This window comes from Sarcophilus harrisii, chromosome 1 (genome assembly GCF_902635505.1).
Source record: "Sarcophilus harrisii chromosome 1, mSarHar1.11, whole genome shotgun sequence".
NCBI lineage: Eukaryota > Metazoa > Chordata > Mammalia > Dasyuromorphia > Dasyuridae > Sarcophilus > Sarcophilus harrisii.
In genome coordinates, this window is record NC_045426.1 from 184,305,480 (window position 1) to 184,449,658 (window position 144,179).

A 144,179-nucleotide genomic window follows, 5' to 3' on the forward strand; every position below is an offset into this window, starting at 1 on the left:
ATAGTATCACCCTTTATGTCTAAATCATGAACTCATTTAGAACTTATCTTGGTATAGGGTTTTTATATGTTATTCTATGCCTAGTTTCTGACATACTATTTTCCAATTTTCCTACCAATTTTTGTCAAATAGTGAGTTCTCATTCTAGAAGCTAGTCTTTGGGTTCAAACGTAGATTACTATGGTCACTAATTATTGTGTTTTATGTACCTAAACTGTTCCATTGATCCACTACTCTTTATTTCTTAGCCAGTACCAAATAGTTTTGATGACTGTACTTCAAAACAGTTTTAGATCTGATAGGAAACCTTTGCATTCTTGTCATTAATTCCCTTGAAATTCTTGATCTTTTGTTCTTCCAGATGAATTCTTATTTCTTTTACCTCTATAAAATAATTTTTTTGGCAGTTAGCTTGGTATGGGACTAAAGAAGATTAATTTAGGTAAATTGTCATTTTTATTATAATAGATTGGCTTATTCATGAATAATTCCCCAATTGTTTAAATCTGATTTTATTTGTATGAAAAGCGCTTTGTAATTGTGTTCATATAGTTAACTCCTGAGTCTTTTTTAAATAGAATTTTATTTTTCCAAATACATACAACTTATTCATGAATAATCCCCCAATTGTTTAAATCTGATTTTATTTATATGAAAAGGGCTTTGTAATTGTGTTCATATAGTTAACTCCTGAGTCTTTTTTAAATAGAATTTTATTTTTCCAAATACATACAAAGATAGTTTTCAATATTCAACTATGCAAAACTTTGTGTTCCAAATTTTTCTCCCTCCCTTTCTTGTTTTCCCCCTATGCAAGACAGCAGGGAATCTGATATAGGTTAAAGATGAGCAGTTCTTTTAAACATATTTCTCAAGTTGTATAAGAAAAATCAGACTAAAAGAGGGGGAAAAAACTAAACATGAGAAACAAACCAAAAAAAAAAAAAAATACTATGCTTCAATCCACATTTAGTCTCCATACATCTCTCTTTCTGGATGCATCCGGCATTTTCCATTCCAAGTCTATTTGAATTGCATTGTTAAGAATCCATCACAGTTGATCATCACATAATCTTCCTATTATGTACAGTGTGCTCCTGGTTCTGCTCATTTCACTTAGCATCAGTTCATGTAAATCTTTCCAGGCTTTTCTGAAATCAGTCTGCTCATCATTCCTTAGAGAACAATAATAGTCCATTACATTCATATATCATAACTTAATCAGCCATTCCCCAACTGATGGGCATCCACTCACTTTCCAGTTCCTTGTCACTACAAAAAGAGGCTGCTACAAACATTTTTGCACATGTGGGTTCTTTTCCTTCTTTCATGCTCTTTTTTGGAATACAGACCCAGTAGTGACACTGCTGGCTCAAAGGATATATATATGCAGTTTTATAACCCTTTGAGCATAGTTCCAAATTACTCTCTAGAATGGTTGGATCAGTTCATAACTCCACCAACAATGCATAATGTCCCAGTATTCCCACATCCCCTCCAACATTCATCATTATAATCTTGACTGCATTGGTTTGGCTTGTGTAAAACTTTTTAAATTTAACGTAATTAAAATTATCCATTTTGCATTTCATGTTTACCACTTCTTTGGCCATAAATTCCTTTCTTCTCCAAAGATTATCTGTTGCTCTCATAATTTGCTTATAGTATCAACCTTTTTGTTTAAAATATGAACCCATTTTAACCTTATCTTCATTTAGGGTTTTAGATGTTGGTCAATGCCTGGTTTCTGCCTTACTATTTTCCAATTTTTCTACCAATTTTTGTTAAATAGTGAGTTCTTATCCCAGAAGCTGGAGTCTTTGGGTTTATCAAATGCTAGATTACTAGAGTCATTGAATATTGTGTCTTATGTACTTCACTATTCCACTGACCCACTATTCATTTCTTAGCAGTACCAAATGGTTTTGATGACTACCATTTTATAACATAGTATTAGATCTGGTAAGGTTAAACCAACTGCCTTTGCATTTTTTCATTAATTCCCTTTAGATTGACCCATTTGTTCTTCCAGATGAATTGTTATTTTATTCTACCTCTATAAAATAATTTTTTGTCAATTAGATTGATATGGTGGTGCTGAATAACTAGATTAACTTAGGTGGAATTGTGACTATTATATTAGCTCCACCTACCTATGAAACAATTGATATTTTTCCAGTTGTTTATATCTTTTTGTGTAATTGTGTTTCTATAGTCCTGGTTTTATCTTCGCAGGTAGAATCCCAAGTATTTTATATTGTCTATGTTATATAAAATGGAATTTCTCTATTTTGCTGGGCTTTTTGGTAATGTATAGAAACTCTGATAATTTATGTGGATTCATTTTATATCTTGTGACATTGCTAAAGTTGTTGTTTCAAGTAGATTTTTAGTTGATTACCTAAATATACCATCACATCATCTGCAAAATGAATTTTGTTTCCTCATTGCCTATTCTAATTCCTTCAATTTCTTTTTCTTCCCTTATTGAAAAATAGTGTTGATAATGAGCGATCTTGTTTTACTTTTGATCTATTAGGAATACGTCTAGCTTATTCTCATTACATATAATGCTTTTAGATACATCACTATTCATTTTATAAGAGAACCAATGATAACATAGACAATATTTTGACTTCGGTGTGTACTGAAATAAAGCAGAATTGCACAGTCACTGAATTCACATAGCAAGACAAATATCAAGGGAGATCAAGGGCTAAATCAAATTTAGCCTGAATGCAATGGATGACCTTGTCATTTTCAACATCTGAATAATTCTAAGCATTCCAGAATGCATTAGTAACCTTTATGGCCAATGGAACAAAGAATGAGAACTCACTCTTGCTGAGGAAAGTCTTCACATACTTGGGATAGACATCTCCCTACTTCAGTGGTAGCTTTGAGGACTATTGGTTACCCAAAAATTGGTTTAGAGTCTATCAATACAATTTTCCTGGGGTGCAACTGCTGTGATGCTACAACTTCTTAGAGCCACAGACAAGATTTTGATGATAGGTTGACACCAAAAGTATATAAGTAGCCCTGAAAAGGACTTGGTAATCCCTCATATCAAAGCTGTTAGTCCTTTCTGAACACCCCCTAGAATCCATATAGAATCATACTAGAGAACAGCAGTAGGTCATGGCAGTAAACACCATTAAGGTACTGCCTGATTTTAAACTCAGGGACACATGCAGAAAAATTTTACTTTGATGACTTAGCAGTACCTGAAGAATAGAAGGTCCAGGTGAAGTAAAAATTAATTGGATGATAAAGGTATTCTTGCAGCAAGAATGGGATATAAGAATAAGCAACTTAGAAATTTTACCTTACTAACTTCAAAAGATTCCCTATATGTGATAGATATTAGAAACCATCTTAAGGAACTGCATAATAATATTGACACACAATGCAGCAGTCTGTACACATCAAGTGTACCAATGTTATACAATAAGATTGGGAAGACTGGAAATGCATTTAAGCATAGAAATAAGCTTAAGAATATTTTTAAATATTATATCAGCTTGTTTATCATTAGGGTTTTTTTTTAAAGAATATTTTATTGTTTGAATATTTAAAAAGTTAAAATTCAACAAATATTAATGCAATGAAATGTATTTTTAAAAATATATATACCAAGCATAGAATCACTCATTGAATTTCAATACTATATTCCTTTAAATATTTATTATGTTTTAAATTACACTCATCTGAAAACTACAAGCAGACAGTCTGAGAATATTACATTCAGATTATATTCAAGAACAAAGATGTTTAACATTTTTTACTTTAACATCAATTATGTATAGTTTACAGTTGATGGAAAAAAAGATCAAAGTTTCTTTAGGATTTTTTTTTTTTTACCATGGGAAAAAAAAATCAGTAAGGAAACTGGATTACCAAAGATACAGCACTACCAATTTAACGAGTAAAAATTATTTCTAAATAATTTTAGTTTTTACAACTTGCAATTCAACATTTTAAAAGTAATAAATTATGTCAATATTAAAGGGTCACTGTCAGGATAAAAATATACATATTAAAAAGTTATATATATTAGGAAAATGCTTTGGGTTTTTTTAAAAATCTTTTATTCTTGGCACACCCCATATCATAGGAGTAAAAATACACTTGGTCAAGTTTGTTCTATTGAGCTGGCCATTGGCCAAGTTTCAACAGAAGTACAGTAATACAATCTTGGGTAATGTTGCCTAAAACACATCAACTTTGAAACCTTATTCTTCTACCAAATAATTTCTCTCCTTCCCTAAAAATTTTGGACATTCCGATTACAAGTAAGGGTAATCCTAAAATTTCTACTTCTTCAAGGGAAAATAATATAAAATCCTATTAGCTAATAGGGTCTTCAGTGATTTACAGGTTTGGCTTTTACTTTTTGTAATCAATGTAAAAATATTGGATTTCTCTAAAGCCATTAAATAATTTTGAATGTGGTTTGTCCAATAATACCACAATAATTTTCAATATAACATTGAAATTCTTAATATTCATACATAAGTTTCAAACTCCAATCTAATAGAAAAACTGTCTTTAAAAAATGATCAAAGAAAGGTCTAATGATATCTTCACTTTTCTATATTAAAACTTTTTTGATAATACTGAGTTATTTTTAAAGAATACGAAATTAGTTTTAAATTATAGACTCAATTACAAGAAAAGTCAATTTGGATTAGGACTTGATCCTTGTTATTCAAAGAGATGAGTTTGCAAAAGATCACACAGCACAGACAGAATCTTTATTTGTATTTATTCATGTAACTGTGCATTCTTTGATTCCAGATTGTGAGCATCATGGCTCTGTAGAGGTGGTTAGTGAGAACAAGAAAGCCACAAAAGTTGTTTAAGCCATGAATCCCCTAATTTCCTTGACTTTAATTACTAATATGGTTATAGGAAAACAGGGCAGAAAAAAAAATTCATTTTTATAGGCTCTTCCATAAAGCAGTATGGATGCCTCTTGTTAATCCCCTCAAATAAGGAATATTGCACATACTAAACATTTTCTATTAAGCCTGTTGAATCAGTATAGGGGATATTTAATGTAAAGAAGTAATGTACCAATCTACAACTATCCCTTCCTTCAAAATCTGGCTCATTATTTAACCTTTCTCATAAACTTTGTTTGGCTAACCTCAACCTATAAACAGTACTTGCTTGTTTTGTTTCTTGAACTCATTTATACTACATTTTCATTGTTATCCTTACTTTTCATTGGTATCTTTCTCTCCATTGTGTGCTTACTGTAGCTCAATCATGACTTCTATGATGGAAGAAACCCATCTTTGACTCCCATTACAATTCCCCAAGGTGCCGCCTGGCACGGTGCTATACTTATGGCAGATGCTTAAGTTCTGTTAAAACAAATGAATATGGAAAATTTCTGGGGAAAGAGAGTTTCACACTGTTTTGGAAATTTTCCTCTAGCAATCCTAAAACTGAGTTTCATGTAACTGTCCCAATTTGAATTCAGGAATGCTAGGATTAGAAAGCCAATAATATGAGTTTAAGAAATTCTTTAATGTTTCTTCAAAGTAACACACACATATGCGCACACACACACACACACACACACACACGCGTGCGCGCCAAAATGGATCACTAAATATTAGTCTAGCTTTTGTTTAGACTGTGTAAATGAGATTTTTCATTTTAGCCAAAGATTGTAGGTGGTTCAGAATCCATCAGAAAAGAATTAGTTCTGTGAATCAGAAAAAGATCAATATCTAATTTACACTTTAATTAATCTAGTAAGCCCTTTAACACAACATAGGACAAAGGACCAAGTAAAATACCTGTTTGCTTTAAGATTAAACATTTTTTTAAATGTGTCCCAAAGTTGATTACATATGAAATGTTGCCCAAAGAGAGAATGCTCTGAGATCTCTTTTTACTTTTCCTTGCAGACCAGTAGGAAAGGAAGAAAAACATTTCAAGTTACATATATATATTTTAAGGATACCTGACAGTGTCCTTTTAAGAAATCTAAACATTTGCAGTTAAATATGCACATTTAAAATTTCACTATTTGCAAAATACAGCATCTCAACTATAGCAATCTTTTCAGCTTTTTTACTGAAGCATTTATTTTATAAAGCTTTGCATCAAATCAAAATGTACTTTACTATTTTTTAAATAAATAAAATAAACACACAATAGACAGTGACTATTTCATTAACTTACACAAAGAATAAATAAATCATGGCACACATGGATCCAGTCCTTACAGTAGTGAAATGTTTCAGGTATTATATGAATGGCTATATTGTATGTTTCACACTAAGTTCAAATGAATTTTAAACTGAAGAAGTTTCATCTTTAAATTTAAATGTAATACTGAAAACTTCAGGATTGGGGCACCCCCCCCCAAAAAAAATTACTTTAATGCACATAATAAAACAAGAGTTTCCAAAAGCAAGTATGGATAACTCTCTTTTCTCCAAAATGCCTTCCCCATGCAACCATCCCACAGTTTTGATGACTGAAAACAAAACAAAACAAAACCCACAAACATTTAAAAGGCAACAACTTTAGCAAGCTATTAGCTTGTTTCAGAGGCTTATTATAATCATTTGGTGGAAAGAAAATAAGTTAAAATAACACATCTCCCTCTTTTGGCTTATTCCTTCTCAAATCTCCCCCCCCCCCCCCCTTAATATTGAGAAAGCACTTCTTGAAATGATCACAATCAATTATTTTAACCACAAAACTGCTTGGTTTTAAAAGTATCAATCACATGATAAACCAATACATACAAACTAGGATGGGGTCCTAGAAGTGGTTACACGCAGTGCTAAACTTGCAAGGGATCTCATAGCACAGGTTGAAACTTTGTGACACAACCCAGCTTTCGAAATATAGTTGGAAGCTAAGCGATAAAGCCTTTCAGCTCCAAAAGTGTTGAAATGCCCAGGAAGCACCTTCTCTACCACACCACTGTCCACCAATTCTATCAGGCGCTCACAGGTTACAATGTAATCATTTATTCGGCTGTATGGAAGCCAGTCAATCATTGCTCCATCATATACAACATCTCCACTGAATAGAATCTTCCGATCTTTGTCGAGTAAGCAAATACTTCCCCTGGAGTGACCAGGCATGTGCATTACAGTGAGCTGTCTGTCACCAAGGCTGATCACATCCCCTAGAAATGAGAACAGATTTTAAAGATAAAAATCCCATGATGAACTTTGTTACAAAGATATATGCCCAAGGATACAAAGTTAAATGGCTGGAGAAACGTAACAATTGGTGGAAAAAAGACAAATTACATTCCCAACTGAGTTCTAAGAGTGAAATAAACATTAGAACTTGGAGTAAACTTCAAGTATGGGCCTGAAGATGTAATAAATATGCTTTTTCTAAGGCCTTTAAATTCAGAGATTCTCAATAACAGACTGGCAGTAGGGGAATGAATCTTTTGGACACAGAAATTCTGAAAGATCTATTAAGCCACAGATGAGTTAAACTTTTTTACATAGGTCATCTTTATAGTGATATGATAGTTTCCAAATGGGTTATTCATATCTATCTCCCTCCCCATTTCTCTAATGGATCTTCAATTGACAAAAAGGGATAGTTCCAGATTTGCCAGAAGCCTCATCTTCAAGTTAAGGTGATATATGTAAACTAAAACATTTAATAAAATTATTTGTGCAGATAGTCATTAAAAAAAAAGTTTTGGGAGGGCATATAATGAAGATTCAGAGCAAAATATAATGCAATATACATTCAGAAAGATTGAGGGGAAAAGGCAGCGAGATTAGGGAGAAGGTAAATGATTGAGGAACAATGGATAAGAATTTGTCCTTTTAAATCAGTTTAGCAAAAACTTTTATAGTGGAGGTGAGGTTTCAAGATATCCAGAGAGGAGAAAGCTTAGTAAGGCAACAAAAAGGATACTTACCTGGAGATAAAGAAATCAGTAATAGCTAGGGCCCATTAGTTTCATAGTTTCTTTTTTAATTGTGAGGCCTGTGACATGAAATTCAAAATACCCTGAGCCCCTAGCTGTTCAAATTGAATGTTGTTCAACTGTTTCAGTCACGCCTGATTCTTCATGACGCCATTTGGGGTTTTCTTAGTAAATATACTAAAGTGGTTTGCCATTTCCTTCTCTAGCTCATTTTACTGATGAGGAAGCTGAGGTAAACAAGGGTTAAGCAGCTTGCTCAGTCAGAAAGTTAGTAGGTGTCTGAGGCCAGATTTGAACTTAGGAAGATGAGTCTTCCTGATCTATGGCACTCTATCCACTTCACTACCTTGCTGTCCCCTGAGAGAATTTAGTTTTGAATTAATACTCCTGATCCTCCAGCAGAGACCCAAATGGAAAATACCAGTTTCTCTGAGCCAAGTATCTGAAACTTACTCCAGAAGATCACATAAAAGGACTGGATAAAAGCTCTCTGGCCCAATGTCTAAGGCAAATGTCTCTTTTCACACTGTCATTATCTTGTTTGTATTGCTAGGTCTCAAACTGATGTCAGAAGGAACGGGATGGGACATTCCCAAAATCCTCTTTGAAAGAGTGATTTGAGATAGCATTCTTATGCAAGAATACAGTGCCTCTGGAAAGCTAAAAATCATTTAAGTCTATTTTTGCTTTACCTTCAATATGCGTGAGTGTGGCAGGTGATACAAGTAACTTCTATTAAGTTTGGCAAATTAACTGCTCAGTTGTGATCAAATGTTTTTTATAGAGGTCTTTTTAAGAAATCCTGGAAAAATTATCCCCTCAGCAAATGTTAGCAGGTTAGAATAGGTGATAATTTTCAACCAGGTGCTAAGAATAAATCCTACCATAGTCTTGTAGGTGAGATATTTTGTTGACTGGTAACTGAATTGAGTGTGGAAAAAAGCTGTATCTAGCTTAGGTTCAAATCCCAAATCTATTATTATCTACGTAAATCTTAGGCAATTCACAAGTTCTTTGGGACACAGCTTCCCTATCTACAAGATGAGAGGTTGGATCAGCATCCTTTTTGCTCAAGAGCCTTGGCATAATGTTTTTAAGAAAGAAAAAATTTATGTTTAATTGTAATAGTAGTTACCTAATATTCAGGGATTATATTGTTCTGAACTTTTCACTAATTTGTATAGGATATAGTTTAGTATAAAGCAGAGATAAAGCAAAATACAAATGGCTTAAAGAGTTGTATTTCTATAGGAAATGTGTTTATGTGGATGATGTGCTTCTTTCAGTTATCTGTAGTTGAAGAAAGTCTAACAATCAATCCACTGACAGGAATTATCAACAATCAGCCCCTTAGTAAGCAATGTGCTTAGTTTGCTTTTATAGGCTTTTACTTATGGGGCCAAACCTTTTAAGCAAGGTCATATTAAGCAATAAAGAAGAGTTCTTTACTCTCACATAGCCTTTGCTTCAAAGCATGCATACAAAATGCCATTTGATATTTGTAATACCCCACTAATGTTCATACTACAAGAGTAGTATGCATTCGAGTATTATTAGAACATCAAAAATGCCAAACTATACCAGAAAGGTTTCCCAAGTCTTTTATTCTAACATAGGCAATGTAATGAAACTATTTTATACCTGTTTTAAAATCCTGATTAGTTCTGCTTAGATGAGCTTAAAAAGTTGTATTCTAGGATAAAAATAGAATTTGTTTTGAAAAGGTGAGTCCCTCTCTTTCTCTAAATGTAAGCTATCAAAGATAGCCAAGAAGTTTCAAAGAAAATGCTGCTCATAAAAGAGATGTGGATTAGGCTGGGAAGAGAAAAACTGGAGCAAATAACCTAGGTTAAAGAGGCAATGATGGAAAAGTCATCAAGGTCCTTTGACTTAGGGGGGAGTATCTAATTAATTTTCATTTGAGGTTTAGACTTTAGAAATTCTGTTCAATGCAATGTGCAATGATAAACTACAAAACCAAAAGAATGAAGGTGAAACATCACTACCTCTTTGACAGAAAAGTGATAAACAAGATGCAGAAAAAGACATGCATTTTTAGACATGGCTAATGAATGTAGTGATTTGTTTTACTATATTATGCAAGATATATTAAGGAATTTAGGGTGGGTTTTTTTTAATTCAATGGAAGAGATAAGGAGAGGGACAAACTAATAAAAAAAAAACCTGTTACTTCAAAAATACAAAAATTATTTTTAAAAGAAATAACTTTATTTTTATTCAGTACAAAGTAAGGGCCATTACAATTTAACTTTGAATACTTTTCCCCAATAACAAACATACTGCCCAAATTAGAACCTCAATTAGAACCTAGAGTTAAAAGGAACCTAATCCAATCTTGCCCCTCCTCACCTTGCAGACTAGTTTCCTGTAAGAAACCACTTAATAGAGTAAAATGCCAAAGTGCTCTTTCTGCAACTGGAAAAGCAAAAAAGACAGGAAAAAGAGTGGTAATAATGGCAAAGCTATTTGTCTACTAAGTTATATCAGGTTGTCAGGGTACAAACTTTTGACTATGAAAGGCACTTATATAATCTGGGGAAGTTCTGACTTGAGTAAAAGCAACCTTAATCTACTTAAATATTGGGTGAAAAGCAATACTACAATAAATGGTAGATATCAAATTTTAACAAGTTGTTTGCATTCTTTAATAATTTACTTTTTTAGTGTAAATTAAAAGTAATAACTTACTTTAACTTTTAACTATTTTATTATATTTATTTTAATAAGTGAATTTTTGGGTGGAAAAAATGGATTAAAAAGGCAAAAGAAAAAAAAAAAAACCACGACAATTTTCTTCTCAAACAAATGAGAAGCAATTCAGACACCTCCTGATCAAAGAGTAAAGAAGCCCACTCTAATTAAAGGCAAAGTGTTTAAAAGGAAACACCTCTTGAGTGCTGGATTTTCAAACCCTATTGTTCAAAGTAGCATTGCATGTCAAAGATACCAAAATGTTTAAAGATTAAGGATGGAAGTTACTCTCCATGATAAATTGAAATTGCTCCACTTTTCCATCTGCAAAATCAAAAGACAACATTCTAGAGATCTGGAATAACCCTCTCATTTTACTGGTTGGAAAACTGAAGCTTTCTAGTTTTAGCATTATGGGATCTTACAGAGTTCAATTAATCAGTCAATAAAGGATTTATAAAGGGAATTTCAGTCTCTTTACATTTGTCTTTCAAGGCAAAAAAAAATCCCAGTATTTTTATTTGAGCCTGGAAGAGACATCATTATGTTTTCATTTTAGTTATTTTTTTTTAAAAACATGACTCAATGACTTAAATTTTTTTCTTTTTAAGCTTTAGGACTCCAAATGAGCTAAACACAAACCAAGAATTGCTCTTTGTTGTTATCTAGTCCAACTTCTTATTCAATTTATTAGAGTCTTCTAAATCATTCTCAAGTCCCAGACTCTGCCTAAGGACTATTTGAAATGCAAAACTTGCTAGATAGGTCATTTTATTTCTTAATTTATTTGAATTTTTTGAAATTTTAGTCTTCCAATCCTTGACCCTAGCTAGCTAGTCTTTAGTCCTATAGAATAAGTCTAACCTTTCTTCCACCATGAGAACCATTTGAACACATTGATACATCCCTTAACTCTCTTCTTGCCTAGGATTAAGTACTCTTCTTTAACTTCTTCTATATAACCTTTATATGACAGTTTTAAGTTCCCTTGTAATAGACTTCTGGACTCATTCCAACTTGATAGTACCCTTTCTAAAATGTCACACCCAAAACAGAACTTGAATGATATTCTAAATATGGTTTGATGAAAGCTGGGTACAGTGAGTACAGATTTATCCTTCTGAATCTGGACAATGATACCTCTTTTTATACACAGTCTTTGGGCATGTTTCCCTTTAAAATATAGTAGATTTTTGCATTAGGACTCGGCATTCCCAAGGTGGTCTACTTCTGGCTTTGTGTTAGAACTATTAAGCCACTTAAAGGATGCTGCAGGTAGCTGGAATTCTATCCCAAATTGAAATTATCCTAACCCTCAAACTCTGTACAGGTAGTACAATCAGTCTCATAAAATTATTTGGCTTCACTGACTTCAAGTAATTACTTTAAGTACTCTGCAAAATAATAATACCCACTGGTTTTCACATCATAAAGACAAACATAATGAAATAAAGTGAAATCCATGAAAATAGTATTACTATTCCATTGATAGAAGGGAATTATTTTTTTCTGTTACAACTAGATGTGATGATTTAGCTAATCTCTCCTTGAGCCCCCTCTGTGCATAATTTATTAAATGTAGTCGCCTCAGGAAACAATCCAACAACTTTTGGACATAGGAAAAGTCATTAAATAGAACAGATACAATTTTTTGCCTCTCTAGCACGAAGTTCTGGAAAGAAAAGATAACATTATTCCACATGACTATTTTAAAAATCTGGCTACTTCCAGATCTTCCAGATACTTTGCCAGAAAATTAATATGACATAGGAAATGAACATTTCTTGGTATAGAGGAAACTAGATACTTTAAAAAAAGGTGAAATTTACAGCTCCTGATGTGTTAGAAGAAGCTGCTTGTCAGTATTATCAATTTTCCAAGTGTTTCTGTAAATACTAAGCTTTCTTTTCACACCTTAAAACTTAGGAAATCACATAGATATAGTCATGAAAAGTAGACTTGAGAATGCCTAAGTTCCCCCAAATTATGTAAATCTCTTACCTTTTCTAAAAACTACTCTTTATACCATCAGAATAAAAATAGATCCTCCAAACATTTTATTCATTTTGAAATTTTTGGAAAGCTGTAATTAACAACTGCTTTGTGTATTTTTAAAAACCTAATTTTATTTTTATAAAATATCTGCAATAAATGAAATAATTTCATCAATTGTTGACAATAAATATAGGTTTGTTCTTTTGATTTCACTGTCATAGAGACTACATTCAGCCAATTTTAGTTTAAAGTTAAGTCAAAAGACCTGTTTAAGTCAAGAGAACTGCTTGCTCTCAAGGAGCACACAGTCTAATCAGAGACAACATACAAACAATAGTGTATAAATAAGCCATATATAAAGTGGAAATAATAGATGGAAGACATTAGTATTAAAGGAGAATGGGAAGGTTTCCCTGTAGAAGATGGAACTTAGCTTGGATTTGAAGGAAGCCAGTAGTCAGTGATAAGAAGACAGAATATTCTAACTATGAGGGATAGCTAGGGAAAGAAAATGTCTGCAGTTTGGAGATGATACAGCAAAGTGACCAATTGTCACTGGATCATAGAATTACACTGGGGTGGGAGAGTAAAGGAGTGGGAGAAGACAGATGGAATGTGAAAAAAGAATGGAAAGGTGAGGGGTAGGTAGGTCATTAAGAACTCAGAAGGCCTTTTCTATTTGATCCTGGAGGAGACAGGGAACCGTGGGAGGCAGCTAGGTAGCACAGTGGATAGAAAATTAGGCCTAGAGGCAACTAGTTGGTGTAGTGGATAGAACACCAGCCTTAAAGTCAGGAAGACCTGAATTCAAATGTGACCTCAGATACTTAACACTTCCTAGCTGTGTGACCCCAGGCAAGTCACTTAACCCCAATTGCCCCGGGGGAAAAAATTATTCCTAGAATTGGGAAGATCCAAGTTGAAACCTGGCTTCATTGTGACTCTGGGCAAGTCACTGTTTGCTTTCATTTCTTTAACTATAAAATGGGGAATAATAATAGCACCTACTCAACTTGTTGGGTTATTTGTAAAGCACTTGGCATAGTGCATAGCACTGTGCAAAAATGTTTAATCCTTTCTAATTCCCCTATTAAATAGAGGGATGACATTGCCAGACTTGAGTTTAAGAAAATCATTGACAACTGAGTGGAGGTCGTGAGGTGAGAGTGGAAGATATATTAGGGTAAAAATGCCTAATTAATTTGGCTTGAATTTCCTTACCTATAAACTGGGAATAATATCTATCCAAACCTCAGATGTGGCACTGTTGTTATAATCAATTAGCTCATTTCATTTCAGAATCAAGTCTTTCCTCTTCTATTAGGGCCCTGAGCACAAGTGCTTTTTAAAAGCATATATTGTTGACAACCACAAAGTGCAAAATGAGAAAAAAAGAAAGAAAAAATCTAGGTAAATTGTTTAAAAACATTAACATTTGCAGAAATAACTACTCCATTCTCAAAGCCCATCTTAACACAAGAGGATATCATCCATCAGCAGGCCCTTTTGCAGGCCTTGTTTGTGGTGGGGAAATGGATGAAACTGTTTTACAGCCTAAATTGGAACCATATCTTACAAAGTTGGGTTATATTATCACAAACTATGTATAAGATGATTACATGGAAAAGTCTTTAAATGACATATAAAATGTAGTACATTATCTTTTTAAAAAAGTTACAGCTAGAAAGGGGAAGTGTTTTCAAAAGAAGGCAGAGGGAGTATTAAGACAGCAAGGAAGACTCGAGATGGTTGCCATAGAAACTGAATGCAAATTTTTCCCCATAATTCCATTAGTTAAATTATTAATCAGGGGAAGTGGGTAATCAGAACCTCCATACAAAGGAAGACAACAAAACAGGTGGAGTTTTATTTGGATAGAAAATGACAATTAAAAAAAAGTATCCTTGAAAACAAGTCTTCACACAAAAAAATTATTAGAATGAAAAAAAAAAAACAACAAAAAAACACCATTTTAACTCTTGTTTCAGCATAAGTCAAGAGAGGACACAATATAGTAAAAAGGTACACAGCAGGGACTTTCTGGATGAACAGAAAATGCTAGGAAAGCCAATTAAGGTTGTTCGCTTCTTTATTAGCTCTACCATTTTGTAGGCACAATGAAAAGAAGGTTCTAGAATCACATCAGTGCTTCCATATGTTGAGACTAGCAAAAGGATTAGCACATTGATCTCCCCATCTCACATGTATTCCCAAGTATAGGCTATTTGTATTTAGTAGTGACTAAAACTGGCACTTTTTAAAGTGTTTTTTTCCTCTTTTTTTGCCTAACGTGAATAATGAAATTGTGGAGTTGAATTTGGGTAGGCTGAATGTTCATGTGATACCTATTTTTACTGATTTTCTGTCCTCACAATCACAAATCTTCTTTGAGTCAATCAGGAAGGCAAAAATCTCTTTAGAAAATAAATGTATAGTTTTCAATCATTGCTCTCTAGAATTATTCTGTAAAGCTACAAGTTGGAATTGATAATGCCATGGACTGAGTTGATGAGGGGGAAAGATTCTCAGGAAAACAAAAATAATTTGGCATTAAGTATACTTGATTTGATGTAAATCATGTAGCATCTTTTTTTTTTTTTTAAATTTAAAAGTGCTTGCTGGACAAAGGGTCATAACTAAACTAGGGGTACAAATTAGAAATTATCTGTTAGATTATTGATAGAGAAAGATTAGAAATAAAGAGGATCATAAGAATAGATAATCATAAAGTTTTTGTAGAAACAAAATTAATGCAACCAAATTTAAAAGGGAAACAGAGTAAGTGGACAAGCAATGTTTTCAATCTGATAGACATCATTTCTAAGATATATAGGGAAATTAAATAAATTTATAAGAAAAAGAGCTATTCCTCAACTGATAAATGGTCAAAGGAATAACACAAGGCAATTTTCAAAGTAAGAAATCTATGGTACAAATAGTCATGTGAAAAAAATCCTCTAAATTACAAATAATTAGAAAAATTCAAATTAAAGTAATCCTGAAAGTATACCTCATTTTCATAATATTGGCAAAAAAGTGACAAATGCTAGATACTATGGGAAAATAGGCTGTTAAATCCAGCTAAACTCAAAAGCAAAATTATTAAACTGTGCATGTCTTTTAGCCCAGCAAAATCACTACAAACTCCAGACCCACAAAAAGACAGTAGCTGGAAGAAAAATGCCCATATACACAAACATTAATATCAGTTCTTTTTGTGGTAGCAAAGAACCGGGATATTATGCTAAACAAAAAATGAAGATGATGGTTTCAGAAATACATGAAACTACTTGGAAGGACTGATTCTGAGTGAACTGAGCAAAACCCTGGAGCATAATTTATCCAATAATAGAGATATGGAATTGTAATAACAATTTTAAAATATTTAGGAACTATAATCAACATATTGACCAGCTAGAAGTACAGACGACTTGGGGCTAAAAATATATGATGAATATATTTTTGAGACTTTTTTTTCTGAGGGATTTGTTTTATTTGAACATGTTTGTAATAGGCTTTTTTGTTTTCTGAATTTGAGAGTAGGGGAAGCTAGCTAGCAGAATGTAGATCTAAAATCAAAATAAAATTCATTTAAAAACAGCAGAGGGATAGGGAGATCCCACTGATGCCAAGCACTGGTCACAAAAGCCCAAGGACTTGAGTTCAAATTCCCATCTCAGACACTTACTAGGTTTATGATCCTGGGGAAAAATCACTTAATTCCAATAGCATCCAAAAAACAGTATCTGCCTTAGAATTAGAAATGGCTGGACACACTGGCAGATGAATGTAATGGAACACTGCTGTGGTGTATTTGCTAGAGGTCTGGCTTTGGGAAAAGGCTTCAGTTTAAATCTTGCCTCTGACAAATGGAAATTCATTCAACTTTTTAAATGCACTACAACTAAAAAAAAAAAAAAATCTAATTTACAAAAAAAGAAGCAGAGCCAAAAATAAGATAAAGGGATTTACACCCAAATGAAATCAAAGGCCTAAACAGGAAAACTGAGAATTTTTAATCTAGATATGCAAGCAAGGGTTCTTCACCTGTTTTGTGGATATATATCCCCCTAGGCAGTCTGGTAAAGTCTGTGGTCCATTTCTCAGATTATTTTTTTTTCTTTTTTTTTTAATATTTATTTATTTTTTTAATTTAATAGCCTTTTATTTACATGATATATACATGGGTAATTTTACAGCATTAACAATTGCCAAACCTCTTGTTCCAATTTCTCAGATTATTTTTAAAGGCAAAAAATATATAAGATTACAAAAAAGCCCAATTATGTTGAAATAAAGACATGATTTTCTCCCATCTTAAGAACCTCTGACTGTAAGTCACCTTAGAGATGCTATCTAGTGCCCATAAGAAAACAGGCTCAAGGAGCTTTAATTTGGTCAAGGTCACACATGTGTGAGAGATGGAATTCCTAGGCCTTCTCAGTTCAGAGATGATGCTTTTTAGACAGTTACCGAGGCTCCCTTCAACAAAGTATATGGAATCAGAATTGGATAGCATTTGGAAATAAGAAATAACATAAGAAGACTCGTATTAACTGAGGCAGAATGAAAAACGCAGAACCAAGTTAATAAAAAGACGACAATTATGTGAATAAATGTCATTAAAAAGCATCTGATCTCTAATGAGAAGCAATCTAGTATTGGTCTTAGAATACAAATAAAACGTTTCCCCTTTGAGTAGCAAAGGAAAATAAGGGTTGAAAACGCTGCAAATGGCTGCTGTTGCGGGGTCTTAATTTAACTATTTTTCTTCGTTCCAAGGTTGGGTCTGAAGGAGAGGATGACCTATATTATAAGTGGTTGAGGCGAAAAAAAAAAATTTTTTTTTTCCCTTTAAATGACTGGAAACGTCAAACAGGTGCTCAGAATGGGAATGAGTAGGTGGAAATCTTTCAGGAAATCCAGTCACACAGCCTGTGGCATTCCCACTGCACCAGGCTCCAGAAACGAATTAGGGGGCGGAGCCGGCTTCTACTCCACTAGTTGTAACACTGTATCTCTGCACTGTAGCACAGCGCTTTCCCCTCCCATCTGCAGGGCCCGGGGAACCCGAGGGGCCTCTCCAGGGATCTTTTTCCCTTCCAAGGGCAGGCATGGAGGCAGGTGTCATTTTGGTAACTTGGCGAGGGAACGCTCTCTTTTACCCTCTCGGCCCTGTGCCACTCTGCTCCGCCCTCGGTTGGTTTAAGATCACCGAAGGCTTTCCCAGGCTGCATGCACCCTCCGCCCTCCTTCCGCGCCCCTCTCCCCACGAAAGGGTCAGCAAGGCCCGTGCTCCATTACCCTCCTGCAGGATGTGGGTGGGTTGCACGGCTTGCACTCGAAACTGCCTGGCGTTCCAGCCGGGGCTGGGAGCCCGCACCACCTCGCTCTCCGACAGCCAGGTCGCCGTCTCAAAGTTGTCCCCTCGGGCCAGGGCGTCCGCCTCGGCCCGGTGCACGGCTACCTGGTCAAACTGGTAGAGCCCCCCGGCGTGGTCGAAGTGGACATGAGTGGCCACGGCCAGCAGCGGCCGCCGCACCAGGTCCTCCCCTTTGTCCGGGTCCTGGAGGAGGCCGGCCGAGTAGAGATACTCCGGCAGGCTTCGGAGCCCCAGTCCGGTGTCGATCACCACGTCCTGCTCGGCGCCGCGCACCAGCCAGATGTTAGCGCGGTTGCCAGATTCGAAGAAGCGCTCCTGGATCCAGAAGATGCCGTCGCCTAGGGACTTGTGCGCGTACCACTCCAGAGCCGACATGCTGGGGACGGGGATGTGGCGCAGGGGTGCAGCGGTGCGGCAGGGCCTCTCCCTCTGTCCCACCGGCCGTCGGCGCCGTCTGAGAGGAGGAGGAGGGCTCGGCTGGGCGCGGGAGAGGCTGCGCTGCCCGGGGCCAAGAGGAGGGGCGGGCGTTGGGCGGAGGGCGGGGGGGGGGGGGCGGGGGAGGACGCAGCAGCCACCGCAGCCTCGACTGAGCCCCCGCGAGTCGGCGTCGCGGGGCAGCGCCTTCCAATTGCAGCGCAGAGCCCTCTGCAGCAGCGAGAGAGGGCGCGGAAAGCGGCACCTTCTCGCTCCGCCCTCCTCACCCCGGGGTGGCTCCAACTGCAGCAACGGCAGGCGGGGGGAGGAGGCAGAGAGGGCGACGTCTGCACAGCCACAGGTCCCGCGCGAGCGAGGGTGAGCGCGCGTGCCCGGAGCTCGCGGGGGCTGAGCGCGCCTCCCGGCGCTCGCCAGGCCGGCCGGGAACCGGTGGGGGCGCGGCCGTCCGGCGGCAGGCAGGGCGCCTGCCCGGGCGCTGGGCGGGGCTCGGGGCGGAGCTAGGGGGCCTCCGCCGGCTGGAATTTGAATGCCGTTCTGGAGGGGGAGAAGAGAAGGGAGGGGTTCGGTTTCCTTGGAGGTGGAACCCTGCGACGGGAGAGGCTGCCCAGGCAACCCAGCACCCTTTCCCTGCCCGCTTTCGGGGGCGTACTTGTGAGTCGGCCAGCATAAGCAGCCCCAGCAAGTCCGACCTGGGAGGAGAGGTAGGCGGTGGGGACCACGAGGGCTAAGGGGAGTTAACGTGGAGCCTGAAGAAAGGGCTCTTGGCTTGGAGAAGTTAATTGAAAACACAGCCCCCGGCCAGAAAGAAGTTTGCACACCGCTGCTGCCGCTTCCTGCTCGCATTAAGCCCCAAATGTCCTGTGATGGCTTTTATCTGATGGTAGTTTAGTGCCCCCCCTCCCCCCCGCTCGCCTTGCTGGAGCAGACTGAAACAGATTAGAAAGTAATTGACTCATGACTGGGGACTTTGTGGGCCATTAACCACGTTATAGGCATCATCTAAGGTCCTGAAGGGTTTGTCCCCCCTCCCCCATATAGGACTGGTCATTGCAGCAGGCTTGCAGCAACGGGCAGAACGCTTAGTGTCTTTTTACTTACCTGTCAGCGCGTTAAATCGTGTCTTAAGGTGAGGAGGGCTGCCAAGCTTTACAACAAAATAAGATCTATTTTTTGCACTTTCTTCGTGGTTGTAATAAGGCAAGGTAAGGGGGATGGGAGCTGAAAAGAGGCTGAGCTGGAAGAAGAGGCAGCTGGCAAAAGATGAATTGGGGAAGACTGGAGAAGGTGGGTGTGGCCCGGTGAGCCACCTAAATGAGTTTTTCTTTTAACCTGCCCTACCCACCTTGCTTCACCCCACCCATATGGTGGCTTCACCCACTAACATTTAGAAAGTTGCTCTGCATTGTTGCCTCAAGCTGACTTTGGCCAGCAAAGCTGTTCTTTCCAGGCAGCACTCTTAGCCTCCCCTTCTCCCCCTCCCTCCCCCCAACATTAAGTTTCTTGAAGTCTGCAATATGGAGTTGTAAAAGATAATCAGACAGGCTTATTTTATGGAGGCAAATACTAACATGCCCCTCTGTTTGAGGAAGAGTATACTATTAGGCTATAAAATTGCTTAAGTCTTGGTAGAGATGTTGACTGGAAATTTTGTGTTTATCTTTTTGTGCTCGTTTTATACCCTATTAGAATTTCGGCACATCTACGTGCATTTATTAAGCACCTACTGTATGTCTGCCTTGGCTACAAAGGGTACAAAGAAAGGCAAAGAACCCAGCAGCTTAAAATCTGATGGAGAATACGACAGCATGTGAGTGCTATGAGATGATGGCTGAGTTCTCTGCTGAGATAGAAGGGATAGGAGACCAGGAGAGGCTTCAGGAAAGCTGAAAAAATTTAGAAAAGCCACTGTGCTTGATGGGATGCTAAATGGATTTAGGGAACAAGGCCTCCTTTTCAGATTCTTTGGTCTACTTTAAACATAATCAATATCAATCAATCAGTAAGCCTTTATTAAGACCCAGGTATGTGCCAGACACTGTGCTAAGCTAAGGGGATACTAATTGATTCTGAGTCCTTGCCCTCTAGAAGTTTATAATCTAATAAGGGAGAGACCACATGCAAATACCTAAAAAGTAAGCATACTGTACAATGGGAAGTTGTTAAGACAGGGAAGGTACTAACTAGAATTGAGAGGGTCTAAAGGTTTCCTGTACAAGAAGTTTAAGAACTTAAAATAAGCTAGAAAGGTCAGTAGTGGGGGCTGAGGAGGGAGTACTAGAGAAAATGGCCTAAAGTAGAATAACAAACAGCCCAGAACAGCCCAGAGACCATAGTCCTTGATTGGATCAGGGTATGTGTTGGGGAGTAAAATAAGAAAACTGGAAAGGTAGGAGGGGTTAGGTTATGAAGATCTTTAAATGTCACACAAAGCATTTTGTATCTGATCCCAGAGACCATAGGTAGTATTTTTGAGTAGGGAAGTGACAAGATTGATATTGCAGGTTAGGAAATTCACTTTTAGTGTCTGAGTAGAGAATGAATTGGAGAGGGGAAGAGATTGGGGAAGAGACAGCAGGCTATTAAAACAGTCCAGACCTGAGGTGTAGTGTCTGTACTAGAGTTATGGCAATGTCATTAGTAAAAAGGGGGTGCAATCAAGAGATAGTGCAAAGATGAAATTAACAGGCCTTGATGACATCTAGATTGTGAGTGTGAGGTACTGGAAGGATGATGTTGCTCTCAACAATGATAGGGAAAGTGAGGGGTGGGAGAGAGTTTAGGGAGAAAGATAATGAATTCAATTTTGAACAGGTTTAGTTTTAGATGTCAACCGGACATACAGTTCTAAATGTCTCAAAGGGTATAGGAGATTCAGAATTGGAGGCCAGCCAATTTGGGGCAAAATAGGTAGATTTGAGAGTCATTAGCATAGAGGTAGTAATTAAATCTTGGAAGCTGATGAGATCACCAAGGTAGTATAGTGGGAGAAGAGAAAAAGGCCAAGATTGGAATACCAAGGGGACACTCAAAATTAGAAGGCTGATTTGGAAGACTATCCAGCAAAGGATAAGGGGTGGGAGTGAGGGCCAAAAACTCAGGCAGAAGAAATGTCCAAAATCAAGGATAGAATGATCAACACTGTCAAAAGCTGAAGAGTAATTAAGGAGAATGTGTTTCTGAGGAGTTTGCTGCAGTCATCTAAAAGATACTTAGCCATTTATAACCTCATCTTGCTTAGGTGGCAGCCTCTTTCTTTGGTTTATTGAAGATTATTGAGAATCATAGCTTAGTTCTTAAAACACATGGGAACCTTTTGCCCTGGATTTTCCATAAGTACATAAAATGCATTTTTAAGATAAGGTAATAAAGAATTAATTTCCCCCTCAGATTTCATGGGCTGCAAATGTGTTGCTAATTCAACAAGCCCCACAGGACTGAACCAAATCAGTAGTTTCTTCCCAGTATCACTCTTTACATGCTCATATTTGGAAGCAACTATGCAGCTATATATAAAAAGGTACTCAAAAGCATATATATATATATATATATAAATATATTATTTAAGGCCCTTGCAAGTGCCTTAAAAGGCACTATTAAAATAGCAAATTGTGTAAGATATCATTTTACTTGGTGAGTTTACACTTAGAGGAGCCGTAAAAAACATTCTACAATTATATGACCAAATTAGAGATTCCAACAAAGTGACTACACTTTCACATAAATGAAGTATAGTATATTACAAGGACATGACTTTTGAGTTGGGCTGTTAAGAAGCAGTGGGGTATATGGGAAACCTGGTTAAAGCCAAGTAGATTAAGGTTCAAATTTTGCTCAGATACAGGGGTGGTGGTAGTGGCAAGTTACTTTACCTCTCAAATGCTTTGGACAACTCTCTTAAGACTTTTAAGTTGCAGAGAAGGTTATCGGCTTGCATTATTAAAGGGAGTTTCTTGGCAGTTTCCTATGGCTTATGGGGCTTTGTAGGGGGATTGGAGTAGAGGAAAAGAGATCAGTTAGTCCAAGCTAAAACTTTTGAGTAGTCCCTTGGCCGAAATACAGGGAATTTGGGGAATTAATGGGTTGAAAAAGAGGAGTACAAATACTCCTGAAATCTGAGGGGATTGGAAGGAATTATTGGTGTGGTGAAGAAATGTAAGAGATTAAAAAGGCAGTTGGAAGAATCATTAGTATCGCAACCTATTGGATGTAATAAAAAAGAAAGCTTGCTCTGAGACCTAAACCTCTTAGTGACTCTTAAGGTAGTGGTAGAATTGGGTTTTGTAAGGATTAAGCCTGTAATTAGGAAAAACTAAGGCAAGAAGAAGGATAAGAAGAATCAGTAGAAGAAAGAAGGCAGCAACTATGATTAGACCATTCTTTTTTTCCCCTCTAAATAGGAAAATGGATTTACTGAGGTCTTTTAGCTCCATTTTTCTATAGTAGTATTTCACTGAAAGCAAAGAACAGAAAGGTATCCTTAATTTGGAATCCATTAGAAAAATTACTAGTTTTCTTTCCTGACACTTTAAGTTAACTACACTTTTTTTTTTTTGAGTCTGAGGATTTGGTCTTTAGGAAGTGGGAAACTATTGGATGTATTGAAGAAGCAAGTATTTTACGAGGATTCATCTGGCAACAATTTGCAGAGTGTTTTGGAAGTGGACTGAGGAACTAGCACAAGTCCTAGACTCGCGATATTAAGGCCCTGAATTACAAATGAAAAGAGAAAAATTTGAGATTCAAAAGAATTCATAAAGTATAGTGTTTAGTCAGTAAACATCTATTAAATACCTATTACTTTCCTGGTACTCTGCGAAGAAGGGGTGGGAGAAATACAAAGAGGTGAAAGACCATCTTTGTCCTCAAGGGGCTCTGAACCTAATTGGGATGACCAGCAAACAAATATGTACAAATCTGTTTTATGCAGAATAAATAGGAATTAGTTATGACGGGGAAGATGATATACTTAAGAAGGGTTGGGAAATTTTTCCTATAGAATTTGGAATTTTAGCTGGGATGTAAAGGAAGCTAGTAGGTGAAGATGAAGAAAGAGAACATTCCAGGCATGGGGCCGCAGCCAAGAATTGGTATTTTCTGTTTGTGCAATGGCAAGGAGATAAGTGTAACTGGATGCAAGGGTAAATACATGATAATGAGATATAAGAACACTGGAAAGCTCAGAAGGAGCTAGATTATGGAGGCCTTTGAACTCCAAACAGGATTTTGTATTCGATTCTGGTGGTGAGAAGGAGCTATCAAAGTTTATTGAGTAGGAGGGTACTGGGTTTGAGCTTGTAAATAACAAAAAAATTTACTTAGGTGGCTAAAGAGGGATGGATTGGAGAGGGAAGAAGGTTGATATAGGAAGAAACACAGAACAGGCTTTTGAAATAGACTTAAGTGTTAAGTGATGGGGCCCTGCAAATGTCAGAGGTAGCAATGTCAGAGGAGGGAAGGGAACATTCAGGAGATATTGCAAAGGAATAATCAACAGCCCTTGACATCAGTTTGAATAAAGTCAGTGATAGATCTTGAAGAGTCCAGGATGGCTCTTAGGTTGTGTGTGAGAGCCTGGAAAGATGGTGTTATTCTCTACAATAATAGGAAAGGCAGGATTTAGAATTTAGGAGGAAAGATATTGACATGTTTTGGACAAATTTAGTAAGATAACCACAGAACATTTTGAAATGTTTAAAAGGTAAGTTGTAGGTGAGAGATTGAAAGTCAGCAAAGAAGCTAAGATAGGATTTGAGAACATTGGTATAGTGAGACCTGATTTGTTCATCAAAGTGAAGAAGTATGGAGGGAGAAAAGAAGGCCCAGGATAGGACCTTGTGAGACATCTGCAGTTCAAAGGACATGATCTGGAAGAAGATCCAGCAAAAGGAGACCGAATAGCAGCAGTCACATAGGTAGGAAAAGAACCAGGAGAAAGTGATGTTCTGAAAAAACTGGAAAGAAGAAAGTATCAATATGAGAGAGTGATTCACAGTATCAAAAGTTATTGAGAATAAAAATTGAGATTGAGATATATGAGGCAAAGGAAAAGGAAGAAATCAGAAATGAGTTAAAAGATTTGAATCTATATCATACTTTTGATACACAAGAAAATCAGGATCTTAGATTAATGCTGGATGGGACCTTCTAAAAAATCCTATCACCCAAGCCTCTCATTTTATTGTTGAAGAAAATGGGCCTCCTGAAATTTGAAATGAATTTCCAAGATAGGATTTGAATTGATGTTCTCTGACTCCAGACCAGTGCTTAATGATCTATGTTTGGGAAAGAGATGATTATTTTAGTTGGACATTTTGTATGTATCTATATTATAGGTACATATGTTGTCTCCAACATTAGAATGTGAGTTCCTTGAAGGTAGGAAATATCTTCGCCTTTCTTGATATTCCTAACATTTAGCTTTTTTCCTTGTACCTATCAAGTACTTAATAAATGCTTGTTGATTGAGATGTAATAGAATTGGAAATTGTTTAGAGTTGGAGATATATTTTTGCCAATTATTAGTTTAAAGCTGGAATGTACCTCAGAGGCCATCTATAGTCCAGCCTTCTGTTATTTATGAAGAAATTGACTTCAGGAGAGAGAAGTCATTTTCTCTAGGTAATGCAGGTGAGAGGCAGGATTTGACTTGGTTTCAAAGCCTAGAAGCTTTTTGAATTATAACACTGTGCCACCTATACAGAGGTGAGTCTTGAATCAGTTAAAGTGAATGAGATTACTGAGGGAGACAATATTAAAAACTATAGAGGTTGGGGGGTTGAACCTTGGTAGAGAGAGGAAGTGCTTCTTACATGTTAGAGGAACAGTCAGCTAGATGATATAGTAGATAGAAAATCAGAAGGACCTGAGTTCAAATGTGGCCTCATAGACTCAACTAGCTATGTGACCTTGCACAAGTCACTTAACTCCAACTGTGTAGCCCCCCCAAAACAACAACAACAACAACATTTGTTTAAGGTGCAAAAGAGGAAGAAAAGGAACAAGTAGAAAAGGCAGAAAGAGTAAGACTAGCCTACTGGAGTGATGCTGAAGGACAGAAGTGAAAATCTTAAAAATGGAGAAAGTTTCATAATTGGTGAGTTCCTCATACCTGGTATAGATTTAATCTTCACTTTCTAACTTATTTACATTTAGAGCCTCAGCTCAGGTACTATCATTTTATTTTATTTTATTTTTTTCCTGATAGCTTGTGTTTTTATTGTGACTTTAAAGCAGATATTTTCCCAAGGATGCTTTCATGACTTTTCTTTCTTTCTTTTTTATTAAAGCTTTTTATTTACAAGACATGTATAGGTAATTTTTGAACACTGGCCCTTGCAAAACTTTCTGTTCCACATTTTTCCCTCCTTCCCTCCACCTCCTCTTCTATATGGCAGGTAGTCCAATACATGTTAAATATATTAAAATATATGTTAAATCCAATATATGTATACATATTTATACAGTTATCTTGCTGCACAAGAAAAATTGGATCTAGATCTAGATAGAAAGAAAAAAAAACTTGAGAAGGAAAACAAAATGCAAGCAAACATCAACAGCAAGCGTGAAAATGCTATGTTGTGGTCCATAGTCAGTTCCCATAGGCCTCTCTCTGGGTGTATATGGCTTTCTTCATCACTGAACAATTGGAACTGGTTTGAATCATTTCATTGTTGAAGAGAGCCACATCCATCAGAATTGATCATCTTATAGTCTTGTTGTGTATAATGTTCTCCTGGTTTTGCTCATTTCACATAGCATCAGTTCATGTAGGTCTCTCCAGGCCTCTCTGAAATCATTCTGCTGATCATTTCTTACAGAACAATAATCCATAACATTTATATGCCACAATTTATTCAGCCATTCTCCAGTTGATGGGCATCCACTCAGTTTCCAGTTTCTAGCCACTACAAAAAGACTGCCACATTTTTGCACATGTGGGTGATACTATTATTTTAACATAACTACTTAATCCTCAAGGCTGAATGCATTCTCTTCCTCCCCAAATATATTCTTATAGCACTATATATTTCTCTCAGTTGTGCTTTTTGAGGTATGGGCTGTTTTACTAAAAGTCTGTAGAATGAAACAGGAAGGCTATAGATGCTTTGTGCTTCTGAGAGATTAAGAAGAATGAGGATTTGAGATAAGGTTCCAGGATTAGGCTAGTAAGAAGTTATCTCCGACCCTTGAGAACAAGTTTCAGTGAAAGGTTTAGTACTAATCTGATTGCAGTATTAGTTCTAGTGGAGGAGATGGCTCCTTGAAAAATTTGGCCATAAAAGGAAGGGCATTAGTGCTTGGGTAGAAATTCAAACCAAAGTGGTTTTTGTTTGTTTATTTTTTACTAGATAGGGAAAACTTCAAAGAAGGAGACAAGAGAGTGATATTTGGTCAGGGAGAATAATTGAAGAAAAGAAGAGGGGATGGGACAGAGAATACATATGAGAGGTTTTAATGGTGGAGAGGGGGAAGGACACTTCTTTCTGAGCCTGGGGGGAAATAAAGAGAAAATGCCTATAGGAAAAAAAATTACTTGAGTTTTTTGAGCCTAGAATAGAGAGTTTTTTGTACAAGGAAGAAATAGGGCACTGAGGTCTTCTATTTAAGAATTTATAAAAATATGCCCAATTTATGCTGCATATATTTTATTGTGTACAAAGGTTTGGGGTCATTGTTGTCCTCCTTAGACCATGAGCATCTAATGTGCTGGGACCATCTTTTGCCTAATGTTTGTCACATAATAGATCCTTAAGAAATGAATATTGACTTGACTTTCTATTTACAAGCAATAAGCTAATTACAAATTATTTTTGTTCTCCTTAAAATAGGTCAGATAATCTTTTTTTTATAAATCTTAGAATCATTTTGTATCACATATAGTGTGTTTGAAAATAATAAAATAATTTCTTTGAGAAGGTTGTATATTTGAGTTTTTGCAAATTTAGATAAATCTAGATTAACTTCTTAGTATGGGTTCAAACTATTGGTTATCCATGTATTTTGTATCGCTTCTCTTGTCTCATTCCCTTTTTTAAAAAATCATAGTTCCCTATTTTCAAAATGCATGGAAAGATAGTTTTCAACATTTTCTCCTGCAAAACCCCGTGCTCCAAATTTTTCTCCCTCTCTTTCTCTAGACAGCAAGCAATCCAATATATGTCAAATATGTGTAATTGTTCTATACATATTTCCACATTTATCATGCTGCACAAGAAAAATCAGATCAAAAAGGGAAAAAATAAGAGGGGGAAAAAGGCAAGCAAACAACAACAAAAAAGGGGGAAATACTGTGTTGTGATCTACATTGAGTTCCTACAGTCCTTTCTGCAGATGGCTCTTCCCATCACAAGTCTATTGGTTATTCCCGTTTTTTAAACAAATTTTTACTGATCTTTTGTTTTTTACCTCCATTTCCCAGTGTAGTCTTCTGTCAACCCTCTCCAAGACAAATCTTACATAGCAAGGTGTGTGTTTGTTTGTTTTTTAAGATGGAAAAAAAAGCAGCAAAACTAGCCATCCAGTGAAAAACTCTACCATTATATATGCAAAGATCACTATCAATGGCTTATTACCCTTGCTAAGGGGAAATGGGAAGCTAACTTCTCATCTCTACTTTAGGACAAACTTCACTGTTAGCACTCTGAAGCCTTTAGTTTTCAGTTGTTTTTTTCTATTTAGATTGATAGAGTAATTGTGTGTGTGATTTTCCTGGTCCTGCCTCTCTCTCTGTGCATCTGTTCATAAATTCTTTCATCCTTAACCATATTTATCATGCATAGTTTCTTATATCTTAGTAATATTCTACAACTGTCTTAAACCATAAACTGTTTAGTCTCCAATTTTATGCATATAACTTTTAGTTTTTTATTGTTATTGTTCTTTTTTGTTGTGTAATTGTCAGTCATGTCTGACTGTTCATGGACTCATTGAGGTTTTTCTTGTTGAAGATACAGGAGTAATTTGCCATTTCCTTAAACTTCAGCTTATTTTACAGATGAAGAACTAAGACAAACAGATTTAAATGACTTACCCAGAATGCCCAACTGTCCTATAAAAGGTAGTGATGAGAATATTTTAGCGTATTTGGAACCCTTGGGCCTTAACCTTCTTGAGGTATAAGCTTAGGAGTGAAAATCTCTAGATATTTTATTCAATTTCTTTACATAATTCCAACTTGCTTTTCAGAATGGTTAGACTAATTCATAGCACTAAGACTTCTAACATTCCTCTAACATTGACCATTCCCTTTTTTTGTCATCTTTGCTATTTTGCTGTTTGTGACATGAGACTTTTGAATTTTTTTTCTTTTTTTTATTTCTTTTTATTTCTTTTTTTTTCTTTTTTTTCTTTTATTTCTTTATTTCTTTTTAATTGTTTTATTTCTTTTATTAGTAATTTGGAACATTTTTTCATATGGTTGTTAGTTCTTTTTGAAAACTGTCCTTTGATGAATGAATGCATGAAAAGTCAATTATTGATCATTTACTGCATACCATGCTCTTTGTTAAGTTCCAGGATTTAAAAGGAAAGACAATTGAAGCAGATTTTTATGTGAGAGAATGGCTTTTTGATTATGTATTTTTTTACTTGGCTCTTTATTTAGGTATTCGATACAATTTTTTCCTCTGGTTGACATTCTTCTCTTCTTATCCTAGTTACATTCATTTCATTTATATAAAATTTTTCAGTTTCTTGAAAATGCTTGATGAAGCATTGGATTTTGGGATTTAAATGGAGCTATTTGACCCTGACTTAAACCCAGATCATTCTGGCTGTAGTAGATGTACCAATAATCTCAATAGTGCCAAAAACCTCACCTGATCATTATTTCAGTTTTGATGGCTCAGAGTAAATGTAAATAGCAGTTTCTGTTCAGGCATGAAATCATGAGAGCCTTTCCCTCCTAGTTTTTTATAATGGGCAAAGTAGGCTTTCTTTTGCCTCATTTTTTATAGAGCCCTACCTTATTGAGTGGGCATTACTTCAGACAAACTGAGACTTGGGGAAGAGCTTAAAAAGGCCATGATCTCCCACTGCATCTGGGGTCATCTCCATTCTTCCTGACCTGTCTTAACTTTGGATTCAGATTATTGTGGAGAAGAGAGTGAGGGTGACTTTGTCCAGTCCTGCCTCACTTAACACTAGTTCATTTCCAAGTCAACACATCACTCTTTCGATATCATTGATCTTCTTTGAGAATGAAGAATAAATAACAGCAACCATCCAATTTACTTATAGACAAACTTTTCCATTGTAATTTCTTCTGTTTCTTGTTTGGTTAAGAATTCAACTTTATATAACTGTGAAAGGCATCTGATCTCCTTTTGTAATTTTTTGATCTTTAATATTTTTTGATATTTAATATTCCTCAATATTCAAAATAACATTTTGTGTGATCTTTAATATCCAGAGTATATATTCATTTTTAATTCATTGTTGCAGATGATACAAGATAAGTGATCTAAATTAGGAGAAAGAGAGGAAAAGAGCACACACTATTTTAATACTATTTGTTCCTTTGATAATCCCATGTAGTTTGTACATCTGCAAAACTATTTTGAGGAGTCCATGGGCTTCCCTAGATTGCCAAAGGAATCCATAAAACTCTTAGTTTAATTCTAATGGATGCGAGGCTGCTTTCTGCTTTTCCTGCAATTCTTGTCAAATAGAAATATTGAGGGATCACTGAGCTATTCAGTCATTTCTAATTCTTTCTTCTTTAATTCCATTTATCTACTTTGATATTTTTAACCAGTGTTAAATCATTTTAATTACTATTTCATATTATAATTTGAGTTCTGAAAGTGATGTTCCTGCTCATATTTACCATCTTTCACTTTTATTATTTTTAATATATTCTAGATTTTTTGTTCCTCTACATGCATTTCATTTTGTCTAACTCTTTCAAGAACTCTTTAGATAGTCTAGTTGGCATAGCACTATTGTATACAAGTATGATCATTTTATTTATATTGGCATGACCCAGCCATGAACACTAATTATTTCTCCAGTTAAGTTTTTCATTGTTTCTTTATTTTTATAGGTATAGAATATGTTTTGGTAAGTTGATTCCCAAATAGTTTATGCATTTTCTAGTTATTTTGAGTGGGATTTCCCTTTCTATTTTAATCTTCCGGATTTTGTCAGTGAAATGTTGATTGGGGGGAGGAGAAACAGGGTTTATTTTATAGTTTGCTACTTTAGTGAAGCTGTGAATTTTTCAATTAGTTTCTTTGTTGATTCCGAGAATTAAATAAAATATATAGTTAGTCTTTAATTTTTATATCTTACTGCTTTTGTTTCCATTTTAGAACGTTGGAGAAAAGCGGATCTCCTTGCTTTACTCTGATGTCAATTTGTAAAAGCTTGTACTGTTTTTCTTTTGCAAATAATACTAGCTCTTGATTTTAGATTATATAATTTATATTATTCCAAAAGGTTCTGTGATCTCCTTTGTAGGTTTTTTTTAAAGCATAAATGAGGGTTGGATTCTGATAAGGAACATTTATTTACTTATTGATATAATAAATGGGTCACCATGGCCAAAAATGTTAAGTCTTATGAAGGGCAAAACAGGCTATATTACACAAGGTATGAAGAACTCCAAAGAACAGGAGTAAAGGATTATCAAGGAATTGTATAACAGGAATAAAAGGACTGGACATGTGCCAAGAATGAAGGGTAACAGGTGGATAGCCAGAGAACTCTGTTGCTTCCCTTGCAACATCAGGAGAGAACTAAAAAGGATTTTCAGCATGCTTACTTCTGGCTCAGCTACTTACCAGACTTTTCTCAACTTCTATCCCAGCAACTTTCTTATACTAACATGATATTTCCACCCCTAAGGTGATAGTGAGTTCCTTTCCTCAGAATTTGTTTTGAGGAGTTCTTGCTAGCAACGGACATTTCTGGGCTTATTCTATCTGGATTCCTTTTCCACCTTCTTCTCTCACACTCCTCCTCTTGCTTTTCAGCTCTTTTTTTAATTGTCTTCTTTAAGTGTAAGCTTATTGAGGATAGGGATTACCTTTCATTTTACACGTATTTATTTGGAATTTTAGTTCTTAGCATTGTGTTTGGCTTATAGTACTTAATAAATGTTTTTTTCTTTCTATGGCTTATCTCTCTAAATACTCATTTATCTATTTATCCAAAATGTTGGGATAGATTCCATATGGTGAAATTTTGGTCAGATAGAGTTGAGTCCTATCTGTAGGAGGGATAGGCAAGACTGCATTGTAATGTATTTCTTGGAGGGAACTCCCAAAATTGGTGAGGTCACAGATCTGCTTGAGATGATGAGGTGTGGGGTGCAGAAACACCAAACCAACTAAAATATGTTAGAGTTCCAGAACTTACCCCAGACAGGCTACTAAACCTGGGCATTGAACCCCAAAATATTTTGGGGTTTGGGATTGTTGTTATAAGGTATTTTAAAAGAATTTGTAGGCTTAGACCATCTCCAAATCAAGTGGCCAAGATTTTATTATTATGCTATTGACTGGTGGGCTAAGCTCCAAAGGGGAGTTTAGCCATTAGCAAAGGGAAATATTTGAACTAAGTTCCCTAGAGGAATTCATCATTAACAAGGGGGAGACACAATAAGAAGGATTGGGAACATGGCAGGAATTTCCTAAAGAACCAGTCAGAAGGAGGAAGAGACTATAAAACAAAAGTTCTTAGAGAACTTGTTGCCATAAGGTGAGTAATTCCCAATAAATCTGCAATGCCATAAAATGGGCTGAATTCCTAAAGAAGTCAGTGATTATGATACTTAATAAGCTAACCTTAACTCCTTTTAAGGGGGTATGCCATTGACTAGAGGGCTTAACCCTAAAAAGAGTTAGCTAAGAAATGGGGTACAAGTAGGTTCTTTTTTAGGAGAAAAATAACCTTGGGGATTGATATTTATAGTTTGGCCTTCTAATTGGGTGCAGTAAGGGGGATTGATAATTTTGTCAATGCATGGAATTCCATAAAGAATTCTACTGGGGTCTATTGCAATAAAAGTCCACTTAAAGGATAACAGAAGGCCCATTTAGGGAGAGAGAATTCTGTGTGTGCTCCTCCCAACTTGCCTCAGAGTAGCTTGGCTTCTGGAGTACTTACAGTAATTCAGGCTCTCTCCCGTTAATGTCCCTCTCTATGACCCAGAAATCTACCAAAGAATAAGCACCTCGTAATTGATAGGATGAAATTTTAGATTTTGTACCTAATGTGATTAATTATTTTGCTAATGTTGAACTATCCTTGAATCTTTGTTTTAGCTCCAAGTTAATCAGAATGAATGGCTTTTTGTAAAAATTGCTTTCATCATCTTTCCAGCTTTTTGCTTTGCCTTTTTGCCAGAATTTTATTTAACATTTTTGAATTAATATTCAAAAATGATATTGGTCTACAGCTCTCTTCTTTGGAAACTTTTTATAAGTTTTAAAAAACAATGAATAAATATTTTTTTCTATCTCTACCATATTTCCTTTTACAATTGAGGGAGAGAAGAAGAAAAACAAAACTCTTGTAACAAATAATGCATAGGTAAACAGAAGAAATTCCACATTTATTAGAGTAATAAAAAATTATGCGTGTTTCATCTGTCATCTCTGTCAAGAGGTAGGTAGGAATAGTGTTTTTATCATCTGGGTTCTGGAATCATGATTTGATAGTTTATTGGAAAGAAGTCATACGTTTCTTCTCAGGTCTTTCTGAGCTATCCTATTCCTCAATTTTAATAGCACTCTAGTATTCTATTATATTCATATAATCAATCAATCAGTAAATATTTATTAATTACCAACTATGTGCCAGATATTTTGTTACATATGCAAACAAATATATATGTACATGATAAATAAAATCATTTAAAGAGAGAAGGCACTGGAATTAAGAGTTTGGGGAAGGCTTCTGTAGGAGATAAATTTTTGGTTGAGGGGTAGAGTGAGGGGTGTGGAACTAGAATAATCCTAGGTAAATTTTAGTTTGCTTTCTTTTCAGATCCAGTCCTTCTTTTTGTCTTGTCACTGATAGAGCCTAATCAGGAAATGTCTAGCTTCTACAGCCTCAATTTGTTTGGAAGATGGGGAAGGAAGTGTGATAAAGTGTGAAGTAAAACGATGTAAGAGGGATTCTCAACAGAGTCCCCAGGGCCAGGCTTTCCAGTTGATTTGTACCTCAGTACCAGGAGCTTTGTGGTTTTTAGAAGGAGGAAAGCTGCTAAGTGAGCCCATTAAAGATTAGCTCTCTTGTATGTTAATTCCTGAAGGCCTCTCTTTTTCTTTCCAGGCTTCTCTTCTCCTTCTTTTCTTTTTCTTTCTTTCTCCCCTATGGATTCAGTTGTAATGACTGTAATTTTGGTACAAATTTGTTTTTTGGATTTTTTTTCAGTCAGTAGAAGTCATAAGAATTGAGAAAGGTGTTTAGTCTGCCATGTCCCTTAACATGTTTCCAATATTTCAAAACTTCCCTTGATAGACCCAATATATGTTCGATTGGCTTAGCAATTGAACAACCATTTAGAGAATGCCGCTTCACTATCAATTTCTTCTCTCTTTTGGGGTTTTATAGTAAAAAAGTAGAGAATTATAAAATGCCTGAGTGGGCAGAAAGGGAAAAATTTTTAAATGGAAGATAATTAACACAATTAGCAAATTGTAAATTATGTTTTAAAATGAACAAGCAAAGGAAAATTCTAAGAATTGGGACATAGGCACATGAGAAAGAGTTTGCCTAGTAGAATGTATGGTCATTGATAATTGATTTTTTTTTTTTAATTTCAGTATTTGTATCCCTAGAATATAAAAAAGGCAGTTTAATAGTTTTTAAAAGTTAGGTAGAATTATTATATTATTAAAATAATTTTAAGTAATTTTCCCATTTTAACAAATATTATGTAAAATATTCAATTTAATATGTTTCTTCATACAATTCATATGAACAGAAAAGAAAACTCCAAGTGATTCTGTGTTAAATAACATAAACCAATTGTTTTAGGATAGAAGGATGTTGAATTTGGTACTATGGGAGTTATGAGGTCCCAGAAAAATTATGAAAACCATATCTAAAGAGATGGTCCAGTCAGTAAAGCTTAAAACTGAAGACCCTTGATGCTGCTACTTTTCAGTAAGAGAATAAAAAGAGGGAAAATTTTTCACATTTTGTGAGAATAATACAAATTTATAGTACTTGTATTTACAGTACTTTAAATATAATATCCCCTCTGAATAACTACGCAGCTTTAAATTTCAAAGATAGCATCTCAGCTTTTATTTAAAACATTGCTTCAGTTCTGCGTTCTCCATGTGCCACCAAGGTAAAACTTGTTTCTTTCATTCAGATTATTGGCATAAGGCTAGGATTTGGGCCTATGATTTCATTTCTAGGTAAGAAAATTCCTATCAATGTAAGGTTTTTTTTTTTCTCTTAGTAACTTAAACTCTTGGAGAGTTAGAGCACTGAGAAGTTACATGATTATAGGGCAGTGTCAGAGACAGTTTATGTCAAAGATGGGGCTTGAACCCAAGTTCTCTAGGCTTTCAGGTCAACTGGTGCCTTTCTATACATTATATGTATATGAGTTTTCCTTGATATAAGGCAGGGATTAAATAAGAAGCTACCTAACAGGATTTCAGATCCATGTCATGTGAAAGGAATTCTAGATTTGGAAAAAGATGATTCAGGTTTTAATACTTATAAAGACCTTTAATTTGGAGGAATGCATAACCTGATGCAGCCCATTCCTCAGAACAGACTTTTATTTTTATTTTGTATCAATTATAATTTTTTAATAAGTTTTTATTTTGTATCAATTATTATCAATTATAATTTTATTACACTAAATGTTGTAGTCATTGTGTAAATTATTCTGCTTCAATTAATGCAAGTTATTGCAGAGTTTCTCTAATCTGTCCCTTTTGACATTTCTTGTAGTACAACAGCATGCATTGCATTCATATTTTACAAGGTTTTTGTTTTTTTCCAGGCATCCCTTCATTGGAAGATACTTCCTTAGTAGATTACATTTCTTTGCTCTAACAAAAAGTGTCACTGTGAGTATTTTTGTATGTTTTTTCTTTTCATTCTTAGAGAGGTATAAAACCTAGTAGAAATATCCCTGGATCAGAGGGTATAGAAAGTTAAGTAATTTAAGGGGTAAGATAAAGCTTCAAATTGTTGCCCAATTGTTTCAATTCTCAGCTCCATTAACAATGCATTAACAGATAGAGAAACACATTCCTTGGAGAGTGGGAGGCCTATAGACATGAAAAGAGCATATGATCTCAGAACTTTTGACCCAAGTTGTTTGGCTTACTTAATTATTTTTCTGTTTTGATAGGAAAGGTTCAGCTGTTAAAGGTGGAAATGGTAACATTATAAAAATAAAAAGAAATAAAGTTTTATGGTAAAGCAAGATATTGTAATAGAGGATTAAGTTCTAATTTAGAAGTTTTAATTGAATCTTACTTTATTGATGCTCTTTTGTTTTTATATCATATTTATTCCTACTTCTTCTCTCTTCTCTGCGGGAGATGTAATGGGCTGAAGTTTGAGTTGATGCACTGAGGTCCCAAGTACGTGAGGCTAGATAGTAATTGGGCTATACTCTTATTAATATACATGATTGGATAAAGAATGGTCTTTGCCCACTCTCCCTGCAAGTCCTGATGTGTTGTAGAGGAAATGACGATTTTGGTGGGTGGAGGCAAAGAGAGGACAGGAAGAGAAGCTGGGAGAGATTGGGCCTAGATTCCTTTCTCCTGGTCGTGTGGCTGCGGGTCTAGCTAGCTTCTTGACTCACCTGCACACATTGCTATCGCTGATTCTCTTCTGCCTCCGATCCTTCTTCACTGAGAATAAAGACTGACGATTTTCCCCTAACCTGAACTCCTGACTCCTGCTGATTTAAAAATACATGGTCTTCACACCTCAGCCCATTCCATGTAACATATACTTTAAAAAGAAGTAGGAGGGGTGTGGAGAAAGGCAGCTCAGCTCTATCAAGCATTCAGATACCATTTTTTGGATGGTATCTGAATGCATATGTTAAAATCCTATACTCAAAGAAGATTATGGGAAGATGATGGAATAAGTCAGAAAATCCCAGTCTTTCCAAACTTCCTCCACAAACACAGGCAACATATGGACTTAAAGTGAACATAAAGTGGCAGAAGAAAGTAAAAATTGGAATAAAGTCATTGTCTTCTTAAGACAACTTGAGTGGACCTCTCAAGGAGGTTTGGAAGAACAGTGTTGGGGCTGAGATGAGTAAGATGGGTTGATTTAAAAAAAACAATTGGGTAAAATAAGTATAGTGTAAAAGGGAATCATTTCACTCAAAAAAATGATACAGAAAAAGGAGATAAGGGTGACAGAGCTAGCTAGTATTGCTAGAATCGTTTATTATATAAAGAGGGCAAAACATACATCTAGAAGGGAATAAAAGTGTCCTAAATTTATAAAGAATTATATTGGGGAGACAGGATAAAGGAAGGATTTTTTGAAGGGTATGTAGATTAAGATTTAGGAGGGTAGGGGGAGAGGATAAGGGAGGGATTCTTAGAAGAAGTCTAATATAAGGGGAGAACAAGGAATAGAAATAAGTGGAAAGGACAAGGAAGGGATTCTTTGAATGTGTGTGGACTAAGGATGTCATAGTTAGAAGTAAAATTAGAAGCATAAAGAGGGATAGGGTGAAAAAAGTCTGAGGACAATAGTGAGAAAAAAAATCAGATCAAGGGAAAGATACAAATATGAATTATTACTTTGAATGTGAATGACATTAATTCACCTCTAAAAATGGGTAGCAGAATGGATTACAAATCAGAACCCAACAATATGTTATTTATAAAAAACACATTTAAAAATGAGAGATACATACAGAGTTAAAAGAAAGAGCATTTATTATGCTTCAACTGATGTTAAAACAGCAGAGGTAGCAATCATGATCTCAGACAAAGTTAAAGGTAAAATAGATTTAATTAAAAGAGATAGGAAATTGCATTATGATAAAAAGTACTATAGACAATGGTAATAGACAAGAAAGCAATATCAATACTCAACCTATATGCACCAAATATTATAGAAACTAAATTTTTAAAAGAAAAGTTAAATAAATTTCAGGTGAAAATGGATGATAATATTGTATTATTACTATTTTTATTATTAATTTTTATTATTTTATTGTTAGGATTTTACTATTCCCTTCTCAGCACTAAATTCTAACCACAAAATAAATAAGAAGTCAAGGAAGTGAACAAAATTTTTGGATTATTTAGCTAAGATAGATATCTGAAGAGAATTGAATGGAATAAAAAGGAATATGCCCTTTTTCTCAGCAGCACATGGTACCTTTACAAAGATTCACCCTATATCAGGGCATCAAAAATTTTATAACTAAAAGTAAAAAAGCAGAAATATTAAATGCATCCTTTTCGTATCATAATGCAGTTAAAAAGTGGAAATCTGGAATAAAAACTAATTGGAGACTAAAGTAACCTAATATTAAAGAATGAGTGGATTAGAGAACAAATCATAGAAACAATCTATTTCATTAAAAATTATTACAATAATGAAATAGCACATCAAAACCAATGGGAAACAGCAAAAACAGTAATCAGAAGAAAAATTATATCTCTAAATGCTTACATCAATAAAATAGAGAAAGAGGAGGCCAATGAATTGGATATGCATTAAAAAAAAAAAAAAAACCAAATCCTCATTTAAGCAACAAATTGGGTAATATAAAAATTAAAGGTGAGATTAATAAAATTGAATATAAAAAAACCATAGAATTAATAAAACTAGGAATTGGTCTTATGGGGAAAAAAACAATAAAATAGATGAACCATTGGTTAATATAATTTTTAAAAAAAGAAAACCATATCATTAATATTAAAAATGGAAAAAGGTAACTATGTGAATATACCACTAATGAAGATGAAATCAAAGCAAATATAAAGATAATTTTGCCCAATTGTATGTAAATAAATTAAATAATCTAAGTGAAAAGTAAGAATTGCTTAGATTAGCAGAAGAGAAAATAGAATATCTAAATAGACCTATTTTAGAAAAAGAAATTAAACAGGTCATGAGTATGCTTTCTAAGAAAAAAGCACCAGGACCAAATGGATTTACAAGTAATTTCTATTAAGCATTTAAAGACCAACTAATTCAATATTAAACTAATTATCAGGAATACAGATACAATGTTGATAAAATAAACCAGGAAAAATTAAAAACAGAAAAAGAAAATTATAGACCAGTTTTCTTTAATGACTATAGATGCAAAAAATCTGAAATGAAATTTTAGCTGAGGTTATAAAAAATTGTATATTATAAACAGGAATGCAAGGATGATTTAACATAAAAAACCTTTTAATTTAATTGGTTATATCAATAATAATTTTTTTTAATCATATGATTATGTCAGTAGATGCAGAAAAATGATAAAAGTACAATACTTATTTTTATTAAACACTGAAATTATAAGTATGAAGTGATTTGTTCTTAAATTGATAAATATTTACCTAAAACTATCAGCAATAGTACTTGTAATGAGATGAGAATAAGTCTTCAAAATAAGAACAAGGATGAAACAAGGATGTCTATTGTCACAAATATTATTCAGTATTCTATTGGAAATCCTAGTAATAGCAATAAGAGAGGAGAATGAAATAGAAGGAATCGGATAAGCAACATGGTAATAAAGCAATTACTTTTTGCAGACAATAGGGTGATATACTTGAAAAATCCTAAAGATTCAAGTAATAAGTTAATTGAAACAATCATTTTAGCAAAGTATTAGTATATAAAGCAAACCCACATAAAACATTAGCATTCCTATACATCACTAACAAAACCTTGCAAGAAGAAATAGCAAGAGATATCCCATTTAAAATAAATGTTGACAGTAGAAAATATCTGGGAATATATCTACCAAAACAAACCCAGCAACTATCTGAAGAAAATTCTTTAAAAAAAACCAAACCTTAATATGGATAAGAACAGATTTAAATAATCAGGGAAATATTAATTGTTCATGGGATGGGCTGACATGACAGATACACACACACACACATATATATATTTACATAATACAATTTAACCCAAATTAACCTATATATATTCAATGCCATCCTAATTAGATTATCAAAAAAAAAATATTTTACTGTTAGAAAACATAACAAATTTCATCTAGAAGAACAAAAGATCAAGAATATCAAAGGAAAGGAACTAATAAAAAAAATAAAGGAAAGAGATTTCTCATTGTCAGATCTAAAAATTGTAAGGCAATTATTATCAAACTATCAGGTATTGCCTAAGATAAATCAGTGGAACAAAATAGATTATAGCAACCTTGGGTTTGACAAATGTTAAATTTGAGGGGCTAAGAATTCTTTATTAGGTAAAAATTCTTGGGAAAGCTGGAAAGCAGTTTGGTAAATATTGGATATAGACTAATATCTTATACCATTTACCAAGATTAAATCAAAATGTTTATGTATGTAACTTAGATATTGAGGGACGTATTATGAGAAAATGTGAAGAACATAAAACATAATACTTATCTGTCTTGTGGATAGGTGAACAAATTATGAATAAACCAAAAATAGTATTGAGAAGCACAAAATGCATAATTTTGATTACAACAAATTAAAAAGATTTTATGCAAATAATACATGTGGAGACATATTATATGCACAAAACCTTTTTAATTTTATGTTAAGCCAAGATCAGAAGGAAAGAAGAAAATTGGGGGGAAATTTTTTTTTTTTTTTTTTTGATATTAGCTTTTTATTCCTAAAATACACACAACATTCAGCCTTGGAAAATCTTGTGTTCCAAATTTTTCTTCCTCCCTTTCCCCCACCCCCTTCCCCTAAATAGCAAACAATCCAATATAGGTTAACCGTGTGCAATTCTTCTAAACATATTTCCACAATTATCATGCTGCACAAGAAAAATCAGATGAAAAAGAAAAAAAAAACTACTCTAAAAAATTATTGATTAGAAAAATGCAAATTAAAGCAACTTTGAGATACCATTTTAAAATATATCAGATCAATTAAAATGATAAGGGAAAGTGACAAATGTTGGTTGGGATGTTAGAAAAAATATGACACAATTTCACTCACTGTTCATGGAACTATAAACTAATCCAATCATTTTGGAGAGCAATCTGAAATTATGCTCAAAGAATTATAAAACTTCCTGTATCCTTTGACCCAGCAATACCACTATGAGGTCTGTTTTTCCAGTATGATTAGGGAGACAGGACAAAAACCTATGTGTTCTAAAGTATTTATATTCTCTTTGTGGTGTCAAAAAGTTGGAAATTATGGAGATGCTTGTCAGTTGGAGAATAATTGAACAAGTTGGGATATATGATTGTGATGGAATTACTACCATGATATGAGAAATGATGAGGTCAATAATCTTAGAAAAACATGAATAGAGTTGCATGAAATAAGGAATATGAGTAGACCCAAGGGAGCATTATATATAATAATAGCAATATTGCTTTAAGAACAACTTGGAGCAACTAAGTAATTTTGGCTATTATAAATAGCCAAATTATCTACAAAAGAACTGTGAAGGAAGATGCTATCTGCATACTGAGAAAGACCGATAAGCAGAACTATATAGGTTATGATTTTACATATATAAACATGTTTGTGTCTAATAGTAGTCATCCTTAGGATGGAAGGGATGGGGGAAAATTTACACAACAAATTTATTATATATTTAAAAAGAGAAGCATATTGTACCTAATAGATTTACAGTTTCATATACTGTCCTTTTTTTTTCCTATTCTTCCTTGTTATGATGCTAGCTTCAATACATAAAAAGCAAAATCTATAGTCATAATCCTCCATCTCTGCAAGGGACAAAGTTAAAATTTTTTAACTCTTCTCCAGGGCCAGTCATTTAGTTTGTTGATGTTGGTATTTGTGTGTGTGTGTGTGTGTGTGTTTTCTCATTTATAGGATTCTAGTCATTATATATGTTGTTTTCCTGGTTAGTAAACCTGTTTTCTAATACAGACTGGCACGAGCAAATTTAGATTTCCAGCCTAATTTACAAATGAGAAAATAGGTTCATAGTAGGAAAGTGGTTTCCCCAGGATTGTAAGGGCTTTGTCCACATCTTGAAGCGGGTTGTGGTCCCTTTAAGAAACAGCATCTATCTTACATTTCATGATTTTGATGTTAGAACTGGGATTAATACATTTTAATGTAAAAATAAATATTTCTTGTGAAATTTTATTTAAATGCTTACTATGTACAAGGTACTGGGCTGGGTAATGAGATTACAAAGTTGAAAAATGGAACTTTACTTTCTTTTACCCCCATATCTATATGCCATTTCCTCATCTCAGTCTTTAATCTCTTTTCTCCTTGTATTTACATCCAATGCTTGGAATGCATTCCTGTTAATCTCTCCCTTTCAGAATCCTTTTTTTCCTTTAAGGCCTTCCTTAGCTCAGATACCAACTTCTTTGTAGTCTTTCCAGATTCCCAAGTCTTCTCTCCCTTCTCAAATGTTCCTAGAGCACTTTGTCTGGATCTTTCATTTGTATTAGTTACTCTCTGCTTTGTATTATATTTATCTGGATATGGATCATATCTCTTCACCTTCCCCCACACCTGCTTCCCAGATCCCCCTAAAGCATGCAAACTATTTTAGGACAGTATTCTTTTTTTTTTTTTCTTTAACCTCTAATGTCCTAGCTCCAAGGTACGCTAGGTAATTCAATAAATCTTTTTTGTAGAGATGATCCTTGACTGAAGTGACAAGTTTATAATTGAATAACGGGAATATGAATCTTTTTCAAATTAAAGGGTGTCATTTTATTTTTTATTCCTAACATACTGACCCTTGGGATCTGTCTGTTTTTATTGTGTAGGAGTTCTAATGGCTGGAAACAAAGGAAGAGGACGTGCTTCTTTTACCTTTAACATTGAAGCTATTGGTTTTGCTAGAGGTGAAAAGTTACCTGATGTGGTATTGAAACCTCCACCACTATATCCTGTAAGTATCCCAGCATGCTATTCTACTTGTTTGAATCAGGTTTCAAACCATCTTAAGGTTCAGTGTTCATAGATAAATTATTAATATTAATTATTTCTCTTGTCTTTATGCAGGGATTCTTAACCATAAACCCTGCTGGCAGTGTAGTGAAATTTATGGGCTCCTTTTTAGAAACTTGCTTAAATGAATGCATAAAATAAAATACATAGGGTTACAAAGGAGATCACTCAGATTGAAGTGCAGTTATTAATTTTTTCAAAGTTCCTGGTCCCCAAGATAAGAAATTATGTAATAATGGAAGATTCCAGTTTATCTTTCTTACTTTTGAATTAGTTCATTTGTTTTCTTTCAACTTTTTCAGTTTCTAAATAGATTTCTTTGGTGTAGAAGTATAATTTCCTTAGTTGGGCAATTACTAGTATAGAAACTATCTCTAATACAAATGAGCAGCTTGTCTGTAATTTGTAGTCTGGGGAATTATTTGGGACTCCACTTTTTGTAGCTGACTTGTCTTTTGGTAACCAAGGTAGAAGGTGGTAGAGGACAAATCCATGTCTTACTGAGTGAAAGGCCTACTCCTCAATCTACTGTGCCATGTTGATTTTCTTAAAATGCATTATTTCTAAATCTGTGGGGAAAATTAGGTAAATGATTCAATTAAGGGTCCAAGTAGTGCTGAAATATATTATAAAGATTGTATCTTTTACCATTTCTGCATGTCTTACTCTTTGCTGATAAAGCATATCTTCAAATTTTATCGGTTTTTAAATTGTTAAATTGTATTCAAATCATTAGATATGACAACTAGCTTTTGGGGAAGGGTAGGGGGAAGAGGAGAACTGTATATTTTTATATACATGTTTTATCTATCTTATGTGCATAAAACTTGATTTTGTTCCTAAATATATTAGTTGAACTAGTTATCTTATTCAAGATATTTTTTTCTTTCCTAAGTTAGCTAATATCATGATGTGGGGATTATAACTGTCCAACTTAAAATAAAAGAGACTGAGGCAGAGTTTTGAGTCAGTGGCATTTTATTAAAATGTCCATGGTCCTTCAGAACTTTACTGTCGAAGATGCTCTCCTCTTCTGGGGATTTATTTTTATAAGGCTTGATATTAGATTTGATACCTGAATGGTTTATTTTATTTATTTAATATTTTCACCCTAATGAAAATAAAAACCCTTAAGAAAAATTAAGTTAGAGAGAATGCTTCAATCTCTATTCAGACAAAATCAATTCCTTCTCTGGGTATGTATGGGATTTTTCATCATAACTCCTTCAGAGTCATTGGGGATGACTGTACTGAGAATAGCAAAATCATCCACAGCTGTTCATCCCAGAACATTGCTATTACTTTGATTACAGTACACCTGAATGTTCTAAAGTACAGAATCCTATTAGTTAATAGATCTTGTTTTGCAGGCCAAAAATGATGTATCAGCTAGAAGTATATTTCAGCTGTGGGGTCTTGTGTTGGTTGAAGTTTGGGGTACCTCCATTCACTAAGTGGTCATAAGAGGGTCACCTGTTCATGTGGGGGAAGAGAAAATGGTTTGGGAGTGCAAAAATGAGTGGGAGGACTTTGCGTGTAATTGAGTTACCTCTACCATGCTGGGCTTGGTTACCATAATTAGTTAAAACAAGGGTAGAGGGCCTCCAGTTAACTTCCTATAATTAAGAAAGTGAACTTAAAATCTGCAATTTACAGCTGTGTGGCCTAATATAAAGAACTTAAAGCACTGCCCTTTTGGAATCATAGCAAACTGATTAATACTGATTAGGATAGAGTAGGACTCCAAATGAATGATTTCTTACACTGATTTAATGAGCATGCCCAAAACTTAACAATAGATAACACTTATATAATGCTTTGTGTTTTGCAAAGCATTTTGTGTCATCTGATCCTCATAACAATCCTGGAAGTTAGATGTTATTGTTATCCCCATTTTCCAGATGAAGAATCTGGAGCAGACTTAAGTGATTTGCCCACTCAACTAGTAAATATCTAACGCTGTTTTTGAAATCAGGTCTTCCTGATCCTAGACCCAGCTCTGGGGTAGATCCAGAGCTCTATTTAATGTATCACTTAGTTGCTTCTGTTGAAATGAAATGCTTCTTAATGGAAAGGATAAATGTATGTTCTTTTTAAAAAAAAATACTTTTACTCCCTACACAGGACACAGATTACAAGCCAGTGCCGTTAAAAGCAGATGAAGCAGAAGAATACATGTTGGCCTTAAAACAGGAGTTTAGAGCAACCATGAAAAGAACACCTTATTTTATGGATACAGAAGAAGAGAAGCAAGGTCTGTATGAGTTGGTGGTGCTTTTTTGTGTTTACTAATATAACAGTGCTAAAGTACAAAGGCAATGCTCAATTAATACATCCTGGATAGAATTTAAATGTCAGATTTACAAAAATAGCACATTTTCTTCTGTATCTCCAGAGAAGATAATGTTGATAAGTTTTTTTATGCTTGCTTTTCTTCTCCTCTGATATTTTACCTGGATAGGGGGTGTTTAAAATTTCACTAGTACAGGTCCCTAGAATAGCATTTTCCACATTGCCCCTGATTATTTTTTGCTTCAATAAGATGAAATATTTGGTAAAATAGCTTTTAATCATAGTATGTCAGAACTGTAAAAGGATTTTAGAAATAATCTCATGTAACCCTTTAGATTTATAGATGAGAAAGCTGAGATCCTGAGAGATTGTGACAGGGCCAGGGTAAATGGTATGATGAGTAAATATTTGTTGAATTGGAATCATTCAAAGCACATACCTTACTTATGACAAATCAGTATTATCTTTTTTTTATGAAAAGAATCATCATCTTTCATTAATGTTCTTTATTATGTATGATTGTAAGACTATTAGCTTGATAGTAATTTCCTTGAGTATAAGGACTCTGTTTTTGTAGTTTCTATAAATAGCATTTATCAAATAGACATATATAATTGCTGGTTTAATCCTCATTGACATCTAGCATTACATTTACTTTTTGATTGTATATCGTGCTACCAACTCATGTTAAAATTATAAACCACCTAAAACTCCAGATCTTTTTCAGACAATCCATGATCTAATGATTTATCCTTTGTCTCTTAGTCTCTTATACTTGTGAAGTTTGTTTGTTTGGTATGTACATGTAAGACTTTACATTTATTCCTATTGAATTTCATCTTAGGTTAGCCAGTATGTTGACCTGCTAAGATTCTGCTAAGATTCTTTTGGATTCTGACTCTCTCATTCACTGTGTTAGTTACCTACAACTGCCAGTTCCTGCCAGTTTGATAAGCATGCTATCTATTCCTTAATCGAAGTCACTTATTAAATATGGACTAGTTAGGGGAAAGGACAGATCTCTGGGTGAAGTTCATTGGGATTTATTGCCACAATTGCTCTTCACTAACAATTCTTTAATTTTGATCATTTAACAAGTTCTGAATGTAGCTAATTATATAATTAAAATGACAGGCATTGGACCTGTAATTCCATTGGTATTGGGAATTTCTAGGGGATTAACTCTTTTGGTATTATAGATCAGGGGCACTATTTCTGCAACTTACAATTTAAGTGAGGGGGTTGCTAAGGACAGTAAGGGATGAAATGATTTGCTAGAGGTCACTAGATCAATATGTCAGAGGCAGGGCTTAAACAGTGGTCTATTTGGCTTCAAGGCCAGCTCTACCTACTTGACTATATTGTCTCTACTTTATTAAAAACTTGGCAAAAATCAAGGTAAAAAATATTTTCAGTTTATAATATCCTCAATTTAGTGATTTGTTCTTTTTTTTTTTTTAATTATAACTTTTTATTGACAGAACATTTGCGTGGGTAATTTTTTACAACATTATCCCTTGCACTCACTTCTGTTCCGATTTTTCCCTTTCCTCCCTCCACTCCCTCCCCTAGATGGCAGGCAGTCTTATATATGTTAAATATGTTATAGTATATCCTAGATACAATATATTTGTGCAGAACCAAACAATACTCTTGTTGTAAAAGAAGAATTGGATTCAGAAGGTAAAAATAACCTGGGAAGAAAAACAAAAATGCAAGTAGTCTACATTCATTTCCCAGTGTTCCTTCTCTGAGTGTAGCCGATTCTGTCCATCATTGATCAATTGGAACTGAATTAGATCTTCTCTTTGTCAAAGATATCCACTTCCATCAGAATACATGCTCATACAGTATTGTTGTTGAAGTGTATAATGATCTGGTTCTGCTCATTTCACTCAGCATCAGTTCATGTCTTTCCAAGCCTCTCTGTATTCATCCTGCTGGTCATTTCTTACAGAACAATAATATTCCATAACATTCATATACCAAAATTTACCCAACCATTCTTTAATTGATGGATTCTCTAATCCATTTAGTTTCCAGTTTCTAGCCACTACAAAAAGGGCTGCCACAAAACATTTTGGCACATACGGGTCCCTTTCTCTTTTTTAGTATCTCTTTGGGATATAAGCCCAATAGTAACCCTGCTGGATCACAGGGTATACACAGTTAGATAACTTTTTGAGCATATCTCCAAATTGCTCTCTAGAATGGCTGAATGTATTCACTATTTCACCAACAATGTATTAGTGTCCCTGTTTTCCCACATCCCCTCCAATATTCCGCATTATCTTTCCCTGTCATTCTAGCCAATCTGACAGGTGTGTAGTGATACCTCAGAGTTATCTTAATTTGCATTTCTCTGATTAATAATGACTTGGAACATCTTTTCATATGGCTAGAAATAGTTTCAATTTCTTTGTCTGAGAATTGTCTGTTCATATTCTTTGACCATTTATCAGTTGGAGAATGGCCTGATTTCTTATAGAATCAGTTCTCTATATATTTTGTAAATGAGGCCTTTATTAGAACTTTTAACTGTAAAAATGTTTTCTCAGTTTATTGCTTCCCTTCTAATCTTGTTTGCATTAATTTTGTTTGTACAAAGGCTTTTTAATTTGATATAATCAAAGTTTTCTATTTTGTGATCAAAAATGATCTCTACTTCTTCTTTGGTCACAAAGTCCTTCCTCCTCCACAAGTCTGAGAGGTAAACTATCCTATGTTACTCTAATTTATTTATAATCTTGTTCTTTATGACTAAATCATGGACCCATTTTGATCTTACCTTGATGTATGGTTTTAAGTGTGGGTCCATGCCTAGTTTCTGCCATACTAATTTCCAGTTTTCCCAGCAGTTTTTGTCAAATAGTGAATTCTTATCCCCAAAATTAGGATCATTGGGTTTGTCAAACACTAGATTGCTATAGTTATTGACTATTTTGTCCTTTGAACCTAACCTATTCCACTGATCAACTAATCTATTTCTTAGCCAATACCAAATGGTTTTGGTGACCGTTGCTTTATAATATAGTTTTAGATCAGGTACAGCTAAGCCACCTTCATTTGATTTTCATTAGTTACCCTTGAAATTCTTGACCTTTTGTTCTTTCATTTGAATTTTGTTGTTATTTTTTCTAGGTCATTAAAATAATTTCTTGGGAGTCTGATTGGTATAGCACTAAATAAATAGATTAGTTTAGGGAATATTGGTTTCTTTATTATATTCACTCAGCCAACCAAGAGCACTTAATATTTTTCCAATTATTTAAATCTGATTTTATTTGTGTGGAAAGCGTTTTGTAACTTTGCTCATATAATTCCTGACTTTCTTTCGGTAGATAGATTCCCAAATATTTTATGCTATCGACAGTTATTTTGTATGGAATTTCTCTTTGTATCTCTTGTTGTTGGATTTTGTTGGCGATGTATAAAAATGCTAAGGATTTATGGGGATTTATTTTGTATCCTGCAACTTTACTAAAGTTGTGAATTATTTCTAATAGCTTTTTAGTAAAATCTTTGGGGTTCTCTAAGTATAATATATATCATCTGCAAAAAGTGATAATTTGGTTTCCTCATTACCTACTGTAATTCCTTTAATCTCTTTCTTAACTCTTATTGCCGAAACAAGCATTTCTAATACAATATTGAATGGTAATGTTGATAGTGGGCAACCTTGTTTCACTCCTGATCTTACTGGGAATGGTTCCAGTTTATCCCCATTACATATGATGCTTACTGACGGTTTTAAATAGATGTTCCTAACTATTTTGAGGAAAAGTCCATTTATTCCTGTACTCTCAAGTGTTTTTAATAGGAATGGATGTTGGATTTTATCAAATGCTTTTTCTGCATCTATTGAGATGATCATATGGTTTTTGTTAATTTGGTTATTGATATAGTCAATTATGCTAATAGTTTTCCTAATATTAAACCAGTCCTGCATTCCTGGTATAAATCCTACTTGGTCATAGTGTATTATCCTGGGGGTGATTTTCTGTAATCTTTTTGCTAATATTTTATTTAAGATTTTAGCATCAATATTCATTAGGAAGAGTAGTCTATAATTTTCTTTCTCTGTTTTCAACCTACCTGGTTTAGGTATCAGTACCATTTCTGTGTCATAAAAGGAATTTTGTAGGAGTCCTTCAATCCCTATTTTTTAAAGTAGTTTATATGGCATTGGAGTTAATTGTTTTTTAAATGTTTGGTAGAATTCACATGTAAATCCATCTGGTTCTGGGGATTTTTTCTTAGGGAGTTGATTAATAGCTTGTTCTATTTCTTTTTCTAAGATGGGACTGTTTAACCAATTTGCTTCTTCCTCTGTTAATCTGGGCAAGCTATATTTTTGAAGGTATTCTTCCATTTCATTTAAGTTATCAAATTTATTGACATAAAGTTGGGCAAAGTAACTCCTAATTGTTGCTCTAATTTCCTCTTCATTAGTGGCGAGTTCTCCCTCTTCATTTTTAAGACTAACAATTTGATTTTCCTCTTTCCTTTTTTTAATCAGATTTACTAAGGGCTTATCTATTTTGTTGGTTTTTTTCATAGAACTAACTCTTAGTTTTATTAATTAATTCAATAGTTTTTTTTTTTAACCTTCAATTTTATTAATCTCTCCTTTTATTTTTAGAATTTCAAGTTTAGTGTTTGACTTGGGGGTTTTAGTTTGTTCCTTTTCTAGCATTTTTAGTTGTAAGCCCAGTTCATTGACCTCCTCTTTCTCTATTTTATGCAAATAAGCCTCTAGAGATATAAAATTTCCCCTTATTACCACTTTGGCAACATCCCACATATTTTGGTATGACATCTCATTTTTGTCATTTTCTTGAAGTTATTAATTGTTTCTATGATTTGCTGTTTCACCCAATCGTTCTTTAGTATGAAATTATTTAGTTTCCTATTATTTTTTGGTCTATTTTCCCCTGGCTTTTTATTGAATGTAATTTTCATTGCATCATACTCTGAAAAGGATGCATTTACTATTTCTGCCTTACTGCATTTGAGTTTGAGGTTTTTATGTCCTAATATAAGCTCAATTTTTGTATAGGTACCATGAACTGCTGAGAAGAAAGTATACTCCTTTCTGTCTCCATTTAGTTTTTTCCAAAGATCTATCATACCTAACTTTTCTAGTATTCTTTTTTTTTTTTTTTAAATTTATTTAATAGCCTTTTATTTACAGGGTATATACATGGGTAACTTTACAGCATTAACAATTGCCAAACCTCTTGTTCCAATTTTTCACCTCTTACCCCCCCTGACCCCCTCCCCTAGATGGCAGGATGACCAGTAGATGTTAAATATATTAAAATATAACTTCTTTTCTAGTATTCTATTTACCTCATTGACTTCTTTCTTATTTATTTTGTGGTTTGAGTTATCTAATTCTGAGAGTGCAAGGTTGAGATCTCCCACTATTATAGTTTTGTCTATTTCTTTTTGGAGCTCTCTTAATTTCTCTTTTAAGAATTTAGATGCTACGCTCCTTGGTGCATCTATATTTAATATTGATATTGCTTCATTATCTATGCTACCCTTTAGCAAGCTTTCTTATCTCTTGTAATTAGATCAATTTTTGCTTTTGCTTTTTCTGAGATCAGGATGAGTACCCCTGATTTTTTGACTTCACCTGAAGCATAGTAGATTCTGTTCCAGCCTTTTACCTTTACTCTGTATGTATTGCCCTGCTTCAAGTGTTTCCTCTAAACAACATTATTGTAGGATTCTGGCTTTTTAAATCCAGTTTGCTATCTACTTCTTCTTTATGGGGGAGTTTACCCCATTCGCATTTATGGTTAAAATTACTAATTCTGTATTACTTGCCTCTTGTTAACCCCTGCTTAAACTTTTCTCCTTTCCTTCCCCCTTATCTTCCTCCCCAGTATTAAACTTGTGAGAACCACTTGCTTCTCACAGCCCTCCCTTTTTAGGATCATCCCCTACCTTAAAATTCCTCCCCCCTTCTTACCCCTTTTCTTCATAATTTCTGTATTCCCTTTCATTTAGCTTACTCCTTCTCTTTTCACTTTTTCCCCTCTCACTTTTTAATGAGGTGGGAGAAGTTTCTCCATAAATCGAATATTTCTAATATTTTTCTCTTTAAGCCAATTCTGATGAGAGTAAGATACACACTGTGTTCATCGTCTTCCTTCTTTCTCTCAGATATAATAGATTTCCTTTGCCTCTTTGTGAGATGTAGTTCTTTCACTTTACCCTTTTTCTGATACAATTTCCTTTTTAGTTCTAGTTTCTAGAACAAATTATACATGTATCTTCATGTATCTTTATAACAGGAAATATAGTTCCCAAGATTTCTTTTTACCTTTTTAAGTTTCTCTTGAGTCCTATATTTGGAGATCAGACTTTTTGTTTAGTTCAGTTTTTTCATAAGAAATAGATGAAATTCACTTATTTCATTGAATGTCCATCTTCCCTGGAAAAAAATGCTCATTTTGGCTGGGTAAGTTATTCTTGGCTGAGTACCAAGTTTCTTAGCCTTTCGGAATATCAGATTCCAGGCCCTTTGATTCTTTAATGTGGATGCTGCTAGATCCTGAGTAATCCTTATTGTGGCTCCTCTATATTTGAATTGTTTTTTTCTAGCAGCTTGGAGTATTTTTTCCTTGGACTGATAGTTCTGGAATTTAGCCACAATATTTCTTGGAGTTTTGATTTTAGAGTCCCTTTTAGTAGGTGATTGATGAATTCTTTCAACGTCTATTTTACCCTCTGTTTCTATAACATCTGGGCAGTTCTCTGATAATTTCCTGGAAAATAGTGTCCAGGCTCCTTTTTTCATCATATTTTTCAGGAAGTCCAATAATTCTCAGATTGTCTCTCCTAGATCTATTTTCCAGGTCTGTCGTTTTCCCAAGAAAGGTATTTGACATTTTTTTCTGTTTCATTTTTTTTTGGTTTTCTCTCAAGCAAAGTGATTTTTGGTGTCTCCTAGAGTCATTCAATTCCATTTGTTCAATTCTGATCTTTAATGAATTATTTTCTTCGCTCACTTTTAAAATTTTTTTCTAATTGTCCAATTGAGTTTTTAAATGAGTTGTTTTGTTCTATGGAATTTTTTTCCATTTTGCCAATTTTATTTTTTAGAGAGCTATCTTCTTTTTCCAATTCACTAATTCTGTTTTTCAACGATTTGATTTCTTTATCCACTCTGTCTTTAAATGAGTAGGATGATTTATCCAGACCCTCTTGCCAAACGTCCCTTTCCTTTTCCCATTTTTCTTCTAGCTCTCTGGTGAGAGCCTTTTTAATTTCTTCTATGAGAGTCGTCTGTGCTGAGGAACAGATGATATCCCCCTTTGGAGATTGATCTGGAAACAGTCTGTTTTTAGTCTAAGTCTGCTCTCTGTCCATATAGAAGCTGTCGATAGAGCCCGTTTAAATTTTTTGCTCGTTTTGTAAAAGAAGAATCAAAGAAAACGAACTAATTAAAAAAAATGCAGTCTGCTTTTTTTTTTTTTTTTTTTTTTTTTTTTTTTTATGTGGAGGTTGGCGGGGGGTCTGGATGGTATTACACGAGCTTCCTCTACAGATTGCAGGGGCAGCCTTGTCATGAAAAAAAGTATTTTGAAAGCAAGAAGGAACTCAGATAGATATGTGTCCTCTCCGCCATCTTTTCCGGAAGTCCTAGTGATTTGTTCTTGATGAAGCCATGTTGGCTCTTTGTCATTACTACTTTTGTGTGTGTGTGTGGTTTTTTTTTTTTTTTTTTTTTAGATTTTGGACATTTTTTTCTGATGGCTCTTGATAATTTTTTAATAGTGTTTTGTTTTTCCAAATACATGCAAAGAGTTTTCAACATTCATTTTTGTAAGACTTTTGTTTTCCAAATTTTTCTCCCTCTTTCTTGCCTCTCCTTTCCTTAAGACAATAAGCAATAAGGTATAGGCTAAATATGTATGGTCCTTTTATACAAAATTTCACTTTGAGTTTGTGGAGTATTTTTCAGGGTTTTGTTTTGTTTTTCTTTTTTCCCAAGAGCATTTGGCTCATGACTTCCTGTAGAACAACGATATTCCATGATAATCATACATCACAGTTTATTCAGTCATTCCTCAATTGATGGGCATCCCCTTAGTTTCCAATTCTTTGCTCTGAGAAGAGATCTGCTACAAATATTTTTGTGTATATATAGGTCCTTTTATTTCCTCCCCTCCCCTTACCTCCCTTTAAAAATCTCTTTTGGTATATTATGCTTAGTAGTGTTAGGTTAAAGGATATGCATGAACAAGAGAACTGTATGATTCTGCACACATATATTGTATCTAGAATATACTATAACATATTTAACATGTAGAAGACTACTTACTATCTAGGAGAGGGGGTGGAGGGAAGGAAGGGAAAAGTCGAATCAGAAGTGAGTGCAAGGGATAATGTAAAAAATTACTCATGTATATATGCTGTCAATAAAAAGTTTATAATAATGAAAAATAAATTTAAAAAAAAAGGATATGCATGAACTTATAGCCCTTTGGGCATAGATCATATCTTTTGAGAATTTATTAATTGGATCATGGCTTTTTTTTTTTTTTTAATAAATTTGATTCAGTTCCCTCTGTGTTTGAGAAATTAGGATTTATCAGAGAAACTTGCTTCAATATTTTTTTAATAATAATTCTTGCTAACTGTATTTCCCCCCATTTAATAATACTCTCTCTCTCTTTTCACCCTGACCGTCCTCAAGAATGTTTTGCTACCGATCATTCCCTCCCCCAGTATGCCCTCTCTTTTATCACCCTTCCCCATTCCCAAATCCCATTCCCCTCCTTTTTTCCTACAGAGTAAGATAGCTTTCTATATGCATATTGAGAGTGTATGTTATTTTCTCTTTGAGCCAATTCTAATGAGAATAAGGTAAAAGCTTTTTCTTCCCTCTTTTTTGTGTCAGATAATTTGCACCATTCTACTTTTCCCTTTCCCTTTCTCTCAGTACTTAATTTCATCACTTTTTAGATATTATCCTTTTATATTCAACTCACACTTGTGCTCACTCTCTTTATGTATTCCTTCAAATTGCTGTAAGAATGAGGAAGTTTAATAAGTTACAAGTATCATCCTCCCATCTAGGAATATAAACAGATAAACCTAATTAAGCCCCTTACGATATCACTTTCCTGATTACCTCCTTATGCTTCTCCAGTGTCCTATATTTAAAAATCAGCTTTTCTATTCAGTTTTGGTCTTTCCATCACAAATGTATGAAAATCCTCTTATTTCATTGAATTTCTACCTTTTCCTTTGAAGGAAAAAAAAAACTCCTTCCTACTCAGTTTTGCTGTGTAGGTGATCTTGTTTGTAATCATGGCTTCATTGCTCTCAGAATATCATATTCAAAGCTCTCCTATCCTGTATTGTAGAAACTGCTAGATCTTGTGTTATCCTGACTGTGGCTCCACAGTACTGGAATTGTTTCTTTCTGGATACTTGCAATATTTTCTCCTTGACCTGGGAGTTCCAGAATTAGCCTAGAATATTCCTGTAAGTTTTCATTTTGAAATCTTTCAGGAAATGATTGGTAGATTCCTTCAATTTCTATTTTACCCTCTGGTTCCAAAATGTCAGGACAGTTTTCCTTGGTAATTTCTTGAAAGATGATATCCAGGTTCTTTTTTTTTTTTTTTTTTATCATGACTTTTAGGTAGACCAGTAATTTTTAAATGATCTCTTCTGGATGTATATTCCAGGTAGTTGTTTTTCCAGTGAAATATTTCACATTTTTTTTATTTTTTCTTTTTTTTGGGGGGGGGGTTCTTTATTGTACCTTAATTTCTCATAAAGTCATTAGCTTCCATTTGCTCAGATCTAATTTTTAAGGAATTATTTTCCTCAGTGAGCTTTTGTACCTCCTTTCCCAATTAGCCAATTTCGCTTTTTACGTCTCCTCATTAGCTTTTTATATTTTCTTTTGTACCACTCTCAATTCTTTTCTTAGTTTTTCCTCTCTGTTTCCTACTTGATTTTCAGAATCCCTTTTGAGCTCTTCTATGACCTGAGCCCAATACTTATTTTTCTTGGAGGCTTTGGATGTAGGAATTTTGATTTTGTCATCACCTTCTGAGTATGTGTTCTGATCTTATCATTATAATAACTTTCAATGGTCAGAAACTTTTTCTGAAGCTGGACTGCCACGCTGGTGTCACAGACCTTTTCTGCTGAGATTCTAAGTTGCCTTTGCCTGGAAAATGTTCTAAAGCATATTTTTGAGTGTTCTGATCCTCTAAAATTTGTTTAGTCAGTATTTAAAGGAATTTGGAGCAGTTTGGGGGAGAGATTAGGCAAGTTCTTGCCTTGACTCTGCTATCTTGGCTCAGTCTATTATCCTGTATGTGTAGTCCTTTTAAACATATTTCCATATTTCTTATGTTGTACAAGAAAAATTAGACCAAAAGGGAAAAAAGCACTAGAAAGAAAAAAAACAAAAAAAGATGAAAATATGATGCTTCAATCCATATTCAGTCTCCATAGCTCTCTATCTGGATAGGAATGGCATTTTCCATCCCAAAGGACATGATTTGTTTTTTTTGTTGTTGTTGTTGCTGTTTTTAATGAACAGTTCTAGCTTTTCTCAGGATTCCAATTCAAGCTTGGGCTTATAGCTTGTAGAATCTCCTCTTATTTTTGAAGTCCAGATCATTTTCTCCTTTCCAATATTGTGATGTCTCTCCTGTTTTTCTTAAGCCTTAGAAATTTCATCAGTCACTTCTGTGAGTTCTTTCTGAGCCAAATGACTTGAATTCATCAAAGGCATTGTAGGAACTCTCTTACTCCTGACCAGTTTCAGTTCCTTATTATTTTATTCTGTAATTTCCACTGTCAAGGTCATTGATCTTGGCAGAGAAAAAAAGCAAAATAACAGTTGAGCCAAATCTGTCTTTTTAGTCTCATCTTTCCCAAATAAAACCTATATCTCCTTTTTATCCTTTTCCCCCTTCTACTAAAGCTTTTTTAAATATATTTTTCTTTTTGTCATCTTCCCTTGGCAGTCTCAGCTCATTTTGAGCTTTGTAATTTCAGACACTATTCTATCACACTTTAATATTCATACTCTGTTATGTGTCCTTGCTTCCATTTTTTTTTTTTTAATTTAAGTTAATTGATGAGTTCCGAGTTAGCCACAGTGATCTTAAGAAAAACCATTTCATTCTCATTTTTTGGCATTGTTTCCCTTTGTGTTTTGAATTCATTTCCTATCCTCCTGGGATGAGCTCTGCCTCATATAAGCATATTTTCTTAAAATGCAATGTTACTCTCTCCATCTTTATCTTATATATATATTTTTAAAAAATATATCCATTCAGAGTTCATGGTCTCTATCAGAAGCTTTAATCTATGAAATCTCATTGATACTTCTAAAGTCAAATTTATCTCCTTGCATCTACACCTCTAGTTCTTTTGCTCATTTGTGCTTAGGCCATGGGTTTCACTATTGCTTCTTTTTTGGATTTTGTTCAAGAACTTTTAGATGTTTCAATAGATATTCTGCTCCTTTTTGTAGATATTTTTATGGTTTCAGATATTATCTTCTCTTTCCTTGCGCTTTTTTTTAAAGATAAAAGCCCTTTTGATTAAATTCTTCATTTTTCATCAATGACTCCATTTGGTTTTGATTCCATGGAACATCATTCTTTCTCCACGATAAGGTGATCACCTGAAATCTCATCATGATGTAGGTTGACTCAGTTTTTGATGCTCAGCATTTTCTCAGCTCCCTCAGTTGTCTCTTCCCTCTGATTAGAAGACTGGAGGATAGAACAATAAATTAGTTGAAAAGTATTTTACATCAGCAGCTCTGCTTGCTTTTGATATGCCCCTACCGTGTATTTTAAGATCAGCACGAGACAGGAATTCAGGTTAGGGGAAAACCGTCAGTCTTTATTCTCAGTGAAGAAGGATCGGAGGTGGAAGAGAATCGGCAATAGCAATGTGTGCAGCTGAGTCAAGAAGCTAGCTCTACCAGCAGCCACACAACCAGCAGCTCGGAGTCTCGAACCCAGCCCAACCTCTCCCAGCTTGTCTTCCTCCCTCTCTCTCTGCCTCCACCCACCAAAATCGTCATTTCCTATACAACACATCAGGACTTGCAAGGAGAGTGGGCAGGGACCATTCTTTATCCAATCATGTATATTAATAGAGTATAGCCCAATTACTATCTAGCCTCATGTACTTGGGACCTCAGTGCATCAGCTCAAACCTCAGCCCATTACATTTCCCACTTTCTTTTATTTTAGAACACCGGTGGTCATGCCATCCCTGACTCCTCAGGGAGGTCAGAGCCCCCAAGGGGAGGTGATCACAGTCTCCCTAACTTCTCAGGGAAGGAGGTGAAAGCACCGAAAAGGAGGTGATCACAGCCTCCCTGACTTCTCAGAAAAGGCAGAGACTTTTTTTTTTTTTATATTTCCCAGAAATTAACAGAGTGCCTGGCAAACAGTAAGTACCTAATAAATGTTTATTGAATTCAGTTGAATTTGCTAGTATACCTAAAGCATTCTTATAATCTTTGATAGTATACTCTCCAGCCAGGAATCTATTATCTCTGAATTTTAAGCTGTGATCTGAAACTCCAAATTCCACTGTCAGTTACCGCTTTCTTAGCCAGTTGTTTACTTTTTAAATTAGTTTTGCTCTTTTGTATCCCTTTACTATAAATGAGCAACAGTAAAAGAAAACATAACTTGTGTTCTGGTGGTCTTCAGTTTTTGGATTTTCTTTTTCCCCTTCCAATAATTGACTTTTGTTGGCAGTCTTTTAAGGTTCTTCCTGGCAGTGTCATTTATGCCACTGTGAATCACCAGTAGTTGGAAGTTGTCATCCATTTTGATAAATCTGATAATTCTTTGTAATTGCTTGGATACATGCCCTGGAAAGGCAACCAATCTCACTCTTATTGTTAGGTTCACAAATAGTTGTTTCAGTGTCCTTGAACAGGGAATCAACAATCACTCTTGTTCTCTTCCTTCTCTGGCTCTTAGTAGCTATTTTACCTGACAGCTCCTTTGGTTCTGCTAAATCTTTGTTTGAAGGGCAAGCAGCTTCTTCTTAGATCATCAGCTCCTTCTTCTTCAAAAGAATCCCAAAACTTTTTTTAAACTAATTTTTTTTTTTACAGCTGCTTTCTCCCTATTTTCTCTTTAGCGAGTTCTGCAACTACAGTATTCTGACAGTGATTAAATCTCTTCTCTACTTTGAATGCCTCTTCCTTTCTCCCCCCCCTTTCCCCCCCCCCCCCCCCCCCCCCCCATTCAATGCTTGCTTTATTTTCCTTTAGAAAACACTTCATTCTCCCTAGCTTACTTGATAAAGGTCATTATAAAATTTTCTCTGCTTTCCATAGTGATTGAGACTTTTATCTTAAAAAAAAAAAACAGTTATTCATAGAGGTTGATATCTCAACTCTTAAATGCCTAATTAAAACTTTTACAGTCAATTGTCACCTCTTAATGATTGGACAGTTCCATTCAACTTCCTTTTTTTAGAGTCAACAACTCCATAGCCATATTTCCTTACCTTTTAGCCTCCAGCTCTTTAACGAATATGTACTACACACCAATACACTTTATCAGTCTTGCCTTACTTTTCAATTAACTTCTTTTACCTGATCTTATCAACTGCCTCCTCATTTTTCTCGAGTTTTCTTTTTCAGCTTCAAATGGCTAATTCTACTTGGTTCTCCTTCATCTTGTTAAATCTTAGATCACAGATACAGTATAGGAAAGAAGTCGAGAGAATCTAATATTTCTCCATTTTATAGATATGATAATGGAGATCCAATTCTTTTTAACTTGGAAATAGAACCTAGAGTAGTATCTGGACTTGAAAGTGCTAGATTGTTCTTTAAACTTTCCTGAGTTTCTCTCAAATCTCATCAAACTTATCCCTGTATTCAACTTAAGACCTACTTTACAATTCAGTCTTCTCTAGAGTGTCTCCATGATTTTCCTTCTCCATCTTATCCTTTAAAAACAAAATACTTTTATTATTTTGAAATTAACACCATAAAAGAAAGCATTTTCACATATATAGCAAAACGAAAAACTTTGCTATTGCTTTTACTTTATAAACTTTATAAAAAATATAAACTTTATAAATATATTTAAAGTTATAAATATAGTTATAAAGTTATAAAGTTACTTTATAAAAAAGTTTATAAAGCTTTTACTTTTAAAAACATTTCAGCAAACCTCTTATTTTTTTGGCATCACTCTTACTAATTGCTCACCTTATTCCCATAATAAAAAAAAAAAAGGTAAAAACCATACTTCTAGCACATACCTATATTCAGGCAAAACTAATCCACACAGAGCCATGTCAAGAAATATATTATTTCATATTGGAAGAGATGTGGGAAAACTGGGATACTAATGCATTGATGATTGGACCCAACCATTCTGGAAAGTAATTTGGAATTATGCCAAAAGGGCTATAAAACTGTGTATACTCTTTGACCCAGAAGTACCATTAGTAGGTCTGTATCCCAAGGAAATCATAAAGGAGGGAAAAGGACCCACATGTGCAAAAATATTTGTAGCAGCTCTTTTTGTGGTAATAAAGAATTGGAAAGAATATAAACACTCATCAATTGGAGAATGGCTAAACAAGTTGTGTTATATGAAGATAATAGAATATTATTGTTCTATAAAAAGTATTGAAAAAGCATTTTAAGAAAACATGGAAAGATTTACATGAACTGATACTGAATGAAACAAGCAGAACCTGGAATACATTGTACATAATTAACAGAAAGAAAGCAATGATCAACTGTCAAAGACTTGGTTCTTCTCAGTGGTTCAGTGATCCAAGGCAATACCAATAAACATGTATCTGCATCCAGAAAAAGAACCATGGAGATTGAACGTAAATCAGCATATGCTATGTTCACTTCTTTTTTCTGTTTTTTTTTTTTCCTTCTCTTCCATGGTTTTTCCTTTTTGTTCTGATTTTTCTTTCCCAACATGATTCATAAAGCAATGTGTATTAAAAATAAATTTAAAAAAATTTTTTAAAGAATATATTATCTCTTTGTCTTGAAACTATCATCAGGAAATGTAGATAACTGGCTTTATCATAGCCATAGCTGGTCATTAAATTGATCAGTTCTTGTATCTTTCAAATTTATATTTCTTTACAGTGTGTTGTGCTTGTATAAACTATTCTCCCAGGTCTATGCACTTCACTGCATCATAGTAAATACATTCAGGATTCTTGGAAATTATTTTTCAGTGATTTCTTACTGCACACTAATATCTGTCACATTTACATGCCATAGTTTTGTCAGTCATTCCACAGCTAATGAGCACTTCCGTCTCTTAGATATGAGTTTTTTTCTTATTCCCCTTTTAATTTGTTGCCTCCTTCAAGATTAGGAAGTTTGTTTTGTTTTATACAATTTCCTCCTCAGAGGGGCAACTAGGTGGTTCAGTGGATGGAGTGAAGGCCCTAGGGTCATGGAAAGCTGGAGTTCAAATCTGGCCTCAGACACCTACTAGCTGTGTGACTCTGGGCAAGTCACTTAACCTTGTTTGTCTTGGATTCTCATTTGTAAAATGAGCTGAAAAAGGAAATATCAAATCACTGTAATATCTTTGTCAAGAAGACCCCAAATGGGATTACAAAGATTTAGACATCACTGAATAACAATATTAATATTATCCTCCATCTTAACCTTCTTCCCAAACTTTTTTGTTTTTCCCTTTTGAGCTTAATATATTTCTTTTTGAATATATGTGTGTGTGTTTAACTCTCCTTTGTATGTTTCAGATAAAGAGTAACCCATCCTTTCCTCCATATTTTTGTATACATTTCTTATGCATTCCAGTTATGAAAACAGCAGGTCCCATCCCTTTCTTCCATCTTTCCATACCAGTGTATTTCTTTTACCCTCTTTTCTCTTTCCCCTCTCAAATCTTAAGAAAAGAAGGGATATATATATATATATATATATATATATATATATATACACACACACACATACATACTCACAGGACCTCTGTTTTTCTTATTTGTCTCAATACTCTTTTAAAACGTTAATATTCTGAATGTATTCTTCCTCCATTAGACTATTAAGATAAATCATTATTTGGCCCCTTCCAATTGCTCAAATAAATTTATTTTTATTTTTTATTTATTTTTTTATTTTCCAAAATTTTTTTTAGTCATTTGTGTTTGTCTTTTAGAGTCCCTGTTCAGCTTGGTTTGAATGACCTCTGTTCCATAAAGAAATCATTTTTCTCCTTGTAGGATTCTATTCAGCCAGCAGGATAATTTACTGTTGATTGCAAGTCTATATTTTTTATCTTTTCTATATCATTCCAAAATCTTTTCTTGTTTTTAGTAGAACCTGAACCAAGTAGGTGGCACAGTAGACTGAATGTCTGGCCTGGAGTCAGGAAGACGAGTTCAAATATAGCTTGACACTAATTAACTGTGTATCCATATACAAGACACTTAACTTGTTTTTGCTTCAATTTCCTCAAATATATAATGAAAGTAGTAATAGAACTACCTTGTAGTAATCGAACCCCTACCTGGGGTTTTGATAAAGATCAAATGTGATAATTTGTAAAGCACTTAGCATAATACCTGACAGAGAGTTATACATATATTCCTTTCTCTTTTCCCTCCCTAGAAATTGACAGGTTGTATGTGATCCTGTCTGTGATTCCTTGATATTTGAATTGCTAGTTTCTATATGCTTTATTTAATATTTTTTTCTTTGAAACTGGAGTTCTGGATTTTTGCAATGACATTCCTGAGACTTTTCCTTTTTGGGGTTTCTCTCAGGATGCCACTAGAGAATTCTTTCTTACCATCCCATGAACTTTCTTTTTGATTGATTGATTTCTAGTTTTCAGTCCATTACTTGGGTAAAGTTTACCACTTTCTCTTCTAAGCTATTTAACCTCCTGATTCTTTCCTCCAGAGTTTTATTCCATTTTATTGCTTTATTACTTCTAGTTATTCTTATGGCAAATCCCTTTTTTACTTTGATTTTCTGCCTTTTTGTTTTTGTTTTTGTAATGACCATTTACTTCTGTGGGCAGAAAGTGGATGGTTCTTTAGATCTGCCATGATTTTTCTTTTAATCCTGATCAATGTTTTCTCTAGTTTGGGTTTTTATGCTAGAGTCACATCTGATCTCTGTTGCTTTTTTGAATGGTGTGTTAGGTCTTGCCATGAATAACTTGTGCTTCCTGTATTGACATACATTTCTCAGGATTCAGTTCCCCCAAGAACTCTGAGATTCTGATTGCTTGGTTCTTCTTGGTATTCTACAGAATCTCAGGATAGAGACCCTGAGAGACCTGGGATGATCCGATTCTTTGCCACACTTGCACTGGTTGCTTAGGCCAACAGAAATTGCTGCTTTTACTTCAGCCTTTCACATTCCTTTCTGTGAATTTATAACCACTTGGAGTCTTCTACTCTTGCTATTTCTGGCCATAGAACCTTGTAATCTGTAAATGTCATCATTCTTCTAGACCATCTCCCACAGAAATGAGAAATAGTCTCAGAAGTTGGGATGTCTATGAAGTTTGGTGAACTACAGCCTAATTAGTCTGGAAAAAAGGAAATGAGGGATGTATCTGTCTCCCTCTCAATTTTTTAAATCTCTTGTTTCTGAGCCAGGCAGAAACACATCATATGATCCTTGAACTTGCCTCATCTAAATGGAAGGAAGACCGTCTTTCTCTTCCTTCTTTTTTTCCCCGTATACTGTATTCCTTCTTTTCCTCTTCTTTCCCCTTTCTTTCTATCCTGTCTTCCTATTCCAGATCTCCCCTGCTATGTCTGTCTTCATTTTTCTCAGTAACTACTTGAAATTTGTTGTTACTTCTAACTGTGGACATTGACTGCCAGCCTTATGATTAATTATAAGTTCAATTTACATTTATCATTTTAAAATGGATCCTTATGGATATGAACAATTCTTCAGGTACATTGGTGATCATTCCTTATGAAAAAATAATTGAAGGATTTCTCTCTTAGGTAATTATCTCATGAACATTAATGAAATTTTTTATTCTGGTACTGATCATCACATAATTTTGTTATTGCTATGGACAACGTTCTCTTGGTTCTACTCACTTCACTTAGCATCAGTTCATGTAAGACTCTCCAGGCCTTTCTGAAATGTGAATTACTTTTGAAATAGAACATCTTTTAGGGTTTTATAACCTGCAATTGATTACAGTATAACTGTTTCTATCCATTATTGCTGGAATTTTGTTTCTACAAGTTGGTTAAATTATTTTTGGGAGGTATATCCATGAAGTTTATTTGAGATTTATGGGCTTTAAACTTCTCCATTATCAGGAATTCTGTCTTATCCAATTTATGTTTCTCACAGTGCCTAGCACTGTCTAGGTCTTGCTTGAAGTAGACATTCAGTAAATACTTGAATGGATGTATGGACTATTACTTGCAAATGCTTTAGTTTTTGTAGACATTCAGTTGACCATCTTTTATGGTTATTGACTGATGAGTACTTTATTCTTCCAGCAATAATTAAAGGGTAGCTATTAGTGTCTTCATAAATACCTAAAGGCTTCTGTTGTACAACTAGTTTAGTCATAGTGTATTGATCTTAGTATTTTTTCTTTCATTGTAGTAGCCAAATCAATATCATCCTCATATTTTCAAACATACCATCATTAAAATGTGATGAAGACATAGAAATATCCCATTACATTAATATTAAAAACGTATTTGCTTCTTTTTTTCTTCCATTAGAGAGGCTTAGAAAAGCCAAGGAACAAAAGAGAAAGTAATACATCTTAATGTTATATGTACTTCATAATCATGGGAAACATAAGCTAGCATGTTTAATTTTTTAAAACATTAGCTGCTTGAAATTCATTATCATGGCTTGATTTTTAATAAATGTTTGCATTACAAAATAAAACACAGCATCACTTAACTTTTGTGTTGTATTCGGGTGTTTGTAAGTACAAAGTTAAAACATAAGTAGAAATTAATTCTATGTTAAAATTGTTTTTACATGGAAAAGTAACATTTTAAATAAGATTTTTAAAAAAATGAAATAAGTAGGATGCTCTCAAAATCATGGAAAGACTTACATGAACTGCTGATGCAAAGTGAAATGAGTAGAACTAGTAAAACATTGTACATAGTACTGACATTAGTTACAGTAATCTACTATGAATAACTTATTCTCAGCAAAATGATCCAAGACAATTCTGTAGGACTTATGATAAAAGGTGCTGTCCATTTCCAGAGAAAGAACTTGTAGAACCTAAATGCAGACCAAAGGTACTTTTTCTTTATTTTTTTTTTGGATTTTCTTTGTTTTCTTTCACAGAATGATTTACATGAAAATATGTTTTGCACAACTGTACATGCATAGTCTATATTATTGCTTGCCTTCTCAATAGGGGGAAGATGGAGTGAGTAAGAGTATTTGGAATTCAAATTTGGGGGTGAAGAATGTTAAAATTGCTTTTACATATAATTGGGAAAAAATAAAATATTAAATAAGATTTTTTTAAAAAAGATCCTATGAGAACTATAGAGATCCATTGAGTGTAATCTTTGACCAAGAAGCTTAGAATTAAATACTGGGAATACCACATTTTCTTTGATATAATAAATTACATACATGCCACATGTTTGAGAGAGGTACAAATTGCTATGGGAATTCAGAGAGATAAAGTATTTCTGGCTGAGGGTATCGGGTATCTCTTTAGGAAGCAGGACAATTAAGCTGAATTTTAAAGGATGTATATCAGTATTTTTGTTTGTTTGCTTTTTAAAAATGAGGCAGTTAGGAAGGAAATGTATTCTATAGGGAGGGATCAACATGAGCAGATCAATAGAAGTATGTTTGACATTCAAGGCCTACCATTATGTAGTACTGTCTTATCTTTGCTGTCTAATCATTTTTTATTTTCTTCCATCCATTTTTTAATTCAACTAAAGTGACCTACTTTATGCATCCCTTGTCTTTGAACATCCCTAGTAGTTTACCACCTTCTAAGCCTCTGCTCTTGTTGTTTCTTAAGCCTGTAATATTCTTCTCTATTTTCATCTGCTTAATTCCCCCCAAATCAGTCAGCCTTGTTCTGTGCCTCTATAATATTCATAAGTGGAAATGCTGTGTAGAATAGTAATCTTTCTTATCTTCCTATTGTACTGTAAATTCCATGAGAAATTTCATTTTCTCTAAACTTTGTATCTGTCACCATGCTTAGCACAGTGCTCTGTGCACCATTCAATTCAAATGTATTAACCATGTTCCTAAATAATTGAATTACTCAGGCAGCCAGCTGGGATAATTGAAGAAAGAATTGGGATTAGAAGGATGATATGGCCTTGGGAGACACCTGGCTATACCTTTAAAGTTACAGGCCCCATGAATGAATAGTCAGAATTAACTTCCCCTGATAGAGTTTAATCATGTAAATAAGAGATCAAGCTGAGAAGTATTAGAATTTATCATGCCAGAGACTTAGAATGGCCTGATATCCTGAAATAAACATGTGGTCTAGAACCCAACTTCTTAAACTGTGGTTCATGCCTGCAAAAGGGAGTCTTAAAACTGAATATAGAGGTTGAGAAATTATGATTTATTATCAGTAAAGGTTTGATTTATCTGCTATTTTATATACCTGTATACCCAGGGTCACATAAAAATTTCTTGGCTAAAAAGGGATCATGAGTGGAAAAAGTTTTAAGAAGCCCTGGTCTAGAAAGCAGGTAATAAAACTAGATAGTTGGAGCAAAGGTCTAGGTGAGGACTCAAGTTTGTTAAATAGGTACAGGAATGCAAGCAAGAATGAGTCTTTATAGCAGCTGGATCAGTGAGTTTATATTTGAGGTAAGAATTGTAGGTAGTGTGAAAAGACCATAATCAGGATGAAGATATCAGAAAGGAGAAGATATACTATAGAGAGCAAAAACTGGAATTGTTCCCAAAAGACAGAGACTTTTCACTACTTAAACTTGCCTCCCATTGTCTTTTTTAATAGAGAGACTGGGATCTTCTGGGTCAGCTTTTTTCCAGGATAAAATTTGCCCTTATCTAGAGGAAATGAGAGAGAATAAAAATTTGTTGGAGGTTTTGTTTCCTTTAGCCCACAAGCTCTATAAATTGAATAAGGAGGAAGTACTTTGCGATAGAGAGTGACTTCTGAGATTTGGTTAAACAATCCCCTAGAATCGCAGGGTTCTTGCTCTTCAGTGAATCCCACAGAGCCAAAATTCCCACAACGGAGCATTTGGTCTGGGATCTATTACCGACCATGACCACAATGAATGGGAAGAATAAAGAGACTGGAAACAAGGCTAGTATTTGTCTTTGTGGATGTGAGAGATTGTAATGAACCAGAATGATATCCATGGGTTTTGAAAAGAAGGAATAAATTCCAAAAGTTTTGCAGAGATAACATTGATAGAACTCTGGAACTGGTTGAATGTTGAATGTTTGGGGGGAAATTGAAGATGCTCAAGGTTTCTGAAGCAAGGGGACTCATCTGGATCCTTGAAGAGGTTATTTTGTCTCGCCAGGTGTTGGTATCCCTGTTGGGTTTTTTGCAACACGTTTAAAATGTTTATCTCTGCTCTGATTTTCTGTATCTTTCACATCAGGATCAGTGAAAATTCCAAACAAATCCTTACTATAGAGTTATCGTGTTCTTTCCCTCCATCTAAATAAAGAAAAGTGCAGTGATAATTTGATTAGTAAGTTCTTTGCAAACAAAACTCAATTTATGACAAAAAGTTGGATGTGTTAATTAGACTTTATAAACAGTGCTATAGAATCCTGAAGGGAAAGTTTTATGGTAAGTTTTGCTGATAAAGATCTCAAATTGATAAGAATAAGAGCCAATCCTCAACCTTCAAATGATCAAGAGATATCAACAGGTAGTTTTGAAAGGTAGAAATCCAATCTATCACCAGCCATGAGAGAAAAATTCTAAATGACTAGGCATTTGAGAAATGTAAATTAAACAAGTTCTAGGGTTCTACCTCATATCTATTAGATTGGAAAAGTTAATAAAGAAGGAAAATGACAAATGTTGATAGAGCTAATGTACTCATTCATAGTGGACCTATGAATTAGAACAGAATTTGGAACTTTGCCCCCCAGTAGTTACGATATTGGACATATATTGGACTAACCTAATGTTAACACTACTGAGTCCACAACCAAAAGAGAGGGAAAAAAGTGAAAAACTTAGGTTAGTTACTCCTTATATGTAGGGGTGTGGTGTTATTCATCTATGTATCTCTCTAGTTCCTAGTCTAGGACCTTAATCAGTTAGGTACCTAATAAGTGGGGATTGAATGGAAATAGAATAAAATAATATTTAAAAAGGAAGAAGAAAGAAAGTGGGAAAAGATCCATAAGTAGATGTGCTAACTAAAGGAGATGCCTATCCAGTGGAGGATAACAGAATAAATTATGATATATAAGTGTAAAAGAATACTATTGTGCTGTTAAAAAAAAAATAATTGTGAAAAGGACAATATCAGGGAAAACTTAGGAAGGCATATGTCACTTCACTGAAGTAAGCATAACCAGTGGGACAATTTGTACAATAACAACAACACTGTGAAAACAAATAACATTGAAAGACTTAAGAATTTTGATCCAATGGAACTACCAACCATAACTGATGATTAAACATACTTCCCACCTCTTGACAAAAAGATGATCTACTGAGAGTGCAGAATGAGACATATTTTCAGATACATTCAATGTGAGAAATTAATTTCTTTGACAATATGTATTTGTGGAAAGGCATTTGTTTTTCTTTTTAAACATTGAGGGTAGGTAGAAGGAAGAGAAAATTCATTTTTGTTAATTGAAATAATTTGGAAACATAGAAGCATAAAGTAGGGGAGAAGATTACTGCATTTGGAAATCTAGATCTGCGAGTTCTGTTTCTGGCTCAAACATTAATCACTTCTTTGACCTTGAGCAGGTAATGTATATTTCCTGGGTTTCAATTTTTCTGTGTGTAAAATTAGGGCATCTCTGAAGTTTCTTTGAATCTAAAAACTTTTGATTTTTAAATGTCATTGTGGTAGAACTAGGAATAAAACCTGTTGCTTCTTAGAAATTTATATTTCATATAATTGAAAAAAATCTATGAAATGAAAGGGAATATTCAGTGCCTTTAATTAGAATAAATTTGAACTGAAGTCAGGCTTGTGAAATTTTTTTATTAAGTTGTTTTATGCTAATAGATAATTTCTATCTTAATTCTAGAAATTGAAAGATACAGTAAAAGATATCTGAAAAGCTACAAAGATGACGATTTGGAATGGGTACCAGGTAAATATGTTTAGCTAAAATTTTTATTTTAAACATTTTTTGTCTCCTTTTACATAGAACCATCTCTGTTATCTTTGGACTGTAGAGGTAAGAGTATTCTTCCTAAACTCAAATTCTCTTTTGTAATTTGAATAGGGCTTCAGTAATTCAATTCAAGAAATTTTTATTAGGTGCTTAATATGTTTTTGATTAATACCAGAGGTAGATCATAGTCACCTGATATGTGAATATTCTAGGAGCTAGCAATAAAAGAGGATTTTTCACATTTTGGAATAGGGAAGAACTAGAATACAGGGACAACCTGTAACAACTAGTTAGTTGTCAGCAAAAGACATTTCTTTTTGTAGGGACTGCCAGTCTCAAGAGTATTGGTTCCATAGTAATTGCACTTTCCTATCTCACATACCCTTTTAACCGTACTGTAAAATGAATGATGGTTTGCCCCTTCTTCCGAGAAAATTTATTTATACCTTGAAAACTCTAGTTTTAAGATGTGTTATTTTAGTTGGGTTCCCCCCCCCCCACATTTTACCTTTCTTTAGGCATATGTAATTTATTTTTAGTTGTTTAGATACCTTTTCTTATAGATTTTGTAATTTTGATTGCTGTGTAATTAAGAACCACAGGTTTTTACCTTTGATATAGAATCAGGGTTGAACAAAATTTTTAAAGATCATCTAACTTAGGTTTCTTAAGCCTTTTTGTGTGTCATGTCCCTTTAGCAGTCTGGTGAAGCAGATGAACCCTTTTTCAGAAAAATGTTTTTAAATGTCTAAAAATAAAACACATAAGATTATAAAGGAAATATAGTTTTTCATCTTTAAAATAAAAAGGTTTTTGGTTGTTGTTTTTCTTCCACAAACCCCAGGTTAGGAACTCCTAATCCAATTCATCTCTCAGATTTTTACATACAGATGAGGAAATTGGGGCCAGAGTGATTAAATGAATTAGTGGAAATGCCAGGGCCAAAACCCATGTCTCTGTTTTCTCAAGCTAGGTCTGTTTTCTCTGTATTGCCTATCTCATCTCATGTTTTAATCAGTATTTTCAATGTTTTCTTGCACCTGACCTTTCAAAAGGGGCTTAAGGGAGCTTTATCTCTTTTATGTTATAAATGTGCACATAGTTGGTCAGTCAGCACTTATTGTTGATGAGGACATAAGTTCCCATGGAAACAGTCTCAAATATCTCATTTTTTTCTATTTCATCTCTCACTATTATCTCTTCATACTTTAGCTTGACTTTCTGTGCAACATTTTTTCTGTTGTTATAGAAATCATTACCTAAGAAATGTCATATGAACTTGATTCTTAAATATTTTTAATATTTAATATTAACATTAATATTTTAAATATTTTTTGTCACAAATTTAATGAGCTTTGTTGGTGGCTTGACAGTGTTTTTGGATGTGTTGTTTTAATGATGCTTCATTTCCATGCTTGGTATCATGTCTACACAGTCAAAGGAATATGGAAAAGAGCAATAGTGATAAAGGTGACTGAAAGCAGAAGCTACCTTTTTGACTGAAATAGTCTATTTTTCTCTGAACTATCTGGATTTTTTTGCTAGGATAATGCACCAAAACTGTTCTTTGTCTGCTATAGACACAACAGTAGTACTGTGGTTACTCTGAGATTTAATGTTTTGAATTCATTTATAGTATAATCTACAGTCATCTGAACAGAGCACTTGACCTTTCATTCTGGAAATGAAATATTGATCTGAACCCAAAGAGCCCAGCTTTTGGGATAAGAACTCACTATTTGACAAAAACTATTGGTAAAATTGCAATTTTTTTTTCTAGTATGGCAGAAAGTATGCATTTTATTTTCTTTATCATTTTTTTTCCTGGTTGATTTGATTTTTTTTGTGCAGCAAGATAATTGTATAAACATGTATGCATATGTTGGATTTAACATATTTCTACCATGTTTAACATATATTGGATTACTTGCCATCTAGGATAGGGGGTGGGGGAGGGGATGGAAAATTGAAACAAGGTTTTGCAAGGGTTAATATTGGAAAATTATCCATAAAAAGCTTTAATTAAAAAAAAAAAAGAAAATATTGTTCTGGATTATACATTGAATCCAGAGGTTAGGTATTTTCAGTCAAAATCATTGGTTAACATTCCTGTGTCTGTCTGTCTCTCTCTTTCTTTGCCCCAGACTGGAGAAGACTTCCAAGAGAGATGATGCCAAGAAAAAAGCTGACAAAAGGTAGGCAGTGATAAAAAGTAGTCTTTTAGGTATGAAAAGATCGTTAATTTACTACTTGATATGGACTTTATTTAAATTTTATATTTTTGCTAAAGCTCCAATGTTGGATTTTTTTATTTTAGGTGGGGAGGACATAATGTGATTTCCTTTCGTTGAATTTCTTCAACCTCTAATCTTAAAAGAGTTGATTGAGGCATTGAAAGATTAAATGACCTGTACAAGTTCTCACAGCCACTTTGTGTGAGAAAGAAGACTTGAATACAGGTCTTCCTGATTCATAGATCAGCTTCTCTATCCATTATCCCACACTTATCTCTCTTGGATAGGTGGTAATTTATGAAATTTAGTGGCCTAAGAATTAAGTTTCTGCTTTTATTGGGATTTCTTGATGTGCTAGCCTTGACTTTTCAGTTTTTGTTTATGAATTGGAAGTATTTCATTAAGATATTTAATTTTAGGAAACAACTTGAACTTAAATATTGTGCATGATAATATCTGACATTTATGTAATGCTTTAAGATTTATAAAGTCTTTTAATATTCTCATTTGTTCTTTGAAGAAATTTGGTAAAGTGGTTAATACAGGTTTATTAGCCCTATCATATAGCTAAGGAAACAAGGTTTAGAGGTGAAGAAACTTGCTCAGAACTACACAGCCAATAAGGTCTGGAGGAGATGCACATACAGAAGCTTTTCTGATTCCAGGTCTGGTGTTCTTGATGTTCCATTACATTGCCACATTTTAAAATGGCAGGATAGTTTGCAGGTCTTGTATTTACAGTGAATCTCTTTTTAGTGGGCAGCAAGGTAGGACAATGAATAGAGCACTGGCCATGGAGTTAGGAAGATCTGACTTCAGGTGTGTCCTCAAGACACTTACTGGTTGTGTGATCCTGGGCAAGTCATTTAAACCCTGTTTGCCTCAGTTCTTTGATCTCATTTCTTCAAGGACCAAATGAGATCATTATATCATCATCATGTAAAGAATGAGCTGGAGAAGGAAATGGCAAGTCACTTAATTATCTTTATCAAGAAAACTCTAAATGGAGTCATGAAGAGTCAGGTATGAACTGAAGAACAACTTTTTTTTTTTTTTCTTAATAGTGGACTTCAGAGTTTGAAAAAGACTTTACTGAGGTCAAAAGAGCCTACAACATTATTGTATATATCATCAAGATCTCAGTATCTCTCACATGATAAAACAGCTGTTGGAATAATTTTATCTGATCTTCTCAAGGCCTTTTCTGTGCTTTACTTATAATTTGAAAGTATGAATTATTGTCCTGAAATATATCTGGCTACTGGACCCAGATTGCTCTGAAGGGAACGTGAGGCAGGTGATCTTGCAGAGCCCTGTCTCATTTAAATCCAATTTACTTGTATGTCATGGCATCACTTCTCTAATGTCATGATGCTCTTTGAGAACAAGGGACAAATAATAGCAATAACAAGACATTCCCTTAGAAATTACTAATTACTAATCATTTATAAGGAAGAATAATTAGCAAATGATTTATTTAGAATGTGGTTTCCTCTGTATTTTAGTTTTAAGTGGAACATTCAGTCATTGTCCTTTTCAATAAAATAATAAACAGTATTAGGATTTATACTCACCATTTTTCCTACCTTGCATAAGATATTGTTGGATACATTTTATGCTCATGATATCAATTGCTTTATCATTAACCTTTTGGGGAAAAAAAAAAAACAATGCATATTCCTATTATCTGTGGAAAATTGCTTGAAGAAAAAAATTGTCTTAAAAAAAGTATAGTACTATTTTGTTTCATAGAATTAACCTATCAGACTATTTAAATATTGTAGGTTTGTTTGTTTTTTAATTTTAAATCTAAAAATTTCAAAGAATCACTGATTCTCAGAATTGGAAGTCATTTAATTCAACTCATAACTACGTATAAATTCCCTTTTAAAAAAATTTATTGGTATGTTTTTGTGTTTACATCGAAATTATTTTCAGTTATTATCCTCTTCCAGCCCCACCACTTTCACAAGGGACTCTCACAAAGAAAGACACCTAAGTTTAGGAAATATTTCATATAGTTCCTTAATTCTCTAATTATCTGATTTTGTGTGTGTGTGTGTGTGTGTGTGTGTACTCAATATATTATCTGATGCATAGTAAGCATTTTATAAATGGTACTGAATGACTTTTTCCCAAGAACAACATATGTCATTACAGTTAGTCAAACTGTGGCTTCTTTTTTATATATTTTTAAAATTTCTGTTACTGTTCTTATTATGTATGTTTATGCATTGTTTTATGTGAGTATTTCCATATTTTTTCTGAATTGCACTTAGTTGTTGCTCCTTATGGTTTAATAATGTTGTTTTATTCTTGTACTACAATTTGTTCTTCTTTTTCCTAATGAGAGGCACAAACTACAGATAATAAGAGCTGAATTAAATGAAAAGACAATTATAGGAAACACAACACAAAAGAGGTTAATGAATGGAAACAATTTTTTTTCTTTTTAAAAAATTTTATCATGTTTTTCTTTTTTAGCTTTTTAAAAAAGTTTTTGAAATGCAAATCTCTCCTTCTCTCCTATGCTTTTTGTACCCACTGAGAAAATATGCAATATGATGGATCACTTGTACATTTGAGATCATGAAAACATGTTTTTATATTAGCCATATCACCAAAAGCCATGAAAGATAAAGTAAAAAAAATTCTTCAATTTGTTCTTTAAAGTTCGTCATTTCTTAATAAAGATAGAATGAGATTATTGGATAACAAAACCTAATAATTTATTGTTCATAAGGAATACACATAAGATATATGCTCCCTGTAACTAGAATTGTTTAGACCTTTTGTCACAGAGGTCCCATATCTAGGCATCTAATCCAAATGAGGTAAAAAAATGGAAAGAATAGACAAATATAAACCAGAATACTCATAGCAACAAAAGATGTCAAAGAAAGAAGATGCTTATTGGCTGGGAAACAGCTAAGAAAACCAATATGAAGTAATACAATATTACTTTGCTAACAACAACAACAAAAAGATATGAAGAATTCAGAGAAGCAGGGGAAAGCTTATTTGAACCTAATACAGAATAAGCAGAACCAGAAAACAAAATGACTTTGCCTGTGTGAGTGGAAAAATATCAAAAATCTGCCTGCCATGATGTGCCATGTGCCAAGCACTGTGCAAGGTATAGGGACAAAAATGTCCTTGACATGACAAAAACATGTTTACCTTCAAAGAGTATACATTCTTTTGGGGAAGACACCATGAATGTAAATAAGTATGTAGAAAATATAATTTTGGGAGGATGCACAGGTAGCTGATAAAGGTTTTTGATCTTCTCACCATTCTGCTGCTGTGCTTGTCATTTTTCAATAATATCTGACTCTTTGTGACATTATTTGGGGTTTTTCTTGACAAAGACATTTGAGTTGTTCCATAGCTTGCTTCAGCAACTTTTACAGATGAGGAACTGGTAAACAGGGTCACACAAATAGTAAGTCTGAAACCAGTTTTAAACTTGAGAAGATGAATCTGTGACTCCAGATGTGGTAATCTGTTCTTTGTGCTTTCATCATTCTGACCTTCTCAGTATCCTTCCTAAAGTGTAGTATGTAGAACAGAAAACAGCATTTTTGCTATGGTTTAACCTGAACAGGACTATAAATTCCCTTTTCTTGAAACCATGCTCTGTCAGTACAATTTAATTGTAAATCAGCTTAGCCTGAAATCCCAGCGACTGGGAGGGCAGAGACTTTGGAATCACTTGATCTCTGGAGTTCTGAGCCTTAGTAGGGATAAACTAAGAGTGTGTATACTCAATTCCAAAATACTTGTGATGGAGCTAGCATCTGCATCTGGTGAGAGGACTTTGGCGACTGAATGTGGATCACAGCAAAATATTTTCACCTTTTTTGTCGTCGTCGTTGTTTGCTTGCTTGTTTTTTTCTTTCTCATTTCTCCCCTTTTGATCTGATTTTTTTTTTTTGATGCAGTATGATAAATGTACAAATATGTTTTGAAGAATTGCACATGTTTAACCTATATTGGATTAGTTACTGTATGGGAATGGGAGAAATAATTGGAACACAAAATTTTGCAGGCATGCAGGCTGAAAATTATCTTTGCATGTATTTAAAAAAATAAAAAGATATTATTCTTTAAAAAAAAAAAAAGTATCCGTTCTAAGTTAAGCACCAGTATGGGAAGTACAAGGGTCAAGGAGCTACTAGGTTGCCAGAGAGAGGACCAAGTCAGAAATGGAACAGGTCAAAATTTTCATGTTGATCAGCACTGGGATTAGAATGAGCACCCATACTTCTGGATGAACTAGGAATACTTAGTCTTTTTCAGTTTTTTAATTTATCAATTATGACTATGAGTTCTGTTGGCATCCTGAGATGTTGTTCATACTAGATTGATGATTTGAACTCAATTGAGGGATGTTCTTTCATCATCTTATCACTTATGTTCTAATTCCCCATAAACCACTTCTAGGCTTGACTTTCTAGTCCTGAATGCCATTTTACTTGGCAGAGGAAATTGAAGTAAAATAAAAATCGAGTTCTTCTGCCTTCTCTCCATTAGGTATTGTCAGAGTTCCCTTTGCTTCATGTGTGGCCCTTTTGGATCTTTTTGCTTCCAACAGAGTTTTAACACAAGACGAAAAAAGGCCTTTTGTTGTTCTTGGTAGCCATTTTGAAACCTCAGCTCTTTCTGTCAAAGTCCTCCCTGCCCCACCCCTCTTTTTACTGTTTTACACTTGTTACTTTTAAATCTAATTTTCATTCCTTGAAATTGATAGGATGTACCCTCCTTCCATATTTAAAATCCACTATTTCACCTAGTCCCAGATGTTACTTAAAAAAATTTGAAATATTTAATGCTATATAACTACTAAAGAAAAATGGAACCTGTTCTCAGTCATTAGGACTATTTCTAAGTGACTTTGTACATTCTTTCTTTTTTTCTTTAGAGGTTGCAACAGGACTTTAATTTTCTATAAAACTTCTCCTGTTCACCTTTAATATCCTGCTTCCCTATGGCGTTTCTGAAAGGAACAGATAAAGCTGAACCAATCTCCATGACTACTGCCTTTTATGCTCAATTTTCCTCATTCACCTTTATCCTTGAACTGAAGAAGTGACAAGCATAAAACCTAGGTAGAGAGAAGAGAGTATTCTGAGCATTCAAAACAGCTGTTTCTTCATGCCTTCTTACAGAGATGGGTTTTTGTGCCTTTTTAAAAAATGAGTTATTCTCCCTACCTAGGCTGTTTACTTTGGTAATAGAAAAATAAGTTGAGAAATTAGATACATTTTAAGCTGAAACGATTTATTTATTTTTTTTGCTTTTCAGGCTTTCTGACTAGTTAGCTTTAAATATATAAACCTACCTACCCCTCTACTGACATCTGCTGTGAAGGGAATGACAAAAAAACAGAAAATGAGTGAGTTCTTTCTAAACTAGGATGAATGTGAAAGTAAAGAGAGTGAGAAAGAAACAGGAGAAAAAAGGTCTAAGGTCATTGTAAAAAAACATTCAAAGAAGTAGGAAGACCAGAGGCAACAGTTTCTTGATTTATTGTAGAAAAGACTCTGCATGTTTGAACTCAGATTATCAGGAAAAGAATATGAGTTTAGCAGACAGATATGAAAATTTATGTAATAATAGATAGATGAAGAATGATATATACAGGAATAATAATATATTTTCCACTTCTATTATTTTATTTGATTCTCACAGTAACTCTGTGAGATAGGCAGGGAAGATGTATTCTATATTCTCAAGTAGTAATGTCAAACTCAAAAGAACAGGGGCCACTCAACTATACATAAAGATCCATTGAGACTGAATATTGACTTAGAAATTTGCATTAATGTTATCTATATTTTCAGCATTTTAAAATTATGTTGAATATTTATCAGTTGCATTTTAATCTGGTCCAGGTCACATTTGGAAGTGTTGTGGAGCACATTTGGGAGTGTTGTGAGCACATGCTTATGTTTAACACCTCAATTCTAAAGTGCTTAATGATGAATGAAGAAATTGAAGTTCCAGGAAATTTCTGTATCCTACAGCTAACTAGACAGCAGCTAGAGACCCAGGTCATCCTGATTCTTGACCTTGTGTTCCTTCTCTTGCACCACAATTATCACCATGTCTCCTCTTCTTTGTCTCCTGCCACAAATAATTTTATTTGGGCCAAAAAAACTTTTAAATTCAAAAGCTTAAGAATAGTAGAATTTTAGCCCTATTAGGGAATTTATATGATATTTGTTGTTGACTGATAGGAAAGAGAGCTTTTCAGTGTTTGGCTTTCTTCTTATACCCACTTCTGTCTTTAATTTTAAATCATTCAAAATGTTTAATACATTTAATATGTTGCCTACATCTAGACTCAAGAAGCTTTTCATTGTTAATCTTTAAATTTGTAATTTTTCATCTCTGAAGCATATTCTTTGTAATTTGAAATAGTTTACATGGTGAATAGAAATGAGGAACTGAGAATGACATTGAAATTACAAGCCTGGGTGACTGGGAGGATATAGTGTTCTCAGAAGGGTTAAGAGAGAGGAACAGGGAGGGAACAAAGATTTATTAAGCACCTGCTATGTGCTTGACACTGTGCTAAATACTTTATAGATATTATCTCATTTGATCCTCACTATACCCCTGAGAGATGGTACTATTATTATCCAACTACTATTATAGTTTGGAGAACAAAAATGCTTTTGGGGGAAGAGAGAATTTATTTCTATTTTGGAATGTTGAGTTTGAGATGCCTATGGAGCATCCAGTGTATGATGTCCAAAAGGCATTTGGTGATGTGGGACTGAAACTCAGTGGATATGAAGGTCGGATATATAGATGAGTAAATAAATGAATGAAAATGCATGTTTGTGCAAAGTACTGTATAGTGGGGACAAAAATTTAAAAGTAAGACAGTTCTCTCAAAGAGTTCACATTCTAATAGAAGCAAAAAGTAGAGATGGAAGGTTACAGCTATAAATAAGATAAAAAGATCCCATGGTATATACTAATAATGATAATATTAATATTTATATAGTGTCTATGGCATGCCAGGCACTATGCTAAGTATTTTACAATTATTATGTCATTTCAGTCTCAAAACAACCCTGAGGGGAAGGTACTATTATTATCCACATTTTACTGTTGGAAAAACTGAGGCAAACAGAGAAGAAATAAGTTCCACTAGTAAGTATCTGAGGCTGACTTTGAACTCAGGTTTTCTTGATTTTAGGCCCAGTGCCCTTGTGTACTCTACTATGTAAGTGTTCTTTACAGCATAGCAACAAATCAGATGATAATACTTTTCAGAGTATTTCCCCTGATAAAATCATAATTGTTTCTGAGGTTGAACCCTTTGACAGGATCAAAAACTTTGTTGGTAAAAACTTTACTTTTTGGGTCTTCAGTAGCTGTGGCTGTAATACTTATGGGACCAGTTGCCAGGCTGCATCTCCACAAAAGTTGCTTCCCAAGATGGTGCCTGTGGAGGCTAAGCAGGAAGCATTATTATTCCCAAGGCTCTAGGATTCCAAGTTTTGGGTTATGTCCATTAGGATCTGATCATTATCTGAACAGAGGCAAAGGTTAAACTCATGAGAGTGAATAAGATCACCCAATGCAATAGAATGGAGGGAAAAGAAAAAATGGTCTGGGTCAAAGTCTTGGGAGACACTCAGGGCATGATCTCAATGAAGATAAAGGAGGGAAGGGGTTGGGGGGGGAACTGTTAGCTAAGCAAACCGGGAGAGAGAAATGTCCAAAAAAAGAGAGAGAGAGAGAGAGAGAGATATGTGAAGAATGATCAATAGTGTTAGTAGAACTGCAATTGTTAACTTCATTTCATTTAACTTCATACAGTGAAGTTTCCTTTTCCAAGTAGCATAGCTATTCCATTATATATTTAACATTTGTTTTGTGGGAATGATGATGTTTTGAATTAAAGAACTCTAATAACAGTGATTTTGATTGCAGATTCTGATATGAATCAATACACTTTGTTAATTGATACTTCAGGCTTTTTTAAAAATTGTTTTTCACACTGGTATAGAGGAAATTCTAGTGAGTAGACTATTTCTCCACATGCAAATCAACAAATGTTTGGCAACAAAGAGGTTTACAGAACTGGAGGGTTAGGTTGTGTTGTCCAGTGTCTCACAGCCATTATGTATCATGGGCATAACTTGAGCTCAGGATTTCCAGATTTTAAGGATAATTTTTTATACATTAGATCATGCTTTCTCTCTCTCTCTCTCTCTCTCTCTCTCTCTCTCTCTCTCTCCTTCTCTCTCTCTCTCTCTCTCTCCTTAAACTTTTAGGCATAAAATTTTCACTAAAACACCCTTATCGTACTAATTGGTTTTTATTTTTTGTTTATTTTTGTTGTTGTTGTTTTTAGTCCCTAACACCTTGTCTGTCCTTATAGAAAAGGACCACATATTCTTTCCAGTTCAGGGCATTGGGACACTGGCATTTTGGGATGTTAGACATCATGAGTTTTCTCCTTTATTCTTACTAGTTTTTTAAGCTGGAATGGTAGAAGCCATCCTAATTATGATGGAATGGAGAGAAGAACTGGGATGACTGTTCTTCTTTGTTGTCATGGCACTGGGAGGGGTATGGACCAGCAAATGGCTAAATGTCTCCAATGACCTAGCAGATTTATAGATGCAAAATAAACTGACAGTTTAGAAGTACTTTAAGATCATTTTGGGAATTGTGAAGTTGAAACATTAATGAGTTTCAAAATGCTTTGAGAGCAGATCTTCCATTTATGGAGTCTTAACTTGTAGAAGTGATTTATTTTTTAAAAGTAAGATAAACAAATCTCTTGTTGCTTAGATCTTCCTTGTTACAAGATTCATAACTGTCAAAAGCTGCAATTTTCCATGATAACCTTAAAATTTCTGGATGTCCTTGATCTGTTTTGTATTTTGTTAAATTATTTACCCTTCCTGAGCTGAGGTTCCCTCATTCTGAAATGGGGATAATAATACTTGTAGTAGTTATTTCCCAGGGGTTTTTGTGAGGATTAGATGACATAGATAGTATATGTATAGTGCTTTAGAAACCTTAAAGTATTTGATAAATACCTGTTTTTCATCTCCTGATTACTTATTTTATTTTATTTTATTTTGCTGAGGCAATTGGGGTTAAGTGATTTGTCCAGGGTCACACAGCTAGGAAGTGTTAAATGTCTGAGACCAGATTTGAACTCAGATCCTCCTGACTTCTGGAGCTCTATCCACTGCACCACCTAGCTACCCCTCCTGATTACTTATGAATGAGATTTATTCAAACTCTGCCTTACCTTTAGTACTTTCTCTAGGGTTATAAAGTTAGATAATATAAAAATATGGGGGTCAAGGGAAGGAAAGAGTAGCAAACATTGGAATTGTTAGTCTCCTGTGGACTAAGTCCCTAACAGATATTTCTAGCCCTCTGTACTGCTGAATCATACAGGTATGTATATGAGTAATTTTCTCTTAGTCAAACTGTTTGTAAAGATTAGGCTATCTTAAATTTACAATCCGTACTTTTATGATGATGGTTTTAAACAAAAAACTTGAAACAGATTTTATTAATTTGATACAACCTTGAATAGCAAAAGATCTGTTTTAAGCAGTAATTGTGCAAAATCTCAACAAGAAGGTGTTAAGAACATATGGTGCTTCTACTTTTGTCACTGACATTCTAGGGACATATTGGATATAACTAGCTTCTATATGAAGTTAATTTCTCTTTTTGAAATCTTTGGTACGTGGTTTAGAGAGATTTGTGTCTTATGAAATGAGATGCTATTGATAAAATCTCTTTAGAGAAAACCCTGACAGTGCATAATGTTTTACTGCCTTGGCTTTATTGTGCTCTAACAGCATTGAGTTTGGGCTGCAGAATTTATTAGAGATTCTCCCACCCTTGATTATGTTTATTGCTGTACAAAGCAGATTAAACAGTGTCCTTCTCCTGCTTCTTAGAAGATTCTAAAGCATTAGAAAGTTAGGGATAATGAGCAAGCAGCCATTAAGTCCAACAAAGTTACTTTTATTTGAATAAAATCTCCATCAAAAATTTATGACCACGGGCTTATTTGCTGAATGAATCCTAATCTGCAAATGATAGAAAATTGCATTCCTATCATTTATGGTTGACCAAACACATTTCACTGCAGCCCTTTTCTCTCTGTTATATTTTTCATTAATATAATGTGTTTAATATAATGCTTGAGTATTGTTCCTGGCATATAGTAAATCCTTAATCAATAATTGTTTGCCAAACACCTATCAACTAGGCATTGTGCTAGCTGCTAGAACTACCAGTACAAGGAATGAAACAATCCTTACTCACAATGTGTTTACATTCTAGTAAAAGCTTCTTAGTTGAAGTCTTTAAAAAATCATTTTTGTTGATTTTATATATATATGTGTGTGTATATATATATATATTTAGAAAAATTTAAACCAGTATTTTCATCTTCCTCCCAGAGAACCATTCTATATAACAAATATTGTTAAAGAAAAAGGAGGAGGAAATTGGCCAAACTGATCAGTAAAACAAAAATTCTGAAAAAAATCTTTCTTAATTTAACCAGGTATTTTTTTTTTTTACCCTTTTTATCCCATTATTAAATTGAGATTTGAGAGGAAAAAAGAATCATTAGACATTTTCAGAGCACAAGGCTAATGTACCATTTTGCAGCTAATAATGGTGAGTCTATAGAGAAGTCATTGTGTTAGTTTAAAATAACATTGAATTCATTATTAATCATGGGGTAGTTTATTGAGTAAAGCCTGCACCACCAATTTAGTATAGAAGATGTTAAATGGACTGAAAAAAAGGAACTCATTTTTATTTTGCAATGTGTTAGATCTAAATTCATATATTTAGAGGTAAGGCATTAATTGTGGTGTTTTTAATTAATTGAATTAGTCTATCTTTCAGTAATGATATTCAAATATTGAATTCTTATCCCTTTCTCCATTGATTAGACTGATACTCATAAAGAAAAAAAATCATACATTTTTATTTCTTAAGTAAAATGAAATGGCATCTCTTAAATTCTAGGCATATGAGATAGTAATTGACTAGGAGGATTCATGTTTGGAGATTTGATCAGAATTTCTAGCTGTTAGCTCAGTATCAGTATTAACAACCTCTTCCCACCAATCCCTTCCTCCCTCCCAAAAGAAGACTACAGTAGTACTTAAAGCATTTTAAAATATGCTAAACTGACTATTTTATGAAATGTGATAGTTTTACTTTACTAGATTTTGTTTACTAATGTGAGCTGTGGTCTTTTGTTTGTATTATGAGTCATTTAGTAAATATGCTTTGATTGTTTTGACCATAGCAGCTACTTAATAAATGTCTGTTGAGTTAAATTTAGGTAGGGCCTATGTACAACCAGTGAAACAGCTTTTTAGATTAGTAGTCTTGTGGATATGGTTCTGTCTGGACTACATGCTCGCTCTTTGGTAAAGTAGGTCTTTTCATCATCAATTTCCTTACTTTTAAAATAGGAATATAACAATACTTTCTCTAACTACCTCACATGTTAAGGAATGGAATGAATATACTTAAAAGTGCTCAGTAAACTGTGAAATGCTTTAGAGGAGTGAAGTGTAAAGTGTCATCATTATTTATTCCATGAAATATAAAGCAGTATAATTCATGACATGTTGAGCTTTCTTTACTGTTCTAGAAAAATTGTATTAACTAGTTGCTTTACCACAACAGGCCCCAAACGCCAAAGGACAAAAGGGACAGCCAAAGTTCCTGCTACGCTCATGAGTACTGTGGATGTATTGAAAAAAATTGAGGTAAGCTTCAACTCCTTGTGGAGCAGTCTCAGTGAGTTTTACTAAAAGAGACTGGATACTGCATTCCTGAAACGGCTTACTCGCTCCTCCTGTTGTTCCACACTATCCTTTGATACCACTGATTTGGCAGAAGAAAACACAGTTTATTTGGCAAAAGAAAACACAGTTTGCTGAAATAACAGGAAATCTCTAGATAAGCCAATGCATTAGCTGGAAAGTAGCTTAATTTGTCACATCAGCAGTGTCAGAGATCTTACATATTGTCAAGTGTCTTCCCCAGTTTTCTCAGTCTTCATGATCTTTTCCTTTCTCATTTGAAAACATCACCTTTCATACTTTCTTCTCTATCCCTTTGCCTTCGTCCTCTCTAGGCTCCAATGACTGCCCACCCAGGGATGCCAAAAATAAATAAATGAATGAATGAACAAATAAACAAACAAACAAATGAATGAATGAACTAGGGTAAAGGAAAGAGGACTAAGTATGTGAAATTTATCCATTTAAGTAGCTCTTATTTTCTTTATTATAGATATTCTTTTTCTTTGTAATATTTAATTTCTACATGTTCTCCTTTTCCCCTTTGTTACTCATGTCCATATAGCATTTTCTTTCTACATATCTTTGTACTTAGTATACCATTATGAACTTCCTTGAAGTTGTGGTGATTGATGAAGGATTAGTGATCAAATATGCCAAACTTAAATTTGGTGAGATGATGGATGAGATTGCAGACATAGCTTATAGGTATTAAGCTGTAGCCAACTTATATTGACTGAAACTGTTTAGATTCTAGCCACCTTTGAACTAAGCAGTAGGAAGAGTATTAAGGAGATATATATTGTAAGGAAGATTGATTTGGAACTCTGAATGTGTTTTATCTTAAGGACAGGGTAAAAAGGCTTATTTATTGCAGCTTGAATATGAGTTAAGTCATAGTTGATCTGTGAAATCTAAAAATTCCATCAAAATTATCAGTTTTAATACAATGAAATTAGAATTCAAATGATTATATCATTATTTCCGAGAGAGAAGTATTTCAGATCTTTAATTTGAAATGTATGTATATTCAGAGGGAAATAAATACCACATTCCAGTCTCAAACAAAGCAACAAATAGGTAAATTTTAACTAGTTCTGGGATCTATGTGTTACTGAAACTCAACATATTTGATTCAAGAGCCCAAAGAGTTTTCAGTCTTAACTTTCTAGGTTTTAGAACTTTCTAGGTACAAAGTCACCAACCCATAATTTAAAAAAAAAAAAAAAAAATCCGCATTTCACTTCTAACCTCCTCCTGCTCTGTCACTGCTGTATTTGTAATCCTATGTGACAAATAGTGGTTAAAATTCCAAATTGATGGAAATATTGTCACTTGGGTTTGATTAGTATAACCCCAAACTTAACCAGAAAAGTCTAACTGGGGGGGAGGGGAGGGAGGAGTTGCCTTTTTTTTTTTTAATTATTTTCCTTTTGTTCTGATTTTTCTTTCACAACAGACTAATGCAGAAATATGTTTAAATGATTACATATGGATATTTCTATCAGATCGCTTGCTGTCTTGGGAAGGGAGAAAAATGTGTAACTCAAAATGTTATAAAAAATGAATTATTTCGTATTTTCACTGATTACATGCAAAAACAATTTTAAAAAATTTGAGTTCCAAATTCTCTCCCTTCCTCCCCACCACTCTTTTTGAGAAGGGAAGCAATTTGATATAGGTTATACATGTGTAGACATGCAAAACATATTTCCATGTTAGTCATACTGTAAAAAGAAAACATGGACCAAAAAAAGACCAAGAAAAACCAAGTTTAAAAAAAAAAAGTATACTTTAATAAGACACCATCAATTTTTTCTCTGGGATGGATAGCATTTCTGGATTGTTCTCTAATCTGGAAGTGGATGAAATAGAGCTAGTCAGAGGCAGGTATATCAGCAATCAAATAGTGGTTTAATTAGTTAATTTTAGAGGGATGAGGGATGCTGTTTACAAACTTTTGAAGTTTTCCCAAGAAAAAGAACTCATCATGATGCAAGAAAAGCAAAGTTTTATACATAAACTATAAGTGGGATAGGATGGGGGTGTGAGCAAGAGAAAGTGGATTACAATATAATCATTTCTAGGGTTTCTTAAGCAAGCCTACAAGTGCAAGACAATATAGGTGTTCTTGAGTCCTGTGGGAGCAATTCTTAAGTTGATTGTTTCAAGTTTTAGGAATCATGACCACCATGCTGGGTACAGAACCAAAGTTCTATGATGGAAACAGGAGTAAAGTTTTTGATACTTTTCAGAACAGGCATAGAACAAGAACAAAAACGTGAGCGTTGTCAGAATGATTGTCACTTCAAGCTGCATTGTGAACTCCCAAGCCAGAATCTGCTGGGAAAATGGGAGCTCTGAAAAAAATCTAAATTATTAGTATATTCATTATATTTATATCAATTAATATGAGAATCATAAATCCCTTTTAAGCATTTTTCATCACAAGTCCTTCAGAGTCGTCTTAGATCATTGTATTACTGAGGATAGCCAAGTTATTCATGATTGATCATCTTAAAATGTTGCTATTATTGTGTACAATGTTCTGCTTCTATTCATTTCACTTTTTTCATTCATTTCACTATTCATTTACATCAGTTCATGTAGGTCTTTGCATGTTTTTCTGAGACCATCTTGCTCAGCATTTCTTATAGCCTAATAGTATACAATTCAGCCATTCTCCAATTGATGAGCATCTGCTCAATTTCCAATTCTTTGCCACCAAAAAAAAGAGATACCATAAACATTTTTGTACATATATGTCCTTTTCCTTTTTGTTTTTTTATTTCATTTGGGATGCAGACCCAGTATGGGTAGGCAATGTTGCCTGTTAAAGGAAAATCTAAAATATTTTGTGACTAGGCTTGAAGTCATGAAAAACTAAAAATTCAAATCTTGATTACAGGTCTTAAACCTGTAAAACTTGTGGGACTCTGGACAAATCATTTAATTTCTGTCAGGGTCAATTTCCTGTTCTATAACATGGAATAATAATAGCATCTGACAGGATTGTTGTGAAGATTAAGTGAGTTAACTTATATAAAGCACTTTGTAATCCTCAAAGTGCTTTAAATGCTTATTATTATTATCATTGTTGCTATTAACATCTTTTGTTCCATGGTCTCATTAATAATTATCTTCCCTCAATAAATTATCCCTCAAAAATAGTAAATATCTTCCCTCAAAATATGTAGTTTAAAATCCATCCATGCCTGTCCCTTTTCTTGTCCATGCCCTGCAAAAATAAATAAATAAATAAATAAAATCCTCTGAGGTGGTTCACTCACTTTGTTGGAGGGCTTTCTCCAGTGTTCTTGTCATTATGTGAATATCAATAGGTTGTACTATTTGCCTATCAATTATGTATATTCTTAGTAGCCTACTTTCCCCCCCTTCCCCCTCAACCCCCGCAGCTATACATCTCTCATGGTATTTTTAATAGGATTTCTGCAGAATTCTTTATTTGCAATGTGTTGAAGCATCCTAATGCACTTATCAAATGGAAAACTACATAAACATTTCATTTATCATTGAAAGTATATGTTGACAAATACTGTTTTACAGAATATAAAACTAGAAGCAGAGAGAATGAGAAATGTAGAGTCTATAGGAAATCACTGTCACATTCAGTTGAAGGTCCCTAAAAAAACTTTTTTGTCAGTTAGCTCATTATCATTGAATCTTTCCTGGTGGTGAACATTTAAAAAAAAAAAAAATATATATATATATATATATATATATATATATATATATATATCTTAAATTGTGCTCTGGATTCAAAACCATCCAAATATATTTTTAAAGATTGAAAGCTAAGAAACAGTAACCAGGTAGGTAGGGAGAAAAATGATAGTCTCATGCGGGATCTTTGAACGAATAACTCTAAAAAATGATTACTGATTCCCTAAAACTTTTGCTTTACAAAATCTCACTCTTATAATAGCAGTAGTTCATCTATGAATATGTAAAATTCCATTTCAGACTTAGAAGGAATAAAATTCAATATTTTTAATATAGTTTTTTTTCTCTTTACCTTTATGTGTGATTGTGTGGGCACTTGTGTACACATATGTGTGTGCATGCATGCATGCATCTATTAGAAGAGAGAACAAAATAATACAGAGGAGAAATTGCTGTACAGAATATCAGGAAATCCAGAGTTCATGTTTGAATTCAGATAGATTACTAGTTGTATGATCCTGAGTAGGTCATTTACACTCTGTCTACCTCAATTTCCTCATTTGTAAAATGAGGATAGGATTGTATGAGGAGCAAATGAATTATGTGTAAAGCACTGCATACTTGCCTATTATTATCTTCAAAAATCTATCATGTAAATCCTCACTTAATAAAGTATTGTCTCAAAACTCAATATTGTAATTAACACATTTAAAGAAATTGACATGATGTTAACATCATGTCTTTGATCCATAATTTAAACATACCAATTTTTTGAAGAAAAATGGGGAGCAAAATGTTGCTATTATTGTGTTGTCTTGTAAATAAGACTGCAGTGATTATGGGCAAAGTGTTGCTAAAAATTGGTTTAATGAATCTAACTTATACCAGGACTTGGAAAAGAAAGGTGATGAAGAAAAATCAGATGAGGAAACTGATGAAAAAGAAGGAGGTAAAGGGAAAAGGAAAGATGATGATGATGAAGAAGATGAAGCAGCTGATGAACAAGAAGAGTATGATGAAGAAGAGCAGGAAGAGGTACCATTTAAAAAGTTATAACATGATATATGATATAGCATACCTACCCCTTTATGAACAATACCGTTGTTGGAGATAGTAATAATATTGAATGGGTATATAGGATTTATAAAAACAATTAGTCAACAGGAACATGGTTATACCAGTGACAAAAAGGACATTGAAATTAATTCAACCATCACAACAATGAAATTATAGCCTTTAATGAATTTAGGTTCAGGAAGAAGTGCTTGATTGGTAGGCAGTTTCATAATAGTAACTTGACAGTTCTCACTCTTCTTGTTTCAGGAAGCAATTTGCTTTTTTTCTGATACAGTTATGTGAGTTTCTTAAATCAGGAATTTAGCAATAGGTTAAGTTTAAGAGGAGGTAGCCCATAGATTTGATTAGTTGACACAGACCTGATAAATTCAGACTTTACTTAGGAGGCCTCTTGTGTCTAGTAATGTAAAAATCTTAGAATTACTCCATTCAGAGGACAGAGTGATGTAGAATGTCCCTGTCTCTGTCCTCATTTTGAGTGAGTGCTTTAGAATTTCTAGGAGATATACCATGATCATAGGATCATCATAGGATCAAATCTTTCATCATAGGATCAAATTCTCCACTGAAGCAAAGTGCCATAGACATGGAACTTTAGTTAACAGAAATTCCTACAATCAGAGGTACTTTATATTTTCAATAAAACAAAGACTTTCATGTATTTGAATGATAATAAAATGAAATCGATTTTTCATCAGTGGTATACTACAGTTTTATCCATTACCTTAGCTTATTCCCTCTCTGCCACAGGTATGCTGGTAAATTTTAACAACCAGCACTCCACGCAGAGATTGGTGGGGAGTTATATGCACAACACACTTTTAATTTTAATCTACATTATTAACATTTTCTTACCACTTTCTTAACTAGACGGTCAACAAAATAATATCTAAAGTGTAAATACACTAAACATTTAACAGTTAGTTCTTTTAAGTTCATATAAACAGACTCCGGCACACCCTATATGTGTGTATTCTTTAGCATTCTGATTTTAGTTGAGCATAAGTTTATGCTTAGCCTTAATAATTTAGCTAGATTTAAGTGACAATTTGGATTGAACACGGGTTTTGACCAGCCATTAGAATTATAGACCCTCTGGATGTTTTTTAATTTTCCAACTTCCAATTTTATAAATTTCAGATGTGACAAATACTTGGTTTCAAGTTCATAATCTCTATAGCTACCCTCACCTTCAGAATGACTATAAACACTATCCAGATTCTTGGAATGAGGGATGATATTTTGACCTTCTCCTTACTAGTCTCCAAGTAAGGAGACTAGGGACTAGGGACAACCAAGATTAGAGTTGCTTAGCTCAGGTTGGGGTTACCCCAGGATTTGGAGTGGGGTCAGTCACGTCAGCCTTAATGTCTCATGTTTTCTTGCTGATGATGACTACGGTCTTTCTTCAATACATCTTTTAACTTGGTAAGTTGGTAGGTTTCTAAAAAGATAGCTTTTATTAGATAAACATTCTTTCATTCCTGCCTAAAACTAGTGAGATTTCCTTAAGAAATTTTGTTGCTAGTGTTGGATGTGGCTAGTTTGGGGAATTCTGCATTTTCAGAGTTGTTCTTTCATTGAGTCATGGCTCAGCTAATGCTAAAAGGCAAATTAATAGCTCCCCTGCTGAACACAGGAACAGCAGGATTCCAGGTTTCTCCACCCATGGGGTGAACTATTCAGTATCAGTCCTTAATGGAGTATTGCACTATATCAGTTAGTGGGCATACATAGTTACATTTCACTCCCCCCTACCCCCTCAAATCTACCAATATAATAGGGGACCTTAGGTGCATATTAGGTGAGAATGGAAGAAGAAATGCTTACAAGGACCTGATGAATTTGAAGCAGTTGAAGTTTCCATTAACATTCTCTATTTTGTGACATCTCCTTGATGTAGGAGAACAAAAGAGGTGTTTTATTTTGAAGGATAAATGAGACTAATTAATCAAGTGGATAATTTGTAGAAATATTGGCATTCCTCAGAAAAAACCCATATCCTTAGAGAGAAAGCAGAGTAGGAAGATTTTTTTTTTCTTTTGACTGAAACCAGCAGAGAATAAAGGCTTAAACAAAAGCCAGGGCTTTCATTTCTACTCAAAATTAGATAACTTGATGAGAGGGAGCTTTGAAAGGTAGGGAAAATAAAAGGGAAGGAGAAGAAAAAGATATGCAAAGGAACTGTTCATATTTTCTTGATATTTTTAAGTATGCAACTTAGATTGGTAGGCAATCCACAGAGAATTCTAAATTCCCAGTTTCATCATTAGTTTCAGATTAATTTTCCCACTATTATATAATAATAATATCTCCTCCTCCTCCTTCTTTTCCACACAAACTGTCAGGAATCCTAACTTGTGAGCAAAACATATACTGTTCATTCCTCTAGTCTTGTCACTCCTGCATATAACTGAGAGACCCAGAAGTATTTTCCTCAACCCAGATAATCTTTGTTTCCCTTTCTAATTTTGGAAGTTCCAGACTATTTTCTCAGAAGCCAGGAGGAGACCAAAATGACTAGGAAATCTAATAGAAGTCATATTTCCAAATATCTTCTTGGGTGAACCAAATCAATCACTCAGAATTATACTGTTATCTCAAGGGAGTTTATTTTAAGAACTAGTCTACGTGTTTTCAGTTGTTCATTTTCCATTATATTTCTATTATACTCTATTATATATGTATTAGACATTTTTGCCAACATATTTAATGAATCAGTTCTCAAAGGCTGCTGACCTTAGGGACATCATCTGAGTATTTTGTCTGAATAATATTCTCATTCCTGAAAATCTACAAATAACCAACCCTAACTGAACCCAAAAGAAATTGAGCAGTGGGGCTTCATTGTGCTGTATTTGAGTCTTACTCTTCTTTTGATTAGGTAATCTAGTGAGCTGTTCTTGGTGTCTATTATCTGTGTGCTAAAACATAAAATAATCTCTTATATTAGATTAAAGTGGAGAGCTGTGGTTTTCAAATATACATTTCCAGTATCTAAGGAGAGTTACCATTCTGATGACAGAAGTGAAGGGGAATCAAGAAGTTTCTTGTTGAGAGAAAAGAGGATAAAAGCTGGTTTAACATTAAAAAAAAAAAAAAAAACAAAAAAAAAAACAAGATCTTGGCAACTAGTATCATCACTTTCTGGTAAAAAGGAGAAGAAATGGAAGCAGTGTCAGATTTTATATACTTGTACTCAAGGATCACTTTGGATGGGCAACTGTAGTCATAAAACTTAAAAAAACAAACACTTGCTCTTTGGAAGAAAGCTATAGCAAATCTGGACAGCATACTAACAAGCAGAGACATCACCTTGGCAACAAAGGTTTACATAGTCAAAGCTATGATTTTCTCCCTAGCAGTATATGACTGTGAGAATTGAACTATCACTTGAGTGCCACTGAATCAATGCTTTCAAATTGTGGTGTTGGAGAAAACTTTTAGAATGACTCATAAACAAATTTGGACAGACATTTAGAAATAGTAGGAGGTAGAAAGGTGTGCTATGCTATAGTCCATGACACAAAGAATCAGATATAACAAGATGCAGTAATTGATGTCAGATTTGAACCTTAAAATGGCCTCTAACAATATTTGTATTGACAAAATCATTGTATCTTAGGACTGAAAAAAACTTTAAAGATATTTAGGCAAAAACCAGATTTCCCCCCACACACACATTTCCTTTTATAAATGAGACTCATTGAAGCTGACTCTTATCTAGGCAACAATGGGAATTGATGGTCTTTATTTGAAAAAATAGGAAAAAAATGTGAGTGGAGTCAGTGTAGCCTTTATTTTTTTTTTTTTAAGCAAACTAAAAATTGTGAGGTTTTTACCCATTCCCCTTTTCCTTTGGTTTTGGGGCTGATACTGTTGCTGATTTGATAATTTGGTATTTTTTTCCCCTACCTAAGTAGAGGAACAGATTAAAAGAGTAACTTAATATAACTTAACATTCTAATTGTTTTAATGTTGCTGCTTTTCCATTATTTAGGAAAATGATTACATCAATTCTTACTTTGAAGATGGAGATGATTTTGGTGCAGAAAGTGATGACAACATGGACGAAGCAACATACTAGTGATAATCACTTGTTTTTGTTTCTTATATGGCCTCTGAATACTTAAACAAACTTATTACCTCTTTTATTTCTGATGAGAAATGAGTAAGTATGGTATTCTTGTTCACTATCCTGTGAGCATTTATTACTTAAAAATTCCAAAGTCACTTTGAGTTTACATATTTGTTACAGTTTACATGTTAGTTTGCAGGGCTTTCCTGTAAATTGCCTTTGTCTCAGCAATTGCAAAATTCATCTGATTATGGTTATTTTAATTTGAATGTGCCTAAAGCCTACAAATTAATACTTGAATCAAGCTGCTCTTGTTTTTAACTGCTGGTTTTTTGAAGAATTTATTGGTCTTCATAATGGATTTCTTTATCCTGGAAACTAATTTTACATTGCACATGGAGCACTTTAAAAACAAAGAAACTTGAAAGTTGTTGGTATTTTTGACATCTTCCAAATTAGTTTTAAAGCTACACTGAATTTTGTACAAAGAAGCAAGTGAAAGTTTGAATTTTTTAAGTTTCCATCTTCAATCATTAGAAGGTCACTCTCAGATGAAATGAAAGAACCCTGAATGACACAAAGATAGTAGGGAACTGCTTTCTACATGATATTACAGGAGATGTCTGAGGCTAATAGTCATTTTATAATTCTCATCCATGAACAGTTGAATTTGGGGGGGGGAAATCAGGTTATTTTAAGAAATAATATTTAGTATTATAATATGTAAGAATGTAAGAGGATAACTCCATAAGCTTAATTCATATATAATAATGCATTTTAATGTGGACAGGTAAAGCCCCTTGCAAGTGTTGGTTCTCTAAAAGAGAGTACTGTACAGTGCATAGAAGCTATAGAATTAAAATTCTATTTGTTTACATAATGATATTGAATAAAGCTCAGGATATCTTGAAAATAAAACTTACCTTTTTTTTAGTAGAGTAGTAAAACCACCCATTCTGCCTTTTTTTAAAAACCGTTTTTTGGGAAAAAAAATTTTTTTTTGAAACTTCTAGAATCTGAAGACGTTATTGTCCTCTAAAGACAGTAATGTTTAGTAATGTTTTTTCACCTTCAGAATAATCTGTGAAAAGTATTACTGGAGTAATAAAAGAAGGTATTTTAGAGTCTATCTCTCTGACCAGATTCAGTAACACCTAAAGTCTTATTTTTAAAAGCCTGTTATAAAAATCTTTTCCACTCATAAATTCTCATAAACATTAATGTCTTAGTTCAGCAACAACTTTTGACAGTTGAGGTCTTCATTCCTAAAGACCATGGTATTTCTCTTTAAAAATAAAAACCAAAAAAAAAAAAAAAACAAAAAAAAAACCCTGAATCTTCTCTTCTTTACCCCATCCTTATCCATCACTCTCTATTTCTATCATTATTACCCAACTTACTATTCTAGGATTGATGACTCAGATTCCATTTCTACCTGAATTATTTGATCCACTTAGAGATACTGGTTAGTTCAATTAAACTATTTTCTGTCTTAGTATGTACATTAGTAAAATAGGAAAAAGCTCCTAGGGATCAATCAACAAACATTTATTAAGTGCCTGCTTTGTACCAGGTGCCGATCATACTAAGGCAGAAATGAACTGGTCCCTGCTCTCCAAAAGCTCACATTCAATAGGAAGGTTTCTACTCAAATCATAGGATCTAGAACTAAAGCTGAAAAGGAATTTGGAGGGCACTATCTAATTCAGTCTCTTCATTTTGCAGATGAGGACTCTAAGTACCAGGGAATTGAATGTCTTTGCCCAATGTCCCCAGGGACTGTAAACAAAGAAGATGGGGTTTGAATTAAAATCCTTTTACCCTAGAATTCCCATTCCATTGCACCAAGTATCTTTTAGAGACCTTTTTAAGAAAAATTGCAATTTTATGATCTCTACCAATAAAAATAGAATACTATAGGAAATAAAATCACTTAATTTTCTGTCATCTTTTAAAGGTCAAATGATGTCTTTGAAAAAAGTTATATTTTCCTCCTCATAAATATGTTTTCATTCTAATGTATTTTTCACTCAATGTGTTTTCATTCTAAGTAAGATCTTCCCTTCTTTCTGACTGAAGAAATTTAGAGACAAGTCTACCTGCATTTTTTTGAGGATTTAGAAATTCCTTCCTCAGGAAATAGAATGCTAGTTACCTGAGTAGTATCTTTGATGTGGAAATAATGGCTATTGTTAATAAGATATGGTGATTACCAGCTAATCACTTCAAGTTTAAAGGATTTTAAGGAAATGGAAAATAAAAGTAATTATTTCAAATTCAAGTCCCCCTTTTTCCCACGTAAGTAGAAAGTCTTTCTGCAAGCTGCAGTTGACTACTTTTGAAATTGGATTATTTCTGACTTTGTTTTTAAGACCTGAGTTAAAACTGTGTGATGATTGAAGAAACTGGGGATGTTTAACCTAGAGAAAACTTAAGCCATGGTAGCTGTCTTCAAGACTTGGAAGGGATGTCACTTTTAGAGACGTTATACTTGTCCTTGTTGAGGAGTGGTTAAGTAATTTGAAAATCTTCCTAATGATTTGAGCTATCCAAAAATTAAATAGGCTGTCTCCAAAGAATAGACTGACCCAATTACAGGTCTTCTAGAAGAGACTGGGTGATCACTTACTGATCTGTTGGGGATATTTGTTTAGATCTGAGTTGAGCTAGATGATTTCTAAATTTCCTCCCAATTCTGAGATTATGATTTTAATAAAAAGGGATAGAGGTTTAATTTGTGATTTCATTATTATAAGGAACTGTTGGGTGAAAAAATTACTCAACTCTAACCCAAAAGGTTGGGGGTCGCAGAAGGGCGTCATGAGGTGGCTCAAAAGAATTTGCAGGTTTGAACCCATATCCATGACAAGAGATAAAGTTTGTTGTTCCACCAATTGAAACTGAGCAAAATTCCAAATTAATTTAGGTAGAACCTGAAGCAAGGAGACACATTTATCTAGATCTTATTATTGATATGCTCATTTTATGGTGAGGTAGAACTTAGGAGTGGGCTCAGGAATTTGGTGATTTATCACTGACCAACAGACCTAGGACTATTCCTAAAGCCAGAAGACTTTAGAATCATTGACAGAAGAATAGTGCTCTAAAGTTAGAGGGTCTCAGGATCACTAATATATCTTCCCTAAAATCTAAGGGAAGAAATATTATTATATTCCTAGGCCAGAAGACAGACCAGTAGCATTCATTTAGAGTCACTGACAGATTATTAGAACAGAAGTACCCTAAAGTCAGGGGACCTTAAAATTATTGCTGTCTACCCTAGAAGCTGTAGTCCATCACTAGTCTTACTTGCCTAGAACACTGACAGGTTTAGTAATGTGTTCAGGCTCACATTGACATTACATGTCTGTCTTTACACACTGAGTAGTGAGTAGATTGTTCTTATTATTCAATTGTTTTTCGGTTGTGTACAACCTTCATGACATCATTTGCGGTTTTCATGACAAAAACAGTGGAATGGTTTCCTATGTTCTTCTCTAGCTCATTTTGCAGATGAGACCAACAGAGTTAAGTGACTTGCTCAGGTTCACACAGCTGGGAAATATCTGAGATTTGATTTTCTCGATCAGGAAAGATGAGTCTTCAAGACTCCATGTCTGACACTCTATTCACTGAGGTACCTGGCTTCCCTGTAGTATGTAGAATATACAGTTAAATCTTGTTGCTCAATGAATAAGATATGTAGAACACCATGTACTTGTTGTTGTTGTTGCTGTCACTCTTAAGATTCTATGTAATAAAAACTTGTTTAATACCTAAAAAAACTCTAATGTATGCAGTTTAAACAAATTAATTGCTGTACTGAAGCCTTGCAGGTATGTACTGGCCTAGCACAAGTAAGCCTTGTCCTGGATATCATTTTCCTAGCACACTTTCTTCCTGTTTTAACCCTATAGGGATTATGTTAACTTTATGGTTAAGGATTAATTTAGGAATGACTTCAATACATTACTCTTCTGCCTTTCCCCATTTAAAAAAAATCTGCACCAGTAAATTTATTTGTATTAGGAACTCTCCCTATAAGGAAACCTTCCATAATACCTGGATCAGTAGCCATTCTGCAATTGATAGTATGTAATGAGAAATGGGAAGTGAAACATGGTCTTCCTGATCTTGAGGTTGAGTCTACTCGGTACTCTGTGTTGTCATTTTTTTTTATGAACTCCTCATGTAGGATACTAATATAAGAAAAGGAGGCAGCAAAGGGTTTTCGACTCTTGGGTGCTCTATTATTGTTCTTGATTTTCAAGTTCAAGTCAGTTCTAATTGAAAGACGATAGTCATTTTAAAGATAGTCTTCATTCAGGGAAAAATCACTTTAAAAGGATATAAATTTAAATATTGCTGTTCAGGAATCTGATGGCAAAGATTTAATCATTTTTGCAAATTAAGAAAATTATTGAAATCTTAATGTTTTTGCTAAAAGTTAAATTTTCTTAAAAGCAAAATAACTGAATACTTTATCCACACTGAAATGGTTAATGTAATTTTTGAGAGGAAAAAAAATAAATGTACACTTTTAGTGTAATGTGGTTTCTAAGAATTTAGATCTTTATAGAGTAGAATCAATATTTAATAACAGCTCCCATTTATATAATGCTTTTTTGAGGTTTACAAATCATTTTAATTATATCTCATTTGATCATCCTCATGATAACCCTTTGAGGTAAGTGCTATTATCTTTCTTTTACATATAGGAAACCAAGTCTTACAAAGGTTAAGGGATATGCCCAGTTCATATGACATAAATGCCCAGTTCATAAATGTCTGGAGGGAGGATTTGAATCCCAGCCTTTTAGTTCTTTAACTCCTTTCTAATACCTTGTCCATATGTTGTTTTATAGCTTTGAAAAGGACTTTTACATAGAGTGATTTTTACATTGATTCTCAGGATATCTGTATGAGTTAAGCAGGGCAAGAATTATTTTCATTTTACAGAAGAGAAAGCTAAAACTCAGTTAAAATAATTTCCCCAAGGTGACATAGCTAATAACTGGTAAAACAGTCAGTCTCTTGACTCTCTTTCATCCTGTGTATTTTCTGGTGTGTTGTGTGTGTGCGTGTGCGTGTGTGTGTGTGTGTGTGTGTATTAATTTTCTAGTCCTCTCATAAAAGCCTGTTTTGAGTAGGACTTTTGCCATTGTATTAATACCTTAATATATATTGTAAAGACAATAAAAAATTAAAGATCCTTTAAAAAGGATGAGTTAAAGATGAAATAAACTATTTTAAAAATAACTTGTAAAAATTTTATTTAAAGTCAAATCAGGTCAACAAGCATTCAGTACCTTTGATGTCTGGGAATACAAAGAGGCAAAAAATAGTCCCTATTCTGTATGTAGGAGGTCTAAAGAGGGAGACAACATAAAAACAGCTATGTGCAAACAAACTGTATACAGGCTAAATTGGAGATAAGTTGAGAGGAAAGGCACTAGGAATAAGAATGATAGAAAAGGAGATGGAGCATTATTGGCAAGGAGACCACTGTCACTAACAATAGAGTACAGTGAACTGAGTAAAGGTGTAAGAGGATTAGAAGGGTAGGAAGATAGCAGATTATGAAGGGATTTTAAAAGCCAGAGAATATCAAGTAAGGGTTTAAAAAAAAAGATTAATATCATTCTTAGAACAGTAGGATTCATTATTTTTGAAAATTCTAAGCTGTTTTGTTTTTTTCCCCCCAGCATCTTAAGTTTTAATGAGTTCATAGCTGGAGAATATAACTTGTAGGAAAGCCTAAGATTTCAATGAAAGGAGACCACTTAGTAAATCCTGATAATTTTTTCTGTATTGTACACCAGTTATTCAAAGATGACATTTAGCTAGTCATTTTCCATCTTCCCTTTGGAGGGATTGGTCAGGAGTCATGGGGACATAGACTGATCTTGGGGAGTCAAGTTTGATGATCACAGAGTAGTGGAGAAGAAGTCTGAGAAGGGAGCAGTTGAATATAAATGATAAGATGTGAGGATAGGTTCCTAGTAGTGAATATCCTTTATTTATTTCCAGTCAAACTAAAGCTCTGGGATAGGATGGATATTAGGAGTAGGGTTTTAGATTTGAGTTATATGATTAATTGTCTAAGTCTACTGGCAGCCACCTTTGCTATCTTTTGCATCTGGCTAACTGCAGCAATTTGCCTCAAGTCAGGAGACAAGAGCCCTAGCTTGTTTTTCTAGGTACAAGGAGAAAGGGGGTAGAGGGAGAAGTAAGGAGTTTGTACTGCTTTGCTGTAGGGATGTGGAAAGGGAAAAACCAGATGTGTAACAGAAGGGGAACAGGTGTCAAATGACTGTCTTGGATTAGAGACAGCAGCTGCAGGACTGTATAATTATGTTGTCCTCCTTAAAGTTACAGTTTTCTTTTTTGCACACCAATAGATTGTCATGTATAATAACCCACTGTGGAGAACATTGATTTAGGGGATACTTTGGTAAAGGGCGTATCTGTGTAGCAGTATATCTATATCAAACTGAAAGAAAGATTTAATAATTTCTTTTAGGTATATTAATGAATGTGAATCGTGTTGTATATTATAGTCTCTTAAAATATAAGAAATGTCCTTCAAGATATAAATTATATAAGAATACAAAGATAAGACATTTCTATTACTATAATTTTTATAATTGTGTATTTTATAATTTTACATATTATATTTTATAATCTTATAATTAATTTTTTATTGTAAATATTAAATAAGAGACTTACCAAAGCTAATTCTTCAGAACTAGTTATTAATTATACCAATTCTCATTGGAAATACAGAAGAAAAAAATGTAAAAGAGATGACATTCTTCCCAGGGAAAAGTGAAGAAATCTCATGTGCTTTGAATAATTGTTCTCCAAAAATTTGAAATAAAACGTCTAATTATTTTGATAACTGTATTTTTGGGTTGTTTGTCCTTTTAAGCTGTCTTTTTCCTCCCTTTTCTCTTCATCAAGTTCCTATCCCATCACTTAGTGTTTATTATTGTTGAAATCTATAGTGGAAAAGAACTGGGAAAACAAATGAAACTGGAAATAAAAATGTTAAGGATGCAAAGAAAAGGACTGGTTATACAAAGAATAGAATCAAGATTTATTGGTCTAGAACTTTGCAAGTCTAACCTGGATCCTTGGTAAAGAACTTGTACCATAAACTAACTTAAGTTCCTGGCAAAATTCTAGAAGCTTTATTTAAAAGATGATTAATTCTAGAAAAGGAATTGGTGATCACAGAGAACCTGGACTTCAAGAACAAATTTTTCCAGATTAACTCCATTTTCTTTTTTGACAGTTATCAATTCAGTAGGATGCTGTGGGTGATTTAATTTATTTAGATTTCAGCAAAGTATTTGACAGTCTTCCATCCTCTGTCCAATTGAGTAAGTTTGTACCTTGCTGAATGACTAAACTCAAATAGTTAATAATATTGTGGGATTCTAGATCAGAAGATCATAGAGCTAGAAATAGAAGGTACTACAGTGGTCCTCTAGTCTTAGCTCTTATTGTGTATACTCAAACCCAGAAGAATTCTGACTTAGCCAACAACATATAACTAGTAAATGGCAGTTCCAAATTTTCTTTTCTCCCCACCTCCCTTATCTCCTCCTTCCCCAAGAGATCAAGTAATCCAGTATAGATTATACATGTGCAATTATTTTAAACATTATTTTAAAAAATTTAAAGTTATTTTATACATGTACAATTATTTTAAATTACAAATATTAGTCATGTTGTGAAAGAAAATTCCAAAGGGGAAAAAAACACAAGTAAGAAAAAAATTTTAAAGGTGAAAATAGTATGCCTCGATCCACATTCAGTCTCCATAGTTCTCTGAATACATATAGCATTTTCTGTCTATTAGACAGAAGCCTATTAGAGTTGTCTTGGATCAAAGTATTTCTGAGAATAGCTATATCTATCATAGTTGGATCATCACATAATCTTGGTATTACTTTGTATAATGTTCTCCTGGTTCTGTTCACTTCATTTGGCATCAGTTCATGTAAGCCTTTCCAGGCTTTTCTGAAATCAGCCTATTCATTATTATTTCTTATACAACAATAAATTTAATTATATTCATATACTTTAACTTATTCAGCCATTTCCCAATTGATGGGCATCTACTCAAAATTCCAATTCCTTGCCACCACAAAAAGAGCTGCTATAAACATTTTTGCATGTGTGGATCCCTTTTTCCTCTTATATGATTAGTGATTTTCAACTTTATTTGATTTTGCACATATTCAAGCCATCTTAAAAGATACAACTAAAATTTTCAAAAATATTTTAATTAACTCAGGCATGCCAACTCTGAGAGCACTGTTTACAAATATACTCCAAACAATGTGCTTAGCAGGAAGGAAGGTAGTATAAAATCAAATATGGAAAATGTTATAGCAATTTCCAAAAAGTTGGGACACTATTGGGAATGTCTCTCATTTTGTTCATTGCTGCATACAAGTGGAAGTCTTAATACTTTTGGATCCAAAGTATTCAAAGAAAAAAATAAAATTTCCTGATGTTAATAACCTACTTCCCCACCACAAAAGGAGGGAGGGGGAATAGAAATCAATAGCTACCAATCCATATCTCTCCTTAATCCTGTTTATAAAAATGTTTATGAGAAGTATTTAGACATGTCAAGGACTTCCTAATCAAGAACATCAGAATGGAATAGAAAAGATTTTTCCCATCCATGTTATACAGTAGACCTCATCTTTGCTATTACCCAATTGAGTAACATTTGTAGTTAATACAAGATAAAAATGTGTCTCTGGAAAGCATTTTGTATGACTCCTTGAAAAATAAGAAGCAACCTTGTAATCATGAGGAATAAAATAGGGACACATCTTCGTCCCCAAACTTTTCAATGTTGTTATGGAAGAGTTAGCTTATTGTTGAAGCTGAACAAGCATTCCCTAGTGGTGGTAAGCTCCTCTAGACAAGTGTGCAGAAAAAATTGTTGATTTTTATCAAGCCCAGGAATACTCCAGAGGCTCCTAAAGATTCATAATCACTTTTTAAAGAGCTTGGCATGAGCTCCCACAGAAGAAAAACAATGTTTGCTGTACAAAGAAGCAATTGAATAAATATAGTTTATATCCACCAGAAACAGAGACATTAAAAATATGTGTCCTTCGGATTTGTCACATATTGCTATGAGTCAGGGCACATCTGTGTAAAATTGAAATTGAAGATTGATCAAAGGGCAATGGAGAGGCATATATAGTGTGAGACTATCATTACAAATGGGGTTGCAAAGAAGAATCAAGTAATTATGTTTCTATTATATGCAAAACAGGTGCTAGAAATAAGTGCAAATGGGAGGTTTTCTTTACCCTCAAAAAACTTACTCTGTTGGAAAAAGCAGTGACAAAGAAGTCCAAAGAAATGATCAAAAAAAGATGGGTTAGTCACGCATGGGTGTGTGTGGTATGGCAAATCCAATTTACAAATATTCAGAAATATCTCAAATGAAGAATAGAAGTGTTTATTCTTAGAATCTTGCAAGAAGTGAACTTCTCCAGACTGGATTCCAAACCAGTCTAGAGAGGTTAATTTCCACAGAGACTGAAATGAGTTATGTAGTCATGACCACAAGAATAATGCTTGGAAATAACATGAACTTATTAAATTTTGACCTGAATTTTATAATGGTCAGTTTTTCAAGGGCTTACAACTGTTTACCCTATTTCATTTCCCCAGATAAAGTAAATCTCAATCTATCTTAAAGAGATTTGTTTAGAGGTAAGTAATCCATTAAACTAGGATAACCAAGGAGACTTGGTTTACCTCAGGTTTCCTCAGCAAATAGAGATTACCCAGTTTACAGATCCTGTAGAATGTCTCCAATTCATTAATTAGTTAGCTTCTAAAAAGTTAAGTATAGGTCCAGGAGAACAGATATTTCTACTAGAGGAGCAGGTGTTTTGTTCTCCTTCCCAGAGCCTTAATGATTACCCTTGAATCGGTATCAAGGGTATCTTAATGATACCCTTGAATCAGATCTGGAATTACCAAGTGACGAGTTTAGGTTTTGGGGTTCTCTGCAGAATTATCAAATGAGTTCTTCAGTTTCCTGTTATACTCAAATCCCTCCCCCTTTTTTTAAACACATGAGGACTTCCCACTCACTAATTCCCACCATTTGTCTTGGAATCATTTATCACAGAACAGATTGATATTTAGCAGACATAAAAATACAAAAATAAAGACATTCTAGGGAAAATGAGGCAGGATAATTTAGGGAAACTGAGGCACGATATTCCACACATTATACTTTCTTCTAGATACCTAGGAGGTCTCAGCACCATCATTTTGACCAGCCCTATGTAAAGCAAATAAACCAAAATAAAACTAGAAAAAGGCAAGGACAAGTCTCTCCCTGTTAACCCCAGAATTAATCAGTAATACATAAGCTCCCTATTGCTATCAGGTCAGGTCCACTACAGTTGGGGAACATCTCAGCCAGAGAATCCAGTTTGAGATGGACAGTTCACTGTGAGTTATGTCTGTGGTCATTTGTGTGTTTAACAGCCTCTGCTTATATAGGGAGTAGCAGTGCTCAGGATAGTCCTGCTGCCCATCTAAGAGGACACCCAAAGTCTGTCAGAAACTCCAAAAAGGGGAAAAAGTGGGGCCTGGAGTAGTTCAACCTGTCCCCTGTCAAAAGGAGCTGTTACTAGGATACAGATTTCTGAGTAGTGTATGCACAGTTAGACCAAGGCAGGCCACCTAGAACTTTTAGAGGCCTGATACCAAATTGCAAGGTCCTATGAGAATGCTGAAATACTAATTAAGGAACTGGGGTTACAAGAGTGGAGAAACAGATGAGAAAGACTGCCAGTCCCAAGACAGGTGTCTGATTTCTGGTTGTTTCTAAAAACAATCCCCAAAACTGAGTCTGCCAGGGCAATTCCAACAGAATAAGGGATTCCAAAGTTAAAGCAAACCAGCAAATCATAGTCCAATAAATTTTAAGCAAGGAGTAAAAACAAAAAGGACTGTTTATATGAATTGTTCCATTCTTTTGAGAAAAATACACCACTTTCATGAATTTCCTATCTCTCCCTCTTTTTTTAAAGAGGAATTATCAAATACCATTCCACATATGAATCCCAAGAGTGAATCAAAATTCCTATCCATAATAGACTAGTACAGTTAAGTTTCCTAAAAAATTCCTCAAATATACAGCACTGGTTCCATCCCAAATCTTAAACACATAGTAATAGATGACCCAATCAGGGTTCCCAAATTCTCTATATCAGTCCAAAGTACACTAGGAGCAGGGATAATGGTCTCTCAAAAACTGCTTCATGCTGAGGATGGGGTGAGATGCTCAGCCAGGGAGGGGATGGGTGTGGCCATGCTGCCTTCTACCAAAGCTTCAGATGGGCTGATCCATGTCTCAGAAGCAGTTCAATAATCTATAATTTGACCAAAATCTAGAACAATAACAAAAACAACAAACACAAATCTAACAAATAAAGGTTAGAACAGTCTGAGATAGAAAGACTCTATTCACGAGACTGCTGCAAAACGTGAAGAGCCAGCAGCTTCCTATGTGAAGGGATTAGTTTGCTTAACAGGACAGACAAATGGCTGTCAGGTGTAGTCCCAAATAAATAACAGGTCTCCCTCCGATAATTGTCCTCTCATTAGTTGGAAACCTTAAAAAAAAAATTTGAATATCATAAACACAATATCCAGTAACAGATAAATGATCAGGCTAAATACTTATTTGCCAAGTATTTAGGATATAATAATTACATATAACCAGGTTGGAAATAGCAAGGTATGACATAATTGAATTGAATTTGACCATTCCTCTGATTATAGAAATCAGTTACAGGAAGAAAAAATTTAGGCACATAACTATAACGCAATATAAGCAGTTAAAATTCAACTTTCAGCACATACAAGATAAAATAGCTTTAATTCATTTTTACTCCAATTAATTGTCCCACTAACTGTCAGAGGGTGGAGTTTTAAAACTCCCAAATAGTATTGACTATAAGCCCAAGAAACTTTTACTTCCAATAACAAATCCCATTAACCAAAATCCTAAACAGATATTTACCATAACCTTATATTTATAACAGTAAGAATGTCTCAGTAAGTTCACTTCTTTCATATCTAACTAGATGTTTCATAAGTAAACATTATACATACAAATCAGCTTGCTTTTAAAATACCCAATACATAGACAAATATTTCAAATTGCATATTATCCATAACAGAAACATTTTCAAAAGGACAAAGAAAAAATAAACTTATTGTCAGAGGCTCTTTAAGTGATGTCAGGATGACCCGATACAATCGATATCCTAAAACTACATAAAAGAATCCAAGAAGTTCTTTAAAATATTAAACTTTTAGAAATACCATATTTCTTAACCAAGGAAACCATTATGTATCAAAAGAAACAAATATTCATTCAATTAACTTAAAAGCCTATCTCTTGAAATCATTTGCCAAAGCCAAGCCTCTGCAGAAAGCAGCTGGAACACATTTAATAGGGGAGTAGGAGGGGAGGAGGATTCCATGTGGCCATTCTTCCACATCAGACTTAATTGGAAGAAGAGGATTTCACATGAACTCTCTTCCGCCCTTCTCTTATTCCACATGGCTTTTCGCCTAACTCCACCGTGCTTCTCAACCCTCTACTCAACTTCCTCTTTCCCTCTTGCTACATACTTTCCCTTCTGGTTCTCTTTCCCAAAAACCCATCCTGTTTCCCAGCACTCTCTGTGAATGCTCCTCCCAATCAGTTCGTTCTTTCTTTTTCCAACTGATTCCTTCTTGAAATCATTCAAGCTTTCAATTTGCTCTTACTAATCAATCCTTCTTAAATCACCTTCATTCTCCTTTTTCCAAAACTTTTAAGATTCACAGCACAATGAATAGCTAAATAAATAAAACCTATATACATGCTTAGTAGAGCTGACAGAATTTTTACAGATTACCTAATACTTCTAGAAAGTAACATATCTAAGATACAAACACAAACTCCCCTAAGGTAAGCTTCCAGCATTTTGTTTAATAACGTATATTTTAATTTGAAGTCCCACCAAATAAAAAGAAGTTTTTCTTTTCAGAAAAAAAGGCCTCAATATTCAAACAATTTTAAGATTTTATACTTAGAATAAATCTAGCATATGTGAGGCAACAGTAAAGTTATTTCCCTTGATTTCAAAATTATAGTACTTTTTAAAAATAAATTAAGTTCCTAGAATTCTTAATCAAATGTTGCAAACAATTACCAATTCTCCTGCCCAAATTTAGCCCTTTTAAACTTTTTTGTTCTCTAATTCCATGAAAGCAAACTTGCTAATAATTTTTCTTTCTCCTCCTGGGACAATTTTTAGAAAAATGCCTAGTTTACCCACAGGTTCAACAGGCCAGAGGGCACTATGTTCAGCTATTTACCCTCTTCCTCTATTTTTACTCCACCCTTTTCCCTGTCCTTGGGCAGCTTTGTAAAGACTGAATTAGCAATTTGATTCTTTGACTCTCTCTTTTCTCTTTCCCAATCTCTCCTTACATATACCTTCATTGTTTCTTTCAGTAATTCCCCAGTTGAATTATTATTCTATTCTTCCAATTTCTACAATTTCTTATTTATGTCTGGCCATGAATTGATGACAAAATATAGCTTCAACACACTTTCTATCACTAGATCTTCTAACTTTAATCTCCAGTATTTTCTTTGAGACATTCTAGAAATCTGAAAGGTCATCTTTTCCCTGTCTAACCTCTAAGGCCTTATTAATATTTTGGGAAAGGAATTCTTAGTCCCAGTAATAATCAGGTCCCTTAAATCTTGCAATATTCTGCCTGCATGCTTGATTATTATTATCCCATTCTGGATTTACTAATGGATATTTTTGTTCTGCAGCCATCATTCCTTCTGAAAGAGGATGATGTCCCTCCCACTCTTCCATAGCTGCCTTTCTAATAGTTGATTTTTCTTCTGAAGTGAAGAGAGTGGCTAAGATATACAATTTTTTCCTCAGCTGTTCTAATTCTCTTCCCAAATGTTTATATACTAGTTTCCTATTGGCTCCTGCTGTCCCTTGGTTCTCCAGTTTAATCAAGGGCGGCTGCCTTTCTGGTTCCGCCTCCACAGACAGGGGTGCTACTGGCTGAGGAGGGGGCATATATGGTGGAAGGACTGCAACTAAAGGATCCCAGGAGGGAGATGGGATCTCTTCTGTCTTGGGCCCTTCTTCCATTTCTTTTGCCTAGCTTAGAAACAGCCAGTCTTTTGTCCCTGAAAGCCAGAGGCTTGCATATATTGATTCCTCTGGATTGAAGGGATTTTTCCCATTAACATATAAATTTAGTTGTTGACATGTCCAATTATCAGAGTGACCATATTCTGGCCAAATTATTCCTCCACTCAAATCTTGTTCACCCCAAACAAAACAATACTTTATAGTTTTCTTCTTTCTATACCTTGGCAATTTATTCCAATTCTGCAACCAATTCCCTAATGGACTATTGGCTGGTACTTCCTTACCTAGTCCCGGTTGGGGACTTTGACTGCACTTTCCCCATGATTGGAGTGGACCGTATTTCTGCTTCAATCTCTTGGCAAAGATCACTTTTTGCCAGTGGTCAACCAAGAGCTGTTTTGGTGAGTCCTTCCCTTGGGATCCCTGCAGCCTGACAACACACCCACCTTAATTTAGTGAAATTAATTTCTCGGGTCTCCCCTGACCCAGCCAATTGATCCCCAGACTTTTCTTCCTTCCTCGAGTTGTATGTACAATTCCTTCCAGACCACGAGCTCATACACATTTCATACAAAATACCAGGTTCTACTCTGCTTCTTCTTTCTTTACTGAGTATCTCTGTCTGGAGTCTCTGCTTAGCAGGGAAAACACTGCCAAACCCCGGAGACTTGGGGACAAAAGGTCCCTAGGCATCTTTTGGTCTCCAAAGCTGAGCAGTGATCATTCCCTTACCAGGCATTTATCCCAGAAAACGAGCCCCCAAACTGTGCAATACAGCAAATCCAATTTACAAATACTCAGTGATATCTCAAATGAAGAATAGAAGTATTTATTCTTAGAATCTTGCAAGAAGCAAACTTCTCCAGATTAGACTCCAAACCAGTCTAGAGAGGTTAATTTTCACAGAGTCGTGACCACAAGAATAATGCTTGGAAGTAACATGAACTTGTTAAATTTTGACCTGAATTTTATGATGGTCAGTTTTGCAAGGGCTTACAACTGTTTACCCTATTTCATTTCCCTAGATAAACTAAATCTCAATCGACCTTAGTTAATCATTTTTATAAGAAACCATATAATTCCCTCACAAAGAGATTTGTTTAAAAGTAAGTAATTTATTAAACTAGGATAACCAAGGAGACTTGGTTTACCTCAGGCTTCTTCAACAAATAGAGATTACCCAGTTTACAGATCCCTTAGAATGTCTCCAGTTCATTAGTTAGCTTCTTCTAAAAAGTTAAGTAAAGGTCCAGGATAGCAGATATTTCTACTAGAGGAGCAGGTCTTTTGTTCTCCTTCCCAGAGCCCTAATTGTAGAGGGTCACAGTCAGTGGGGAAACTCTGGGTGGGGGATAAGACTCTTCAGGCCAGAGGGAACCTGCTAATAATGTCTGGTTCAGCTCCCCCTCTTCCCTGAGGGCTCTCAGCCTTCCTGAGAAGTCAGGGGGCAGTAACAACCTGTGTTGTGATTGAAGCAGAGTGATACCAGGTGGCAAACTACATATAATAGCAAATTGCTTATGTGGTCCCATGTGCACAGTATTGTTTTTGTTACATTATAAAAAGGGGAAAGCCCTTGAAATAAATGGACTCCATTTTCCCACCATCCTCGGGAGTCCCGCCTCATCATTTCTCCACTAGGAAGGTATATTTTAATCACCTGGGTATGGGGATTCTGGAAAGCAATGGTGCATTTCATCATCCCAACTTGGAGGCTCTAGAAAGTAGGACACAACATTAATGATTAACAGCCTCTTGAATTGGATCTGGAATTATCAAGTGAGAGGTTTAGGTTTGGGGTTCTCTTCAGAATTATCAAGTGACTATTTTTGGGAAATTCTCAGTTTCCCGTAGGTGTGCTCCACCGATGTCCTTATAAGGTCAAGAGAAATCAATTAAGGCCCCACAGGATATTGGGTCATCCCTGTGGAGCGTATGGACAAGAAATAAAAAGATGGGTAGATATGGATGTATGAGCTCTATATTGGAGGCAATACCTTTTTTTTTTTTTTAATTTAATAGCCTTTTATTTACAGGATATATACATGGGTAACTTTACAGCATTAACAATTGCCAAACCTCTTGTTCCAATTTTTCACCCCTTCCCCCCCCCCCCCCCCACCCCCTCCCCTAAATGGCAGGATGACCAGTAGATGTTAAATATATTAAAATATAACTTAGATACATAATAAGTATACATGACCAAAACATTATTTTGCTGTACAAAAAGAATCAGACTCTGAATTATTGTACATTTAGCTTGTGAAGGAAATCAAAAATGCAGGTGTGCATAAATATAGGGATTGGGAATTCAATGTAATGGTTTTTAGTCATCTCCCAGAGTTCTTTTTCTGGGTATAGCTAGTTCAGTTCATTACTGCTCCATTAGAAATGATTTGGTTGATCTCGTTGCTGAGGATGGCCTGATCCATCAGAACTGGTCATCATCTAGTATTGTTGGCAATACCTTTTTTAATTAGATCGGAATCATTTGAGTATTTGATCTGAAAACAAAAATGTCAAGGGCACTTTTTTTTTTTTTCTGGTCAGAATTATTTTAAGTTTTTAATGCTATTTGACACTCCTGATCAAAACTCTGTTTAATGTAATGCAGTATGTGGACATGAGGCAACCTTCATTTTACCAAAAGTAATATCTCAGGAGAATTTTAAAGGCTATGTGATATTGGGTATTTAATCAATTCACATTCTTGCCTTTGCTACTTAATGCTTGCACAGTGACAGAAAATCCTATTTTCTTTGGTCTGTAAAATAAGTCAAAATCTGCTTTAGGTCTTTGGTGAAAATTTGACTTTAGGACCCTTTGGTGTACCATGGCATATATGTAGTTGTCAACTGTTTTCTTGCAGCAATTAAACAGAAATATTAGTTACCCAGATTCTATATGCCCCTTTCTGGTTCATCTTATTACAAATGATATTGTTTTGATTTATAAACTCACTTTAAACAAAGTACATTTGAATTGGTTTACTTCTCATACTCTTAGCTTGAATCTTAAAAATTCTTTATCAATTCAAGTATATAAATTCAAACTATTATTTGAATATGGTGAGTGGAGAGTTTAATTTTCTTCAATTAAATTCACCAGCTTCCATTTTAGATTGGATAATAAAATAGAAACTTTATTATGGTTTAACACTCAGACATCTTAGGATATGAAAAGTTTAAGTGGCAAAAATTTTAAAGCCACCATTTTAAAGACTTACATACCAATACATAATTCTACAATTATTACATTCTGCATTTGTATAAAATATACTTTTATGAGATTTACAGCATTAGTGTGTATAAAAATACTTAAAGCATTCAGGTATTTCTATTTAAAAATCTAACAGTGCAATATGCACATACTTGGGAGAAAAATACCGATTTCCTGAGCAAGTGTTCCAAGTCAAAACACAGCATGATTCTCAACATAGTGCATCATTTAAATACATTTTCTTTAATTCTAACTTCACACTTTTAACACTTATTTATACTGTATCCTTTTTTCATTTGCAAAATTCTCATCTAGTTGCTTCATTTAATTTCTCAATTATTTAAGTCCCAACTTTCAGAAGTAAATAGTAAAAAAACTAAATCATTCATTGTTTTAAAACTCCACAATCTGCCTTAATCAAGCAGATTCTAAAGATGAGAAATTAATACTGAAAACTAAATTATCTTATTCATATGGAAGGCAGAGTTTACAATTTACTAATAGATAATCTTTGAAAATAGATGTTTTAAAAAGAATGAGGCCCATGTTTTATCCTGGAGGTGTTAAAACTGCAATTACATCTTTGAACACACAAAAAATTTTTATTTATAACCAACATTTCCAAAGGAAGCAAGATTATTTTTCCAATTATATTTTTGCGTTTGATACATGCTAATATAGTGTGCCAGTTAGATCTGAAAACTTATGAGGATAAGAGTCCAATATACATTTAACCTTAAGCCCATTTTCAAAGCCTACAATTAGAAAACAAAAATATGTCCTCACTGAGAAAATTATAGAACAACTTTCACACACCATTGTCATGATGCTCAACAGTACATTAACTGAAAATTTATTTTTGTAATGATTACCTATTAAAATTGTACTTCTTTGCCAAGTTTAACCATATTCTCTTTTGGATGTTGCAGTTAAAGATTTGAATTTGTAATTCTAGAACCATATAATAGGTAAAGGAGGGGAACTGCTCAGCAATTAAAAAGAATATATTTCATATTCATATTTATCACCAAGTGACATTCCATAGAGCAGAAGTGGTTCCTATATCTAGGCAAATTTCATTTGTTTAAAATAAAAGCAATGTATTTTTATTTACCTATTTACTTATTAGACTACTATAATAATTTCAAAGTAGCACTAGTAGATGGCAATCAATGATATTCTTTAGCTTACCAATCTGAATTACACTATAACTTTTTCACCTAATTGACTTTTGCTTTTTTGTAATTTTTATTCCTCTTATATTTTTTAGTATACTTGCTAAAAAAGCATATAACATGTAAGCTAAAGTTAACACTAAGGACTAGAAAAAGATTCCATTTCTCTATGCAATATAGCACAGAAAATTTAAGCTTTTTTTTTTTGGAGAAAACACATTCACACATAATTTAGGTATCTTCACGAATGTTGCTCATTTCTCAGGCTGTTTTTATATGAATGAGTAGAGAGATGTATTTACCAACAACACTTTCTGGTAAGTAATATAATGAAAGGGCTCAATGTTGTTTTCCTTCCATCTTTATCAAGGGTCTAGATTACTGATCTGTCACAACTATTCACTGGATAGGGCTTAGATACAAAATGATTGTACCTGAATTTCAAACATCTGACACTAGGAAATAATGCCCAGAAAATGAGGCAGTATCATATACCTAAAAAACACACAAAAAAATTTTAGTTACACATTTAAGACAAGTCATATTCCATTAATCCTATGTTCTACAGCAGCACCACTTTTTTTTTTGTATGTATGAATGTATTTATATATGTGTGTGAATACACATAAAATTAATCAGTAGGCAAATGCTTATTTAGCCAGATTACTATGAACTTAAGGCATGACAGGTATCCTGCTCTGATGTCCCTCAGTAGATAGATATATTTTTTCATGTACTCCCTGGCAATTTCTCTCCTTTAGCATTCATAATATGACAATTCTTTTGTCACTCATTTTCTATTTTAGATAATCATCCCTATGGAATAATAGGATAAGAAGTCGAGAAATCAGAGCTGTATCTATTTTGCCAACCAATACAAATGACCCCGCTTATAATTTTTTCTTAGTGAGCCATTTTTGGCAATTCACATTACACAAAAAAGACAAGTCACATCTGTGTTGCCCACGAAATTGTGCTTGATTAAATGAAACTAAGATCAGTTCATACTACATATACATCACAGACATTAATTCTATTGAAAGGGAAGACTAGGACACTGAAGAATAAGTTTGATTCTAAAAAGTATATTAACTTTTATAACATTAAATTAAGGCATTTGATTTAATTAAGGCATGTATGGAAGTGCAACAGTTTATCATAGGGTATTAAGAATTTTTCCCCAAATAATCTAAGTGTACAGGTCTAGCACTTTTCTTCAAAGAATTACAAAAGTACATAGGTCCTTATACTTATTTTACTGAAAACAAAATGGGCATAAAAGTTAAAAGACACGTACAAAAAATTGAGAAACAGATTAAGCATCTCATACTTTGATTCACTCCAATATTCTAATTATTCAATGATGCTACTTCCCTATATAATTCCTAGATTTTTTATATCAATTTGAAATTCTAGCTCCTCTTGACAAAATTTTATCTTCCTAATTGTTTTTTTGATTTGATTTTACTTGTTTTTATGCCACATCGTATTATAAGTCATATAAAAACTGATCAACAGATTCAAATGGATAGCATCATGTTCACACTGTGCTATCGCAAATACTTTTAGAATCAAACTATTGCTCAACCAAATATTTTGAGATAAGAGATAATATGCTTATCAGGTAGTAATAAATGGATTTTCTTCAGTTGCATACATCTAATGCTACCATTCATATTGCTTAATAACCTTTAACATCAATACCTTAAAAAAATTATCGAAAAAAAACAAACAAAAACAAAACAAAACTTCAAGACTATGTTTAAATAAGTGGGTGCAACATTTTCTAAAGAAATTTCTATGTGTATACTAAAAATTCACTTTTGCAGTGCCACAACAGACTTAACTTAAACCATTCAAACAGGTAGAAAGATTAATGTTCATAGAGAATTGACTTGCAAATGGCTCAAAACAAAAAGTCTCTGGAAGAAATAAAAGCATTTTCAATAAACCAAAATACTGCCCATGAGTGGTAAATAAAGAATATAATTGATTCTCTGCATTCCAGATACATTTATAGTTATAAATATTATAATCTAGAACTGAATGCTATGTGATATGCCGTGTAGAGGGTAATTGAGAATTCTGTTTATGAAGTTTATAATCATCTTGTTGTCCCACATTTGTTCCTTTTGTTGGAATTATTCCATTCTCTATTTCTCTCTGTTGTGATGGAGCTGTGACTCCTGAATGCAGATGTGAGGAATCCACTGTGGAATGATGACTAACATCTACTTTAACTAAAACTTCATAATACAGTAAATAAAATACTGGCGTTATTATGCCTACTATTAACATTATCACCACAGCTGTCCACCAACCTATTCCCCAGTCTGCTCCATAATAGGGATCCTTACGTCTAATGCTTTTATTGTCAGGTTCAAAACACAGTTCTTGTTTTGCTAAGGCAGAAACCACTTCATTGAGGTTCTCTCTCTTTGTGTCTGTACATTTTACTATTTGTTCTATATCTTTGTCCACTTCTTTTAAGAAATTCCCAGCAGTCTCATTTGAAACCAGAAGATCAGAATTAGGAAATATCTCTTGCAGTTCTGGAGTACACTGGGCAGCTGAAGGACGGGAATTCTGTCTTCCTTTGGGAGAATAATGTGTTTCAGTCAATACACTAAATCTTTTTACTGGAATTTTAACAGATCTAAGTGCAAAAAAGTCTTGATCGCTGATCAGATTATTAACCCTCTTGATATCTGCTACCTGTTTAAAAAAAAAAAAAAGAATTGTTAAAGCAAGAGTCAGTGGAATTCAAAATCAGAAGAAAAAATTCAAACAGTAACCATAATTTCTCAAACTTTTTACTGAATACAAAGAGAAGTCAAAGTTGTTCCAATTTTTATCATTTTGTCTCAATTTCTTTCTATTTCTCCCAGTACCCTAGTACAAATTTTTTTCCCTGATCCATTTAGATTATAAACAGCTTGAGAGATTCCTATCATCAAAGCAGTGCTTTAAAAATTAGAGCCCCTTAATAAAAATTGTTAAATGAATGAAAAACTGGTCTTATGAGAAAATTTTTTCATCCAGCGGTGCAAACTTTGTGGTCCGTACATCTCTAGGGACAATTTGGTATCATGGAAAGAACATTAGTTTTCATGTACAGAAAGGCCTGGACCAAGCTAATGCTACTAGTTGTGAGATCATAGGGAAATCACTGAACTTGTCTGAAATAATGCTTTCATCTGTAAAATAGAAATAATGTTTCTCTGGAAATTGAAGGGATGCCCACCAATTGGAGAATGGCTGAATAAATTGTGGTATATGAATGTTTGGAATATTATTGTTCTATAAGAAATGACCAGCAGGATGAATCCAGAGAGGCTTGGAGAGACTTACATGAACTGATGCTAGTGAAATGAGCAGAACCAGGAGATCATTATATACTTCAATGACAATACTACATGATGATCAATTCTGATGGACGTGACTCTCTTCAACAATAAGAAGATCCAAATCAGTTCCAACTGATCTATACTGAACAGAACCAGCTACACCCAGAGAAAGATCACTGGGAAATGAATATGGACCCCAACATAACATTTCCACTCTTTCTGTTATTGTTTGCTTGCATTTTTGTTTTTTCTTCTCAGGTTATTTTTACCTTCTTTCTAAATCTGATCTTTCTTGTGCAACAAGATAACTGTATAAATATGTATACAGATATTCTTTTTAATATATACTTTAACATATTTAACATGTATGGAACTACCTGCCATCTAGGGGAAGGGGTGGAGGGAAGAAGGGGAAAAGTTGAAAAAGAAGTTTTTGCAAGGGTCAATGTTGAAAAATTACCCATGCATATGTTTTGCATATAAAAACCTATAATAATAATAATAAAAATAATGTTTCTATTACCTACCCCATGTTACTGGTGTGGGGGAAATGGTTTATAAGCCCCAAAGCACCAGTTTAGTCACAATGGCTCTTCCCTAACTGGACAAACTAGGACCTTCTCAACCTCCTCAGTGTCAAGCTATAACAAGTCCCTCTTCATTAGTTCAATTCTTCTTGATCCCTTGCAGATTTCTTATAGAACAATAATATTCCAAACATTCATATACCATAATTTATTCAGTCATTCTCCAATTGGGGGCATCCCTTCAATTTGTGATTGTGCACCCTATCAATAAATTTTTTTTTCTAACATCCATCCCCCATATGTATCTATTTATTCATAGTACTAAGTTAAGTTATATACATTATAAAACTTATACAAAAATTAAAATTTAAAAAGGATGAGATAAAGTTGAAATATTATTTTATCTTGGACTCAACAGGGAGCCACTTGCATTTAATGAGTAGAGGAGTGATATGATTTTAGGAGAATCATTTGGCAGCTGTAAAGAGAGTAAATTAGAGGGAAGAGACTTAAAGCAGCAAAGCTAATTAGCAGGCCGCTGTGATGGTTCAGAAGAAAGGTGATAAAAGTTCTAAATTACAGTAGTGGCTGTGAGAGAAGGGAGAAAAGAGACAAATTCAAAATATGTTGTGGAAGAAGAAATGACAAGATTTCACCATGGGATTAGGGGATATAGAAGCTGAAGACACAAAAGTTGCAATCTAGGATGACTAGAAGGATAATGAGAATCTCAATAGCAATAGAAAGTTTAATAAAGGGTATATTTTCAGGGGGAAATTATGTAAAGTAGTCTGTAGACTGAAACTCCAAAGAATGAGCATGCTCACCCATTTTGTGTGATATAATGTCTGGGACAAAAAGGAAAGCCTCTAACCTCACAGAAGTGCTTTGTTAGGGCAGAAGATTTCTGCTGGAGAAGTAGGAGTTCACAAACACCTGCATAACTACTGATGTTGTTACCAGGCTAGAGTTAGGATAGAACTACACTGAGGAGCCAATATCCATCTCAGCAACACTGAGATTGGGAGACTGCAAATGGAAAGAGTGGGTGAGTGTTAGGGGGTGACATGGGATAAGGAGAGTTGGGTTTGTGTTAGAGACTAGCCTCACAACAGATTTGTGATTGTGAGGAAGGTGATGTACTATCTTCTTTCTTTCCTAATAGTTGTTTACAATTTCTAGGGATCAGGTTAGAGATCACTGACTTTTTCAATGATAGACAAGAATCAACTTTTCTTCCCTAAGATTAACTTCTGCTGAGTCAATCAAACAACTAACAAACATTTGGCAAGCATATTCTTTGGACCAGGAACAGTAATGGGGTGTGTGGAGAGTAGAGTACAAAGTATAAATTAATAATCCCAATGAGATAATATGCATATAAAGTATACACATACAGCATAAATAAAGTTAACTTTTACAAGTAAATTAGTAATTAAAATATAAGTTAGTTTGGGATGGATGATATTAGCAGTTGTGGGGGATCAGGAAAAACCTTCATGCAGAATATGATGATGAGTTAATTTTAAAGAGTAGGATTTTATAAAGTGGTGTAGAGAGAGAATGTATTCTAAGTACATGGGATGGCCAGTACAAAAGTGCAGAGATGAGATATAAGAGTGCTGTACATGAGAAACAGAGAGAAGACCAGTTTGGCTGGATCAGATAATTCAAAGTAATATTTGTGGGGCTGGAAAGAAAGGTTTGGTGCAAGGTTATCAGGGTTTTGTCCTAGAAACAATAGGAATCCTCTAGAGTGGATTAGGTAGGTGAATCACATGGTCAGTTTTGTGTTTCCAGAGGCACCATTTTGCAAAGTATGTAGAATAAGCTGGAAAAGGGAAAAACTCAAGGCAGGAAGCCTATTCAGAAGCCACTGAAATAGTCTAGGGAAGAAGTATTAAGAATCTAAATCAAGGTAGTGACTTGGTTTGAAGTATGAATCCTGAAATGAGTTCAATTGTGAGAATGGAAGCAAAAATGGAAAGATTTGGCGAAGGCCTGGATATGTGGGGTGAAGGAGAGTAAGAAGTTAAGGATAATGGACTTGGAAGACTGGAACCATGGTAGTATCTCTGAAAGAAATATAGAAGTTTGACAGATGGAAGGCCGCTGTGGGCAAGAGAATCAGTTCTATTTGGAAATACTCAGTTTGAGATGTCTTTGAAATATCCAGTTTGAAATTTACAAGAGCTAGTTTGGTGATCCAGAAATGATATTCAGGAGAGAAAATGGATATAGAAGTCATCTGTATGGATGATAATTAAATCAAATGAAGCTGATGAGTTATTGAGAAAAAGTGTGTATATATAATATGGATATAGATATATAAACACACTTTTTCTCAATAACATATATATATATATGGCTTTGGACAATTGGAAATACTCATTGGTGAAAGGTCATGATTGCATAAAAAGGCAGCCAAGTAGACGTGAAATCAGGATAAAAATAACATCCCCAAAGTCCTAAGAGCAGAAAATATTTAGGAGGAAAAAGTGGATCAATAATATCAAATGCAGCTAATAAATTGAAAAAATCAAGATTGAGAAGAGGCCAACAAAGCTGACAATAGATCACGGGTAACTTTTTCGAAAGCAATTCTGATTCAGTGATGAAGTCATCAGCCAGACTGCAAAAAGGTTGAGGTGTAAGAAGAAAATAACTGAAGGAATGAAATAGAGAAAGATGTTCAAGGAATTTGCCTGAGAAAGGGAGAAGAGGCATAGGAAGATAGCTTAAGGAAAAAGTAATGCCTAAGGAAGTTTTTTTAAAGGATGTGTAACACTTGAGCATATTTGAAGGTAATGGAAAGGGGATGATTAAGGGTGCCATCTGCTGGAGAAAATGGCAGGGGATTGGATCAGGTCCTATTCAGAGCAATTAAGACTGAGAAAGGAAAAGGGTTCTACCTTGTGTGGGAAAGGAGGAGAAAATGAGAAAAGAGATCAAAGAGATTTAGAAAGGTAACAATGTATGAACAAGGGAAAACAGGGAACTCATATAAAATGGCTTCCATGAGTACTAACATACAAAATTCTCAGATTAGACAAATCACTTAGGCTACATGTGGCAACGGGAGAGTGGTTCAACTTCTCTACATGATGATTTCACGTCATATTATACCATTCCAAGAGATAACCGCACCATTTTAAGAATATCTACAGACAAGAATTAGATGATACTGGAGTTAGTCCTATTTATTCGAATACTGAAATCAGTTCATTCATTACCGTTTAACCTAAATAGATCTACCACATTTGTATTACCAATACATGGAATTCTAGTTACTTCTTATCTAAAATATTTTAAATGTCAATGTTTCAAATGTCCCTAAATTCAATACAATTTCTCACCTATATTTACCCACAATCAAATATTCTTACTACACCTCTGGTTAAAGCTCTGTGATTCCTGATGAACTGAACTTTTCACCTTTCCCCAAAAGCCCTTCATCATCTTCCCATATATATATATATTTTCTCTTATAAGTGAAAATCTTTGTTTTACTCATCTCATGAATGCTAACATTTGCTTATCCCATTCCTACTTTTAAACTATTCCCAAAGCAATGGCACTTACCTGAAATACTCGTACTTTCCCAGTCTATCATATCATCTCTGAGAAATTCAAAACCCTCCTGATGTATGCCCTGCTTCATGAAACTGTCCTGAGGTAACCAAAGAAGAGCTGATAGTCTTCTCTAACAAAGCTTTTAAATTTGACTGCCTGACTTACATCCCAATAATACTTTTACTCCTCATTTCTAGAAAGAATACAACCTAAACAAAGTATTCCTTTAATTGGGAACTTTCTTTTTGATAATGTATGTAAGAATCACATAGTTTCACATCTTAGATGTGCTTGTTTTTGTGTTTATTGATGAACTTTGTTAATATCTTTGTAATGATACTTTGTTTAGGCTTTATGTGGAAACATTTGGAATGTGGAATCACGAACATCATCTATATCAGTACCATCAAAAAGATAACATAATTACACATACTGTTCTAAGCATTTGGAAAAGATGACCGAGACATTTTCTATTTGTTATCTCAGGTAGACACATTTATAGATATGAAACTTTAAATACATTTGTTATCTTTATAGTTATAGCTTTCTGAGAATTTTACAAACATGTATGTCTATATATACACTTACATATATGCATATAATTATGGGGTTTTTTTCTCCTATGAAGAGAACATGAGAAATACAAGAGAAAGGAGGAACAAGATAAATGAAATTTCACTTTGGCTTATGTACAGTTTTTTTGGATAATCAAAGAAAAAAGACTTACTGAACAACAATACTGAAGGGCTATTGCATTTAAAGTATCACCTTCCTGTATATCTTTTGTTATTAATACGATATCATCCAGTCTATCTCTTGATGTACTTCTTCTGACTTTTTCTCTTCCTCTTGGTCGAAGTTCATACACTTCAGCATCCTCTTCAAAGATATCAGTTTCTGTATTATTTCCAAATGAATATATTTGGTTGCTCACCACAGACTGAGTCATTGGAAACTGAAAATTGCGAGTCTGATTCCTCCCCGCCATGACCTCAAATTCTATAAAAGAGAAAACTTGTGAAAAAATTGTTTTGAGTCAAAATTTAATGCAAAAACCAGTCAGTTTTTCTACTTGAAACTCATTTTCAAAGTTGTTAAAAATACTTTTTTAGTATATATTCATATATATACTACTATATACACACTAGTATATACCTGTAGATTTTCTAAGTCTTAAAAAATTATATTTTAACAATTTGGAGGATAAGAACTGTTCCCTTTTGTAGTAATCCATCAATTATAATATGCTTAGGGGAAAAATGTTTAAACAAGGACAAATCCCTAAGGAATAATTTTAAAGTTAAAGAACTAACTTTCCCCTTTGAGGTTATGAAGAGCTTGCTCTAGGTATTAGATAATTAGGTGTCTATGTTGACACTATATCTAAAGAAATGAAGTGTTGATGGTAATAACACAGTTCTAGCAGTGTTAAGTATTTTAAAGATACATTCTGTGCTTATGACCTAAATTTCTGGTACTACCATATTCAAGTTCCTTGGTGTATAAAAAGCATCTTTTGTATATTTTAATATTCAATACGAGTATACTCTTCTCACAATAGATTTTTAATGTACAATAACAGCTTTTTCTGAATCAGAACATATTTTGGTTTTTTTTGCTATATTTTTAAGGACTCTTGTCTTTACCTCTCAACTTGTAGGATAATGTGTAATCAAATGTTTCCTAGACCAATTAGCACAGAACTTTAGTGGCTTAAAAATCAACATTCTGTGTGTGTATGTGTGTGTGTGTGTGTGTGTGTGTGAGTGAGAAATAGTACAAATCGTTGACCTCAAACAAAAACAAACTAATGTAAAATTGACTTTATTTCCAGAATGTCAGTCAATAATAGTAAAACAACTTTCTAAATTTAAGGCATGGAAAATGCCTTTTACACAATGGAAAAGAAGAAAGCCCTACCAGATACTAATATTCTGTATTTCCATTTAAGTTTTTTATTAAATGTTTCACATTAGGAACCTTATTCTTTAAATATTCAATTACTCCCTTCAAAATAAAATTAAAGGAATTTTATAATTGAAGTGAAGGAAACCTTAAGATAAAGTTTTGTTTTGGTAAGTGTTCTTATATAAAGAATAAATTAAAAACAACCATGAATCATATAGTATGAGTCATACTGTATAGAAGATATTACTAAAAATTAAAGTGGTAGATAAAAATGGTCAAAGTTCAACTAAACAAACAGCATGAATACATCTTTATGCTGGGTGTTTTTGTTTTTTGTTTTTTTAAGATTCTCCTAAGATTTCAACTGAGGAGAACAATGCATATAAATGATTTCCTAATGTATTTGAGAATGAAGATTTACTTTTGAAGTCTAAACTTAGCTGAGTTTACATTTATTTGACCCGAAGATAAAAATTTTCCTTAAAAGGGAAATGTATATATATATATATATATATAGTTAAATGTTATTAAATTTGGCCCAGTTATTTCGCTGGCTCTGATTATACTCCAGTTTCTACAATGTATTTCTCAAATATAGAAATTTATAAAGAAACATCGCCCAAGTAATCTAAAAATCATTCCTTGATCAAACTTTCAAAAGTATATAGTTGGATAAAACTGAGCATGAACTAATAAATACCACTGTTTTGTTCGGTTCAAGTGCTGCTTACACACTATATTGTTACCCTTATCATAATAGTCTCACTTTTCTGATTGACAGTCACCATTGTAAACAGAGACTATCAACCAGAAGTTGGCTAAAAATGAAATGCTGGAATCTGACCAATGTAGATCATTTGCCGGGGCCAACTATTTAAAACAAATGTCTAGAGCACTGTAACTCAAGTCATCTGGTCAAAGAACAACGTTAAAACAAATAAAAGAAAAATCCGATCTTCTCTCTTAAAATCTCCACTGACCACAGAGTGGCCATTTATTTATTTGATCTTTTAGGAAAGCGCTGCACTCCAGGTTTTGAAGAGCTGCTACAGGTGACTGTCTCTGATGGAGCTAAGGAGCCAAGTACTCATTTTAACTCATTAGCAATTAATAATAATTTCCAAAACCTCCCTGTACTGTGAAAGAGCTTTGGGTGTAGTCATCTGAACCTGATGAACAAGAGTCCAATCGGAGAAGACTCAGGACACAAGCCCCTACAGGACTAGGACTACAGCCCCACGCTTGCTCCCCAGGAGTGGGTCAGTGTTTTGTTGGATTCATTTCGGCCTCGCCCGCTCCCTACCCATTCTCTCTTTATTTTATTACCTGGAACTTATGAGTCTGGAGTAGGAGTCTGTCCACCCCAAAGGGCTCGCGGTCTCATCGATGTGGCTGGTCCCTCCAGTGAGGCAGATCGCAATCCATGCACACCTGTTCCTCGGGGTCTATGTCTTGCTCACGGCTTTTAAACGTCACACCGGTTAGCTAGAATAAGGGGCGGGATGAAAAATACCGTAAATAATTTGTTTCATGCTGCCACCCTCCTCCCCGCGGAGCCAGAGATGGGACCTGCGAGGATCCGGCCAAGTCCGCCACCGTACACCTGTACTGCGGTCGGGGGGGGGGGGGGGGGGGGGGGGGGGGGGGGGGGTCTCCTGGGGACTGCGGCTCCTCTTCCTCTTCGGAAGCTGGAGAAGGAGCTAGTCCCAGAGGCGGGGGACGTCTCTCCCTTATCGCCCCCAACGCCATCTTTACCTTCCCCTCCCGCAAGGGGGACGGCGGTTGCCGAGCCCGCTACGCATCCCATCAAGTTCATGACCAAAGCTTTCCACCTCCTCCGTCTCCTCAGGTTCCTCCCGTTCCGCCACCACCGGCAGCGACCTTCCCCCTTTCTGCCCGTATCTGCCCAGATGCCTCCGCCGCCGCCGCCGCCGCCGCCGCCACGTCCGCAAACCTGTGGTACGTCATCACGTTGGACCGCGGAGGTAGGAAGGGGGACGGAGGAGGAAAGCGAGGGGGTGGAGAGGGCGGGAGAAGCGACCCGGGGGTGGGGGCGGGGTGGGAGTAGAAGCGCGGGGGCTTTGAGGCGCATGCGCCACGTTAGCCCTGTAGCTGCGCTCCAGCCCAGAGACACCCTCCCTCCCTAATGCGCGCGCGGAAACCAAGTTCCTCCGCCCGGGAGGCTTTTGGTTACCCTGGGAGTTGTGAGCTTGCATCCGGAGCACGCGCGCCCTGGCTTTGCAGGGAAGGGAATGGTGCTCCGGCCTTCCCGGCTGAGTGAATGTATGCGTGCGGGAGGCGGACGTGCCTCCTGCGGACATTAACGTGCTCGCCACCTGCGCAGGGCAGGCCCACCCACCCGCCCTTAGCTCTCGGGATCGTTGGTGAGGAGAGTGAGCCCCCCAGAGCCCGCACTGGGAAGTGCGCGCCGATGGCCCAAGCCCGATTCGGTATTAGGTCCGAGACACCAAACAGCAGTCCTGGGGTTAGGTTGCCTGGACACAGCCCAGGTGTAGTTTATCCTCTGCAGGACTTGACAGATGGCAGTGTACTGGGATTTAGTAAGTAACTGTGAGCTCCTTTTAAGAAAAATGTAAAGTAGCAAAAAAAAAAAAAAAAAAATCGCATTACATAGGGTTAATGTAGGTATGTAGTCCATTCCATACATTAATTCCAAAACTGCCCTGCTTGTCTATATCTCCCTAATAATAGCTCCAATAATCATTAATATTTAAATAGCACTTATTACGTGCCAGACGTTGGGCTAAATGCTCTAAAATCAGCTTATTTGATTTTCACCACAATCCTAGGAACTATCATTAGTCTCCCGGGGAGGAAATCACATGACTTGCCCAAAGTCACACAGCTGTAAATGTCTGAACTATAGTTGAAGTCAGGTGGTCTTGACCCCAGGGCCCAATTTCTATTCCCTGAACCATCTAGCTACCTCTGACCTAACCTTTGTTTTCTTCTTTGCATTTGAAGTATTTTCATTGAATTATTTTTTTTAATCTTTCTCTCACTTTTTTTTTTTTTTTGGCTGGGCTATCATGCCTTCTCTCCCTTGTATCTCTCTCCCTTGTGTATCTAAATCCACACATTAGATATGGGCCCCATTCTGCATTTCTAATCCATGAATAACTAGCTGGCATTTATATAGTTTTTAAAATTTGCAAAGGACTTAGTTCTTACAATAACCCTGAGAGGTAGATTCTTACTATAATTATCTTCATTTTACAGTTGAGGAAAATGAAGTCGACAAGAGATTAAATGTCTTGCCCAGCTAATAAGTGTCTGAATTTAATTCTTCCTCTCTCTTTTCACCAATCTTTCCAATAATTTTTATTTTCCATTGTTTGTTTTTTGCTCATCTGATGAATATGGGGTAAAATCTCAGAGTTGTTTTAGTTTGTATTTCTCTCATTACTACTAATTTGGACCATTAAAAAAAAATGTAGTTGCTGACAATTGTGTTAATATTTTTTTGGGAAATGAAGTTTTTATTAAGCACCTATCATTTGCTATGCATTATCCTAGGCACTGAAATAGAAGAATGAATAAAATAATCCATCTCTCAACTGCTATATTTAAATATATGTATAAAATGTATATATTCAATATACATGATAATATACTTTATATATTCAAAATATATTTGAATCAGTTTGTTTCTTATATATCCTGGGTGTCAAACTTTTATTAGAGAAACTTATTGCAAAAATTTTTATTCTAGTTAATTTTTTTTTTCTAATTTTAACTGCTTTATTTGTACAAAAACTTGTCAATTTTGTTTTTTCAAATGGTAATCACAATTGACGGTTATCTCTTTTGATCCTCTCTATTCATATTTGGAATAAAGGAAACAAGTATTTATTAAGTATCTACTATGTATAAGATACTGTGTTCAGGTCTTTATAAATATTTTCTCATTTAATCCTCAAATGGTAATCACAATTGACTGTTATTTCTTTTGATCCTCTCTATTCATATTTGGAATAAAGGAAACAAGTATTTATTAAGTATCTACTATGTATAAGATACTGTGTTCAGGTCTTTATAAATATTTTCTCATTTAATCCTCACACCAACAGGGAAGATAGGTATGAGCTGTAATTATTCCCATTTAATAATTGAGGAAACTGAGGAAGATAGAAATTGTAATTTGTCCTGTTATGCCTCAGTTTCACTGAATGATGAACTGTTCCTTGAATAAAATTATTATGGCCACCCCTCCCACTTCCTGGCTATTAAGACTAAGAAAATTAAAACCTTGAAGTTCTGGAAACTCTTGCATTCCAGTGAGTCATAAAACTCTAGGTGGCTTATCTCAAATGCCTACTGGGATATATTGGGCCTGGACTTGCTATCTCCTACCCTCAACTTTCTTATCTTGACCCCCCATCCTATCAGGACTAAGTTATGATCCTTTCCTGGAATTATGGCTTATGTATTCACCCAGTGTTCTCCCCACCTTGCCTTTGTTTCCCTGATAGTTGGAGCCTTATAAAAGTCTCTGGAATTAATTGCTTGGGGGCTGACTGTTTTGAAGAGTCCCCTGTAGCTGGCTGGGGGGGAAATGGTGCGAACTTCTTTTGGATATGAGTCTTGTTTGATCGGCTAGCCCAAAGTCTCCACTATTAAAATATTAAAAACCAATCTTTGTCTTGCCTCAGTTTCTCTGGCATTACAGACCAAGGCTAGATTTGAATTTCCCTATCCCAGATTCCAGCATTCTATTCATGGTGCCATCTATCTAGTAAAGTAACTAGAGATGTAAGAGGTATCATCTTCCTTTCTCCTTTAGTTTGTTTCTGATATAACCTTTTATATTGAGGTCATGTATATATTTGGAGCTTATTATGGTATATGATGTGAAATGTTAGACTAATTTTAATTTCTGCCAGACTGTTTCCAGTTTTCCCAATCGTTTTTGTGAAATTGTTGGAGTTTTGAATCCTCTGCTTATCTGCCAGTTTTCTGGCTGATCATCATATATATCTAGTCTGTTCCATTGATCAACTTTTCTATTTTTTAACCAGTACTAAATAGTTTTGATGATTATAGGTGTATAATATAGTTTGAAATAGTGATACTAGGTCCTTTTCCTTTCCATTTTTCTTATTATTTCCCTTGAGATACTTGTCCTTTTGTTCTTTTACATGAATTTTGCTATTATCTTTCTCATTCTATAGAGTAATGCTGTGATAGTTTGAGGTAACACTCATTGAGTAAATACATTGTTAATACTGCTATTTTTACTTAACTGGCATGCTCAGTCATGAACAATTACTATATTTTAAAGTAACTTTTTATTTCTATAAAAAGTATTTTGTAGTGTCCTTCAAATAATTCCTATATATTTCTGGGCAGGTAGACTTAGAAATATTTGCACATTGTTATTATTTTAAATGTATTTTCTCTTCCTGTTGGGTTTGTTGGTAATATAAAAAAGCTAATGGCTTGTATGGATTTATCCCATGAATTTGCTAACAGTACTAATTTTAAAAAAAATTTTAGTTGACTCTCCACAGTTCTCTAAGTAGACTATTATATCATATGCAAAAGCTATAATTTTGTCTTCTCTTTGTCCATGCTTATTCCTTCTATTTCTTTTTCTTGTTTAATGTTGTAGCTAGCATTTCTAGATCTGTATCAAATAAGTAGTGACAATAGAAGTCCTTGCTTTACACCTGATCTTATTGTAAGTACTTTTAGTTTTTCCCCATTTTCAATAATACTGGCTCTTAGTTTCATGAAAATTTTATATAACATATTGAGGAAAGTTCCATTATCCCTATGCTTTTTAATGTTTTAAATATATATGATTATTGTAGTTTTCAAAAGTATTTTCTTTATCTATTGATATTCTGGTGATTCTTGTTATTTTTATTATTAAGAGAGACTATTACCTTTATACTTTTACTAATATTGAAGCAACTCTTCATTCCTGGCATAAATTTATCCTGGTCATACTGTATATCTTTTTGTTGTATTTCTATTGTTTCTTCATGAATAATTTATTTAACTTTTTTATTGATGCTCAATAGGAATATTGGTCTATAATTTTCTTTCCCTGCTTTGTCCCCAACTCTGGTAATAGACTTGCTTTGTTATCAGAACACTTTTTGAGCCATTTTTATCAAGTTTGCCATATATTTATGGCAAAATATTTGAAAGTATTTGATCTCTGAAAAGTCCAATGGGGAAGAAGGAGCTGATTTTGGATCAAATCTGCTATTTTCCTAAGATAAGTATGAACATACTGCCTTGAGAATTAAATATTGTATGTCAAAACATCCAGATGATCTTTCTTTTAATTTTCATTTGAGTAGAGGCTTTCAAGATTATTTTGGCATCATTTTAACTTATTTTTAGGGAACTTGTTATTTTTACAAATTAATGATGCAGGAAAAGTTGGGACAATTAGATCTACATTATAATTTTTTTTCTTTATCTGAGTTGACGTGAACTATGCCCATTATATTTAAAAAAAAAAAAAAAGAAAGAAAGAAATGCTAGGGCAGCATTTAAAAAAAAAAATGGTCCTGCTTGAGTTGTGCTGTTGCCCTTATGACACCCCTGTCTGTAACCATTTATCACAGAGACATTTTCTCATCAATAGACAAAGGGTATATTCCCAACTTGATGTGTAAGGCTTTAGCTGTGGAACTCTCATGAATGCTAATGGGGATACAACCTTCATTCTGCATATAGGTTACTTTCCTTATTTTAATGTCAGTGAGCTGCCAAGCCCCTGTTAAGAGCTTAAGTGATAGAATTTGAAGCATTGCCATAGGAATGCAACTGTTTTCTTTCATATGAAACTTTTTTTAATAACATATATGTTAATAAGTCATTATAATTTACATTTAAAGAAACTACAGTTATAAGGTCTCCAGTATACTGTTACATTTGGTTATTGGAAGATACAAAGAACTCAGTTATCCATGAATTTTGGCCACGTTCCAGAAATTGGGCCAGTTAGGAACAAGTGCTTTCCCTCACAAAAAAAAGAGGGTATCCTCAGATCTCGGAAAAACAGGATTTTAGTTTTTAGAGGTCTAATTCGAAACATTATTTATTGAAATTTCTACAGAAATGAAAATGTGAATTCTAGGAAAACATGTTGTTCGTATACTTTTAAAGGCACTATATATAATGAAGGGATTTGTAATTTTGGGTACTTTATTCTTTAAAGGTTTAAGAGTTGATTAAGAATAAAAATTCTGTGCTTAATAGCACAAAATCCTCAATTTACAAAATAGTTTTTTAAAATATCATTTTGCAAAATAGTTTTTTAAAATATCATTAAAAAGTTGAATTTGTGTATAAAATATCACCTGAAATACTTATTGACATAAATGTTTAAAGACTTAAAGGAACTAGTCCCTACTCTCGAGTTTTTATTCCTTTAGAGAGAAAGGGGATAGGTGTCTATAACACATACCAAGTATGCATAGAACAAGAAAAACTGAATATGAAGAAAGCACTAATACTAGACCAATAATTATAATTACTAGCCATAATAATAGTGTACATTCATATAATGATGTTTTACATAAAAGAGTTTATAACGTACCTTCTCCACTCTAACAACTCATGAGGTATATAGTGTTATGGTAGAGAGAGTTGAGATTCCAAAAAGACCTAGACTGGGATCCTGCTTTTTTTGTATGACTGTGTGAGAAAGGGTACTCAGAGGAGGCAGGTAAACTGGCAGAATTATAATAGATAATATTTAGGATATACTTTGTTTCATATGAATTTCATATAAACTTTCCAATAATCCTGTGAAGTATGAAGTATGTGATTGTCTTTTTACAGATGAGGAAATTGAGGATGAGATTTAAAGTCAACTTGACTGAGGTTATCTAAATAAACAGAAAGAGAAGAAAGCAAGATTCCTTGGATGGAGATCAGACTAGAAAGGTTCTCTGTTGAGAGGATAGGAAGGAAAGGGTCCCCTTATGAGGAACACAAAGTTCTCTGTGTGTGGCTCCTCTCCTATCTGTTTCTTTTTGTTTCAGCTCCATTTTGAAGGGTAAATCCAAAGGCATTCAGACAGGCAACAACTATTTATTAAATACTTACTATTTGCCAGGCACCTAGCTAAGCATGGAGTATACAAGTACAAGCAATAAGAAATGCAGTGTCTGCTCTCATGCAGGTCATATTCTAATGGGGGAAGACAACAATTAAAAGGGATCTGGAAATGGAGAGGTTAGGGAAGGTACTAACTGGGAGGGAGAAAGACAGTTGGTGTTAAAATCCAGAAAATAATATTATTTTTATTGATATCCTTTGTTTTTATATTGTTTTAGTTTTCTGAACATATTTTCAGATGTATTCAGTAAGCTATCCCTTATAATTAAGATGGGGGTGGGGAGGAGATTGGGAAAGCAAGTCAGCTGACAGTGTCTCCAGTATTCCATCTCTACAACAAAGGGAAAAGTACATTTTTCTCAACTCTCTTCCAAGACCAAGTTTTGTGCAACATTTTTTCTCTTTCTTCTCCTCCTCCTCCTGCCTTTTTCTCTTCTAATTTTTCTCTTCCTCTTTTTATCTCCCTTATTCTGTTTTCTTCATTCTTTATCATTTCATATAACTCTCAAAATTTATTTGCTGTTTCTGAATTGGTCACCACTTTGTTTCCAGTAATTCACAGAAAACATTTCTATGAATATTTTGCTTTGTGTAAGACTTCTTTTTTTAAATTTACTTCTTTGAAGTGTATACCTAGTAGTAGCATCTCTAGGGAGAGGTAAGCATACTTATTTTAATCTTTTCAACTATGGTATAAACAGGAATATCTTAGTCCAATTGCTTTTTTAGTTGAAACCCAATAAGATTTTCTTTACATCTGTATATCTTCATATATATATATATATATATATATGTATATATATATATATATATATATATATATATATATATATATTTGGAAACATACTTAAAATGGGAAAGGTGTTTCAAATATATAACTTAATCTCACCATTTTATACATGGTAAAACTCGGGTTCAGAAAATTTACAGGGAGTAAGTGGCAGTATATTCCTTGCTTAAATTTATCCACAAAGCTTTTAGAAGTTGAAATTACTATAATAGAATAGAATTGCTAGAACTGCAAATAAATAAGGGAAGGACATGGCTCTGGGTTATTGACAAGTAATAAAATGCCCATGAAAAGGAAAAAAAGATCTGGGTTTTTTTTTTTGTTTGTTTGTTATTGAAATATATTTTTAATAATAGCTTTGTATTTTCAAAATACATGAAAAGATAGTTTTCAACATTCACTTTTGCAAAACCTTGTGTTCCAAATTTTTCTCCCTCCCTTCTTCCCACCCCTCTCCTAGACAACAAGGAATCTAATATAGGTTAAAAATGTGCAATTCTTCTAAACACATTTCCCCATTTATCATACTACACAAGAAAAATCAAATCAAAAAGGGGAAAAAATAAGGGAAAAAAGCAAGCAAATAGCAACAAGGTGAAAATATTATGTGGTGATCCACATTTAGTCCTACATAGTCCTCTTTCTGGATGTAGATGACTCTCTTTATCACAAATCTGTTAGAATTGGCCTGAATCACTTCATTGTTGTAAAGAACCAAGTCTGTCAGAGTTGATCATGACATAAGTTGTTGCTGTGCACAATGATCTCCTGGTTTTACTCACTTCACTTAGCATCAGTTCATGTAAGTCTCTCCAGACATTTCTGAAATCATCCTGCTGATTGTTTCTTATAGAACAATAATATTCCATTACATTCATGTACCATAACTTATTCAGCTATTCCCCACTTTACAAGTTCCTTGTCACTACAAAAAGGGCTACTGCAAACATTTTTCCACATGTAGGTTCTTTTCCCTTTTACATGATCTCTTTGGGGTACAGATCCAGTAGAGAAAAAGATTTGTTTTTAAGTTAAAGTTAAAGGGAGAAGAATCTTTTTAGGTTTATTACTACTTTTTGAAAATGGAGGCAAAATTAGATGTTAAAAATAAATTTGGATTTTCTATGTTTATAAAAAGACTAGTAAGGTACACACAACGTAAAGATAGCCCTTTTTAAATTTAAAAAAAAAAATGTTAAAAGAGACAGGCTATCTCAGTGGCTTGAAAGATTGACTTTGAAGTCCTGCCTATGAGCCACATACTAGTTGTATAACCATGGGCATTTTTCCTAACAGGATTATACATGCTCATTAGTAGAGGGAGTTTCTTCACCAGAGAGGACCCTATTCCAGTGAAACAACATTGCTAGTGGCATTTTAAAGTTTGAAGAGAATAGGAGAAAGGCTGAAAGGTTAGAGGAAGGCAAATGCCCCAATTAATTACTTTTGAAAGGAAGCAAATAGAATCTTCAAGCTTTAGATGGGTTTGACTTTCATTACTGAAAACATTCTATGAAAATTCATTAAGGAGGTGGTTAATGGGCCTCTAGAAAAAGATTCCTTGATTATAAATTGTCAGTTTGGCTTCATCAAGACAAGGTTATAGCAGATTATCTCATTCCTTTTTTTTTTTTTTTAAGTGTTATATATTAGGAGAATGATGTAGTACTTAGACTTTAAAACTTTAGAGTGAAATTTGTTAAAACATCTTTTATTACTTTTGTGGAGAACAGAAAGAGATGTAGATATTTAGATGGATTCAGAGCTTATTGAGTAGTCTTGAGAAATCTAGTTGTTAATGATTCATTGTCAGTAGGGTAGTAGGTCTCCAGTAGAATACAACAGGTAACAATGGTTGGTTCTGTGCCAATTAATATTTTTGTCAATGACTTGAATAAAGGCATAAATGACATTTTTATCATATTTGCAGGTCACAGAAAGCTGAGCTATTTACAAGCTGTAAATAACAGAACCAGAATCTAAATAGTTCTTTTACCCCCAAATTTATTTTATTTAAAGAAACAATAAGAAAAAAGAAAAAACAGAAAAGGAATACAAAACAAAAGAGAACATTGTCATGTGCCAGTAGAACATCAGGGAGCATTCAATATGTATAACAACAAATATGAGTTCAATAAAGTATATATACATATATAATTAGTAGAAGAGATTATATTCACATATATTTATACTTCCTTGTAAATTGTTCTTTTGTTCTCTGCTGCACACCTTTTTTACTTTATTTTTTCCCTTTTTCACTCCCCACCCTCTACCACTCCATATTTATATATACATATGTAGATGTATATATAAACATACAGGACATATAAACACACATACTCTCACACATAGATACACACATCTTTCCTATCCCTGCTGACCTTTTCTTTAAAAATTCTGCTCAATTCAATATAATTGCCTTGCTATTAATCTTGCTCCACCCATAGATTCCCTACTTTGTCTTCTTCCCTTAATCTTTGCTTCCCTATGTGTTCATCCCTCCCCCCTTATTTCTTTATAGATTTTAGTGTTGCCTATTTAACTCATTCCCAATATGAATAGATTTGCAGAATTATGAACCCTCCTCTCTCTCTAATGGCTTTGTGTCTACTTTTTCTTTGCACCTCATTTGTATGACATAATTACTATTTTTAATCTTAACTCTGCTCCAATCTCTGTTTTGAGCTCTTGTATTGCTGATGTCAATCTTAAACATATGCTATAAATTTCCCATGTTAAAAAAAAAAGGCAATTTTTCCATGTTTATAATTTAATGCAAATTGAAACTGCTTTTTTATATTGGCTTTTGTATGTTAAATTTTCTGTTAAGTTTGGGTTTGGTTGATAGAAAATCCTGAAAATTTGCAAGTTTATTGAATGTCCATTTTTTCTCATTCAATATTATAGATAGTTTTGCTGGATATATTTTTGGTATCAAGTCTAGTTCTTTTAATTATCAATAGAATCATATCTAGGATCTGTGGTCTTTTATTATAGCTACCGATAGTATGATTCTAATTGTAACTCTAATATATTTGATTTTTTTTCTCTTTTCTTGCTGAATTTTCTCTTTGATTTGGGAGTTCTGAAATTTGGCAATAATATTCTTGTGTATTTTCCATAAAGGATCTCTTTGAGAGATGGTGATCAGTGGACTTTTTTCTATTTCTACTTTCCCTTCATGTTCATTCACTCCAGGACAATTTTCTTGGATTATTTTTTGCATTATTGTATCAATGTCCTTTTTTTGGGGGGTCACAGTTTTTAGGCAGTCCAATTATTTTTATATTTTATCTTCTTGATCTGTTCTCCGGATTTGTTGTTTTTTTTATAAGATGTTACACATTTTGTTCTATTTTCTCATTCTTTATCATCTGTTTTGTTAGTTTTTTGGTCTCTCATAGCTTCACTGGATTCCCCTTGCCCAATTCTAATTTTCAAAGAATTGTTTTTGTCTTTGAGACTCTATCTCCTTTTCTAATTGGATAACTTTTTTTTTCATAATCATCTTGTGTTTCTTTTTTTATAATTTAGGGTTAAATTTTTATAATTTTAAGTTTTTTCTCAATGTCTCTCATTTGGCTTCTAAATTTTTTTTGAGTTCTTCAAGAAATTCTCTCTGGGCAGGGATCTATTTCAGAATACTCTTTAGGGTGGAAGTTTTTTTTTTTTTTTTTGTTCAGTATCCTCCTCTGAAGATGAACCACAGTCTATCCTATTCCCAGATTATATTTCTATGGTGGACTTTTTTCCTTCTTTGCCAGCTCATTTTTTTTTTTTTTTAATAAAGAAGTATTAGTGTAAGTACCTCTAATCCTGGGGTGGGGGGATGGTGTCTTTGGCATTACTTCAACTGTTCTCCTCAGGCTGGGAATCCCAAACCAAAAGCTCCACCCTCCAGCAAATGCCAGCACTAGCAACATCCCTGTCTCCCCTCCCCACACCTGTCTCTGCACTAACCAGTGTGCTGGTTCCTTTCTTACTCAGAGTTGAGTCTCAGCAGCACATCTGTGCCTAGCATTCCTAAGCAGCCAAGATTCCCTCAGTCTTCTGGAACTCAGACCCCTATTCTGTGGTTCCTGGCTCCCCACTTAATGTTTCCGTGAAGCTAGCCTGGAGGTGTTTGTACTTCACAGGGATTAATTCGGGCACCAGCTCTTTCTTCAGATCTTATCAAGTTGTATCTGGAGGATCCCAGCTCTACCCCAAGTCTTCTTGATTTTTCATGAGTCTGTGTTTGCCCTGAGGCCCAAATTTCTTCTATTTGTGGGAGAAATCAGGAGAGCTTGAAATTTAACAACCTATTTTGCCATCTTCCCATTATCCTCCCCAAAATAGTTCTTAAGAGACTAGAGAATTTGACTAAATCTAATGTGATAAAATTTATTAAGACCAAATGATGTATTAATCCTTGAGTTTGAAAAATTCATTTCACAAATGGTCAAAGGATATGAACAGACAATTCTCAGATGAAGAAATTGAAACTATTTCTAATCATATGAAAAGATGCTCCAAGTCATTATTAATCAGAGAAATGCAAATTAAGACAACTCTAAGATACCACTGCACACCTGTCAGATTGGCTAAGATGACAGGAAAAAATAATGATGATTGTTGGAGGGGATGTGGGAAAACTGGGACATTGATACATTGTTGGTGGAGTTGTGAACGAATCCAACCATTTTGGAGAGTAGTTTGGAACTATGCTCAAAAAGTTATCAAACTGTGCATACCCTTTGATCCAGCAGTGTTACTACTGGGCTTATATCCCAAAGAGATTATAAAGAAGGGAAAGGGACCTGTATGTGCACGAATGTTTGTGGCAGCCCTTTTTGTAGTGGCTAGAAACTGGAAACTGAATGGATGTCCATCAATTGGAGAATGGCTGAATAAATTGTGGTATATGAATATTATGGAATATTACTGTTCTGTAAGAAATGACCAACAGGATGATTTCAGAAAGGCCTGGAGAGACTTACACGAACTAATGCTGAGTGAAATGAGCAGGACCAAGAGATCATTATATACTTCAACAACAATACTATATGATGATCAGTTCGGATGGACTTGGCCATCCTCAGCAACGAGATCAACCAAATCATTTCCAATGGAGCAGTAATGAACTGAACCAACTATGCCCAGAGAAAGAACTTTGGGAGATAGCTAAAAACCATTACATTCAATTCCCAATCCCTATATTTATGCCCACCTGCATTTTTGATTTCCTTCACAAGCTAATTGTACAATATTTCAGAGTCTGATTCTTTTTATACAGCAAAATAATGTTTTGGTCATGTATACTTATTGTGTATCTAATTTATATTTTAATGTATTTAACATCTACTGGTCATCCTGCCATCTAGGGGAGGGGGTGGGGGGTAAGAGGTGAAAAATTGGAACAAGAGGTTTGGCAGTTGTTAACGCTGTAAAGTTATCCATGCATATAACCTGTAAATAAAAGGCTATTAAATTAAAATAAAAAAAAAATAGAAAAAAATAAAAAAAATTCATTTCACAACTACAGTATGGAAGATCTATGGTTAAATAGCAGTTTGTTCAGAAAGATCTTGTATGCCTCATTTTCCCTGCCTCAGTTTCCCTGAATTGTAATACCTCAGTTTCCCTAAATTCTAATTAAATGTTACAGACAAACTGAATTACCTTTTTTGCATATATGCATATATACATACACATACATATATTTTAAAATTGACTCTCAGAAGTTTAATTCGATAAGGAGGCTATTTTTTTCCCAGAGTTTTTTTTTTTCCCCAAAGAAATTGACATCAGCTTCTTTTGTTCTCTCTTACTTCCCACTTTGCAGAACTGCAACTTGATTCAGATAAAGTTTTATTGCCCCCCTTTTTATTTCTAATAGGTTTTCGAAAAGACTTCTTTTCTACCAGATTTTAAAAGCAGCAAAGCTTTCTCTATTCTTTTTTCCAAATTAGGGCAAACAGGTTACAATTAAGTCCAATAAGAAGTTAATATTCACAAGCATTTTGTTTTATGCTAGGCACCTTTGCAATACTGAAATGACCAATTGCCAAAATTTTTAATCATTGTTCTTAAAACTTAACAGAACTCCTTAAATCAACACGACAGACGAGTCACAAACACAGACCACACAAACACAACATTTAATAGTTAAAAACTAGAGGCAAATTCCTAATACCTCAGGAGTGCTATGAGGGTTGACAATCTCTTCCTCCCAGAAATCCAAATTTAGTCTTTTAAATAAGCTTCCAAACTCTAGTCTGGTGAGTTTTCTGCCTTCACAGAGAAGGCCCAGATGTAAAAAAATAGCCAGAACCAAATTGTGCCTAATGGCTCCCAGATTTGTGCCCAAAGGTACCCAGATTTGTGCCCAAAGATACCCAGACCAAGTTGTACTTAAAAAAAAAACAAAAAAAAAACCTAGATATGTGCCTACAGATACCCAGAACAAATTATTCTTTAAAAAGCACCCAGAATTGTGGCCAGAGGCCTCCAAACCAAATAGTGCCATGTGGCATTCTATTGTCACTTCCCAGAATTGTATGTCTCATCAGCCCAATTGTATCTGGGAACCCAAAGTGCTAGCACCCAAACAAAACAGAAAACAGAAAAATTCAAAGGATTTTAAACCAGGTTCTCCACTGCAGCCGAAATAGAGGTGTCAGAGGTGGGTTTTTGCTGTGGCTGGAACCAGTCTCTTTGTGGGATTCTGGAAGAAACCAGGTGCCAGCTTCCCTAAAAAAAAGTCCAAGACCAGCCAGCTCAAGGCTCCTCTCCCACCCTCTAGGTCTGCTGTTCTCTAATCTGTAATCTTACTCTCAAATTTCATCTCAAAGGGGCCTCCAGAAATGTAACACCAGAGAAATTGAGGCAAGACAGAGATTAGATTTTTATTTTTTTATTTTTTTTATTATAACTTTTTATTGACAGAACCCATGCCTGGGTAATTTTTTACAACATTATCCCTTGCACTCACTTCTGTTCTGACTTTTCCCTTCCCTCCCTCCCCCACCTTCCCCAGATGGCAAGCAGTCCTATACATGTTAAATATGTTACAGTATATCTTAAATCCAATATATGTATGCAGAACTGAACAGTTCTCTTGTTGCACAGGGAGAATTGGATTCAGAAGGAAAAATAACCTGGAAAGAAAAACAAAAATGCAAGTAGTCCACACTCATTTCCTAGTGTTCTTTCTTTGCGTGTAGCTGCTTCTGTCCATCATTGATCAATTGGAACTGAGTTATATCTTCTCTTTGTCGAAGAAATCCACTTCCAAGAGATTAGGTTTTTAATATTTGAATAGTGTAGAATTTGGGCTAGCTGGTTGGACAGGACTCTTGCCCAAAAGATGTCCAACCTCTAGCAATTAAAACACAGACCTTTTATAGGGCTTCAGCTATAAGGAAAACAAAGGCAAGGGGGAAAAACACTGGGTAAGTCATAATTTCGGGAAGAACCATAACTTTTTAGTTTTGAGAGATTGGGGGTCAAGAAGGTCAAGAGCAAGAGACAAAGAGTCTGGGGCAAGAGATAGTGAGCACTACCCAGGCATTTGAGATAAGTCATCTGGAGTTTGGCATAAGGATGGTGTAAGGAAAAGGGGGGGCATAACATTTTATTCAAGGTATAGTATAATAATTCAAGGTATTACAATTCAGGGAAACTGAGGCAGGAAACTGATGTATTGCAATTCAGGGAAACTGAGGCATTACAATCTGAAAATTTACTAGATTATAAACTCAATATGATTCACTGGTATTTATGAAATCCTGAATGGTTGGTGTGATTGGCAGAGGGAAACTGAATATTGAAAAATTGTTCCCTGGGGCAGGTAGGAAAACAACTCTCGCAGAAATCAGTCTAACTCTGTGGTTTCCACTCTCTGTGGGGGGTCATAGTCATCCTTACCTTGCTCAGAAATCCTAGACATGTCTCAGATTAAATTTTCCCTGTAAATCAGCTAATAGCCAATGCCCATGGATGCTATACTTCTTTGGGTCAGGCTGCAAGGGCACTCTATGTTGTGATGTCTTTCCCCTTGCCCCTCCCACATGCCACTTGATGTCTCTCCTAACCCCACTATGCCTTATGATCCCTCTCTTCTCAGGCCCTTTGTCTTCTTATAGCTAACTCTTTTTAGGTGCTAAATCCCTTTTATAACTTAGTCTGTCAGCTAAGAGCATTCCCCAATCTTATGGGGTGTTTCCTTTCTCCTGGTTAATGGCAAATTCCATTAGGGAACTTGCTCTTTCCATCATTAATTGTTAAAACCCCTTTTTTATTAACTATATGTTCTCTTACTCATTTCATTTTTGCCATTCCTAGTGTATCTCTTCATTTTGTTTGTAACCTTTCTCCTAAATGAACCTACCTTTTGCCAAAAAGAATGGCCATTGTGAATTTGTCACTTGTTTATTTTAAGACTGGAATTGCCACTTGACTTCATCAGTGTGATGTAAAAGCCACAAATTTTAATGGAATCCTCAGCTATGTTAAGAGAAATCATTCCGTACTCTGCCGTAGTCATGCCATGTTTCGAGTATTGTGTCTACTGTGATCACATGGTTTAATTAGGCTGTGGATATCTAGAGAGTTGAGAAGAGGACAGCCATAATAATGAAGGGTATTAAGTTCATATTATATGTATATTTAACATCTACTGGTCATCCTGCCATCTGGGGGAGGGGGTGGGGGGTAAGAGATGAAAAACTGGAACAAGAGGTTTGGCAATTGATAATGCTGTAAAGTTACCCATGCATATAACCTGTAAATAAAAGACTATTAAATAAAAAAAAAAGTTCATATTATATGAATGCTGGTTTAAAATGTTAGGTATATTTGGCTTGGGGAAAAAGAAGGTAAAATATAAATCTTATAATTCTCTATAAAATTTGAAGAGCTTTCATAAAGAATTTGGCTTAAACTTCCTCATTTTGGCTTGAGAGAAGAGAAATAGAGCAGTGGAGAAAGCTGCAAAGAGACAAATTTAGACTTCCTGTCAGAAAAAATTTTCCTAATAATTATTGCTGTTCAAAAGTGGAATGACCTGCTTCAGGAGATTCCCCACTTTGACTTTCTTCTGCTGGATGACCATACTATCATAGAACTAGAGCTGGAAGGAACTTCAGAAGCCTAATTCAACTTCCTCATTTTACATCTGGAGAAACTGAAATCCAGTGAAATTATCTGGCATGCCTACAATCTTCTACGTACTAAGAGGTAGAATTTGAACCCAAGTCTTCTGACTCCAGAGCCAATGTTGTTGTTACTCTATAGTATACTTGTCAGGTATATAAGTGGGAATTCCTTTGGGTATGAATTAGACTTCTGACATCTCTCTCTACTCTGAGATTATGGGAAATATGACATAAAATCCCAGGTCTAAGTAGGCATATGTACAGATCATTTATTGTTGAATAGCTTTTTTGGATAACGAAATATTAAAGAAATTAAATTAAATTAAAGAAATATTAATCTTTTCTTATTTTTTGAGTTCAAAATTAGGGCTGGAAATTGGAAAGAAGGAGCAAGGTGGAAAAATATTGATAGACGAGGAATGAAGGAGTTAGCATGGCTGTGTTGGACATTTCCTCAAAGGGAAGAAATTGTGAGAAGGAATTTACCAATCAGAGAAAGGAGGCTGACATCTTTTTTTTTTTTTTTTTTTTTTAACAGCACATGTGAATCCTTTTCCCTTTTTATTTTTTTTAATTATAACTTTTTATTTACAAGATATGTGCATGGGTAATTTTTCAGCATTGACAGTTGCAAAACCTTTTGTTTCAACTTTTCCCCTCCTTCCCCTCACTTCTTTCCCCAGATGGCATGTTGACCAATACATGTTAAATATGTTAAAGTATAAATTAAATACAATATATGTATACATGTCCATACAGTTATTTTGCTGTACAAAAAGAATTGGACTTTGAAATAGTGTACAATTAACCTGTGAAAGAAATCAAAAATGCAGGTGGACAAAAATAGAGGGATTGGGAATTCTATGTAGTGGTTCATAGTTATCTCCTATGAACTTGAGTTCTTTCACTGGGTGTAGCTGGTTCAGTTCATTACTGCTCCATTAGAACTGATTTGGTCCATCTCATTGTTGAAGAAGGCCACATCTATCAGAATTGATAATCATATAGTATTGTTGTTGAAGTATATAATGTTCTCCTGGTCCTGCTCATTTCATTCAGCTTCAGTTCATGTAATTTTCTTTAGGCCTTTCTGAAATCACCCTGCTGGTAATTTCTTTCTTTCTTTTTTTTTTTTTTTAATTACTTATTTATTTATTTTTCATATTTTTTTTTTAGGTTTATTTATTTATTTATTTTTAATAACTTTTTATTGACAGAACCCATGCCAGGGTAATTTTTTACAACATTATCCCTTGCACTCACTTCTGTTTCGATTTTTCCCCTCCCTCCCTCTACCCTCTCCCCCAGATGGCAAGCAGTCCTATACATGTTAAATAGGTTACAGTAGATCTTGGATACAATATATGTGTGTAGAACCAAACAGTTCTCTTGTTGCTCAGGGAGAATAGGATTTAGAAGGTATAAATAACCTGGGAAGAAGAACAAAAATGGAAGCAGTTTACATTCATTTCCTAGTGTTCTTTCTTTGGGTGTAGCTGCTTCTGTCCATCCTTGATCAATTGAAACTGAGTTAGATCTTCTCTTTGTTGAAGAAATCCACTTCCATGAGAATACATCCTCATACAGTATTGTTGTTGAGGTATATAATGATCTCCTGGTTCTGCTCATTTCACTCAGCATCAGTTCGTGTAAGTCTCTCCAGGCCTTTCTGAAATCATCCTGTTGGTCATTTCTTACAGAACTATAATATTCCATAACATTCATATACCACAATTTACTCAAGCATTCTCCAATTGATGGGCATCCATTCATTTTCCAGCTTCTGGCCACTACAAACAGGGCTGCCACAAACATTTTGGCACATATAGGTCCCTTTCCCTTCTTTATGATCTTTTTGGGATATAAGCCCAGTAGTAACACTGCTGTATCAAAGGGTATGCACAGTTTGATAACTTTTTGGGCATAGTTCCAAATGCTCTCCAGAATGGCTAGATGTGTTCACAATTCCACCAACTATGTATCAGTGTCCCTGTTTTCCCACATCCCCTCCAACATTCTACGTTATCTTTCCCTGTCATTCTGGCCAATCTGACAGGTGTGTAGTGGTATCTCAGAGTTGTCTTAATTTGCATTTCTCTGATCAATAGTGATTTGGAACACTCTTTCATATGAATGGTAATAGTTTCAATTTCATCATCTGAAAATTGTCTGTTCATATCCTTTGACCATTTATCAATTGGAGAATGGCTTGATTTCTTATAAATTAGAGTCAATTCTCTATATATTTTGGAAATGAGTTCTTTATCAGAACCTTTGACTGTAAAAATGTTTTCCCAGTTTATTGTTTCCCTTCTAATCTTGCCTGCATTAGTTTTGTTTGTACAAAAACTTTTCAATTTGATATAATCAAAATTTTCTATTTTGTAGTCAATAGTGAAATCTAGTTCTTCTTTGGTCATAAATTCCTTCCTCTTCCACAGGTCTGAGAGGTAAACTATTCTATGCTCTTCCAATTTATTTATGATCTCATTCTTTATGCCTAGATCATGAACCCATTTTGACCTTATCTTGGTGAATGGTGTTAAGTGTGGGTCAATGCCTAGTTTCTGCCATACTAATTTCCAATTTTCTCCTGCTGGTCATTTCTTAAAGAACAATAATATTCTATAATATTCATATACCACAATTTATTCAGCCATTCTCCAGTTGATGGCCACTACAAAGAGGGCTGTTGCAAACATTCTTGCACATACGGGTCCCTTTCCCTTCTTTAAAATCTCTTTGGAATATAAGCCCAGTAGAAAAACTGCTGGATCAAAGGATATGCACAGTTTGAGAACTTTTTGAGCATACTTCCAATTATTTCTCCAGAATGACTGGATGTATTCACAATTCCACCAACAATGTATCAGTTTTCCCACATCCCCTCCAACATTCCACATTATCTTTCCCTGTCATTCTAGCCAATCTGACAGGTGTGTAGTGGTATCTCAGAAGTGTCTTATGACTTATCTTCCAAAATAAGAAGATTTCTGTAATAGTGGAGAAATTTAGAGAGTCAGAAACCAAACCAAAAGAGAAATGAAGTTAATAAAAGTTAAAATTAAATCTAAAGATGGGTTTTCAGAGGGAACTTAGAGGAGACCCAAGGAACTTAAATTACTTGTCCAGGGTCACATAGGTAAGTGAGCATCAGAAAAAGGATTTACACCTAATTCTAGAGTCAGCATTCTTTCGCCATATCAAACTACTTCCAATTTAGTGTGATTTACTTAGATTCTGAAATCATTCAATTTTTTATTCAGCATAACTTGTTTGTAGTTAATATACTTTGTATACTTTGATTATATGGATCTATTCTTAGGACCTCTTTTCCTAAGTATTCTACATTTAGCTATATTTGCTCTAATAATTATTGCCTCCAAGAATGGTCCCTTCTATGCTCTGGCTGTGTGTTATTCTCACCCAAGGCCCCCAAACTTTAATCCTGCTTGGCTTTGCCTCTATCTAGAATTATTTAAAGCTTAGAATTCCCACAGACTTCAAAGGGAGTTTCACACTCGGATCAACTCTGTGGGATATATAGCAAAAGGAATGGAGCCTTCTTTTCCAAGAGCCAGTTTCCATTCATATGAGTATCTTTGGTTCTCGCATATGCTGATCATATTGTTTGTTAAGAAAATTGTATTGCAAATTACTTTTTTTCTTCTTCTTTCATATAGTGAAATGCTGAGAAAGAATTTTTGCCCTTACCAAGAAACTTTTGATTCTAAGTCATATTTTGGCATTTGAATAATAAGACCAACCCATCAAAGTTGCACTCTTTACTATAGAGTTTGAATGCTTGGCAGCTGTTGTGCTGATCTCTTTGTTATAAACTCACGAAACCAGCACTATGCCAGGAAACTGAATTTCTTTTCTGAAAATCACCTGGCAAGATAAAAATAAGGTACCTGGCACGTAGTAAGCCCTTAATTGATTAGTTGATTCATTATATTATGCTGATTCACTTTCAGGATTCAAGAATTCATTGCCATTTAAAATGAGAAAACGTTTTGTAATCTGTGTTAAATTATTTGCATGACATACTGAAAATAAATTTTGTGATATTTTTAATGGTTTTATGCTCTGTTTCTTTTTTATGAAGTCATAATTTAATCATCTATAAATAAGTGGAGGAGGTGAGATTAGATGATCTTCAAGGTCCTTTATAGCTCAAGATTCTGTGATTCTAAGGTCATACTGCTCCATAAAAATAAAATTAGATACTGGTCTTCTGACTTGCAGTCCATCATACTTTCTACTAGTACATGCTGTCTTTCCATGAGAATAAACATCACTTAAGATTTTATTTTTAAAAATCCACTTAGATTTTTACTTGTATCTTTTATTTTTATATTACTTTCTCCTGTTCTTCTCTTCTCTGTTTTTTCCCTCTCTCTCAAAGGGAGTCATCCCTTACAGAAAAAAGAGGAAGAAGAGGGGAAAAAATCAGTACCATTGATCAATACATTGATAAAATTTGACATCCTGTGAACTGTTCCACTATTATGGACCCCAACCTGGACAATGTAGCTAGAGAAACCATCTTTGAACTCTTTTTTGAGATCAAGACTGTTTTTGTTTGTTTGTTTTTGATTATTCTGTGATGGTTATTTCTATTTATACAGTTGTAGTCATTATGTATATCATTTACACAACCCTGAACCTCATCAATTCTTCTGTTCCTGTAAGTTCAGATAAGTCTTTCCATGCTGCTTTGTATTCACATTGTTCATTTTTTTCTATGGTACAATAATATTCCATTACATTCATGTACTACAATTTGTTCAGCAATTCCCCAGAGAGCATCTACTTTGTTTCTAGTTCATTGTGATCACAAAAAGCACAGATACAAATATCTTGGAAGCCCTTATTTTTGTCAGTAACCTTTGGGAAGCATATGCTTAGCACTAGAATCTTTTAATCACTTTATAAAATAATTTCAAATTGCTTTACAGAAGAATTATAACAATTCACAGTTCTACCAGCAGTACACTAATATGCCTCTTCTTTGCTTTCTTTACTTAGAAAGGTAGAGCCTCAGAATTGTTTTGATTTAAATTTTTCTAATTATTAGTTATTTGGATCATTCTTTCATGTGGTTGTTAGTTTGCAATTCTTTTGAGAACTGTTTACCCTTAGCCTATGCATCTCTTAAGTATTCATTTAGCTTCCATTACTACTAGTAGCACCTATTCCTATATCTATCACTAATAGAGGGCCTGGTTTTATCAGTTAAAATATAATATGTAAAATATAATTATTATTTGTATTATTATGTTCTGAAGTTGTATGCTTCCAGGATAGCAGCTAGGTGGTTTAGTCGATAGAGTGCCTGGGCTCAAGAAGACCTGAATTCAACTCACATGTCTGACTCTTACTAGTTATGGGAATGGGCAAAGCATTTAATTGTTTGCTTCAGTTTTCTCATCTGTAAAATGAGCTGAAGAAAGAAGTGGCAAATCAACCCAGTATCTTTGCCAATAAAACCCTAAATGGGGTCATGAAAAGTCATATACAACTGAAACGACTGAAGAAGATGTTTCCAGTACTTTGGGATACTCTTTCCTTATGGTGGGCAAACAACTACAAAAACAAAAAGTTGAATATTTTCACTATCTTAAAATTGTAGTTTTTACATTCTGTTGTATACTTTGCCAGTGTACATTATATTCCCCCACGTGCAGAATCTCTGTCTGGCCCTTGCCATCTCCCTTTTACGTGTTTTCTTCCCCTACTAGATAGATTGTAAGCTCCTTGAAGACAAGGATGGTTTTCTATTTTGTTTGTGTTTGTATATTTAGCATTAAGCACAATGAACATTTGGTACATACTAGATGCTTAATAAATATTTGGTGGTCAAATGACCCTGAAAAAGGGGCACAGTTATAATTTAGGATAATAATGTATTATTTGTAGATGGTTTTCTTTGAAATAGTGACCACCTATGATCGCACAATTATCAAAAATAACCAACACATTCTTCTATCTTGCATTTTTTTTTAAACTAAGGGAAGGTAAGGGAGTTAGCATTTTGGTTTGACCATTAAATTAATGCAGTATTAAAGATATTGTGATTTTTACTCAGATACAAGCTCAAAATCCTTTCCTTTAAAGAAACAAACAAAAAATCCTCAAAGAAGAAATGTGAACAAAGCGGCTTGAAAAGCATTTTAAATTCCCTAAATTTACCCTTCAAATAGGATTATAATTATTTACAATATTACATAAATATACCAAATTATTTCTGCTGAAAATGTATATGTTGAATACTGAAATTCAAAAAGTGGACTTATTCTGTGCATTCTGTCCCATTAAAACACTTGTAATTGTAAATACATGTTTAAAAAACCCAACATTTTAATTTTAAAACTTTGAATTTTTTAGAGGTTTATTCTTTTGATTAATAAGAAAATGCTAACAATTGAACTTTAAAAATTTGTTAACACTTTTTCCCCCAAAGGCAGAATATAATCAGAGAAAAAATTTAAATACTTCACACCAAAAGATTGTTTCGCTCCATTTAAATAGTCATTAACTTATAAGTCATTTAAAAGAGGCACAATTCAAGTAGATCACAATGTGTTCTTCATCTTTGGTCACTATTTGTGGTTCTTGCTTTCCTCTAGAGGTATTATACATAGAATGCCTTTGAAAAATTTAAAGTTTTTTTTTCACTACATGTTAATGAAAATATATCATTGAGTAATTCTTCTATAGCGACACATAATACTAGAACCCATTCTCATCAATAAAATGTGTTTTAAAAAACTCTAGTAATTTACTCTTAACAAGAAGTGTATTCTAAGAAAGGAAGAAAATGTGTTATTAGTTTTTTCTCAAACCTAAAGCCATAAATCTTAAAAGCTTCAATATTGATTCAATGAAATGAATGGCTGAATCATTCTTAGGGGACTCTGACAAGTGGACAAATGCTTCCATGGTTACATTGTGATATGCAGTGTGGCCGCTGGGCTTTGTTGGTTTCCTCCCCCTGCCATTGAAGTAAAATAACAAACCACAGGGAAGCACCACACATGGTGGGCATGAACTAGGAGTGACTT

At 34.4% G+C, this 144,179-nt stretch overlaps 3 protein-coding genes across 9 annotated transcripts; 1 reads left to right on the forward strand and 2 right to left on the reverse strand.

The window, feature by feature from the left end:
- Positions 1–4,088: 4,088 nt before the first annotated feature.
- Positions 4,089–18,458, reverse strand: MBLAC2 (metallo-beta-lactamase domain containing 2). Its single transcript, XM_031967428.1, has 2 exons — positions 17,945–18,458; positions 4,089–7,162 (listed from the first exon to the last, which is right to left on the reverse strand). Exons 1-2 carry the CDS (start codon positions 18,396–18,398, stop codon positions 6,777–6,779), a joined length of 840 nt encoding a protein of 279 aa, XP_031823288.1. The 5' UTR covers positions 18,399–18,458; the 3' UTR covers positions 4,089–6,776.
- Positions 18,459–18,675: 217 nt separating this feature from the next.
- Positions 18,676–94,166, forward strand: POLR3G (RNA polymerase III subunit G). 5 transcript variants are annotated; one of them, XR_004234038.1, is made up of 10 exons: positions 19,020–19,159; positions 35,434–35,500; positions 42,358–42,482; positions 44,666–44,795; positions 68,094–68,159; positions 70,328–70,378; positions 82,133–82,215; positions 86,824–86,970; positions 91,013–91,183; positions 92,816–94,166. XR_004234038.1 is itself a non-coding variant. In XM_012541384.3 (10 exons), exons 4-10 carry the CDS (start codon positions 42,366–42,368, stop codon positions 91,097–91,099), a joined length of 681 nt encoding a protein of 226 aa, XP_012396838.1. In that variant the 5' UTR covers positions 19,020–19,159; positions 25,434–25,551; positions 35,434–35,500; positions 42,358–42,365; the 3' UTR covers positions 91,100–94,166. The 5 variants fall into 5 exon arrangements, 4 of the variants coding, with proteins under 4 accessions (XP_003759896.1, XP_023351844.1, XP_012396838.1 ...); XM_012541384.3 differs by adding an exon at positions 25,434–25,551 and having other exon boundaries at positions 91,013–94,166; XM_003759848.4 differs by having other exon boundaries at positions 18,676–19,159; positions 91,013–94,166.
- Positions 94,167–108,454: 14,288 nt separating this feature from the next.
- Positions 108,455–121,028, reverse strand: LYSMD3 (LysM domain containing 3). 3 transcript variants are annotated; one of them, XM_031967458.1, is made up of 4 exons: positions 120,838–121,028; positions 120,409–120,567; positions 117,902–118,173; positions 108,455–112,442 (listed from the first exon to the last, which is right to left on the reverse strand). In XM_031967458.1, exons 3-4 carry the CDS (start codon positions 118,160–118,162, stop codon positions 111,777–111,779), a joined length of 927 nt encoding a protein of 308 aa, XP_031823318.1. In that variant the 5' UTR covers positions 118,163–118,173; positions 120,409–120,567; positions 120,838–121,028; the 3' UTR covers positions 108,455–111,776. The 3 variants fall into 3 exon arrangements, with proteins under 3 accessions (XP_031823318.1, XP_031823328.1, XP_031823336.1); XM_031967468.1 differs by having other exon boundaries at positions 117,902–118,188; XM_031967476.1 differs by having other exon boundaries at positions 120,915–121,027.
- Positions 121,029–144,179: the final 23,151 nt, after the last annotated feature.

Excerpts from the sequence above, each read along its gene's own strand:
- LYSMD3 (XM_031967458.1), bottom strand. The coding sequence starts at position 118,162 with ATGGCGGGGAGGAATCAGACTCGCAATTTTCAGTTTCCAATGACTCAG. Across the intron at positions 112,443-117,901 it reads CCCTTCAGTATTGTTGTTCA|GTAGCAGATATCAAGAGGGT; the intron begins GTAAGTCTTTTT and ends TTTTTTAAACAG.
- MBLAC2 (XM_031967428.1), bottom strand. The coding sequence starts at position 18,398 with ATGTCGGCTCTGGAGTGGTACGCGCACAAGTCCCTAGGCGACGGCATC. Across the intron at positions 7,163-17,944 it reads CACCCACATCCTGCAGGAGG|GGGATGTGATCAGCCTTGGT; the intron begins GTAATGGAGCAC and ends TCTCATTTCTAG.
- POLR3G (XM_003759848.4), top strand. The coding sequence starts at position 42,366 with ATGGCTGGAAACAAAGGAAGAGGACGTGCTTCTTTTACCTTTAACATT. Across the intron at positions 42,483-44,665 it reads AACCTCCACCACTATATCCT|GACACAGATTACAAGCCAGT; the intron begins GTAAGTATCCCA and ends CTCCCTACACAG. Across the intron at positions 86,971-91,012 it reads ATGAAGAAGAGCAGGAAGAG|GAAAATGATTACATCAATTC; the intron begins GTACCATTTAAA and ends TCCATTATTTAG.